At 42.4% G+C, this 144179-nt stretch overlaps 3 protein-coding genes and 2 long non-coding RNA genes across 6 annotated transcripts; 3 read left to right on the top strand and 2 right to left on the bottom strand.

Annotated features, from left to right (window-relative positions):
* Positions 1 to 40858: 40858 nt before the first annotated feature.
* Positions 40859 to 61250, bottom strand: LOC135572107 (uncharacterized). The gene is made up of 3 exons (XR_010464020.1): positions 61156 to 61250; positions 41487 to 41602; positions 40859 to 40997 (listed from the first exon to the last, which is right to left on the bottom strand). It is a non-coding gene; the product is annotated as an uncharacterized LOC135572107 (long non-coding RNA).
* LOC115131129 (homeobox protein ARX-like) lies at positions 57428 to 59660 on the top strand. The gene is made up of 4 exons (XM_029662730.2): positions 57428 to 58500; positions 58664 to 58709; positions 58973 to 59238; positions 59349 to 59660. The coding sequence occupies exons 1-4, from the start codon at positions 58187 to 58189 to the stop codon at positions 59500 to 59502; spliced, it is 780 nt and encodes a 259-aa protein (XP_029518590.1). The 5' UTR covers positions 57428 to 58186; the 3' UTR covers positions 59503 to 59660.
* Positions 61251 to 62427: 1177 nt separating the features above from the next.
* Positions 62428 to 71585, bottom strand: LOC115130480 (protein FAM199X). 2 transcript variants are annotated; one of them, XM_029661667.2, is made up of 7 exons: positions 71478 to 71585; positions 70846 to 71026; positions 70525 to 70744; positions 70279 to 70449; positions 70031 to 70192; positions 68168 to 68437; positions 62428 to 63847 (listed from the first exon to the last, which is right to left on the bottom strand). In XM_029661667.2, the coding sequence occupies exons 2-7, from the start codon at positions 71010 to 71012 to the stop codon at positions 63671 to 63673; spliced, it is 1167 nt and encodes a 388-aa protein (XP_029517527.1). In that variant the 5' UTR covers positions 71013 to 71026; positions 71478 to 71585; the 3' UTR covers positions 62428 to 63670. The 2 variants fall into 2 exon arrangements, with proteins under 2 accessions (XP_029517527.1, XP_029517528.1); XM_029661668.2 differs by having other exon boundaries at positions 70279 to 70431.
* A 13165-nt stretch (positions 71586 to 84750) lies between these two features.
* Positions 84751 to 97339, top strand: LOC115130479 (LON peptidase N-terminal domain and RING finger protein 3-like). The gene is made up of 10 exons (XM_029661666.2): positions 84751 to 85538; positions 89446 to 89564; positions 89680 to 89958; positions 90075 to 90315; positions 90441 to 90531; positions 90899 to 91135; positions 91269 to 91427; positions 92854 to 93016; positions 93127 to 93276; positions 94935 to 97339. Exons 1-10 carry the CDS (start codon positions 84887 to 84889, stop codon positions 95094 to 95096), a joined length of 2253 nt encoding a protein of 750 aa, XP_029517526.1. The 5' UTR covers positions 84751 to 84886; the 3' UTR covers positions 95097 to 97339.
* Positions 97340 to 114385: 17046 nt separating this feature from the next.
* LOC115131128 (uncharacterized) lies at positions 114386 to 115500 on the top strand. The gene is made up of 3 exons (XR_003863895.1): positions 114386 to 114532; positions 114641 to 114765; positions 114875 to 115500. It is a non-coding gene; the product is annotated as an uncharacterized LOC115131128 (long non-coding RNA).
* Positions 115501 to 144179: the final 28679 nt, after the last annotated feature.

Raw genomic sequence — 144179 nt, 5'->3', positions numbered from 1 at the left:
ATACTCCTAAGCCGGCCCACAAGAATGGAATGGTCTACTGTATCAAAAGATTTGACGAAGTCAATAAAATAGCAGTACAATATTGCTTATAATCAAGGGCAATGGTGACCCCATTTAGGACCACATCCATAACCTGAGTGGAAACCAGATTGCATATCAGAGAGAATACTATAAAAAGCAAGTCAGCTGATTATTGACAAGTTTTTCCAACACTTTTGATAAACAAGGCAAAATAGAAATGGGCCTATAACAGTTAGGATCAGCGTAATCTCCCCCTTTAAATAAAGGACGCACAGTGGCTGCCTTCCAAGCAATGGGAACCTCCCCAGAGAGTAGACAGATTAAAAAGGTCATAGATAGGCTTTGCGATGATAGGGGCAGCAACCTTAAAGAAGAAAGGGTCTAAACCATCTGACCCAGATAGTTTTTTGGGATCAAGTTTGAGGAGCTCCTTTAGCACCTCGAACTCAGTGACCACCTGCAGGGAGAAACTTTGTAGCGGGGCAAGGGAAAAAGAGGGAGGAGCATTGGGTCTAGTCACATTAGAAGGGGTGGGAAATGTTGGTCGGGCAAGGAGGCATGGCTGAGTCAAATAGGAATCTTGACTTAATAATGAAGTGGTGATTAGTCCCTATTGAGCTGTAAATGTCCTATCAACGAGCTTACGCTTTCTACGTATTCCCCAAGGTGTCTACAGCATTGTGACGTAGTTTTACGCATTTATGTTGAAGAATAGCCGTAGGCGGCTACATTGCATAAGTGGTCACATGATGGCTCCCAAGGTGACTATCGAGTAAAATACAGAGGTAGCCATTACTCCAATCGGTCCTACTGAAAAACTAATTGTCCCGACGGATATATTATCGAATAGATATTAGAAAAACACCTTGAGGATTGATTTTAAACAACGTTTGCCATGTTTCTGTCGATATTATGGAGCTAATTTGGAATATTTTTTGCCGTTTTCGTGACTGCAATTTCTGGGCGATTTCTCAGCCAAACGTGAAGAACAAACAGAGCTATTTCGCTACAAAAATAATATTTTGGGAAAAAATGAACTTTGGCTATCTCCCTGGGAGTCTCGTGAGTGAAATCATCCGAAGCTCATCAAAGGTAAACGATTTAATTTGATTGCTTTTCTGATTTCCGTGACCAAGTTACCTGCTGCTAGCTGGACAAAATGCTATGCTAGGCTATCGATAAACTTACACAAATGCTTGTCTAGCTTTGGCTGTAAAGCATATTTTGAAAATCTGAGATGACAGGGTGATTAACAAAAGGCTAAGCTGTGTCTCAATATATTTCATTCGTGATTTTCATGAATAGGAATATTTTCTAGGGATATTTATGTCCGTTGTGTTATGCTAATTAGTTTCAGGCGATGATTACGCTCCCGCATGCGGGTTTGGGAGTCACAAGAAGTTGTGTACATCTCGCTGGTTTTTCCATGCATTGTCAAGACCAGTCTGCAGCCTTGGGTTAGACAAAGGGGCGAGGTGTTTGTCTCTTTGTTAACAACAGCTGTTGCGCGATCTCTAATGTTAAGGAAGTCTCAAGTTTTTGCTTGCCTGAGTTAGAATACCTTGTGATTAGTGGCAGACCGTACTATTTACCAAGAGAGTTGTCATCTCTATTTTTCGTAGCTGTCTATATTTACCACCACAAACCGATGCTGGCACTAAGAATGAATTCAACGATCTGTATAGGGCCATAAGCAAACCAGAAAATGCACATCCAGATGCGACGCTTCTCGTGGCCTGTGATTTTATTGCAGGGAAACTGAAATCCGTTTTAGAAAATATTTACCTACGTGTCACCCGTGCAACTAGAGGTGATAAAACTCTAGATCACCTTTATTCCACGCACAGAAACGCATACAACACTCTCCCTTGGCCTATCTTTGACAAATCTAATAACTCTATCCTTCTGATTCCTGCTTACAAGTAAAAACTCAAACAGGATTTAATAGTGGTCCGATGAAGCGAATGCAAAGCTACAGGATTGTTTCGCTGGGACAGACTGGATTATGTTCTGGGATTCACATGATAACATTGAGGAGTTTACCACATCAGTCACCTGCTTCATTGATAAGTGCACCAACGACATCGTCCCAGAAGTGACTGTGCTTACATACCCCAATCAGAAGCCATGGATTACCGGCAACATCCTCACTGAGCTAAAGGTTAGAGCTGCTACCCGGATTATCTGCGTTGACCCTTTTGCACTAACTCTTATCAAATATGCACTAACTCTCATCAAATATGCTGCTGCTAATATTTAATATCTATCCTGTTGCCTAGTCACTCTACCCCTACCTGTATGTACATATCTACCTCAAATACATCGTACCCCTACACATCGACAGTGTATATACAGTTTAAGTCGGATGATTACATACACTTAGATTGGAATCATTAAAACTCATTTTTCAACCACTCCACAAATGTATTGTTAACAAACTATAGTTTTGGCAAGTCGGTTAGGACATCTACTTTGTGCATGACACAAGTCATTTGTCCAATAATTGTTAACAGACAGATTATTTCACTTATAATTCCCTGTATCACAATTCCAGTGGGTCAGAAGTTTACATACACTAAGTTGACTGTGCCTTTAAACAGCTTGGAAAATTCCAGAAATTTGAGTCAATTGGAGGTGTACCTGTGGATGTGTTTCAAGGCCTACCTTCAAACTCAGTGCCTCTTTGCTTGACATCATGGGGAAATCAGAAGAAATTAGCCAAGACCTCAGAAAAAAAATTGTAGACCTCCACAAGGCTGGTTCATCCTTGGGAGCAATTTCCAAATGCCTGAAGCATATTGGAAGGGGGAGGCTTGCAAGCCGAAGAACACAATCCCAACTGTGAAGCACAGGTGTGGTAGCATCATGTTGTGGGGGTGGTTTGCTGCAGGAGGGACTGGTGCACTTCACAAAATAGATGGCATCATGAGGATGGAAAATCATGTGGATGGAAAATCATGTGGATATATTAAAGCAACATCTCAAAACATTGATCAGGAAGTTAAAGTTTGGTCACAAATGGGTCTTCCAAATGGACAATGACCCCAAGCATACTTCCAAAGTTGTGGAAAAATGGCTTAAGGACAACAAAGTCAAGGTATTGGAGTGGCCATCACAAAGCCCTGTTCTCAATCCTATAGAAGATCTCTGGGCAGAACTGAAAAAACGTGTGCCAGCAAGGAGGCCTTATATACATGACTCAGTTACATCAGCTCTGTTAGGAGGAATGGGCCAAAATTCACCTAACTTATTGTGGGAAGCTTATGGAAGGCTACGCAAAACTTTTGACCCAAATTAAACAATTTGAAGGCAATGCTACCAAATACTAATTGAGTGTATGTAAACTTCTGACCCACTGGGAATGTGATGAAAGAATTTAAAAGCTGAAATAAATCATTCTCTCTACTATTATTCTGACATTTCACATTCTTAAAATGAATTGGTGATTTTAACTGACCTAAATCAGGGATTTTTTTTACTAGGATTAAATGTCAGGAATTGTGAAAATCTGAGTTGAAATGTATTTGGCTAAGGTGTATGTAAACTTCCGACTTTAACTGTAGCTAAGTTATTACTCATTGTATTTATTCCTTATTATTTTTCTTTCATTTTTTTTCTTTTTTCTCTGCATTGTTGGGAAGGGCCCGTAAGTAATCATTTCACTGTTCGTCTAAAGAATATGACAAATAACATTTGATTTGATAAAAGATTCTAAGCTTTTGAAGAGTAAAAGGGTCTGTCTGTAGTTATGCACGATAACCTCAGCTTTGATCAGGAGTTGTTAATCATCCAGGCCACAGCAGCAATGGTCTACAGGGTTTACATCGCCATTCATAAGTAAAGCCCTTTCATGTTCACAAACTTACACCCCGGAGGGCTGCCAGGCACAAGAATTTGCACCAGGCCTTTAACACAGTTCCCTCTGAACAGAAAGTTGGTCTAGAGGAGATGGTATTGTCCAGTTTCCCTCTGTCGGCCCAGGCCAGCGCCTCTAAGTGCTCGTTAAGAGGAGGAAAAGACAGGACTGCTGGGAGAGAGCAATTAATCTACCGATTACATCCACTGCATTGACCGGTTGTTCCTGGACATGCTTTTCCTCTGCTTTTCTCTCTGTCTCGCTCAAGTTCGCGTTTCTCAGTTCTTCTGACTAATTGGAGAGACATCGCTGGAAAGCAAATAATGTTGTTTGAAATTCAACAAGAGATACATAGTCGTTTGTCTGGGAGGAAGTCCACACTGATGTCTGTATACTTTCACTAAAAGATCCATCTGAGTACAGGAATAGCACCTGGATCAACTCAGCCTGGGTTGACTGGGGCTAACTAATGGATATGTGTGCAGTGATTGGATAGGCAATCAGTCTGTTAGTGGAGGCAGTAAATATTTCTACTACTATGTCTAAGTATTTCCATTGGTCAGACATCCCATTTCATATGCCTGTTGAACACCCATCTATCTCACTCTTCAGCTGTCCTTCTGCATTAGATGATCATTGATATGTAAAGAAATGGACGTCCTCCCACCATCTCACATGTGGGATCTGCATTGCATCGAAGTGTATATATTCCTTTGAAATTAATGGCAGTTCAGTGTAGGGTCACTCTTCTCATTGCTTGTATTACATCCTATCTAGCTGCCAGTCAGTGTCAGTAGCCTGTGGTTCTAGAAAAGACGATGATCATCTCTCTGCAGGGGCAGGGGTCACAGAGCTCTCTGGTGGATGGATGAGCTATAGGCTAAACCTGCACATTACATTTACATTTACATTTAAGTCATTTAGCAGACGCTCTTATCCAGAGCGACTTACAAATTGGTGCGTTCACCTTAAGACATCCAGTGGAACAGCCACTTTACAATAGTGCATCTAAATCTTTTAAGGGGGGGGGGGTGAGAAGGATTACTTTATCCTATCCTAGGTATTCCTGAAAGAGGTGGGGTTTCAGGTGTCTCCGGAAGGTGGTGATTGACTCCGCTGTCCTGGCGTCGTGAGGGAGTTTGTTCCACCATTGGGGGGCCAGAGCAGCGAACAGTTTTGACTGGGCTGCGCGGGAACTGTACTTCCTCAGTGGTAGGGAGGCGAGCAGGCCAGAGGTGGATGAACGCAGTGCCCTTGTTTGGGTGTAGGGCCTGATCAGAGCCTGGAGGTACTGAGGTGCCGTTCCCCTCACAGCTCCGTAGGCAAGCACCATGGTCTTGTAGCGGATGCGAGCTTCAACTGGAAGCCAGTGGAGAGAGCGGAGGAGCGGGGTGACGTGAGAGAACTTGGGAAGGTTGAACACCAGACGGGCTGCGGCGTTCTGGATGAGTTGTAGGGGTTTAATGGCACAGGCAGGGAGCCCAGCCAACAGCGAGTTGCAGTAATCCAGACGGGAGATGACAAGTGCCTGGATTAGGACCTGCGCTGCTTCCTGTGTGAGGCAGGGTCGTACTCTGCGGATGTTGTAGAGCATGAACCTACAAGAACGGGCCACCGCCTTGATGTTAGTTGAGAACGACAGGGTGTTGTCCAGGATCACGCCAAGGTTCTTAGCGCTCTGGGAGGAGGACACATCTCCTCTAACCCTCCACACATCACCTCGGCCAATCACAAGTCATCAAGAGTCAGCTGGGTTACGATTCACTGTGATACCTGATCATTTATATTTATTCCCCCCACTTACTCAAACACACATAGGAGGCGGTAGTGAGAAATCCTCACTTTGACTAATTAAACCACACCACGGTTGGCCAGGAAATGAGTATGAAAGCATTCGCCCCCACATTTGCACATAAGATTTGCCTGCCCGACACTAGCCGTGTGATTTTATTCATGTCTATTGGTCTTTGCTGGCCCCCCTTCGCGCCGTGCTGAATCCAGGCCACGTGTGTGACTCATGGCCAGCCAAGCCCCATTGCTGTTGCTCTGGCTCTGGAGCTCTGGCTGTAGACCTAAAGGCCAGTGACTCAGTGGTGTTGAATCACAAAGGCCAGGCTGTGGGAACCCACAGGCCGCACAAAGACTTGCATTCTCTCCTCAGCCCTTTGTGAGCCAGGCCCAGCTCACACATCTGTCAGAAAGATATGTCCTGTCCGTGAACAACGCCCCTCTTCACGATGCGGCGGCCACGACACAGGGCTCGCAGGGAAGTTTCCCGACAGGAGACTGAAAAGCAAAGTCAGGGCCATTAACATGCAAACATTCTACCTACTGTACATATGCCCTAATTGCTTGTGTTCTTATCTTCTATGTAGAGTTGTTGAGAAAGGAGCACAACAAATAGAGTAATACAAGACATAACATGAAATGGCTTTGGAACCATTCTGAAGAAAAACTCTCAACATTAACTTAATGTGGGGATAATTTAATAGCAAAGTGGTTAAAAGTGGGTGGTATGGTCTACATAATGCATAACATAATGGTCTCATTGGTTTACTATAGTAACTCCAGAGTCATTACACATAGAAAAATTATAAGATTAGATATATATATATATTTTTTTGTTGTAAATTCCTAACCCAACATTCCGGTGTTGGAAGGGATTGGATGGAATCGCATGGGAGAAATAGTGTTTGAATAATGCACGTATTATATGAATATTGATGCACTCAAAAATGTTAAACGCCATGAACATTAAATCACATAAGAGATCTACACGTCTATATAAATAAGAAAGAGTCATTTGTAGCACTTCTTTTTGATGGGCTTTACATAGCCTACTCAAAACATGCTATAAGGCAAAGGCTTGGTCAATGTAAGACCAAGCAAGACCAAGGAGCTGATTGGGGACTATAGGAGAAAGAGGAGAGAGCACGCTCCTATCCACATCAACGGGGCTGTTGTGAGCGGGTCGAGAGCTTCAAGTTCCTTGCAGTCCACATCACTAAGGAACTAACATGTTCCACACACACCCGCAGGGTCGTGAAGAGAGGACAGCAACACCTCTTCCCCCTCATGAGGCTGAAAAGATTTAGCATGGGCCCTCGGTACCCAAACTACCTGCACGATCTTGCACTGAACCTACACACACTCACTAGACTATATATACAAACCATATACACACTCACACACACTACATTGACACTCCCACACAAAACCCACACCTTTTCACATGCACTACATACGCACACACATAACACACAATCGCAGACCAACACAGCACAAACACACACATACACATTACACACACTCACACTTTTACACTCATCATTTGCTGCTACAACTCTGTTATTTTACTCTTATTATGAACTATCCTGATGCCTAGTCACTTTACCCTGCCCTCATGTACATATCTACCTCAAATGCCTCATACCTCTGCTCAATTATCTAGTGCTGGTACTCCCTGTACTGTACAGTGCTTTCAGAAAGTATTCACACCCTTGATGTTTTCCAAATTAAATGTTGCATTACAAAGTTGGATTAAAATGGAATTAATTGTAATTTTGTTACATAATGTCAAAGTGGAAGAAATATTCTAACATTTGTAAAAAAAAATAATAATAATTGGAAATACAACACAAATATACAATGCATTCAGAAAGTATTAAGACTCATTCACTTTTTCAACATTTTGTTACTTTACAGCCTTATTCTAAAATGAATTTTTAAAAAAAGATCCCGGTCAATCTACACACAATACCTTGTAATGACAAAGAGAAAACTGTTTTTTAAAACATTTTTGCAAATGTATATATTTTTTTTAAAACAAAAATTAAATACCTTATTTACATACATATTCAGACACTTTCCTATGAGACTCAAAATTGAGCTCAGGTGCATCCTGTTTCCATTGATCATCCTTGGGATGTTTCTACAACTTGATTGGAGTCCACCTGTGGTAAATTCAATTGATTGGACATGATTTGGAAAAGGCACACACCTGTCTATATAAGGTCCCACAGTTGACAGTGCATGTCAGAGGCAGAAACCAAGTCATGAGGTCGAAGGAATTATCCGTAGAGCGCAAAGACAGGATTGTGTCGAGGCACAGATCTGGGGAAAGCTACCAAAACATTTCTGCAGCAGTAAAGGTCCCCAAGAACACAATGACCTCCATCATTCTTAAACGGAAGAAGTTTGGAACCACCAAGACTTTTCCTAAAGTGTGTTGCCCAGCCAAACTGTGCAATTGGGGGAGAAGGGCCTTGGTCTGGGAGGTGACAAAGAACCAGATGGTCATCCTGAAAGAGCTTCAGAGTCACTCCTAAGTAAAAAGCACAAGACAGCCAGCTTAGGGTTTACCAAAAGGCACCTAAAGGACTCTCAGACCATGTGAAACAAGATTCTCTGGTCTGATGAAATCAAGATTGTTTGGTCTGATTGCCAAACGTCACGTCTGGAGGATACCAGGCACCGCTCATTACCTGGACAATACCAACCCTTACAGTGAAGCATAGTGCTGGCAGCATCATGCTGTAGGGATGTTTTTCAGCAGCAGGGACTGGCAGACTAGTCAGGATCGAGGGAAAGATGAATGAAGCAAAGTACAGGGAGATCCTTGATGAAAACCTGCTCCATAGCGCTCTGACTGGGGCAAAGGTTCACCTTCCAACAGGAAAACGACCCTAAGCACACAGCCAAGACAACGCGGGAGTGCCTTCAGGACAAGTCTCTGAATGTCCTTGAGTGGCCCAGCCATAGCCCGGACTTGAACATGATTAAACATCTCTGGAGACACCTGCAAATACTTGTGCAGCAACGTTCCCCATCCAACATGACGGAGCTTGAGAGGATCTGCAGAAAATAATTGGAGAAACTCCCCACATACAGGTGTGCCAAGCTTGTAGCATCATACCCAAGAAGACTCGAGGCTGTAATGGTTGCCAAAGGTGAATCAACAAAGCACTGAGTAAAGGGTCTGAATACTTATGTTGTGATATTTCAACAAAAAACATTATATATATTTGCAAAACAATTCTAAACTTGTTTTTGCTTTGTAATTATGGGTTATTGTGTGTAAATCGCTGCATTTTTTTTCTCCAAATGTAATCCATTTTAGAATATGGCTGTTATGTAACAAAATGTGGAAAAAGTGAAGGGGTCTTAATGCTTCCCGAATGCACTGATTAGATAAGTATTCAACCCCCTGAGCCAATACATGTTAGAATCACCTTTGGCAGCGATTACAGCTGTGAGTCTTTCTGTGTAAGTCTCTAAGAGCTTTCCACACCTGGTTTGTGCAACATTTGCCCATTATTCTTTTCAACATTCATCAAGCTCTATCAAATGAGTTGTTGCTCATTGCTAGCCAACCATTTTCAGGTCTTGTAATATATTTTCAAGCAGATTTAAATCAAAACTGTAACTCGGGCACTCCGGAACATTCACTGTCTTCTTGGTAAGCAAATCAATTGTATATTTGGCCTTGTGTTTTAGGTTAATGTCCTGCTGAAAGGTGAATTCATCTCCCAGTGTTTTGTGGAGAGCAGACTGAACCAGGTTTTCCTCTAGGATTTTGCCTGTGTTTACCTCCATTCCATAATGTTTTTATCCTGAAAAACTCCTCAGTCCTTAACGATTACAAGCATACCTATAACATGACGCAGATGCTTTTTTTAACCCATCTACCAATATGTGCCCTTCTTTGCGAGGCATTGGAAAATCTCCCTGGTCTTTGTGGTTGAATCTGTGTTTGAAATTCACATCTCAACTGAGGGATCTTACAGATAATTGAATGTGTGGGGTACAAAGATGAAGTAGTCATTCAAATATCATGTTAAACACTATTATTACACAGAGTGATTCCTTGCAAATTATTATTTGTATCTTTATTCCTGAACATACACTAAATGACTAAAAATATGTGGTCGCCTGCTCGTCGAACATCTCATTCTGAAATCATGGGCATTAATATGGAGTTGGTCCCACTTTTGCTGTTATAACAGCCTCTAGTCTTCTGGGAACGGTTTCCACTAGATGTTGAAAAATTGCTGCGGGGACTTGTTTTCATTCAGCCATTCAGCATTAGTGAGGTCGGGCACTGATGTTGGGTGATTAGGCCTGGCTCACAGTTGGCGTTCTAATTCATCCCAAAGGTGTTCAATAGGCTTGAGGTCAGGGCTCTGTGCAGACCAGTCAAGTTCTTCCACACCGATCTCGACAAACCATTTCTGTACGAACCTCGCTTTGTGAACGGGGGTATTGTCATGCTGAAACAGGAAAGAGCTTTGCCCAGACTGTTGTCACAAAGTTGGAAGCAGAGAATCGTCTAGAATGTCATTATATGCTGTAGCATTAAGATTTCCCTTCACTGGAACTAAGGGGCCTAGTCCGAAGTCATGAAAAACAGTCCCAGACATTTATTCCTCCACCAAACTTTACAGTTGGCACTATGCATTGGGGCAGGTAGCATTCTCCTGGCATCCGCCAAACCCAGATTTGTCTGTCGGACTGCCAGATGGTGAAGAGAATGCGTTTCCATGGCTCCAGGGTCTAATGGCGGCAAGCTTTATTTTATATCACTCCAGCCGACGCTTGGCATTGGTGATCGTAGGCTTGTGTGCGGCTGCTCGACCATGGAAACCCATTTCATGAAGCTCCTGACGAACAGTTCTTGTGCTGGTGTTGCTTCCAGAGGCAGTTTAGAACTCAGTAGTGAGTGTTGCAACTGAAGACAGACACGCTTCAGCCCTCAGTGGTCCCGTTCTGTGAGCTTGTGTGGCCTACCGCATCACGGCTGAGCCATTGTTGCTCCTAGATGTTTCCACTTCACAATAACATCATTTTCAGTTGACCGGGGCAGCTGTAGCAGGGTGAAATTTGATGAACTGACTTGTTGGAAAGGTGGCATCCTGTGACGGTGCCACGTTTAAAATCACTGAGCTCTTTAGTAAGGCCATCCTACTGCCAATGTGTGTCTATGGAGATGTCGTGCCGTCCTTGGCCAGCTCTCCCGCTATCTCTCTCAGAATGACCTTCTTGATCCAAATCAGTCAGGTTTCAAGACTAGTCATTCAACTGAGACTGCTCTTCTCTGTATCACGGAGGCGCTCCGCATTGCTAAAGCTAACTCTCTCTCCTCTGCTCTCATCCTTCTAGACCTATCGGCTGCCTTCGATACTGTGAACCATCAGATCCTCCTCTCCACCCTCTCCGAGTTGGGCATCTCCGGCGCGGCCCACGCTTGGATTGCGTCCTACCTGACAGGTCGCTCCTACCAGGTGGCGTGGCGAGAATCTGTCTCCTCACCACGCGCTCTCACCACTGGCGTCCCCCAGGGCTCTGTTCTAGGCCCTCTCCTATTCTCGCTATACACCAAGTCACTTGGCTCTGTCATAACCTCACATGGTCTCTCCTATCATTGCTATGCAGACGACACACAATTAATCTTCTCCTTTCCCCTTCTGATGACCAGGTGGCGAATCGCATCTCTGCATGTCTGGCAGACATATCAGTGTGGATGACGGATCACCACCTCAAGCTGAACCTCGGCAAGACGGAGCTGCTCTTCCTCCCGGGGAAGGACTGCCCGTTCCATGATCTCGCCATCACGGTTGACAACTCCATTGTGTCCTCCTCCCAGAGCGCTAAGAACCTTGGCGTGATCCTGGACAACACCCTGTCGTTCTCAACTAACATCAAGGCGGTGGCCCGTTCCTGTAGGTTCATGCTCTACAACATCCGCAGAGTACGACCCTGCCTCACACAGGAAGCGGCGCAGGTCCTAACCCAGGCACTTGTCATCTCCCGTCTGGATTACTGCAACTCGCTGTTGGCTGGGCTCCCTGCCTGTGCCATTAAACCCTACAACTCATCCAGAAACGCCGCAGCCCGTCTGGTGTTCAACCTTCCCAAGTTCTCTCACGTCACCCCGCTCCTCCGCTCTCTCCACTGGCTTCCAGTTGAAGCTCGCATCCGCTACAAGACCATGGTGCTTGCCTACGGAGCTGTGAGGGGAACGGCACCTCAGTACCTCCAGGCTCTGATCAGGCCCTACACCCAAACAAGGGCACTGCGTTCATCCACCTCTGGCCTGCTCGCCTCCCTACCACTGAGGAAGTACAGTTCCCGCTCAGCCCAGTCAAAACTGTTCGCTGCTCTGGCCCCCCAATGGTGGAACAAACTCCCTCACGACGCCAGGACAGCGGAGTCAATCACCACCTTCCGGAGACACTTGAAACCCCACCTCTTTAAGGAATACATAGGATAGGATAAAGTAATCCTTCTCACCCCCCTTAAAAGATTTAGATGCACTATTGTAAAGTGGCTGTTCCACTGGATGTCATAAGGTGAACGCACCAATTTGTAAGTCGCTATGGATAAGAGCGTCTGCTAAATGACTTAAATGAAATTAAATGAAATGAGATTGTATGGATATGTGCTCAATTTTATACACCTGTCAGCAATGGGTGTGGCTAAAATAGCAGACTCTACTATTTTGAAAGGGGTGTCGACATACTTTTTTATATATAGTGTATTTAGGCTTGCCTAAACAATACTTATTGACTCTCTACATTTCAGCTTTTATTTTTTTATTAATATTTACACATTTTGAAAAACATAATTCCACTTTGAAATTATGGAATATTATGTGTAGGCCAGTGACAAAAAAATATATAATTTTAATAGATTTCTAATTCAGGCTATAACACAACAAAATGTGGAAAAAGTGAAAGGGTGTGAATACTTTCTGAAGGCACTGCTTCTGAAGGCGGGGCGATATTTAATTTTATTCCTCTTGTGTTACTATTTTCTTTTTAAAAAATCTTTAAACTCTGCATTGTTGGGAAGGGCTAGTAAGCAAGCATTTATCTGTAAAGTCTACACCAGTTGTACAGTACAAATTTGGCTATATCATTAGAGCACAAGAAAGCGTATTTGAAAACGATGTGTTCTTCTCTATTGACTTGATTACCAAATGGGAACAATTCACATGGTTATATCATGAAAAATGTAGGCCTACTAAATATCCCCAGAAATATTATTCAACAAATCAGCATTCCAAAGGACTACATAATTGAGTAAAACAATTTTTACAATTATAAACTGGGCTTTTATTTCTCATTAACACACTATTAATGAATTGAATTTCAAATAACGTTTTCACAAAGCTCTTTCCATCAATTTCACCCAAACTGTACAGGATATATCTTGGGTCTTTTCTGTCGTTTGGTAATTGTCCAGTGTCAATTTACTTTCTCAAAGACTATCACAATATATTCTCTTCTATCTCCTGCTGCAGTGCAGAATAACACTTGTCCAAGCATTTATGAAAGTAATATGCCCACTCAACTTTACTGCAACATACACAAAGTATAGAATTGGATATCATACGAACACACTGACATTGCATGCCTCTCTATCTGTAGGCAGTGTAACACTTGACTTTGCATGAAGTCTAATGAAAGTTCAAGTGCAAGGTCTCTGTACTGTAATGCTATTAGGGGTAAAAACCTCATTGATCCTATGTGTTGTGGGGCACAAAATGTAGGTAGTGGATCTGACTGAAATTAGATTGAAATCTCTGCTGTATGAGACCGCTGAGGGGGATGATCTGAAATGTGAGTAAACAGTGTTGGACAGACATGGTTCACCACACTGTAATACCAAACTGGCTCTAACCCTCGTGTCAAGCTTTAGTAATATTGTCTGTTGACTGTTTCTTTGAAAAAGAGCGAAGTCTGTTTGTACTGTCAAATCCATTAGGCTTTTGCTCATGAGGTTTCTTGTTTGAGAATTGACCCCATTTCTTACTGGTCAAAGGGTACTCGTGTCAAGAGATCGGCTGGCTAAAGGGTCATGTTCTGTGTGGATTATCTAATTTCAAGACAAGTAAATCCACACAGATAGAGGAAATGACAAACCCTGCAAACGTTCAACAAGTCACACTAATAACACTGCAATTATCATATTGGACTGGGTATTGTTGAAAGACAGCTGAGTTGACTGAAATATAGTAACATAGCATTGCAATTCTTGTCTGAATGCTCTCGTTCGTTCTTATTTTCATCCTAACCTTACCATAACCTTGGAGGTGGCACTATCCTGTCTAGATTCCAACACCGTCATAGCTGTTTGATTTACATCAATGTTATGTGGACAAAACAATACCTGACTCACATGCCTGGCTGGCTGGCGAGGGCTGTGATGTTGTTAAACAGGGTGTGAATGCCTATTGTGGATGGAGGGGTATAAAGACTAGAGACTAGCTGACAGAGGCAATGATTCACTCCCACATGTCTGATCAATTAACCTATGCGAGAGAATGTGCTGTGTTCACACAGTAATCCTTATTCAAACACTATGTGCAATTAACTGAATGTCAAAATCAACATTTATTTGGCTATAGGCTGCTCCCAAACGAGTAAATAAATGGTTGTTTCTTACACCCGTGCCCTTTGCCATAATCTATTTCCCAAGCATTTTAATTAGGCTGGGTTTGTAATGGATGCGTTCAGGGTATTTTGATCATTCTGTCAACATAATCCTAACTGGAGACAACAAGCTGTAACATCCAACATCACAGCTCCCCAATGTCTCTTCATTATGTAGAACAATGATCTTGGTGGAGCTCCTGTTTTCAGCACATTATCACATTTGCCTGATGTGATATTATAACCTGTGAAAAATAGGCTACATCTTAAACCGTAATTATGTAACACCTTTGAGGAATTCACAGTGGGATTCATGGGTGTATGAAGTCACCCAGATAAAAATAATCCCAGCAGTGGATGGCTAAATGCTATCTGTGTCACACCCTGATCTGTTTCACCAGTCTTGTGTTTGTCCCACCAGGTGTGTCGTATTTTTCGCCATTATCCCCTGTTTATTATTACCTGTGTTTTCTGTTTGTCTGTTGCCAGTTTGTCTTGTTATGTCAGGTGTTACCAGCGTTTTTTCTGTTTCTCCTAACATCTGGTTGAGATACGGGAAGCAGACGAATGGAAGACAGCCTTTAACATGGCATGTGGGCACAATGAGTACCTGGATATGCCATTCGGACTGACCAGCTCTCCCGAAGTGTTCCAGGCCCTGGTCAATTCGTGCTCAGTGACATGTTGAAACAGTTCGTGTTTGTCTACCTTGATGACATCCTTGTCTTTTCCCGTTCGGCTCAAGAGCATGTTCTCCACGTCCGACAAGTCCTCCAGCGCCTCCTGAAGAACCAGTTATTTGTTAAAGCTGAGAAATGTGAATCTCTTTTCTGGGATACATCATCACTGCAGGGAACATTCAGATGGATCCTAACAAGGTGAGAGCGGTGGGGGAATAGCCCCAACCCACATCCAGAGTGCAGGTTCAACGTTTCCTGGGTTTTGCTCATTTCTAACGCCGCTTCATCCGGCGCTATAGCACCCCTCTCTGCACCCACCTCACCCAAGGTAACATTCACGTGGTCCCAGACAGTTTTCGGATCTCAAGCTTCGATTCACCACAGCCCCCATCTTGGAGATCGACGCCTCAGGTGTTGAAATGGGGGCTCTTCTGTCCCAGCGTTCTGCCAGGACCAAAAGCTGCATCCATGCGCTTTCCTGTCCCATCGTCTTAATCCCACTGAGAGGAACTATGACGTGGGAAATCAGGAACTTCTTGCGGTCAAGATGGCGCTGTAGAAGTGGATACACTGGCTAGAAGGGGTGGAACTTCCATTCTTAGTGTGGACCGATTCTAAAAATCGGGAATATCTCCGTACCACCAAGCACCTCAACTCAAGGCAGGCTCGTTGGGCTCTGTTATTCACTTGTTTAAATCCCCTACCACCCTGGGTCCAACAATGTGAAGCCTAATGCCCTCTCTCTCTAGCGTTGCTCCGCAGCTACACCGTCTGGCCCAGAGACCATCCTTCCTACCTTCTGTCTAGCAGCTACACTTGTCTGGGGTATCGAGAGCCTGGTCCGCAAGGCGCAGCATTCCCAGCCGGACCCCAAAGGCCCGTTTGTTGTCACCTGCACGTTCCTCGCTGCCTGCACTGCGTGTGCACAGAATAAGACTGATTAGTATGTGTGGATAGAAAACACTCAGACGTTTCTAAAACTGGTTAAATCACGGCTGTGACTATAACAGAACGTGCGTTTCATCGAAAAGCGCAGGAAAATCTGATCACTGAAAATGGGAAAATATATCAATGCGCCACTTGAATGTATTGTTGAATAGAAACCACATTACATGGGGCCGAGGTTGCAATACCTACAGCTTCCACACGATGTCAACAGTCTTGTCATTAGCCTAGGATTTGTTTCTTGGTCAAACGGACAAGAGACAGCCCATTCTATCCGTCTCCGACCGGATATTTTGGTTGAGATTTACCCGGACATTATTTCAACGTACAGCTATAGAATATACATCGCCTCGTGATCAATTTGATCGATTATTAACGTTTACTAATACCTAAAGTTGCATTACAAAAGTATTTCGAAGTGTTTTGTGAAAGTTTATCGTCAACTTTTTTAATTTAAAAAAATGACGTTGCGTTATAAAACTCTGTTTTTTTCCTTGAGCACACAGTCTTCATAGATCTAGGCTATATATGGACCGATTTAATCGAAAAAAAGACCCAATAGTGATGTTTATGGGACATCTAGGAGTGCCAACAAAGAAGATTGTCAAAGGTAATGAATGTTTTATATTTTATTTGTGCGTTTTGTGTAGCGCCGACTATGCAAATTATTTTGTTTACGTCCCCTGCGGGTCTTTTGGTGTGTTGCATGCTATCAGATAATAGCTTCTCATGCTTTCGCCGAAAAGCATTTTAAAAATCTGACTTGTTGGCTGGATTCACAACGAGTGTAGCTTTAATTCAGTACCCTGCATGTGTGTTTTAATGAACGTTTGCGTTTTAACGAGTGCTATTAGCATTTAGCGTAGTGCATTTTGCATTTCCAGAAGTCTAGATGGGACGCCTGTGTGTTGGGGACGCAAGAGGTTAACCAGGTTTTCAGTGGTTTCGCTACAAGCTTTTCCAGAGATTAATAATTGCTGCCCCCTAGTTGTCCGTAGCCCCTTTACCCTCTTGAAACTAGGGGGCACTATTTTTACTTTTGGAAAATTAACATTTACAAAGTAAACCTACTATTTCTCAGGACCAGATCCTAGAATATGCATATAATTGTCAGCTTAGGATAGAAAACAAAACATTGTCTAAGTATAACAGAACTGATATTGCAGGCGAAAGCCTAAGAAAAATCCAATCAGGAAGTGGTTGGAAGCAAGTTCAGGAAGTGAGTGTCCTCAAATAATCGCAACATAATACAAAATGAGAAACACGAACAAAGCACAGACATGACACTGGAACAGAAACAATAACGCCTGGGGAAGGGACCAAAGGGAGTGACATCAAGTAGGTTAATTAGTGCAGGTGAGTCTGATGAGGCGCAGGTGCGCGTAACGATGGTGGCAGGTGTGCACCATAACGTGCAGCCTGGTAACCTAGAGGCTGGAGAGGGAGCACACATGATGACGTGCAGGTGCGCGTAACGATGGTGACAGGTGTTCACCATAACGAGCAGCCTGGTGACCTAGAGGTCGGAGAGGGAGCACACGTGACAGAGTCCATTTGGTTTGAAATGTACTTAAGTATCAAAAGTAAAAGTAGACACATTTCATATATATATATATATATATAAATTTACAGATAGCCAGAGGCACAGTTCAACACAGACATAATTTACAAACGAAGCATTTGTGTTTAGTGAGTCTTCCAGATCAGAGGCAGTAGGGATGACCAGGTGTTACGAATCCCTTTTGGCCCGACAGTCTAGGGAGATGGTAACGAGACCCGTAACATAACTCATGCAAATTATAATAGTGAAAAGTAAAAGTGTGAACAAAATAACCACGACAACTGAAATCTACCGTCAAACTCAGGGTTATTGGAAACACACCATAATGGGGGGAGCAGGAAAAGGGTCTGAGCTGGACCCAAGGAAAGAAACAATAAGTATTCAAAAACACCCCTAAGCTTGACTAGCCTACTTTAACAACAGCTAACTAACCAAAAATACAGTGGGTGGTCCGCCCAGTTCTAACTAGTGTATTTAACAAAGTTTACCTACGGGTAGTGTATGCCCATGGGTGACTTGTCTTGGTTCCCCCTTTTCCCACCAGCAAACAAACACCATAACCAAAAACAATACTCACAGGTGGGGACAAAGTGATATGGAGGTGCTCAAACAAAAGAGAGGTCAATACATAAAGACCTACAGACATGGCATTTACAGAGAGATTGAGCTCCACAGCAAACAACTGACAGGGTTTTTAAACAAAGGGAAAGGAACGGTGATTGGGTAGGAAACAGGAGGAGGTGTGTCTTCTGATTGATGATTTTCAGCTGGGAGGGGAGAAGGAGAGAAAAGAAACACACACACAGGATACACATAGGACACTTGTATCCGTAACACTCCCACCCTTAAAAGAGCAGCCCTAGGGATTGCGACCACAGTATTACAATGAATACTCACAAGATCAACAACAAAGTCAACCTTACAAAACATACAAAAATCATCATTACACACGAAACAAAGCATCTGCCAATACATTATCAGAACCCTTTTTGTGGCGAATCTCCAAATTATAATTTTGTACAATCAGCGCCCAACGCATAAGGCGCTGGTTCTGGTTGTACATCCGGTGGAGAAACACTAAGGGGTTATGGTCAGTATATACAATCACTGGTAGGGCACTGGAACCAATATATACTTCAAAGTACTGCAGAGCAAACAACAAAGCAAGAGCTTCTTGTTCTATTGTCGCATAGTTTGTTTGACATTTATTAAATTTACGGGAAAAATAACAAACAGGATGATCCACTCCACTCTTGTCCTGCTGCAGTAGAACAGCACCAGCACCTCTAGCACTAGCATCTACCTCAAGTTTGAATGGTTGTTCAAAGTCCGGAGCAGCAAGTACTGGGGTACTACATAAGAGTCCTTTCACAGGTTCAAAAGCTCTCTTACAATCAGGGGACCACACAAATAATCTAGCCGGACTGAGCAAATCGGTCAATGGAGCAACTACCGTGGCGTAGCTCTCGTCTGGTGGTAGGTGCAGGGAATGCAGTTATAGCCACGACCTTGGCATCAACAGGGTGCACCTGTCCATCGCCAACCTCTTTACCGAGATAGGTAACAGTAGCCTTTGCCAAGTTCAGGGTTAGAGAAGCAGCTGCCAACCGTTCACATACTACCCTTAGAGAGTCAACATGATCTGCCCAACACGTTCACCGTCTACCGTAGCACTGTAGTAACTATCACACTCAACTGAACGACTTGATTAGTGTAGTGTTAGCTAGCTACATAATTGTCTTTGCTGTCTTCGTATCCAAGATAATTGTGTAGTTTAGAGTGTGGAGTCTTAGAGTGATAATTAAATTATCGTATTTCGTCGTCCCTCCTATCTGCCTAGCAGCTAGCCAGCTAGCATACGCTACCGTAGCACTGTAGTAACTATCACACTCACCTGAACGACTTGATTAGTGTAGTATTAGCTAGCTACATAGTTGTCTTTGCTGTCTTCGTATCCAAGATAATTGTGTAGTTTAGAGTGTGTAGTCTTAGAGTGATTTTCTTAATTCACCGAGGTTAGCTAGCCAGCTATTTTGTCGTCCTTAACGTAGGAGACACTCCTAGCTAGCCAACAGCCAGCCAACGTCTACTGAATAGAAATTCCGGTCGCATTCCGCTTCGCTCCATAGGTAGTAGCACATTTTCATTTCATTTCATTACAGTCCCAACGGTGTGATTTGTTTGATCGTAGCTAAACATAGCTAGCTACATAGCCGTCTTTGTTTCAAAGATAATTGTGTGGTCTAGAGCGATTTTCTAGGTTAGCTAGCCAGCTATTGTCGTTCTCCTAACGCAACGTAACGTAACCAACACTGCTAGCTAGCCAGCTAGCTCCCGAAAGCAGCATTGTAGAAACTTCACACTCAACGGTACGACTTGATTAGGGTAGTGTCAACAACGCAGCTAGCCTACCCCAGCAGTACTGTATCATTTTAATCATTTTAGTCAATTAGAAGAGCTTAACTTTCTGAACATTCGAGACGTGTAGTCCACTTGTCATTCCAATCTCCTCTGCATTAGCGTAGCCTCTTCTCTAGCCTGTCAACTATGTGTCTGTCTATCCCTGTTCTCTCCTCTCTGCACAGACCATACAAACGCTCCACACCGCATGGCCGCGGCCACCCTAATCTGGTGGTCCCAGCGCGCACGACCCACGTGGAGTTCCAAGCCTCTGGAACTGCCGATCTGCGGCCAACAAGGCAGAGTTCATCTCAGCCTATGCCTCCCTCCAGTCCTCGACTTCTTGGCTCTGACGGAAACATGGATCACCACAGACAACACCGCACTCCTACTGCTCTCTCTTCGTCCGCCCACGTGCTCTCGCACACCCCGAGAGCTTCTGGTCAACCGGGATCCTCATCTCTCCCAAGTGGTCATTCTCTCTTTCTCCCCTTACCCATCTGTCAGCTCCTTTGAATTCCATGCTGTCACAGTTACCAGCCCTTTCAAGCTTAACATCCTTATCATTTATCGCCCTCCAGGTTCCTCGGAGAGTTCATCAATGAGCTTGATGCCTTGATAAGCTCCTTTCCTGAGGACGGCTCACCTCTCACAGTTCTGGGCGACTTTAACCTCCCACGTCTACCTTTGACTCATTCCTCTCTGCCTCCTTCTTTCCACTCCTCTCCTCTTTTGACCTCACCCTCTCACCTTCCCCCTACTCACAAGGCAGGCAATACGCTCGACCTCATCTTTACTAGATGCTGTTCCTCCACTAACCTCATTGCAACTCCCCTCCATGTCTCCGACCACTACCTTGTATCCTTTTCCCTCTCGCTCTCATCCAACACTTCCCACACTGCCCTACTCGGATGGCATCGCGCCGTCCCAACCTTCGCTCTCTCTCCCCGCTACTCTCTCCTCTTCCATCCTATCATCTCTTCCCTCTGCTCAAACCTTCTCCAACCTATCTCCTGATTCTGCCTCCTCAACCTCCTCTCCTCCCTTTCTGCATCCTTTGACTCTCTATGTCCCCTATCCTCCAGGCCGGCTCGGTCCTCCCCTCCCCGCTCCGTGGCTCGACGACTCATTGCGAGCTCACAGAACAGGGCTCCGGGCAGCCGAGCGGAAATGGAGGAAAACCGCCTCCTGCGGACCTGGCATCCTTTCACTCTCCTCTCTACATTTTCCTCCTCTGTCTCTGCTGCTAAAGCCACTTTCTACCACTCTAAATTCCAAGCATCTGCCTCTAACCCTAGGAAGCTCTTTGCCACCTTCTCCTCCCTCTTGAATCCTCCTCCCTCCCCCCTCCTCCCTCTCTGCAGATGACTTGTCAACCATTTTGAAAAGAAGGTCGACGACATCCGATCCTCGTTTGCTAAGTCAAACGACACCGCTGGTTCTGCTCACACTGCCCTACCCTGTGCTCTGACCTCTTTCTCCCCTCTCTCTCCAGATGGCGTCTTGTGACGGCCGGCCGCCCAACAACCTGCCCGCTTGACCCTATCCCCTCCTCTCTTCTCCAGACCATCTCCGGTGACCTTCTCCCTTAACTCACCTCGCTCATCAACTCATCCCTGACCGCTGGCTACGTCCCTCCTGTCTTCAAGAGAGCGAGAGTTGCACCCCTTCTGAAAAAACCTACACTCGATCCCTCCGATGTCAACAACTACAGACCAGTATCCCTTCTTTCTTTCTCTCCAAAACTCTTGAACGCGCCGTCCTTGGCCAGCTCTCCCGCTATCTCTCTCAGAATGACCTTCTTGATCCAAATCAGTCAGGTTTCAAGACTAGTCATTCAACTGAGACTGCTCTTCTCTGTATCACGGAGGCGCTCCGCACTGCTAAAGCTAACTCTCTCTCCTCTGCTCTCATCCTTCTAGACCTATCGGCTGCCTTCGATACTGTGAACCATCAGATCCTCCTCTCCACCCTCTCCGAGTTGGGCATCTCCGGCGCGGCCCACGCTTGGATTGCGTCCTACCTGACAGGTCGCTCCTACCAGGTGGCGTGGTGAGAATCCGTCTCCTCACCACGTGCTCTCACCACTGGTGTCCCCCAGGGCTCTGTTCTAGGCCCTCTCCTATTCTCGCTATACACCAAGTCACTTGGCTCTGTCATAACCTCACATGGTCTCTCCTATCATTGCTATGCAGACGACACACAATTAATCTTCTCCTTTCCCCCTTCTGACGACCAGGTGGCGAATCGCATCTCTGCATGTCTGGCAGACATATCAGTGTGGATGACGGATCATCACCTCAAGCTGAACCTCGGCAAGACGGAGCTGCTCTTCCTCCCGGGAAGGACTGCCCGTTCCATGATCTCGCCATCACGGTTGACAACTCCATTGTGTCCTCGTCCCAGAGCGCTAAGAACCTGGCGTGATCCTGGACAACACCCTGTCGTTCTCAAATAACATCAAGGCGGTGGCCCGTTCCTGTAGGTTCATGCTCTACAACATCCGCAGAGTACGACCCTGCCTCACACAGGAAGCGGCACAGGTCCTAATCCAGGCACTTGTCATCTCCCGTCTGGATTACTGCAACTCGCTGTTGGCTGGGCTCCCTGCCTGTGCCATTAAACCCCTACAACTCATCCAGGAACGCCGCAGCCCGTCTGGTGTTCAACCTTCCCAAGTTCTCTCACGTCACCCCGCTCCTCCGCTCTCTCCACTGGCTTCCAGTTGAAGCTCGCATCCGCTACAAGACCATGGTGCTTGCCACGGAGCTGTGAGGGGAACGGCACCTCAGTACCTCCAGGCTCTGATCAGGCCCTACACCCAAACAAGGGCACTGCGTTCATCCACCTCTGGCCTGCTCGCCTCCCTACCACTGAGGAAGTACAGTTCCCGCTCAGCCCAGTCAAAACTGTTCGCTGCTCTGGCCCCCAATGGTGGAACAAACTCCCTCACGACGCCAGGACAGCGGAGTCAATCACCACCTTCCGGAGACACCTGAAACCCCACCTCTTTAAGGAATACCTAGGATAGGATAAAGTAATCCTTCTCACCCCCCTTTAAAAGATTTAGATGCACTATTGTAAAGTGGCTGTTCCACTGGATGTCATAAGGTGAAAGCACCAATTTGTAAGTCGCTCTGGATAAGAGCGTCTGCTAAATGACTTAAATGTAAATGTAAATGTAATGTAAATCTGACCACTCAGACGAATAAATCACTAGGTCATCCAGGTATGCACTACAATTAGGAACGCCAGCTAATACGGAGTTAACCAGTCGTTGGAAAGTGGCTGGTGCATTTCACATCCCAAAAGCCATGACTGAGTACTGTAGGAAGTTGTCTGGGGTCACAAAGGCAGAAATCTCAGAAGCACGTGAAGTTAACGGAACCTGCCAGTAACCTTGTAAGAGGTCAAACTTAGTTACATACTTAGCAGCACCAATAGTGTCGATATAGTCGTCTAGTCTGGGTAACGGGTACGAATCTGGCATTGTGACAGAATTTACCTTTCGATAATCCGTACATAATCTGGAAGTACCATCAGGTTTAGGAACCAGAATGCAAGGAGAACTCCAAGGGCTGGAACTTGGCGTAGCCAGGTCATTCTCCAATAAATATTTCACCTCATCCCTCATTATCTTCCTCTTGGAAGCGTTGATACGATATGGGTGTTGCTTGATAGGTTTAGCATTTCCAACATTAATGTCATGTTCCAACACGTTTGTGCGAGTAGGAACGTCATTAAAGAGACATGGAAAACTGTGTAGTAGCCTCACAATATCATCGGCCTGTCCGTCAGTTAAATGAACCAGACCGGATTGGATAGACAGCAGCATTTCTGAGTTGGGCAATCTAACACACTGCTGCTGAGTATTGCGCAACTCCAATCCATCAACATCATCAACATGACAGTCCACTATGATATCAGTAGTAGCCGAGGAGACAGCAGTACCTTCCTCTGTTTTTGAACTCTCTAACTGTGTGTGGTAAGCTTTCAACATGTTAATGTGACACACACGAGATTGGCGTTGTCTATCAGGAGTTTGAAGCACATAGTCAGTTTCACTTATTTCCTTTTCAATTAAATAAGGACCAGAGAAACGAGCTGACAGACACCTGAAACCCCACCTCTTTAAGGAATACCTAGGATAGGATAAAGTAATCCTTCTCACTCCCCCCCCTTAAAAGATTTAGATGCACTATTGTAAAGTGGCTGTTCCACTGGATGTCATAAGGTGAAAGCACCAATTTGTAAGTCGCTCTGGATAAGAGCGTCTGCTAAATGACTTAAATGTAAATGTAAGATCCTGGAACAGGTAATAACACCAGTACTTGGTCACCTGGCTGTAGTGGACGAGAAACAGCCTCTTTATTATAGTGTATTTTCATGCTCCTCTGTGAGGAAGACAGAGCTTCCTTTGCGAGAGCACAAGCTTGATGTAGGCGCTCACGAAAGCAACTAACGTAGTCCAACACATTCTCGTCTCCTGTACACAACTCTTGGGACAAGAACTGTTCTTTAAGGACTTTCATTGGTCCTCTCACTGTGTGACCAAACACTAGTTCAGCCGGGCTGAAACCTAGGGACTCCTGCACAGTTTCACGAGCAGCAAACAAAACTAGAGGAACTCCCTCATCCCAATCTTTCTCAGATTCCAAACAATATCTACGTAGCATAGACTTCAGTGTCTGATGCCATCTTTCAAGCGCACCTTGAGACTCTGGGTGATAGGCGCTGGACACACAGTGCGTAATTGACAAGGATTTTAACACCTGCTTGAAGAGCTTGGATAGGAAATTGGTACCTTGATTGCTTTGTACCACCTTAGGTAACCCGAATGTCGTGAAGAATTTTATTAAGGCTTTACTCACTACCGGGGCTGTAATCCTTCGCAGAGGAATGACCTCGGGGTATCTTGTAGCCATACACATAATCGTGGCATGTCCGACAGAACTGAGCCACATCTTGTTTTAAACCCGGCCAAAAGAAATGTCGAAGGATCCGATCATAAGTCTTTGTGATTCCTAAATGACCAGACCACTGGTGATCATGAGCAAGGGATAACACATTTTGTCGAAAGGCTGTAGGAATCACTATTTGATAAACAGCATTCCAATCTCCACACGCGTCAACATGGGATTTCCATTTACGCATGAGGAGATTACCATCAATGAAGTAAGCCACGTTCTTCTTCTTCACATCTTCCAATGAGACAACACTAGAAAAACATTTAGCAAGCTTGTTGTTAACCTTTTGGTTAGCAATCAGCTGCTCACGAGTGACTGGTAACTGTATTGCATCAGCAATAAGTTCAACGTTCTTTGATGCTTTCCTGGGCTGTTTGTCAGAGGTGATACGCTTCTCAGAGGTATCACACAATCCATCCTCTTGATCATCCTCTTTGAACAGAACAGTGTTCGACAAATCTATCACGTCACCCTCTTGTCGTGCCTGAGAACGAGTGACAGCACAAGTGGGGAACACATGTGGATAACTCTGTGCCAGCTCATTCGAGAGAGAGTGGTCACTTTTATCCAATACTTCCAATACGGGTACTACCTTTCCTCCGGCAATATCGTTACCCATTATAAAGGTCACACCTTACACTGGCAACATAGGATGTACCCCCACTCTGAATATTCCACTGATTAACACAGAGTGTACTTTCACAAAGTGCAATGGCACTGGGACAAAACCCATTTCAATACCCTGCACTAACACACTAGAACCACAGTATGTATCGTCGGATAAGGACAATATAAGACAATATAAACGACTGCGCCGCACCAGTATCTCTAAGGATTTTAACCGGACGCTGAGATGCTTCGTCATTCGTTAGGGACACAAACCCCTCGAAAATGAATGGTTCATAACTGCGGTCGGGGACTGAGACTTTCAAACTACAGTTACCCTGAGGCACCTGTTTTGTTGCAGACCTCACAACAATACGAATTAGACCAACACCTGTTGGCGGCTTGGCACGAAGAGGCATCCCTTGTTTGCGTTTAAGCATGAAGCAATCATTAATCATATGTCCCACTTTATGACAATAGAAACAGGGACGCTCATTCTTCTGGCGTGCTTGATATACTATTGCTGGCTGACTAGGGCTAAAAGTAAGCAACTCTGTGGCTCTACTCTCAGTTTGAGCCGAAAACACTCGTGCGTCAACACAAATTCGTCTGCCAACACAGATGCTTCTGCCAGGGAGGATACTTTCTGTTCGTTTAGGTAAACTACAATGTGTTCGGGTAAGCAACTCTTCCAACAAGATTAACTCCCGGAGAGAGTTGAAATCAGTTACCCTACTAGCAGCATGCCATTTATCAAACAGATTTCCCTTGTCTCTAGCAAATCCCACATAAGTCTTACTAGAAGACTTTCTATGAGACCTAAATCTCTGTCGGTATGCCTCAGGCACAAGCTCATAGGCACGAAGAACAGTAGCTTTGACCACTTCATAATTCAAACTGTCCTCCAGAGGTAGCGCCGACCAAAACCTCTTGGGCTTTACCAGTTAATTTACACTGAAGCAATAGGCACCATATGTCTTCAGGCCATTTCAATGCAACAGCTATTCGTTCAAATACACAAAAATAGGAGTCAACCTCAGACTCTCTGAACAAAGGTACTAAGGCAATCTGCCTACTAATGTCAAACGTGTTTGAGGACACAGCAGGTGAGGACGACTCACTAACAGTGACAGCAGGACCGGAGGCTAACCTCGCTATCTCTGCCTCCAGTTCCAACTGGCGCATTTTAAACGTCATCTGCCGCCGTTCTTTATCTGCCTCAATTTTACACATCTCCAAATGCCGCTGTTCTCTTTCTGCCTCAATTTTACACATCTCCAACTGGAGAGTCTCGCCTAATTTGGGCTCTCTCTTCCGCCTCCAGTTGGAACTGTGTTGAACGGACATCCCTCCTGGCATCACCGGTTGACAGTGGGGAGAGTGGATCGAAACGGGGCAATGTGGCTGGAGCTTTAGCCTCGCCCTCACTCTCAGACACCAATGGGCTTACAGGAGCAGCAACATCCCCTACAGGGGTAGTAGGCTCAGGCAGCGGTAACACAAGCACCTGCTCTTCCAACAATACATTTAACACTAGATGTTTAACCTCCACCTTAACTAAACTCTGCGGAATCGATATTGAATAATGGTCAGCCAAGGTCATTAAATCAACTCTACGACATTTATCAAAAACCTCCCACAAAGGGTTATCCAAAAAGGACTTCAACTCAAAAGTAGCCATCTTAAACTACTTCACAAGAGCCAACGAAAATAGCAAACATTAATGCTACCTCAGCTATAAAGCTCAAAACTGCTACCATACAACAATCGCTCAGTAAAAAACTGAACTATGTTACCACTACAACAATCTGCAAATTATAATAGTGAAAAAGTAAAATGAGCAGCATGGTCAAACTCAGGGTTATTGGAAAACACACGGTAATGGGGGAAGACAGATCCAAGGAAAGAAACAATGTATTCAAAAACACCCCTAAGCTTATGTTAACAACAGCTAACTAATAACCCAGTGGGTTCCGGGCCAAGTTCTAACTAGTGTATTTAACAGTCTACGGGGGAGATGGTGACTTGTCTTGGTTCCCCCTTTTCCCACCAGACAAACACCATAACCAAAAACAAACTCAGGTGGGGACAAATTATAATGGAGTGAAAAAGTCAATACATAAAAAGTGTGAAACAGAGAGTACAGACATGGCATTTACAGAAATAACCACAGCAAACAAAAGGGTTTTTAAACAAAAAGGAACGGTGATTGGGTAGGAAACAGGAGGAGGTGTGTCTTCTGATTGATGATTGGTGACTGATTGGGGAGTGATGATTTTCACCTGTGAGGGGAGAAGGAGAGAAAAGAAACACACACACAGGATACTTGTATCTGTAACACCAGGGATGTGCTTGAATTAGACAATTTGCCTGTCCTGCTAAGCATTGTGTGTCAGGGAAAATTTAATGATTAAAAAGTACATTATTTTGTAGTAAAGTAAAAGTTGTCAAAAATATAAATATTAAAGTAAAGTACAGACACCCCAAAAAACTACTTAAGTACCACTCCCTAGCATACTACTCGCCAATGTCCAGTCTCTTGACAACAAGGTTGATGAAATCCGAGCAAGGGTAGCATTCCAGAGAATGTTCTTTGCTTCACGGAAACATGGCTCACTCGAGAGACGCTAACGGAGTCGGTGTAGCCAGCTGGTTTCTTCACGCATCGCGCCGACAGAAACAAGCATCTTTCTGGTAAGAAGAGGGGCGGGGGGGGGGGTATGCCTTAGGATTAACGAGACGTGGTGTGATCATAACAACATACAGGAACTCAAGTCCTTCTGTTCACCTGACTTAGAATTCCTCACAATCAAATGTCGACCGCATTATCTACCAAGGGAATTCTCTTCAATTATAATCACAGCCGTATATATCCCCCCCCCAAGCAGACACATCGATGGCCCTGAACGAACTTTATTTGACTCTATGTAAACTGGAAACCACATATCCTGAGGCTGCATTCATTGTAGCTGGGGATTTTAACAAGGCTAATCTGAAAACAAGACTCCCTAAATTCTATCAGCATATCGATTGTGCTACCAGGGCTGGTAAAACCCTGAATCATTGTTATTCTAACTTCCGCGACGCATGTAAGGCCCTCCCCCGCCCTCCTTTCAGAAAAGCTGACCATGACTCCAGCCTGCAGACAGAAACTAAAACAAGAAGCTCCCGCGCTCAGGGCTGTCCAACGCTGGTCCGACCAATCTGATTCCACACTTCAAGACTGCTTCGATCACATGGATTGGAACATGTTCCGCATTGCGTCCAACAACAACATTGATGAATACGCTGATTCGGTGAGCGAGTTCATTAGAAAGTGCATTGCTGATGTTATACCCACAGCAATGATTAAAACATTCCCAAACCAGAAATCGTGGATTGATGGGAGCATTCACGCAAAACTAAAAGCGAACCACTGCTTTTAAGCAGGGCAAGGTGACAGGAAACATGACCGAATACAAACAGGGTAGCTATTCCCTCCGAAAGGCAATCAAACAAGCTAAGCGTCAGTATAGAGACAAAGTAGAGTTGCAATTCAACGGCTCAGACACAAGAGGTATGTGGCAGGGTCTACAGTCAATCACGGATTACAAAAAGAAAACAGCCCCGTCGCGGACCAGGATGTCTTGCTCCCAGACAGACAAAATAATTTTTGACTCGCTTTGAGGACAATACAGTGCCACTGACAAGAATTCTCCGGTTGGAGCATTATTGAACTTTTATGATAAAAACATCCTAAAGATTGATTCTATACTTAGTTTGACAAGTTTCTTCGACCTGTAATATAACTTTTTTAAAATTTTTGTCCGAATGGACCAGATCGCGCATTTTGATTTGTTTACCAAACACCCTAACAAAATAAGCTATTGGACATAAATGGATATAAATGATGGACATTATCATTGGCTGTTGACAAGGGGTTCAGCTAGACAGGCTAAGACTACAAAAAATAAAAGTGTGTACTGTATGACATAGTGATAGACCATTTTGTCAATGCGAAAGAGAGAATGGCATTGGCCTTTCACTAAAAGTAGGGTGTCAACATGTTTTCTCTACTTGCACGAACATGCACAAACAAATAAGAAACATGGACAGCCACATTGTATTTAGCTTATGTTGATTGGACTAAATTGTTTTTGGTACCCTTTTGTTGTTACTGTATTAGACTAAGCATAGACTAAGAATTTGTACCCCGTTTTTCTCCCCAATTTCGTGGTATCCAATTGTTGGTAGCTACTATCTTGTCTCATCGCTACAACTCCCATACGGGCTCGGGAAAGACGTAGGTCGAAAGTCACGCGTCCTCCGATACACAACCCAACCAAGCCGCACTGCTTCTTAACACAGCGCGCATCCAACCCGGAAGCCAGCCGCACCAATGTGTCGGAGGAAACACTGTGCACCTGGCGACCTTGGTTAGCGTGCACTGTGCCCGGCCCGCCACAGGAGTTGCTGGCCTGCGATGAGACAAGGATATCCCTACCGGCCAAACCCTCCCTAACCCGGACAACGCTGGTCCAATTGTGCGTCGCCCCACGGACCTCCCAGAGTCTCTGGTGGCACAGCTCGCCCTTAACCACTGCGCCACCCGGGAGGCCCAAGCATAGGTGATTTGATTATGTTGCAGTTGAAGTTGAAGTTGAAATGGTGCTGGAATAGTGGAGGCAGCTCCTGTTTTCTTCGAGACTTGCAGTAACTCTCCATGTTTCTAAATCAATATTTGTTTAGAGGGCCGAAAATGTTGGAAACATTAACTTGCTTCACCATGCTGTAGGTCATGTAACTGTTTTTTTTACATGCAAAATGCTTCATGGACTTCAATGGACAGAGGTTGCACTTTTGTGATCAAACAAATGTCTGGTTGAAATTATTCTGCCACTTTGTCTTCTTATTGTCTCGGCCTTTAGGCTTATATATCACGGTCACAAGGCATATGAACTAACAGGTTATAGAGCAAACAATGCAATTATCACAACACGTAGGTTGTAAAATTGCTTTTTTTCTGGCTTCCCAAGAGATTTTACCGATGCACAGCTACGGGTTCCAAAAGTCTTTAATATGCAATCATAGACCTGTCTTGCACCCTATTCCCTATATAGTGTACTACTTTTGACAATAGTAGTGCACTAAATAAGGAATAGAGTGCCATTTGGGACACAGACAAGGAGCCTTTTAAAAATTCCGCCAGAGCTCGCTTTGCTGCTGAACACTGGATTCCATGTTAATATAACTCTTTCGGTGGTGGTGTCCTCTCTGACCTTTAGATGTGAACCTATTCGATGTACACAGCATAATGAGATGTACCTGGGAACATCTGCAGGGCATCCATCACTGACAGCCCAGCGAACTAGTGCTAACTGCTTTTACAGCCATTATGCTACAGGTTGAATTGTAGAAACCTCTGTACTGTACTGTAATTTAAATAACACCGCTCTCTCATGTTATTTACAGGTAATTATTATTTTTTTCACTTCCTGTACATTTGCCGCCGGCGGTGCTCTGGAATAGGAATGATTAATGCCAAGCATGTCCTATGACATTGTGCTGGTAGTTACAGTAAAATCACGGATGAACACATTTGGCATAATGATATGAAATACCTAGGCTACATTGTTTCACTTACACAAATCAGACAAAGGCACAGACGCGCACCCATGCAAGCACTTGCACCCTTGCACACACTACTACTATGGAGGAGATATGTAAAAACAATGGATCATTTCTGACAATGGGGCCATCCAATGGATGTCTGTCCTCCAGGAAGAAAGTTTGAGTTCATTGTGAGCGAGTTGTGATGCTGGAGTGACGGCCGTCCTAACTTGTCCAGACATGCTGTTTCAAGTAATGAAGGGGCAGTTGGAGAGGTAGAGCAGGATGAACTGACAGGTGCCACAACCAGCCATCCAAGACTGATCCGCCGGCTAGATTCTGTGCACATATCACGCCACCACATATCCCACTCCACTCAACTGTCAATGGCAGGGATTTCTCCACAGTGTCGACCTGCGACAGACCCCTTGATCTCGGGTCCGGTTCTAGAGTGATGCTGTCACAGTAGCCTGCCCCAGTTCCACACCTCCCCAATCCTCTGTGTGGTCTAGTCTACAGGATACACCAGATACAAGGGTCACTGTCTCTCTAGATTTCTGCTGTATGGTTGCCACATAGACAATGGACCATGTCCCATCACCTCACTTTCACAAGCCACAGTGAACTGACAAGCAAAGAGACAACAATGTTGTCATGAGACCACATTTCATTTAGTTGGAGTCTGAATATTTTAGCTGAACACCAAGTTAACAATATCTCATTCCAAATCATGTTTATATAAGTTTGAGCTTTTCTTTGTAGCAGCTTCCAGAAAGCTAGCAAGACAGTGAAAAAACATGTCCTCGAAAAATGTATCATTGGTAGAGCAGTGAGTATATAATTGTGTTCTGCCATTCCTGCCCTGTTGAAGAAGCTGGTTCTCCTTTTCCCAATGATTCACTCAGTTTCAGTGTTAGGACTAGTTAGTATGTGTTGTATTACACTATGAGTACATTCATAGGGACTTGGATATTTTATTCACAGCACAGTTAGAGGCAAAGAACAGTTCAAACTCATCATTAGGAATAACTGAGGGTGATGCTCAAACTAATTGCCCCAATTTCACAGCTTCACCTTTTGGATAAGATTGCCAACATATGATTACAAATTTGCTCGTTATTCAACTGGAAGGAAATATGTTTAGCAGAGATCCTCTGATAATTTACAGAGAAGCATATTTTTTTTAAATGATTGGCATGATATCCATAGACATGACAGGAGTTGCTCATAAATCTATTGGAGATGGAGCTGTTACCCTCTAGCTTGGTACAAAACAAATTTGGGGGAAAATCTTAGCCTATAATGTACCATACAAAGTAGCGGTAAACTAAAAAGGAAAATGTGCTTTATGGTTTCATTTGAACTTTGAAACAACTTGGGCTTTGCGGTAGAGGAGAGGACAGCTCCACTGAGGGCGATGAGGTAAGCAGCTCATTTGTTCTACTGTTCTTACATTCCCCTCTCCCATCCATACATAGACCAGAGGGACTGCCACCACCTGTTCCCCACCAACACTGCAGCATCAGCCATGCATCTTTAATGGTGGCACAGTCACACACCCCACATTTAGGCTACTGTAACTTTAGAAGTACGTTATTCTGAAGATTACGTCAGACATTACACAAACTCCAATTGTGAAACAATAAAAAATAAAAATAAAACACTGGCTAAATAATTAGAGGTGATTATACAGTATTTGACGTCTGGAATTAAAATAATATTTAAATGAAGCAGCAGTCAATCCTTGAATATTCTACAGCAAGGTTACTAAACTAATCTCCAAGTGATTTTTATTCCCACTCATAATAGAGTGACACATCTGATCGTATACATGATCATGTTTTAGTCAAATATTATATCGGTTTGGGCTTCTTGTGGTCAATTTGTTATTATGTGTTTCCCTTGTCCAGATGATGTCCGTGTTCTGTTTCATGTCTGTTATTTATTAAATATTCACTCCCTGTACTTTCTCGTCTTTTTATCCAGAATACAAAGTGTTAAGTTTGGGCGCAAGTCCAATACAACAAATTACTGAGTACCATTCTCCATATTTTGAAGCATAGTGGTGGCTGCATCATATTATGTTGTGCTTATAATCGTTAACGATTGGGCAGTATTTCAGGATAAAAAATACATGGAATGAGGCAAAACACAGGCAAAATCCAGGAGGAAAACCTGGTTCAGTCTGCTTTCTATCAGAAACTGGGAGATAACCCAACACAAAAGGCCAAATATACATTTTACATTTACATTTAAGTCATTTAGCAGACGCTCTTATCCAGAGCGACTTACAAATTGGTGCGTTCACCTTAAGACATCCAGTGGAACAGCCACTTTACAATAGTGCATCTAAATATTTTAAGGGGGGTGAGAAGGATTACTTTATCCTATCCTAGGTATTCCTGAAAGAGGTGGGGTTTCAGGTGTCTCCGGAAGGTGGTGATTGACTCCGCTGTCCTGGCGTCGTGAGGGAGTTTGTTCCACCATTGGGGGGCCAGAGCAGCGAACAGTTTTGACTGGGCTGCGCAGGAACTGTACTTCCTCAGTGGTAGGGAGGCGAGCAGGCCAGAGGTGGATGAACGCAGTGCCCTTGTTTGGGTGTAGGGCCTGATCAGAGCCTGGAGGTACTGAGGTGCCGTTCCCCTCACAGCTCCGTAGGCAAGCACCATGGTCTTGTAGCGGATGCGAGCTTCAACTGGAAGCCAGTGGAGAGAGCGGAGGAGCGGGGTGACGTGAGAGAACTTGGGAAGGTTGAACACCAGACGGGCTGCGGCGTTCTGGATGAGTTGTAGGGGTTTAATGGCACAGGCAGGGAGCCCAGCCAACAGCGAGTTGCAGTAATCCAGACGGGAGATGACAATACAATATACACTGGAGTTGCTTACCAAGAAGACAGTGAATTTTCCTCAGTGCCAGAGTTATATATTTAATTGAAATCTACTGGAAAATCTATGGCAAAACCTTAAATTGGTTGTCTAGCAATGAGCTACAACCAATTTGACACAGCTTGAATAATTTAGAAAAGAATAATGGGCATATGTTGCACAATTCAGGTGTGGAAAGCTCTTAGAAATGTACTCAAAAAGACTGTAATCCCTGCCCAATGTGCTTCTACAAAGTATTGACTCAGGGGTGTGCAAACATTTGAAAACATGTTTTCACTTTGTCATTATGGGTATTGTGTGCACAGTACCAGTCAAAAGTTTGGACAGACCTACTCAGGTTTTTCTTTATTTTACTATTTTCCACATTGAAGAATAATAGTGAATACATCAAAAATATGAAATAACACATAGGGAATCATGTCAGAACCAAAAAAGTGTTAAACAAATCAAAATACAGTATATTTTAGACTTGATCATCTTCAAAGTAGCCACCCTTTGCCTTGATGACATCTTTTAGCATTCTCTCAACCAGCTTCATGAGGTAGTCACCTGGAATGCATTTCAATTAACAAGTGTGCCTTGTTAAAAGTTCATTTGTGGAATTTATTTCCTTCTTAATGCATTTGAGCCAATCAGTTGTGTTGTGACAAGGTAGGGGTGGTACACAGAAGATAGCCCTATCTGTTAAAACACCATAAAGTCCATATTATGGTACAAACAGCTCAAATAAGCAAAGACTTTAAGACTTCATTACTTTACGACATGAAGGTCAGTCAATCCCTAAGATTTCAAGAACTATGAAAGTTTCTTCAAGCAATGGATATTAGACCGATGGAAATCTGTCCTTTGGTCTGATGAGTCCAAATTTGAGACACAGAGTAGGTGAACGGATGATCTCCGCATGTGTAGTTCCCATCGTGAAGCATGGAGGAGATGTGATGGTTTGGGGTGTTTTGCTGGTGACACTGTCAGTGATTTACTTAGAATTCAAGGCACAATTAACCAGCATAGCTACCACAGCATTCTGCAGCGATACACCATCACATCTGGTTTGCGCATAGTGGGTCTATTGTTTGTTTTTCAACAGGACAATGACCCAACACACCTCCAGGCTGTGTAAGGGACATTTGACCAAGAAGGAGAGTGATGGAGTACTGTATCAGATGACCTGGCCTCCACAGTCACCCAACCTCAACCCAATATAGATGGTTTGGGATGAGTTGGACAGCAGAGTGAATGAAAAGCAGTCAACAAGTGCTAAGCATATGTGGGAACTCCTTCAAGACTGTTGGAAAAGCGTTCCGGGTGAAGCTGGTTGAGAGAATGCCAAGAGTGTGCAAAGCTGTCATCAAGGCAAAGGGTGGCTACTTTGAAGAATCTCCTATATAAAATATATTTAGATTTGTTTAATACTTTTTTGGTTACTTCATGATTCCATATGTGTTGTTTCATAGTTTTGATGTCTTCACTATTATTCTAGAATGTAGAAAATAGTAAAAATCAGTTTTGAATTCAGGCTGTAACACAACAAAATGTGGAATAATTCAAAGGGTATGAATACTTTCTGAAGGCACTGTAGTTGATCATCCCTGTTCTAGTTGTGAAGAGAAAGGTCCAACTACCCTCCTCCATCTGTTGCATAGACCCTGTCCACAATGTCGCAATTTTACATGGACATCACATCAAGTCAAGACAACCTTTACCCTGCACGGGAAAAAACACTGGCACAAACAAAAAGTTAAGGGTGACAAGTTCTGACTCTTCTTTAGTTTACTTTGTTGGACTTGTTTTACTTTTTAGCAGAAGTGACATAGAGGGCTTATTCACACGTTGGGCTGTCCTTATCCTTCAATCAGTGCCCTTGCTCACCACGGTGTATCATTCCCAATTTGTGGAGCATGACTAACGGCTCCCTGTACCACTGTGCAGTAAAACACTGGTACATTCACATTTTAGGATTTGGGACAAAGAGAAGGAATGAAATTAGCATTTTATGGAAATCACTTTTCACCTTATTCAGTGTTATAAAAACATGTTGGAATTTAATTTTAATTCTGATGCTTAATCCTACGCAAACAAAGATGTGTCCCCTATTCCCATTCCCAGCAGGGGAGCATCTTCTCTCTTTGTTCTAGAAGAAGAGGGACAGGCTAATTAACGTGCTATAGAGGGAGGGTGTTTGTAGAGACTACTGAGAGAGTCACCCCACACTCTCAACTGTTGATTTGGAAAAAAATTGCCATATGGACAGAATGAAGAAAATAACTACAGTACAGTGGACCTACAGCAGACCTTCCCATTAATTAGATTACATATTTTATCATTTCCCTGGCATGGAGCATTTTTCATTAACAAAGCCAATGGTGGGTAAACCAACAACTCTCATCAGAGCCTCGCTCCTTCCTCTCACACATGAGCCACAACAATAGAGAGCAGGAGGGAGAGAGAAAGACAGAGATAGACTGACCCGATTGTTTCTCAACCTGAACTAGACATGATCTAAAGGAACAAGCTTACTGTCATGTCTCCAGAATGATTTCACTTTGGGAGAGATTCACTTTCGGAATTCCTTGTCCAGAGCAAGTGAAATAATAATGTTTAAAAAAATCTAGCTTCATGCTTCACTGCATGTGAATTCGGAACCATAACTGAGAACCCTATGATAACAAGAGGCAAAAACATATCTTATGTTCATAGGTGGCAGGCAGCTTTTGAACCATTGTTCTGATAATCTAAATGATTGCCCTGTATGTTTGAATTACTAAATGCACACCCAAACCTGAAATGTAAGTTGATGCCAATTTGTTCCTGTGGATCCCTTGAGTTGTATCCCCCAAGCAGCCTGTCCCCATCCAAAATAGCTTGAATAATTGTATGGATTGTATACAGACAATCTTTTGCGGACTACATATGGATTACTGAAGGAATAAGGTTTAATCATTAATCTGTGGTGGTTATTGTCTGTCTTCAAAAACAATCTGCTTAGAAAATAGCCTTTAATCTTAATATTGTTGTCTTTACCTAGATACATGCTTTATTGTGAGCCATGCAAAGGTGATTTTTGTTAAATAGTAACTCATGACCAATGATCTTCTTGCAACTCTCATTGATGAAATATTAAGGTGGGCTTCAGCCAGGATAACACAGAGTAACTGTGCCTGATGTATTAAATTCAGATCAACCAGCCCATCTGTTGGGCTTTGGAGAATAAAGATACATGAATGTTTCATAATTAACTAGTGTAAATAATGAAAAGGCCAAATAGTTATATTGCCTTTTAATGCTGAAGAAAATCATAGTGTGTGTGAAAAAATATTTGTTGGTTTTACGTGGTGTACTTTAACTGCAAAGACCAGAATTACATTTCAGCCTGATCTGAGAATAAAGAAAAAAAAAATTCTGAGGATTGTCACGACTTCTCTGTAGGCCGTTATGACTACTGATAACATCTGAAGCTGGAACGAACTGTAGATCCTGGATAACACTTAAGCAAGGGTAATGCTATGCAAGTCAGTGAGCTGCTTTGATTCACATTCTGAGGTGCATAGCCTCTACAGCTTCCTGTGTCATACAAAAAAACTTCCACCAAAAATATAAAGTATAGTGGATGGATACATAAAACACCAAAGTGATACCAATGTCAAATGAATTACAGCACTATAATATATGTTATGCTTATCGAAGAAGCCTTTCTGCTCTGCCATGTGTCAATCAACCAGAATGTTCTTAGTATGCATCCACTGTCTCATCGCTTCTGTCACGATTACTTTTGCCTGATGAGATTTGTGTTGACTGGTGTTGACTGGCATGGCCTACTATCACAGCGGCTGGCTTTGATCATCCCTGAGTAAAGGTGCTTAAACCAGCCATTGGCAGTTAGAGTCTGGAAAATAATCACACTCAATCAAAGCCGTAATTCCCTCCCCCTGCAATTATAATCACTGGGGGAATATTGATTAATTCCACTAATAAGTGTAATCTCTCACTGTCCTAAAGGTTCAGTCAATATCAGAGGACAACATTTGAAATTGCTTTGTTTAGAAAAGTAATGTGGAAGAGCGGGAGAATACTAGACACAAGCAAACAATCATTTATTTAGATTTGATAGTACTCCTCCCCAGTCTAGCTCCTGAAAAACTCTAGCCTAAGAATACCCGATACCTGTTTTTTTGTGAACCTGTAACTGTAACAGAGGAACCAATCCAGTGATGTGTGACGCCATACATCAGCCAGTGTTGGGGATCACAGAGAGGTCATTAGATCGCCTGCATCACACTCCAATCAAATGTATTCATAAAGCCCTTTTTACATCAGCAGATGGCACAAAGTGCTATGCAGAAAACCAGCCTAAAACCCCAAACAGCAAGCAATGCAGGTGTAGAAGCACGGTGGCTTGGATACACTCCCTAGAAAGGCAGGAACCTAGGAAGAAACAGAGAGGAACGGCTCTGAGGGGTGGTCAATCCTCTTCTGGCTGTGCCGGGTTGAGATTATAACAGTACATGGCCAAGATGCTCAAACGTTCATAGATGACCAGCAGGGTCAAATAGTAATAATAATAATAATAAGCACAGTGGTTGTAGAGGGTGCAACAGGTCAGCAATTCATGAGGAAATGTCAGTTGGCTTTTCAAGCTGAGCATTCAGAATTAGAGACAGCAGGTGTGATAGAGTAGCACGTCCGGTGAAGAGGTCAGGGTTCCATAGCCGCAGGCAGAACAGTTGAAACTGGAGCAGCCGCACAACCAGCTGGATTGGGGACAGCAAGGAGTCATCAGGCCAGGTAGTCCTGAGGCATGGTCCCAGGGCTCAGGTCTTCCCGGGAGGGGAGGGAATGAGAGAGAATTAGAGGAAGCATACTTAAATTCACACAGGACACCGGATAACACAGGTGAAATACTCCAGATATAACAGACTGACCCTAGCCCACCGACACATAAACTATTGCAGCTTAAATCCTGGAGGCTGAGACAGGTGGGGTCGGGAGACCACTGTGACACGTATTTGAAGGAGCCCTCCTTTATTGCCCTCTCTGTTGCGTCAAAGTAATCAGACTCACAAACTAATTAAGAGAAGCCTTCATACCACAACATTAAGTGACATTAGACCCATCCGAAATGTCCCCTCATCTGGTGACACCCTCCTGAGCAGGGAGCCGAGATGGTGAGGCCCTCTCCACAGTAAGTGTGGGCGTGGGTGTACACGACAGAGAGAGAGAGAAGGCTGTCATTAAGTTGTCTCTAATGTGTCAGTTGAGGTACTGATGGTGGTGACATGACACCACATCGACCACCACAGGCACGACAGCTTTGAACCACTGGCTCTTTATATCATTAAAACTACTTCACTCAGGCATGGAGCTCAAGAGGCTGGTTGATAGTCATTCTCACCTTTCATATGGCTTTATGTTCCCTGAGCTTGGCATTTATGTTCTGTAATGGCATCAAGTGTAATTATACTGTATGTATAGGCTCTGCAACAGCATAAAGCTAAAACAGTTTTATGATGTTTTATATATCTATTAATAATAATGTGAGAATGTTTGTGTGGGTTGCCTGGGAGGTAGCCTAACCCAGGAAACAAACAAACAGCAGCAGAGCTCCTGATAGAAACCGGATTTGTGTTCAAATTAAGAATTTCTAAATACACTCTCATGGTGTGTTGCACAAACATGGTTTAAATAAGTCTTGGATTAGACCAGATCTAAATTTAGACTTTGTGGCAGTGGAATCTGACTTTGTGGCTGTGTTATCTAGTGGAAGCCCAGTAGTTGGCCCTGCAAACGCCCCTGGTGTGACATGGTAGCTGCTGTGATTGGTCAAGATTTCACAACACAGTGGACCAATCACATCCCATGACCCCTCCCCCGCCCCTACTGCACAGGTTAGATGTCAATGTCATCATTCAGCAAAATACCAGTCACTCTGTCAGAGTCTGAAGTATAGCAAAGTGCAAATATTGTGTGTCAGTCAGAGTTATTTAACAGTACATATATTTTGTGAATGGGCAAGCTAAGAATGTTGATATAAGTCGCGATATTAGGAAAAGTTTTTATTTACAGGTTTCGTTTCTATACCTAGCTTGTCTGTACAATGCACTTCGGTAGCTACTGGCTTGCTAGCTAGCTGAGACTGAATAGTAGAGAAAAAGTTCTAACTGAAGTGCATACGGTTTCTTCTGACAGTGACACATTGCCCCCTGTGGACTGAAGCTGAACTTTACTACAACATGATATTAACCCTGATTAAAATGGGCAATGTTGTGGTACAACTGACAAAATGAAATGAATCATAGAGGTCTTATGTCCTATTCTACAGGTAAGCATGCTTGATACCATGTCTGTTATTTCCATATAGTCCATGTAACTATTTGTACAAATATGTCCATTGTATACATTTCTGAAATTATTTAATTGAGCTTTTATTTGTATTACTCTTTTTATTCACTTAGCTATTTACTTTTTCTGTTGTTGTTGCATTGTCAAATGGTTAACCAGCAAGTAGTCATTTTATTTCACTCTGTACTCCAAGTATATATGACAAATAAACAAACATGAATGTAGAAGGGAAGGGGGAGGGCAGCCAGAAAGAGTGGGGAAAAGATGGCCAGCTTTGTTGAAAACCGACAGGCCCTTAAATGATGTGTCATCAAAGGTTGTCATCTAAAAATCTCAAATTAGCTGGTAGAACTTATTTAAATTAAATTAATCATTGAGTTCTTATATCAATTCTACGGGCAAACTTTTTGGGGGGGATGTGTTGCTCTATTATGCGAACCCTTACGTTTTTCTTTACATTTCATCGACCTTATTATCTAGGAACTGGACATTAGCGAGTAATACACTTGGAAGCGATGGGTGGTGTGCACACCTCTGAAGTCTGACCAGAAGACCACTGCGTCTTCCTCTTCTCCGGCGTCGTTGTTTTGGGTCGGCCTCTGGGATCAGTTCAAATGCCCTGGGTGGTGAGGACGAAGGATCCGCTTTGGGAAAGTAGTTTTCCTGGTCGTAGTGCTGGTAAGTTGACGTCGCTCTGATATCCAATAGTTCTTCGGGACTGTATGCAACAACAATAAAGATTTGGGGTAACAATGTAAGAGAAAATACATAAAAAAACTAAATACTGCAAAGTTTCCTAACATACTGTGAGCTCTCGTTCTCCATGTGGAGGACAGAGGTAGGGGGCGCTCTTTTAATTTTTGGATAAAAAACGTTCCCGTTTTAAACAAGATATTTTGTCACGAACAGATGCTCGACTATGCATGGAATTGACAGCCTTGGAAAGACAAAACTCTGACGTTTCCAAAACTGCAAAGATATTATCTGTGAGTGCCCCAGAACGAATGCTACAGGCGAAACCAAGTAGAAGTTTCATACAGGAAATGCCCCAGATTCTGAAGGCGCTGTGTTCCAATGTCTCCTTATATGGCTGTGAATGCGCCAGGAATGAGCCTGCGCTCTCTGTCGTTTCCCCCCATTGTCTGCAGCATTGTGACGTGTTTGTAGGCATATCATTGGAAGATTGACCATAAGAGACTACATTTACCTGGTGTCCCGCCCGGTGTCCTGTGTCTTCAAGTGCAGTTGCAAAAACCATCAAGCGCTATGATGAAACTGTCTCTCATGAGGACCGCCACAGGAAAGGAAGACCCAGAGTTACATCTGCTGCAGATGATAAGTTCATTAGAGTTAACTGCACCTCAGATTGCAGCCTAAATAAATGCTTCACAAGTAACAGACACATCTAAACATCAACTGTTCAGAGGAAACTGTGTGAATCAGACCTTCATGGTCGAATTGCTGCAAAGAAACCACTACTAAAGGACACCAAGAAGAGACTTGCTTGGGCCAAGAAACACGAGTAATGGACATTAGACCGGTGGAAATATGTCAAACTTAGAGATTTTTGGTTCCAAACATCATCTTTTTGTGAGACGCAGAGTAGGTGAACGGATGAATTCTGCATGTGTGCTTCCCACCGTGAAGGATGGAGGGGGAGGTGTGATGGTGTGTGGGTGCTTTGCTGGTGACACTGTCAGTGATTTATTTCGAATTCAAGGCACACTTCACCAGCATGGCTACCACAGCATTCTGCAGCGATACGCCATCCCGTCTGGTTTGCGCTTAGTTGGTCTATCATCATGACCCTCCCGGGTGGCGCAGTGGTCTAAGGCCTGTGCCGCCAGAGATTCTGGGTTCGAGCCCAGGCTCTGTTGCAGCCGGCCGCGACCGGGAGGCCCATGGAGCGACGCACAATTGGCCCAGCATCGTCCGGGTTAGGGAGGGTTTGACCGGCAGGGATATCCTGACCTGGTTGCCAAGTGTATGGTGTTTCCTCCGACACATTGGTGCGGCTGGCTTCTGGGTTGGATGTGCATTGTGTCAAGAAGCAGTGCGGCTTGGTTGGGTTGTGTTTCGGAGGATGCATGGCTCTCGACCTTCGCCTCTCCCGAGTCCGTACCGGAATTGCAGCGATGAGACAAGACTGTAAGTACTACCAATTGGATACGACGAAATTGGAGAGAAAATAAATAAACATTTAAAAATAGTTAGTCTATCATTTGACCCAACACACCTCCAGGCTATGAAGGGCTATTTGACCAAGAGGAGAGTGATGGATTGCTGCATCAGATGACCTGGTTTCCACAATCACCCGAACTCAACCCAATTGAGATGATTTGGGATGAGTAGGACCGCAGAGTGAATGAAAAGCATCCAACCATATGTGGGACACCTTCAAGACTGTTGTAAAAGTGAAGCTGGTTGAGAGAATGCTAAGAGTGTGTGCAAAGCTGTCATCAAGGCAAAGGGTGGCTACTTTGAAGAATCTCAAATCTAAAATATATATTTTTAAATGTAACACTTTTTTGGTTACTACATGATTCCATGTGTTATTTCAATGTAGAAAATCGTATAAATTAAGACAAACACTTGAATGAGTACTTTTAGATTTGTGTGTATTGTTAGAAAGTACTGTACTGTTGGAGCTATGAACACAAGCATTTTGCTATACCTGCAATAACATCTGCATGTGATCAATACAATTTAATTTAATTTGATGAGAAACTGCCGCTAAAAAACTTTTTCTAATTTAGAAAACAGCAGAATGGAGTTAGAAACATTTATACAAAACTACAAAGTGTAAATAGGATACTTTTGGTCATAAAGTCATCTTGTCCAAAACTGAGTTCTGCTAGACTTGTGCAAGTGACTGCATCACAACGTAAATTAATTTATTTTTTATTCTGCCGACATAAACACAACTGGCAGCATACAAGTAAATATCACTTCGGAGTGCAGCAGAATGTGAAACGACCGTAATGCATGTGGTAAATTTGGGTTGACTTTGGATATCCCTATGGAGCTAGTTAGGCACCATCGGTAAATTACACAATGTACATGGGAAAATGTTCCAATAGCTCCAAATTTCAATGACTTAAAAACCTCAAACCAACTATTCAAATATTGAAAGCATTTAATAAGACAACTAAAAGATGTGCAACACGAAAATATTGTCCCATGTAATTTATTGAGTCCCTAACTAGCCCAGAAGATAGGCTATCAGAGTCAGGTCGCACACCAGCCGAAAATAATTGGCGAAATCATTTGGCTAACTCTTCCCACCTGCAAACACACAAGACACTCCCATCAAACCACACCCCGAAACCAAATCACGTTTGAATTCAGTCATGGCAGCTAGCGTCTCTTAATATACTAAATCTAAAACAAAGACAAAACAGGAAGAGCAGTTGCCCTTTAAAACTAACAAATGACATGGTGTCCTTCTACCTTGCTACCATGCAGATGAGCCAAGGACAGGGATAGATGAGAACAGCCAGTGGAGCACTTAGAACAGCAGCAGCCAGGGGCAACTGGTAGGCAAGAGGATGATTTAAGTGACCCAGACACTGGCTCAAAACAAGTTAACCTACCCCAGTATCCCATTGACTGTTTTGGATTGCAAAACTAAAGACACACTAGACAAGACACAGAGACAGCAACAGAAGAGTAGGATATGATGGAGAGAGACACACCAGACAAGACACGGAGACCGCAACAGAGGAATAGGATATGATGAAGAGAGACAAGAAAAATTGAACATTCTATAACAGAAGATTATAAACAAAGGAGACCGTAACAAACAAGAACATAAGACAGCAACAGACAAGACACAGACAGTAACAGGCAAGACACATAGAAAGTGACGGAAGGGAGGGAGAGAGAACACGGTAGACTGTATCATTTCAAGCTGCTTTATAGATTCTAATTTGTTTGACTTATTTGCACAAATTATAACAAGCGAAATACAGACAGTGAAAAAGTCAAACATGGTTTACAAAGAACTTGCAGATTATGTGAAAAATCATGTGAAATTTCTAATAAAACAATTGTTTACTTTTACACTATATACTGTACACAACCAGGACAGGATGAGAGAGGATGGTAAACAAAAGAGACAGTAACATAGAAGACTAAGAGACAGCAACGGACAACATAGAGTGTGTGTGTGCATGTGCGAGAGAGAGGGTGTTTTGGGTACTGTGGAATTCTTTAATTAGTTTGGCTCATTGGACAGGTCAGAGTTTATGTTTGAAGTTGTTGAGTGGTATGGAGGTTTTTGGCAATACACCGTAGATGTATGTGTTCCAGAGTAGAGAGACCCACAGTAGCTACTGTAACTTAGTACTGGCAGTTTCTGCTGTGGCAGGTGGGAAGGTACAAGTTACCTGAAAAGTATCTAATCTGTCATTGTTCATCTCAAAGTATACCAAATTCATGCATTTAGCTGTTGAAATTACTTCATTCTTTGGATGGGGGAGGATGCCCCTGCCTTTGGGCTAAACCCCTAATGTCTTCAAATCCTAAAATCACCCCTGGGTGAAATGAATTGCACTTTTTTGCCAAATGAGTTAGCTAGCTAGTTGAGTTTAACAAACATGATAAGCCACAGGAGCTAAACTGTTTGATCACCATCTAAAATAAAGTGCATACACTGATATTTAATTAACTTAATCCTCCTCCAGCAGCAGTTTATATTTAATCCCAAAACTACATTTAAATTTGTTTTTCAAACAATGGAGCAACATTACATTCGATCTTGGTCAAAAGTAAAAATTAAACTTAGTTTAGAAGAAGGATTCGATTTTACTAGGATTGATTTAAAACTAGGTCTAACATTTGGTACAACAAGATTAATAGATAAACCTTGATTTAACCCAGGTTAAGAATCCACATTGGTGCAACCCACCCTAAATGTACTATTGTTTTTATCTACTTATCATAAACTACAAATGTATATTTTTTTTGTAAAATGAAGATACCTTTTTCCAACAACAGGAACAATTACAGGATTTACCAACTTCAGGAAAAGATAGCAAATCACTGAAATCTTCTGAGAACAACTATATGGACTGAAGGACTATAGGAAAGGACTAAAGTATTGACAATCAAGTGCTCAAAGAATTTACAAGAGTAATTCATCTCTGGAGGATAATATAATTACAATCAGTAACCATATGTGTAAGGAAAACTTGTGAGGAAACTTGAGACACTTGAAGGGGAGGTAGGCCTAACCGAGCATAATTGTGTCTTACTATAAGTCAGTATTATTATTATATTTCATAATATTTTATTATTTCAATAATTGTATAAGGTACAATTGAAATATTTCAAAAACAAACAAAAGGCCTTATTTAAAAAAAACATCATCCCAGCACTGTTCAAGAGAAGCATTGTCCAATGAGTTGCCATGGAGATTGTTTACCCTGAAGACTTACAAAGTACAGATGCCAAGAATTACAAACAACTTTGAGTCCCTTTATGCTGATTTTACCAAGACAAAGAACAAAAGGACTAACACAAATATGAAATTGCACACTGCTAGATCAGCCATATGGATGACAGTACAGTGGAGATTCTATCCTAATTTGTGAGAAAAGGATATCAATAATGAATCTCAAATTATTATAAATAAGGACACAGAACATGATATTCCCAAATTAACCATGAACATTTATGACAGTGGAACTACGGTAGTTCATGAGGAGCCACGTCCAACCTTCCACCTCATCCAGACGGGCCACATCGACCCTTCCGCCCTCATGCAGAAGAGCCACGTCGACCCTTCCGCCATCATTCCAGAGGAACCACGTCGACCCCCCCCTCATCCAGAGAAGCCACATCGACCCTTCCCCCCTCATCCAGAGAAACCAGGTTGACCCTTTTCCACCTCATCCAGAGAAACCACGTCGACCCTTCCACCTCATCCAGAGAAACCACGTCGACCCTTCCACCATCATTCCAGAGAAACCACGTCGATCCTTCCCCCTCATCCAGAGAAACCCCTTCGACCCTTCCCCCCTCATCCAGAAGAGCCATGTCAACTCTTCCCCCTCATCCAGAGAAGCAACGTTGATTCTTCCCCCTCATCCAGAGAAACCACTTCGACCCTTCCCCCTCATCCAGAGGAACCACTTCGACCCTTCCCTCTCATCCAGAGAAACCACTTCGATCCTTCCCCCTCATCCAGAGAAACCACTTCGACCCTTCCCCCTCATCCAGAGGAACCACTTCGACCCTTCGACCCCCTCATCCAGAGGAACCACTTCGACCCTTCCCTCTCATCCAGAGAAACCACTTCGATCCTTCCCCCTCATCCAGAGAAACCACTTCGACCCTTCACCCTCATCCAGAGAAACCACTTTGACCCTTCCCCTCATCCAGAGGAACCACTTCGACCCTTCCCCCTCATCCTTGACCCCCTCATCCAGAGAAACCACTTCGATCCTTCCCCTCATCCAGAGAAACCACTTCGACCCTTCCCCCTCATCCAGAGAAGCAACGTCGACCCTTCCCTCTTCATCCAAAGGAGCCACCTCGACCCTTCCCCCTCATCCAGAGAAGCAACGTCGACCCTTCCCCCTTCATCCAAAGGAGCCACCTCGACCCTTCCACCATCATTCCAGAGGAACCACGTCGACCCTTCCCCCTTCATCCAAAGGAGCCACCTCGACCCTTTCCTACTCATCGACAGAATATGCAATACCATCCCATACAGAAGAGTTATGCAAAGGTGAAATCTAACACTTCACCTGCATTACCTGCTAACTCTGAACTAGAGGAAAGAAAGAATCTTCTGGGGATCCTCTGCAACAGACTACTGAAATAAGAGAAGAGAGAGAAGTCTGCTACTAGATAGAAAATGTAGGAGACTTGAACATTATACATATAGTCATTAGAATTCACAGCACATTTGGAAAGTATTCAAACCCCTTGACTTTTTCCTCATTTTGTTGTTACAGCCTTATTCTAAAATATTTTTTTTAAAGCTCATCAATCTACACAGATTACCCCATAAGAACAAAGCAAAAACAGGTTTACAGAAATTTTCACATTTACATAAGTATTTAGACCCTTTACTCAATACTTTGTTGAAGCACCTTTGGCAGCAACTACAGCCTTGAGTGTTTTTGGGTATGATGCTACACATTGCACACCTGTATTTGTGGGAGTTTCTCCCATTCTTCTCTGCATATCATGTCAAGCTCATTCAAGTTGGATGGGAAGCGTCGCTGGGTTCAAGTCCGGGCTCTGGCTGGTCCACTCAAGGACATTCAGAGACTTGTCTCAAAACCACTCATGCGTTGTCTTCACTGTGTGCTTAGGGGCATTGTCCTGTTGGAAGGTGAACCTTCATCCCAGTCTGAGGTCCTGAGCACTCTGGAGCAGATTTTCATTAAGGATCTCTCTGTGCTCCATTCATCTTTCCCTCAATCCTGACTAGTCTCCCAGTCCCTGCCACTGAAAAACATTCCCACAGCATGATACTGCCACTGCCATGCTTCACTGTAGGGAATCTTGTTTCTCATGGTCTGAGACTCCTTTAGTTGCCTTTTGGCTTCCATCTGGCCACTCTAACATCTGGCCGTTCCAAGACAGGATTGTGTCCAGGCACAGATCTGGGGAAGGACACAAAAACATTTCTGCAGCATTGAAGGTCCCCAAGAACACAGTGGCCACCGTCTGTCTTCAATGTCTTCCTCTGTGAACTCTGCAGATGACAACCATCTCTGCAAGCACTCCCCCAATCAAGCCTTTATGGTAGAGTGGCCAGACGGAAGCCACTCAGTAAAAATCACATGACATCCCGCTTGGAGTTTGCCAAAAGACACAAAGACTCTCAAACCATGAGAAACAAGATTCTCTGGTCTGATGAAACCAAGATTGAACTTTGGCCTGAATGCCATGCATCACATCTGGAGGAAACTTGGCACCATCCCTACGGTGAAGCATGGTGCGGCAGGTAGCCTAGTGGTTAGAGCATTGGACTGGTAACCGAAAGGTTGCAAAGATTGAATCCCTTAGCTGACAAGGTGAAAATCTGTCGTTCTGCCCCTGAACAATGCAGTTGTTCACTGTTCCTAGGCCGTCGTTGAAAATAAGAATTTGTTCTTAACTGACTTGCCTAGTTAAAAAAAGGTCATACATTTTTTTTTAAATGGTGTTGGCAGCATCATGCTGTGGGAATGTTTCAGCGGCAGGGACTGGGAGACTACTCAGGATCGAGGGAAAGATGAACGGAGCAAAGTACAAAGAGATCCTTGATGAAAACCTGTTCCAGAGCGCTCAGGACCTCATACTGGGGTGAAGATTCACGTTCTAACAGAACAACGACCCTAAGCACACAGACAAGACTAGGTTGTTTCAATTGATCTCAGATTCTCAGTTTGTTGTGATTTCCTTTCCAGGATATTCAGTGCTTGGTTGTATAGAGATAGAAAGGGTTAAAAGGTTTGTTTCATTGGCTTGAGACCAGCTGTTGATACAATAGGACACGTGTGAAAAAATCATTGCATATATTCCTGATGTATCGAATATTTGAAAGACTATATCTAAATTTGCTGGACAATTTTGTGTTTTTCAAATTTCAAAGAAGGGTCTATCCTTAATTATTATCCTTAATGCCCAGATATTTAAACTCTGTGATCCTATATGAGGAAATCAGTCAATTGAAATAAATGATTCGGCCCCTAATCTAATGTATTTTACATGACTGGGAATACAGATATGCATCTGTTACCTTAAAAAAAAGGGCCTCACAATGGGCCTCATGATCTCATCACTGTATTTTTGTTGAATTGAGTTCGTTGTCCGTAGTTTATGTCGGAATTTCTTTAGTAGAATAGGGTCCTGGAAAAATGAAGACTTTTCTAAACACATCTCATGCAATTCTGACTGGAGACCTTGTCAGAATCTTTTTTAATACCACACAAATTATTGAAATGGCACTGACAAACTACCACCACTGTAATGTTCTCCCAAGTAAAAATGTGTTACATTTGGACTATGTTTTTCTTAGATGTATGTCTCGGTTATAAGGTTATCAACAATGTTGCATCCTACCGTTGAAAGATTGTCATAATAAGCTCTTAAAAAAACAGCAGTTACCCTGACCTCCACAAGAGGATGTCATTCCTAAAAGGGAAAGCACCTTCAGGAAATCAGGAAATAGAATTCTCTGCCTTCTACCTTAAGAAGCACGGGCGATTTTAAATCCTTCTCCATGGAGGTCAAAACATAGATCAAGGTGCATCAACCCTGCACACAATGACCTATTCTTAATGCACTCAAGTCTCAATGTGTTTTATGATGTGTCCTATACTTATTGTATAATTTGTTGTATTTTATGTTTCCTGTATTTGTTTTAATCTGTTATATCCTACAAAATACTGTATGAGTGATGTGTACTTAGCTATGTTTATGTATTTAGTCACTGTATGTTTAGTTAGGGACTGCGAATGAACATTTGCTGTGTTTAGCTAAATGTATGAAATGCATGTTTTTATTAGCACCATAAAATAAATAAACTACTACTACCACTCTCCAATGACACAGACAACAACAGGAAACTAATACCAGCTGCAATAACAGAAGTAAAACGCCTAGTTATGTTGTACACTGTGAGACCTGAAGGGGCACAGATCTGTTGCAGCGAGAGCAAAAGGTGTTTGATGGTTGTAATTAGTGTTCAATTATTTGAAACACAGACAGAACCTGAGAACAAAGGTGGCTCATAAGGTCTGAGACTCTTCTAAAACACTGGTCCCTAAATCGTATTTAGCTAGATGTACAGCCAGTGCAACACATTTATTAAAAGAAACAATTGTATTTTCCCTCAGCAGACAGTGTATTATACCCACCTTATTGCTAAAGCTAGGAACATCGCTCTAATCAAAACGTAGCCCAGCTTGTCATGAAATGTATTAAGTCCAAAGAGTGGGAGAAAAGCCCAGACTACAGTATGTGTCTCTAGCCTAAATTGCATTTCTCTTAGATAAACAAAGAGAGCAGAAATACAGTTGTTTAAACTGCTGCCTCGCTATGGCTGGCTTCAGAGACCACAGATTACTGTCAAGATTAAGAAATATATACAGAAAATGAAATTGAATGTGTAGTTCTTCGTATCTGCACTGAGGCTGAATCCTGCTTCTGAATTCATTTTCACAGACGGAAATATGACTATTTTGCTTGTGTTAATTACTTTTCAATTACGTAAACTACAGCAAAATGTGGGGTTTGCCTGAAGAGGAAAAACTCTTGTTTTCCCAGAGAAAGCAAGAGGAAAAGGGAATTTTCTGTTTAGATATCGATGAAAGACCGATTCTGATATGTGATGTAGATTGATAATGTAGCCTAATTTCTCCATTCCATAATTCACAATCCAATAAATATACTGTACCTTGAGGGTATAGTGGGAAAGAAGAGTTACAGCCTTCATGGATAGAACTACAAAAGGAGTAGTCAGGGTTTATGAGTCAATACATCTCATGATAATTAAACATGTAGAGATGCTACAGAGAGTGTCATTCACATGAAAATGAAATGAAAAGAACAGGGCTCCGGGCAGCCGAGCGGAAATGGAGGAAAACTCGCCTCCCTGCGGACCTGGCATCCATTCACTCCCTCCTCTCTACATTTTCCTCTTCTGTCTCTGCTGCTAAAGCCACTTTCTACCACTCTAAATTCCAAGCATCTGCCTCTAACCCTAGGAAGCTCTTTGCCACCTTCTCCTCCCTCCTGAATCCTCCTCCCCCTCCTCCCTCTCTGCAGAGGACTTCGTCAACCATTTTGAAAAGAAGGTCGACGACATCCGATCCTCGTTTGCTAAGTCAAACGACACCGCTGGTTCTGCTCACACTGCCCTACCCTGTGCTCTGACCTCTTTCTCCCCTCTCTCTCCAGATGAAATCTCGCGTCTTGTGACGGCCGGCCGCCCAACAACCTGCCCGCTTGACCCTATTCCCTCCTCTCTTCTCCAGACCATTTCCGGAGACCTTCTCCCTTACCTCACCTCGCTCATCAACTCATCCCTGACCGCTGGCTACGTCCCTTCTGTCTTCAAGAGAGCGAGAGTTGCACCCCTTCTGAAAAAACCTACACTCGATCCCTCCGATGTCAACAACTACAGACCAGTATCCCTTCTTTCTTTTCTCTCCAAAACTCTCGAACGTGCCGTCCTTGGCCAGCTCTCCCGCTATCTCTCTCAGAATGACCTTCTTGATCCAAATCAGTCAGGTTTCAAGACTAGTCATTCAACTGAGACTGCTCTTCTTTGTATCACGGAGGCCCTCCGCACTGCTAAAGCTAACTCTCTCTCCTCTGCTCTCATCCTTCTAGACCTATCGGCTGCCTTCGATACTGTGAACCATCAGATCCTCCTCTCCACCCTCTCCGAGTTGGGCATCTCCCGGCGCGGCCCACGCTTGGATTGCGTCCTACCTGACAGGTCGCTCCTACCAGGTGGCGTGGCGAGAATCTGTCTCCTCACCACGCGCTCTCACCACTGGCGTCCCCAGGGCTCTGTTCTAGGCCCTCTCCTATTCTCGCTATACACCAAGTCACTTGGCTCTGTCATAACCTCACATGGTCTCTCCTATCATTGCTATGCAGACGACACACAATTAATCTTCTCCTTTCCCCCTTCTGATGACCAGGTGGCGAATCGCATCTCTGCATGTCTGGCAGACATATCAGTGTGGATGACGGATCACCACCTCAAGCTGAACCTCGGCAAGACGGAGCTGCTCTTCCTCCCGGGAAGGACTGCCCGTTCCATGATCTCGCCATCACGGTTGACAACTCCATTGTGTCCTCCTCCCAGAGCGCTAAGAACCTTGGCGTGATCCTGGACAACACCCTGTCGTTCTCAACTAACATCAAGGCGGTGGCCCGTTCTGTAGGTTCATGCTCTACAACATCCGCAGAGTACGACCCTGCCTCACACAGGAAGCAGCGCAGGTCCTAATCCAGGCACTTGTCATCTCCCGTCTGGATTACTGCAACTCGCTGTTGGCTGGGCTCCCTGCCTGTGCCATTAAACCCCTACAACTCATCCAGAACGCCGCAGCCCATCTGGTGTTCAACCTTCCCAAGTTCTCTCACGTCACCCCGCTCCTCCGCTCTCTCCACTGGCTTCCAGTTGAAGCTCGCATCCGCTACAAGACCATGGTGCTTGCCTACGGAGCTGTGAGGGGAACGGCACCTCAGTACCTCCAGGCTCTGATCAGGCCCTACACCCAAACAAGGGCACTGCGTTCATCCACCTCTGGCCTGCTCGCCTCCCTACCACTGAGGAAGTACAGTTCCCGCGCAGCCCAGTCAAAACTGTTCGCTGCTCTGGCCCCCCAATGGTGGAACAAACTCCCTCACGACGCCAGGACAGCGGAGTCAATCACCACCTTCCGGAGACACCTGAAACCCCACCTCTTTCAGGAATACCTAGGATAGGATAAAGTAATCCTTCTCACCCCCCTTAAAAGATTTAGATGCACTATTGTAAAGTGGCTGTTCCACTGGATGTCTTAAGGTGAACGCACCAATTTGTAAGTCGCTCTGGATAAGAGCGTCTGCTAAATGACTTAAATGTAAATGTAAATGTAAAATGCAGATTGTATTGTGTAAACTATGACCAATAGAACCCTGACTTAAAGATCCAATGTAGCCATCTTTTATCTCAACATCAAATCATTTCTGGGTAACAATTAAGTACCTTACTGTAATTGTTTTAAATTAAAATGGTCAAAAATAAACAGAAATAGCTTCTTAGCAAAGAGCAATTTCTTAAGCAAGAATTTAGCTGGCTGGGAGTGGTCTGAATGGGGAGGGGGTGGGATGGGCATTTGACAGTTCGGGTACTTACATTCTTTTGAACTAAAAAAGTATATACATTTTTAGAACACAAGGCCTGCAATAGAAAACAAATGTGCGCACATTTATCTATATACTAACAGTGCGCAACAATGCCTAATTTATCAAAACCATTACAGATAACAAATCCTAATTGCTAAATTGCCCCATACATATTCAGTCAATAAATAAGCAAGTGCCATTTAAGATTAATTGTTAAAATAATCATTTGGCAAGGAATGCAGCTTGTGTATCCCATCAGTTAGATACGCTTTTATAGGCATTTCATTGTGTAGGCCTAACGGGAGCTTGTGTGCACGACTGCGCACTCAGCGTGCCTGTGTGGAGGTAGTGGTCAGAACTCAATTGAATGAGACACAGAGGGGAACGTGAATTTAGCGGGAACTGTGTGATGCTTGGCTTAGTTTCTTTTTTGTTGTGCCCCACAAATGTACATGTACAAATGGAACACTTGAGTCAGAGCAAATTAACGTTGTCTTCAAGACAAAATTCAAGACATTCCACCAAATAGTTTTAGAGTATTGGAAAAAAATGTCATCTCAGTAATACAATTTCACAGTAATACTACGAACTCAGTGTGAAAATATATATAAAACACAGGGAAATCACATTTTTGACTGCACTAGCCTTTAAAACAACATACTGTGTATACACTTGATGCTCGTTACTGTAGCTACAATCATTACACAACATACATTTACATTTACATTTAAGTCATTTAGCAGACGCTCGCGATGTTGTTCTTTTTGAGGAGTTTTAAAGCAAACACACGGAAAACAACCCACAGAGTAGATAGATAAAGTACAGTTAACAAGACTCTCAATGAGTTATTGCTCTTACACTGAGAGTATCTTTGTCCTCACTCAACCGTTATTGCATATTAAAGATGTTGTAATGCACCATCAGGTTTATGGCACACTAAGTGTGACTCCCTGCTGACTAGCAAATCAGCATTTTACAGCCCATAAAGGGCCAATAATCGGCCCTAAATGAGTGTTAGAAAAACTGTGTCAAACACATGGTTGCCTTCTTCTATCAGACTTTCAATGGAGAGAGCCAGAATTTCCAATGACTTTGTTCTGTATCTCATTCAGTATTAACCATCAGAGAGCTGCAAAATTACACGATATTTAAACCTTTCAAAAGAGTTCAGACCAATGAAAACCAATGTATATATAGCAAAATGTAGGATGTAATTGAACCAACATTGCCTTGGGGCTAATTGTACAGAAGGCCAATTGACAGTGGTGTTTTGAGGTAATTATTAAAGCAAACACTTGTAGTGAAATATGAGAGAGTGGGTTATAATAAGGAGATGTGCCTGGAAAAGGAACCAGCGTGGGATTAACACCTGGGCCTCATTCATATGCATGACAACCTGCTCCCATGATAAACAATGTGATTCTTGTAAACCATTTAATATAAAAAGCTGTCATGCAGAGACATAAAACTACCTAATTCACACCAAGTTTTTAATTTGAATTCCGACAGCAAATTGGCGAGTGATCAAGATGACCCAGCAGTATTTTGAGGAGGAAGTCTCCTATGTCCCTCTCTCTGTCTCTCATCAACCAGACCACCTGGGCTGGAGAGATAGAGGGATGGAGGGGGAGGACACCCAGTGTAGCGCAGGATGACAGGAAAGGACGAGGACACACTCTGCAGGTCAGTCCTCACAGGACTCTAATGGGGGAATCGTGAATGCTGCCATGGGACAATATGCTGATCTGAACACACAGAAACATAAGCTGTGAAAGTAGAAAAGTAGCTGAAGCAAAAAGAAACTGCAGCGCCAGCTGTGCCACCAGAGACTCTGGGTTCGCGCCCAGGCTCTGTCGTAACCGGCCGGGACCGGGAGGTCCGTGGGGCGACGCACAATCGGCATAGCGTCGTCCGGGTTAGGGAGGGTTTGGCCGGTAGGGAAATCCTTGTCTCATCACGCACCAGCGACTCCTGTGGCGGGCCGGGCGCAGTGCACGCTAACCAAGGTTGCCAGGTGCACGGTGTTTCCTCCGACACATTGGTGCAGCTGGCTTCCGGGTTGGATGCGCGCTGTGTTAAGAAGCAGTGCGGCTTGGTTGGGTTGTGTATCGGAGGACGCATGATTTTCAACCTTCGTCTCTCCCGAGCCCGTACGGGAGTTTTAGCGATGAGACAAGATAGTAGTTACTAACAATTGGATATCACGGAATTGGGGAGAAAAAGGGGGTAAAATTCAATTTAAAAAAATTAAAAGACGTCAGACATTACAGGGAAGAGAAGAGTGCACAGTGGTGGATTGGGGGTCAGTAGATTGAATGGGACTGCAGTTGAAACCTCAACAGAAAATAACTTGTTTTTCCACAGTCTTGGAACAAGGTGTAAGAATCCTTTCTGTCAGAGTCTATAAATCTGACTTTCAACACTTGTTTTTTCCTACCAAGAACCCAGGGAGTCACCCCTTCTCTTCCCGTTCTCTCGATACACATTTACATTTTTCCGCTTAACGTCTTCGTAAGGGCTCAGCACACTGCTGTCTTCAAAAACCCAGATCCCAGAGGTGTTTGACTGACTGCCACTTGGGCAGAGCACGGATATGGTTCTGAGCAATGGTCCAACTTTACTTTGAAGCATTCGTATTTTGGCTTGGTGACAAAAGTAGTACGTGTCAATGTGAAGCAAAGAGGTTTCCTATCTCACAAGAGAAGAGAAATCTAAGGTAAGCCCTTATGAGCACTACCATTTTGTGAATATTTATGTATTCACTGTGTGCTCAAGTTGCATTTTAAACACAAGGGTCATTCCTGTGGATTAAATGTAAATTCTAAATGTATATTTGAATGATTTTAACTATGACATTATTCCACATGGTATACTACTGCCATCCAGTGGCAATGAACCACAGTAACTGTTGGGACATTATTATTTTACCCTAACAGCAACATCATAGGATACATTATAATAATGTGACAGTCTGGTAGAAAATGGTTCAGATGGGTTGTTTTTGAATTTGTTGACTTGAAAATCAAACACGGTGATGCACTACACATGTCCACAAACACCACGCTCGCACCCCTGCCCGAGTGCACACACACACACACACACACACACACACAGATTTCACATTATCCTCAATGATTCAAATCAATTTATGTAAAATATCAATTCCAGTGGCATGTTAATTCAAAAATATGATTTGCATAAGTGAAGCCATGCTGGTGCACATTACCACTTTTCACATTTCAAGCATTTACACATTGGCCAAATGAACAGCATCCTTCTAACATCAAAAAAAGAGTGCTTGGTCAATTAGTCAGTCGGTATGCTGGTATTTTCAAAGTGGCAGCAAAAAAAGCTGTGCAGCATGGAGCAGGCTATAGCTGGCTAATTGAAGGACAGGCTGGCTGGGATTCCAAATGGATGTGAATGGCAATATTGACACCCTGTGTCTGCATGACAAATTGAGGTCGGGGATTTCAAATTGGAGCCCTTCCTGCTGCTTCCCTACAAATAGTCCTTGTCATAAATCATGAAGAGGCAGAGTTCTCCCGTACATTCATCAGAGCCCCCTCCATGCTTCCATTAAACAGCATTAACACCTCATTTTAGGCTGGCCTCCATATGTCTGCCTCCTCACTAATCAAATTAAATAAGCTGATTTTCATATTCCTTTTTTCAAATAGCCCCAGGACTGTTTGGAATGTATCTATTAATGTGGGTGTCCAATGTATGTTTGAATAATTCATGACATTATTCTGGGAAAGCCCTCCTATGCTTGGACTGATTTGTGCTGTATGGACAACAACCAGTCAAAACATTCTGAATTCTGCACCAATGAGCAAGCTTTAAGACTGAGCTTACTTGAAGAGCCTATGTGAGATCCTTGACTCACCAAAAGCTCTCTGCAGCACAGCAGTACTGTACCTGTCGGTGGAGAATGCTGCAATGATGGAAACCTCTGTCCTGCCACTGCCAGCATGACATACCATGCTCAAGGTAATAAAACATCTTTATAGATAGAATCCATACAGTCTCACTTATAAAAAAATGTACAAGAGGAAATAGTTCCATCTGTAACCAATGGTCTGATTTATTGACTTTATAGGACTATTTGTCTCATTAGATCTGGTGTTGAATGTATACAAGACAAATATGTGACAGATTTCAACAAAGATATGCTTAATTTGGACATGTATGTCACTGCTAAAAATGATGTACAATAATCATGCTGTTCAGATCTCATCCTTTTTCGTTCCACACTCAGTTCCACGGGTGGCCACTAGGCAGCACCCATCTCCCATCATCAATAAACGTTCTTATTTAGTGTTATAAAAGTACTAATTGGATGAAATCATATTGCAAGTAAAGGAAGTCCTCCATAATAATATATTTAGGATCTATGATTAAATAACCTATTACAACTTTATCTCAAAGAGAAAGCTTTATTTCTACTGTTTGCTGCTTCCACTTTTACTAGAGCTGCTACTAAAATGTATTTTAGTATTGATAGTAGTATTACTTAGTTTTGCACAATAAAGATAAAGTAGGGCTATCAATAGACATTCACAAACAAGTGGACACAAACATCTTCCTCTTACCTCTACTGTTCCCTTTCCTGCCAAATGGAAAAGTAAAAATGCTAATGACATTGATAACACTACAGTGATGGGCCAATAAAGAGCAGCACAGTTTCCACTATTTGAGAGGCAATGCTTTGTAGACAGCTGACTCTGTCAGAGTAACTGTGAGATCTGTAAAGGACAAATGATTGAGACAACTATGAGGGGGTCTTCTAAACCCCAGTCATCACATGGGCTAGAGAAATTTCCATTTGCATCATCTTATTTGATTGATTCCATTCTGAGCAAAGGTGTGAGGAAAGACACTGGGATCAGCAGAGAAGGTACGTGCCATTTGTTTCAAAAACTAAAATTTGGAAGATTGTCAATTCCCTTTTGTAAGTGGCGCAGGGGAAATTGTGTTGGTGAGATTTCCAAATAGGTGAAGAGAATTCTGTTCACATGATAGATAACTGTGTACATATTTTAAACAGTGGATTCCATGGGTCCAACATCTCTCAAAAAGACTGAGAATCAATCCAACAAGTCCGAGCAGATATCAATAGCAGATCATACTGCTCCTGAGGAGAACAAACACACTTTACAGCCACAAGATACTAGGAAAGAGATGACAGTAAATACTAACAGAGGGACAGAGCTTGGCTCCAACAGAAACCAAACAGAGCAGCTGAAAACACCAAGTTCGGGTGGACACTCAAGGAAGCAACGACGTTATCGCACCACTTTTACTAACTTCCAGCTGGAACAACTGGAGAGGGCTTTCTGCAAATCCCATTATCCAGACATTTTTGCCAGGTAAACACATTATATTCTATCATTACTACTAGTTATTGACATTAGTAGTGAGAGGCTTTGTTACTCTTAGTTTTATACTACAACATATATTTACTGTTCAATCATGTCAACTATAAAGGACTGTTTAAACTGTTCATAGATCAATGTCTCTTTATTACCCTAGAGAAGAACTGGCAACGCATCTAACTTTAACAGAGGCAAGAGTTCAGGTACAGCTACTTGCTCAATCATTTGTTTTTGCCATTCATACACTTCACAAATATATGTTGCTTGGCCTTGGAGCTGGTTCTTATTTAGTACTGAGTTAATATGATGCTGCAACATATATTATTCAGTCGTGGATCCATCAATACACTCTTAATCTCAGCAACCCAGAACCAAATCTCTAAATGCACGCTTGCTTCCGGCCAGCTAGTTTTTGTTGTCACGAGACCATTATAGACTGTTGGCTTTTCTCCACTCTTGTGTCTAGGTTTGGTTTCAGAACCGCAGAGCCAAGTGGCGCAAGAACGAGAAGGCTGGAGTGTTGAGCTCCCTCCCTGGGCTACCTTTAACCAACTCCCTGGGTGTTTACCTGGATGTCCCCTTGCACCAGGCCTCTTTGGTGGAGCCATCCTGGGGGGGAGCCCGATACACAGCCTCAGTGTATGCGCCTGACTCTGTTGGAAACCTGGGTATTAACACTCTGGCCTGGGCCTCACTGTGTGGACATCCTTTTATCCATCCTAACTTCAGCAGGTATATCAGACTTCTGGTTCATATGTTATACTGTATACCGACTAGGTTACAAGACTTGGGTTAACTCAGCAGTGGATTTAAAAACCACTTAGTTGTTTTTCTCTCCTTAGGTTTTTAACCCTGTTAAATCCATTGGGTAACACTTCAACCTTGATGACCAAACCTACCAGAATATCCCAGGCCAGCCCAGGCGCCATGCTGGACAATGACAGGAGGCTACTTAGCACTGGCCACAACAAGGAGCACTCTGTCCACATGCAGTAGTCCAACACATTGCGGGACATTGTCCTGTCCACCTTGTCCATGCCTGGTTACAATTTGTGAAATGTTTTGTTCACGTATGCTAGCGTAACAAGATTATGTTTCAATGTTTGTGTTGTATAATTTACTGGACAGCAAAACTTCTTTCCTAAATATTTTCGATAAACGATGTAACTATATAAACAATAAAAAAAAATGTGTGTACCACTTGAACATTATCTTTTCAATATGCACCTGACATTTCCAATGGCATCGTGTCAGAGGGTTAAATATACCTTTATTCACACAGCTAACACAGGTTATGTTCAGTTGTAAATGATAGTGACCAAGCTTTCACACAAAGTGTGTATGACTTTGTTAAAAGGGAAAGAGGCAATTGGTCCATCAAAACCTCCTTAAAATGCCTTACACAAACACACATCTGAAAAGCAATAGACCAGCTAACAAGGGGACAGGACACCATGATACAACAAAGATATAACTAGACAAACACTTTCTCCAGATGAGTCCATTAAGGTCCTCTATCTAAACAATAGTTAGGTTGGATTTCAGGAGCAGCCTGCCTGTCAACGGAAAACACGTAAGGCAATAACTGATTGAGCAAAGCTTTAGATGCCTGATGAAATCAGATGGGTATGACTTTGGTCCTACCTTATCTGTTGCCCAGAGCCACTTACCAGACAAATCACACACCTATTGTGACGATTACTGCTCAACTAGCCAAGAAGACAGGGGCCATTAAATTGTTTCATGGGTGAAGAGACTCACACTCACCACCACAACTGGACTCAGAGCATTATCAAAATTAACTTGACTCATCCGCTTCTCTGCCGGTTCACCTTATCAGTTCTAACTGATACAATCAGCACTACAGTTCCTACACATGTGCACGTTTGATTACGTTCTCCTAAAAAGTGTATTGCCTCTGATATAGGTTGTGCGCTTAATATTCAGTAAGAAGCACAGGAAGCAATGTGTGGCTCTGTCTCACCTATTCTCTTGGATGGGGACAAATAGAACCATCAGAAAGGCAATGGTGCATGATGAAATACTTATTTCTGCTGTACAGTCTGTGTACACCACAGAAAACAAAGATAGCTGCTACATTGACAATAGGTTCTTTTCATGCAGATTGTTTTCTCAGATTATGCTGACTTGGCGACATAGGGCTCAATCATAGACCCATTTAGCTCAATTCAGAGAAATTGTGGGTGCAGCAGTACTGTATCTGATGACTTCGTGGAAAAAGGGATGTGCTCATTTGAAAGTGGACCATCCCTTCTCAGTAAGATTTTTAAGGTGTCTTAGTAAGCAATAATCACAATAAATTAATAAACTGGCATAATCTGTTCGGTAACACTTGAGTTAACCTATTACATTAGTTCATCAAGCACTTTAAAAAACATATTTTTTATACCTTTATTTAACTAGCTAAGTCAGTTAAGAACAAATTCTTATTTTCAATGACGGCCTAGGAACAGTGGGTTAACTGCCTGTTCAGGGGCAGAACAGATTTGTATCTTGTCAGCTCGGGGTTTGAACTTGCAACCTTCCGGTTACTAGTCCAACTCTCTAACCCCTAGGCTACCCTGCCAACTTGTTGTTGGATGCTCCTTAAATTGTATACTATTCATTTGCTTGGGCCCCATACATTACCTTGTGCATTAAATAAGGCTGAAGGCATTGGTGTAGCAGTGTCGATGGCTTAACTGTGTAACAGTCCCATTCCCTGGCAGCAATTCTCAGCCCAGCCTGCCTCATATGATGGGGGAATGGTCACCTTGTTCTTGTTTATTGGCTAATCACCAGTATGCCTGGAAGTTAATTACTATAAAAAGCCCCTCTACTGAAATTTGCACCTGCTGCCAATTACCTTCAAGGTTTACTTAAAACCATCCAATCAAAAACTATGGCAGTGGGATAGTGGAAAATACTTGCCAGAATGTATTCCCAGTCCAGACAAAAGAACCAGATTTGGTCCAAGAGCTGGACTGAGTTTCAGGCATGATTGTATTTGAGGGAAATGGACCTCTAATTGAGTAGGTGTCAGAAACATTGATAGGCTACATTAACTATAACTTTTTTGATTAACATACATCTTAAACAAATATAAAATTACAAGGGCCAAGTTTATTCAGATCATTTTGCATCCAGTTTAATTTAGTGGTTGTAATAGCTACTACATAGGATCCAATCAAAATGATATGAAGCATCTATCACCATTACTGTCCAGCTGAGGATGTGCTTGTATCTATTCCAGATAACACTAATGTAGCTAAGCAAACACATTTCTAATGTACCCTGGACTGTGGAGTCACTAAGACACTATGATTAATCACAGATCTATTTCAATGCCTTCATTTACACGCTATCTTTCCCTTGCATAACTGTTCTCTTGGTTTATACCTATAATGTATTTGTTCTAGCTAATGCACTACCTATTGACCTTCAGTCTCCGATAGATGAAATTGATTTGCAATGAAGCTCAAATGATGAACTCCTATGCCACTGCATGCTGTTCCACATACTGAACTGATGTGTAAACACAACAATAAAATACATTAGTCTTAACAAATGTTAGTCCCAGACATGTTACCACCACATTAAGTACTACTTCTAATAGGCTTGTAAAATGTACTATTAACAAGATAAAACGACTACATTTTAGGATTAGTTTGATTGTAACGTAATAGACATATTTAGCATGCATTTTGTGAATTAATATCTTTACAATGTGTAATTGTAATTTCTGTCAGAGATTTTGTATTTTGCCCTTGTAAGTGGCTTTTGAGTGAACAAATATTGGAGGACATTGCTCCATTGCGGCCATTGTGTTGCAATAGCCAATCAAGAAGTATGGCTTATCAACGTATAAAGTCAATCAAGGTGATATCGCTCTCTCGTGAAAATCAAGACACAAATCTGAAGGAAAATTTGATGCGATGACAATTTATTTCTCATTTTGCATTACATTATTGAGTAGATCACACAGAAACAACTGCATTCTGGTATGCTTCTGTTCTGCAACTACATTTCCCAATATCTCGCTCACGTCAAAAATACATTGCAGTGGCATATACAGCAACTTGAAATTGGACACCCAAGAAAGCAAGCAATGAATACTCCCTAACTTGGTGCAGCAACCTTTTTCTCCCACCGAATGAATGGTATTTCATGGCTATTCATTTATTTATTCAAAATAAAGATCTACTCACAACATCTAGTTGATCTAATATATTGTTTTTATAATTACTCAAAAGGGGAAACTTTATACAGGAAAAAGACAAAGCGACATATACAGGTGATAAAGCTTCTTTAGGTAAATACATTTTCTGATGTACAGTAGTTAGTGTTGTGTTCATGTTGAAAGAGTAAATACTGTCGCTCCACAGGGTGGGGTCCACCACAATATCCAAAGAGAGTAAGCAAAGATGTCAAGAAATACCTTCCTATCTAAAGAACATGCAGTCATACTACAGTTCAATAGCATTCAATATGGGAATCTCTCATTTGCACTGGATAGCTGCATTATTTTACATTTAATTTAAGTCTACCCCCCCATGCACAAAATACACAAGGAAAACAAAACAGATTCATGTGACTTATTAAATCACCTTTGACAATGTAGGATTAAATGCTTAATTTCTATGTATTTGTTAGAGCCCATGTCTGTATCACCACTTAACCCTATTGTGTTTATGAACATGTAGGCCTTAACTTAAGGGGAAACTATGTAAAAACAGTTCTTTATGATTTAACTGCATTTATATTTATATACAAAAACCACAATAAGCCATTGAAAATATGTTAAGCATTTACAACTCATAATGCCAACTGTTTATTCACCACAATGCCAACGGTGATGACTTCCCATGCATTGATTCAGTGTTCCCTCTATGCCTTCAAGATTAAGTTAATCACCAGAATGAAGTTAGTCTTGGTAGTTTTTACTTGAACTCATTTTCAGAAAAATACTCCAATGTTTATACATCTTCAGTTATTAGAATTCTGTGCAGTTCTAAGGACATAAAATAACTCCAGACTGATTCCAATAGTGCAGCTTCGCTTCGACGTAAACTAGGCTCTAGGATGTGGGACCACCTGTGACGTTTGTGGAAGATGTTATTGTGAGGCTTAAGATTAAGAAGGAACACTGACTCATTCACTCTTGTCACATCAAGACGTCGACCACATCTTCTCCACGGTCCTCCTCCTCTGTGACTTTGAGTGACAGCACCTCTTCGTTGAGGAAGAGGCCACTCAGCCTCTCCTTGCGGGCCTGTCTCTGCTCCTTCAGCTGTCTCTTACGCAGGGCTTTCTGCTGCAGCTTTCTCTGCTTAGAACGTTTCTACAATAAAAATAGGAAAATAAATAAATGTGTGGCAGTGACACACCAAGCACACAAGATGCAGGGTTCTCCCCAAAGAATGTAAGAGGCACTGCATCACCTTCTGGACTGAAGTGGATTTAACAAGTGAAGGATAAAAAAGGGATAATAGCTTTCACCTGGATTGACATGGTCAGTCTATATCATGGAAAGAACAGGTGTTCTTGATGTTTTGTATACTCAGTATGCATGCATGCATGCATGCATGCATGCACAGAGTATTCGGGAAGTATTCAGACCCATTGACTTTTTCCACATTGTTACGTTACAGCCTTATTCTAAAATTGATTTTTTTCAAAACACAACACCCCATAACGACAACAGCAAAAATGAGTTTTAGACATCTGAAATGTAACATTTACCTAAGTATTCAGACCCTTTAATAAGTACTTTGTTGAAGAACCTTTGACAGCGATTACAGCCTAGAGTCTTCTTGGGTATGACGCTACAAGCGGTATTTGGGGAGTTTCTCCCATTCTTCTCTGCAGATCCTCTCAAGCTCTGTTAGGTTGGATGGGAAGCGGCGCTGCACAGCTTTTCCAGGTCTCTCCAGAGATGTTCAATCAGGTTCAAGTCCAGGGTCTGGCTGGGACACAAGAATATTCAGAGACTTGTCCCGATGCCACTCCGGCGTTGTCTTGGCTACGTGCTTAAGGACGTTATCCTGTTGGAAGGCGAACCATCGCCCCAGTCGGAGGTCCTGAGCGCTGTGGAGGAGGTTTTCATCTTGGATCTCTCAGTACTTTGTTCCGTTCATCCATCCATCCCGAATGGTCTCCCAGTCCCTGCCTCTTAAAAACATCCCCACAGCATAATGCTGCCACCACCATGCCTTAGGGATGGAGCCAGGTTTCCTCCAGATGTAACGCTTGGCATTCAGGCCAAAGAGTTCAATCTTAGTTTCATCAGACCAGAGAATCTCAGGCTGTCAGGTGCCTTTTACTGAGGAGTGGCTTCCATCTGGCCACTCTATCATTAGGGCCTGATTGGTAGATTGCTGCAGAGATGGGAGAACCTTCCAGAAGAACAACCATCTCCACAGAGGAACGATGTAGTTCGGTCAGAGTGACCATAGGGTTCTTGGTCACCTCCTTGACCAAGGCCCTTCTCCCCCAATTGCTCAGTTTGGCCAGGCTGCCAGCTCTAGAAAAATAGTCTTGGTGGTCCCAAACATCTTCCATTTAAGTATGATGGAGGCCACTGTGTTCTTGGGGATCTTCAATAATGCAGAAATGTTTTTGTACCCTTCCCCAGATCTGTGCCTCGACACAATCCTGTCTCAGAGCTATACGGACAACTCCTTAGACATATCATGGCTTGGTTTTTGCTCTGACATGTACTGTCAAACTTAGACAGGTGTGCCCCTTTCAAAATAATGTCCAATCAATTGAATTTACCACAGATAGATGTTTACACAACTTGATTGGAACATCTCAAGGATGATCAATGAAAACAGGATACAGCTTTTTACTTTGCTCATCGCGCAATAGCGACTCCTTGTGGCGGGCGCCTGCAGGCTGACATCAGTCATCAGTTCAATAGTGTTTCCTCCGACACAGTGGTGTGGCTGGCTTCCAGGTTAAGCAGGCAGGTGTGAAGGAGTGCGGTTTGACGGGTCATGTTTCGGAGGACGCATGACTCGACCTTCACCTCTCACGAGCACGGTGGGGAGTTGCAGCGATGAGACAAGATCGTAATTGGATTGCAAATTGGGAAGGAAAAGGGGGGTAACATAAAAAGATACAAATAAAGTACTTTCCAAATGCATTGTACACACATACAGTACCAGTCAAAAGTTTGGACACCTACTAATTCAAGGGTTTTTACATTGTACATTCTAACATAAGTGAAGACATCAAAACTATGAAATAACACACATGATGGAATCGTAGTAAGCAAAAAAAAGCATTAAAAACATTTGATTTGTCAAAGTAGCCACTCTTTACCTTCACAACTTTGCACTCTTAGCATTCTCTTAACCTCTTCAACCTATGAGGGCGCTATTTCATTATTGGATAAAAAAAAAAGTGCCCGTTTTAAGCGCAATATTTTGTCACAAAAAGATGCTCGACTATGCATATAAAATTGACAGCTTTGGAAAGAAAACACTGACGTTTCCAAAACGGCAAAGATATTATCTGTGCGTGCCCCAGAACTGATGCTACAGGCGAAACTTCAAACAGGAAATGAGCAGGATTTTTGACGCTCTGTTTTTCATTGTCTCCTTATATGGCTGTGAAAGCACCACGAATTAGCCTGCCCTTTCTATCGTTTCTCCAAGTTGTCTGCAGCATTGTGACGTATTTGTAGGCATATCATTGGAAGATTGGCCATAAGAGACTATATTTACCACGTGTCCGCCCGGTGTCCTTTGTTAAAATTGTTGTGTAATCTCCAAGCTGCTCGCATTCATCCATGTGATTGAGACAGAGAGGAGACTTCCAGGAATGATATATCATGAAGAGATATGTGAAAAACACCTTGAGGATTGATTCTAAACAACCTTGACCATGTTTCAGTCGATATTATGGAGTTAATGTGGAAGAAAGACGCACAAAAAATCTTTCAGGAAAAACGGAACATTTGCTATCTAACTGAGAGTCTCCTCATTGAAAACATCAGAAGTTCTTCAAAGGTAAATGATTTTATTTGAATGGTTTTCTGGTTTTTGTGAAAATGTTGCCTGCTGAATGCTAACGCTAAATGCTATGCTAACTATCAATGCTTTTCCTTGACGCTTTGGTCCAACTCATCCCAACCCATCTCAATTGGGTTGAGGTCAGGTGATTGTGGGAGCCAGGTCATCTGATGCACCACTCCATCACTCTCCTTGGTCAAATAGCCCTTACACAGCCTGGAAGGGTGTTGGGTCATTGTGCTGTTGAAAAACAAATGGTACTCCCACTAAGCGCAAACCAGAAGGGATGGCGTATCGCTGCAGAATGCTGTGATAACCAGCATGGCTAAGTGTCTTGAATTCTAAATAAAATCACTGACCGTGTCACTAGCAAAGCACCGCAACACACCACCTCCATGCTTCACGGTGGGAACCACACATGGAGATCATCCATTCACCTACTATGCATCTAAGTGTTAAAAAAAGACACCGCGGCTGGAACCAAAATTCTCAAATTTGGACGCATCAGACCAAAGGACAGACTTCCACCGGTCTAATGTCCATTGCTCGTGTTTACAAGCAATGGACCATGGCCCAGGCAAGTCTCTTCTTATTGGTGTCCTTTAGCAGTGGTTTCTTTGCAGCATTTCGACCATGAAGGCCTGATTCACATTCTCCTCTGAACTGTTGATGTTGAGATACGTCTCTTACTGCATTTATTTGGGCTGCAATTTCAGAGGCTGGTAACTCTAAAGAAAGTATCGTCCTCTGCAGCAGAGGTAACTCTGGCTCTCCCTTTCCTGTAGTGGTCTTCATGAGAGCCAGTTTCATTATAGTGCTTGATGGTTTTTGTGACTACACTTGAGGAAACTTGAAAAGTTCTTGAAATTTTGCACATTTGACTGCCCTGGTCTTAAAAATAATGATGGATTGTCTGTATACCACCCCTACCTTATCACAACTTATTGGCTCAAAAAGCATTGAGGAAAGAAATTCCACAAATTAACCTTTAACATAGCACACCTGTTAATTGAAATGCATTCCAGGTGACTACCTCATGAAGCTGGTTGAGAAAATGCCTAGTGTGCAAAGCTGTCATCAAGGAAAAAGGTTGACTACTTTGAAGAATCTAAAATATATTTTGATTTGTCTAACACTTTTTTGGTTACAACATGATTCCATATGTGTTATTTCATAGTTTTGATGTCTTCACTATTATCCTACAATGTAGAAAATAGTACAAATAAAAACCCTTGAATGAGTAGGTGTCCAAACTTTTGACTGGTACTGCACATACAGCTGTGTCGGTTACCGACACAATGGTGCGGGAAACTTTGCAGCCAGTACAAGTTGATACAAATTTGCAAGTTCACTAGCGAGAGTGCAAGCTCAAGACAGACAGGAAGAGTAAAAATAAACTAAACCAACCTCCATGCATAGTCAATGTGTTTATAGAGGAGATTCAATTCCATCAGGATATTTTCTGCTGGGCAATGTGTCCAGCAATGTTTTTGTTCGTTGTTCTTTTATGTAATTTTTATCTGCCAAAAGCCAGCAATTACTGGCAAATGAAGACACTGGTACAGTCCAAAGTATTTGATGAGGAGGATCACAATACCAGCCATAGTGTACTCTTAACAGGCAAAGTGAAGCCCCTTCCTTACCTTGGAGTCCCGGATCCGCTCAGCAGCACTGGACAGGTTCCCGTCACTGTGGGCGCGGCTGATGTTAGCCGCACTGCAGTTGGAGGCAGAGTTGCCTGTGGAGCCTGTGGATCCGGTGGAGCTGCTGGCACTGCTGACCATGCTAGCGTTGCTGCTGCTGGCCCCACTCACCCCGCTGTTGCTAGCACTGCTATGGCCACTCCTCTTCCAGCTGTCCCGGGTGCTGCAGGGGCGCAGTCGTGGACTGTGCTCCCGGATGTAGTTTCTCACCTGTTCGATAGGAACGTTTAGGCCTCAGGTTCAACACACTTCCAACAACATTTAGATTAGAGTATACTGCCCATCATACAGGGCCACAATCCAAGGACAAGAATGTTGTCATTTTGCACCTAGGGATGAAACGGTTATCGGTTTCACGATAAACTACAAGTTAGTATGACCGTTTCCAATTTGAATTATCATTAAAACACGGTTTGAAAAACACACAGTAAATACTGTCCAGCATCAACAGTCTGACACAAGCGCAGCATGCAACGTAGGTTTTGTTTTGGTGTGAAAACATGGCGGAAAGCAGTGACAACGCTCGGGAGATATTTCAGCCTTCTAAGGGGACCAAATCTGAAGTGTCGTATTTTAGGTATTACAAGAGTGCAGAGGAAAACTTAAATCGCAGATGGTCACCCTGTCTGCAGCACATGGAGAGGGGAAAAAAATGAAAAATTTGCTGCGAAAGGGGGCATAACTTCAAATCTTGAGTCATCTTCATGACCACCACCCACTACTTTATAGCAAATGCAAGGTAAGTTAACTTCTAGCTCAATTCATGATGTGGGACTTCAGAACGGGGGAAAATATCATGGTATGTGTAACTTGCTAATAGCTTGTCAATAATGTGAACTGAAGCTTTCAGTGTTACCTACTCATGAACCTGCAGACTATTTGCCCATTGCATACGATACCACGTTATGTGGTTTAGTCACCCAACCAACATATTTTGTTCATTTAAAATCCGGCAGACGCCGACTTGGTTGTAAAAGTGTTCCAACACTTACAGACTCCCATACAAGACTGTATTTATGTCAATTGTTGTGTTCATTGCAATTACTATCACTTTCTTAAGACTCATTTGTAGTTGTGTAAATTGTGCATGGGGTCATTGCATAGCCTCAAATGCAACACAGAAGACAGTGTGCACACACAGTGTGCATAAGTGAATAATACTTATAATGTAACACCAATATTAATACATTTGCTATTCCCTTGTTTACAGAGTGGGCGTGCAGAAGGCAAACCTGGTGATACTACTGGTACCTCACCCAGTTGTGACAGACACTCAAGCAAGCATTTAAGAGGCAGGCTGCTTATGCACCCACATAAAAAAAAATGCTTGAGACCTCACTGCAGCCCTTTCATATTGCATTGCAAAGGACACGATGCCATTTCAAATTGTTGAGAGGCCTGGCTTTCTGAGGCCGATGAAGGTTGTTGTGCCTCACTACAAAGTGAGTGCTGCTAATTTTATTTGTTGTTTATTTCCTTACTTAAGGGTGTGTTCATTTAAACCTGAACTAAGGAAACTTTCACCTCTCATGGTCACATGGTGCCATCTTTAAATGTTATTATTTTAATGTTTATGCACACAAAAAGTGCATGGCGCTGCTAATTTTATTTGTTTTTTTGTGTTGATTTTCAGAATAAAACTTGGTGAAAGGATTTCAGTGTGTGTATCAGTACTTCTGGAACATGTCCAGCACATTTTAACCATACAGCGATAAGACTGATAAAAACGTGACAATTTTGGTCACTATAATCGTGATATGAAATGTTCATACCATTTCATCTCTAATTGTGCCATTCACTCACCTGTTTCAGTTTCTCATCAGTCAGGCAGTTGAGCTCGATGATAAACTCGCTGTCTGTGGGGGATATCTGTGCACACGGGTCAATGATCTTGATGATATCCAACTGCTCTCGTAGCCCCATCTCCGTGCTGACCTTTCTGCTCAAATATTCAATATATTCCACCTGAGAGGCAGACAAAGCATGAAACACATCTGCAACTGCTGCTTTACAATTCCTGGCATTGTGAAATTGAGAGCAGGTCTCCATACCTGTTCATCATTGGTCATAGCACTCCAGGGGAGCTCATCCATATTTCTATGTGGTTTGGTCTTTCTCTTGGAGGAAAGGCATGGGGAGCTGGGAACACTGGGTATGATGTCAGAGAGCACATCACTTCCACTGGCTATGTCGCTTCCAGGCAGCTGTGGATAAGCAAAAAACTTTTACTCCAAATGTAACAACTACCAACATACGTAAACAATAATATTTCTGTCATCACATTAAGTGTAGCCTACCTGCCACTCAAATTCACTGTCTGACCAGTCCCAGTAAGTGCTGATAGAGGAGGACACGTCGCTGCAGACGCTTCCTTCTGGGAACAGATCGAAGGAGGTGAACTCCTGGTCGTCCAGGAGGGAGTAGCAGTCCTCCTGGTCTCCCACGGAGACCGAGGAGAACAGCTCCTCGCTGCATTCTGAGCTGGCCACACTCGTTCCACAGGAAGTCAGGTTCCATCTGAAAACAGTGGTTAGTTTAGCCTATATGAACAACTAAGTTACACTACCGTTTGGTTTTGAAAGCTGTTAGGCGTGCCACAAACAGGTATCAGGTCCTACCTGTTACTATGGAAGCGGCGCAGAGGGTCTGTCCGGTGACAAGAGGACAACTGAAAGCCAAAGTCACTGACATCCAAAGTGCCTGCCTCACTGAAGTTCCCTCGCTGCGACAGCAGTGGAAAGGGCTCCTCGGGGGCTAGGAACTTTCCATAAAGAGCCTCAGACATAACGATTTCTCCCCCTGAGGAAATTGTTAATAAGGCCAAATGTTAAACAAGGCTCTTTTCACTTACATAAACAGATTACCACTAGCGTGTTAGTTACTTGAGCTTGGTTGGCAAGAAAGCTAGCGTAGCGACTAGCGGTCTGTTACACTAACAAAATATTGCTATCGCTACCAAGCTACGTTAACTTCTCCAACAATCTTCCGAGCTGGCTGGTTACCTTGTCAATTTCAAGTGTTAACGAAATGGTTGACCCTAATAAGTTATTTGGGACAGAAAACACGGAATAATCTTGAAGGCAAACAACGAGGCCTCGTTAGCTAACTTAGCTAAATCGCGTCGCGAAAATTAGTCGTAAAAGACAGCAAGCCAGCGGGATTGTTCGAGATAATCCATTATACCACGACATTATTGTTCGCATAACATCTTGCCTGATTTACAGAAGAATAAGTTGATCAAGCAACAAACCTGCCGTTGTTCAGAGAAAAACCTCCTCCATTTGCAAATTCGCCTCGCCGAGCAAATTATTTCGACAAAACGACGCAACTCCACAACCACACACGTCAATGCCACGCTCTAAAAACTACAGCGCCCTCTTGCGAGAGAATAAAAAAAGATGACGTAGATGGAGTAGCTTCTTCTTCTGTGGGTTTTATGGCGGACAACAACCCTAAAAGGTATATTGCCGCCACCAACTGGGTGGGTTGAAAAACCAAAACATGGCCAAAAGAAAATCCATGCGTAATAGGGAAATAATCCACCCAAATAAAATAGTACATTTACCAAAACAAAACTCCAATTTCTTCCTTCTTTCGAATCTCAATATCTCCCTTCTCAAGCTCTAGGGCCTGAGAGGATGCGTGTGACAATATCCCATGTAACTCCTCCGCCTAGAAATGTTTCTAGAAATCTGCCGTATCAACAATGATATCCTCATCCTGGAACTTCTCTCCACCTTGGCAGTGCCATTAATCACCATAGCTATAAAGGCCACAAAGTCCACCTTCTTAACTGTTAAAATGTCAGGATCCTGCTTGTCAAAAGCAACCCCTGCAGTGAAGGCCTATCCACCACCATGGATTCTTCAGGTGCACCATTCAAAACCTCAACCCTTTTAACAGCTGCTGCATATGAAATGCTCTGGACAGCCCTGACTTTGGCCACCTCATTTTCTTTCACACTTGTCGGGCATTCGAAAGACGTGGCTTCATGGTTGCCACCACAATTGCAACATGTCACATTTTCATCACTTTTAAAACACATGACATTATCTTTTCCACAACTTGGACATCTCGGTTTCTCCCTTCTGCAAACACTTGAAACATGACCAAAAGCTTTACAATGATCTAACTGCATTGGTCTTGGGATACATGCTCTGTAGTTTATATACCCCAAACGCCACTTGAGTAGGGAGAGAGTCCATATAAAAAAACAAAAGAACAGATAGACGTTTTCACTTTTTCTTCATTCACCACACAATTCATCTGACGTGCATCACTCACTCCAGGAATATTTTTTATCTCTTCAACATCGACTTCCCACGAGATGCCAGATATAACCCCCTTGAGAGGTGCCCTGTTCTGAAGAGACAAACATGACACATCAAGCTTATCAAATCGAGTGAGACTAAACAAACGTTCCTTCTGATCCGCAGAAACACAAACAATCCAAACAAGACCTCCTAACATGATCCTCACAGTCTTCACTTTACCCAATAGCATCGCATAGTAGTGGGGACGAAATTGACGAGAGCGTTGGAGAAGCCGCAGCTGTGCAGGAATGCGAACAATATGGGTGTCAGTTCTGATGGTATGGAACGGGAGATTGCGGGTCAAGGACCAGAATGGTTGGTAGTGGAAAGACATAGGAAGAAGAGAGATCATGATACAGAAGGCAGTGGAGTAAAGAAAGCATAAAGAGGGCCAAAGGTAGGAAGCAAGAATAATAATATTTTGGAGTGGAAAGCGGTGATGGTGTTACACCCTATCCAACTTACTGATGCCGTACAGAAACAGGTAAGTTAAGTCAAATTAGCTCGGTTCATTGGAAATGGTAGACTGTTAATATTTTGTGGTAGCCAGGCTCAGTAAAGAGAAGATTTTGAAAATGGAAAAGCTTAATGGGAAGATTAAAAGCCATGTCCCTGATGCTTATGCTAGATTGAAGGGAGTCATTGCTGGGGTCCCAATATATATGTCCATAGATGATTTTAAAGAACATGTGAAAGGAGGCAGAGTGATTGAGGGTAAAAGGTGGATCAGTAGGAAATAGGGTAGTGAAAGCTTATCAATGCTGATGAGGTTTGGAAAAGTACAGATTGGAGCAATGTCAGAGAATTTGTCCCATCCCCATTGCAGTGTTTTAAATGCAAAAGAATGGGACATGTAGCTGTTCTTGAAAATGTATTTTACCTTTATCTAACTAGGCAAGTCAGTTAAGAACAAATTTGTATTTACAATGACGGCCTAGGAACCGTGGGTTAACTGTCTTGTTCAGGGGCAGAACGACTGATTTTTACCTTGGGGATTCAATCTAGCAACCTTTCAGTTACTAGTCCAACACTCTAACCACTAGGCTACCTGCCACCCCATTTACAATGTAAACTAAGGAAATGTGCTAGGTGTGGAAGGGAACAGGATTACAGTGAATGTGGGAGCAATGTGAAGCTTAAGTGTTGTAATTGTGGGGTGGAACATAGTGCAGCATTTGGTGGATGCTAGGTTCAGAGAGAGGCTAGAGAGGCTCAGAGATACAGCATTAGCCATTATGTATTATATGCAGAGGCTATAAGACAGATTGGTGGAGGTACAACAGTGTGGAATCATGGAGCTTCCATGGCTGCTCCTGTATTAAGTGGACCGAATGTCAAGGGTGGTGTTTCTGCTGGTCTTGGCATGGTTTCGAGGCCTGTTCAGAAATCTTGTGCTCATGAATATACAGTATATACACTGAATAATGAATAATGAATAATGTTGACTTCATAGCTTTTATTGGTATGTTTATCAATACCTGAGTTATGGAAAGCAGAAATGCCAGGTTGAAGGTTATTGTGGAGATGGCAAAAGAGATATTGGGGGTAACAGATGTTACTGTTGAATTGGTTTGTTGACATGCTGAACAATCCTAAGGGTGGAGAGTTTCAGCATGATATAGATCAATTTTAATGGGGTAGGGGAAGGTTTTTTGGGGGAGTGTGTGGTAGAAGTTAGTAGGGATTTATTTGGTTGTTATTTTAATTTCATGGTAGTACATAATTGGGCAGATCATGATTCATCGTATGCTCCTGCAAAGTAGGTGGCGGCATGGACTTAAATCAAAGATTGTTATTGTTCTGTACTTAAATGTTTGTTTGCGGACCGCAATGATATCATAGAAGAAGAGAAAGATGATGATGATGGCATGTCATGTCATGTGATCTCATCTACCAATCCGGAAATGGTCTGAAATAAACTAACAATCTAGTCAGCTAAAATACATAATTAGAAAATAATTTACACAAATATAGGTTTGTTCAAGAAGTGTAGATATATATGAAGTATCATGTCGTCAAGCCATGCCAGTCGCGGTTGGTGCATCCACAGACTCAAGTTGTTTGGGAGGAAGGATTCCATCAGAAATCAAAATCATGGCTAAACAGCTGAAGGTTGTAGACCAATAATTGTTTAGAAAAATACTCAAAGGTTGGTAATTTAGTTGCATCCCATTCACTTTGGAACACTGAAATTAACTAGTTTCCATTTCTCTCTAATTTCTCTCTAATTTCTCTCTTTGTCTCTAGCCACACACTAGCTCTCTGAAAACCCAAGTTGTCTTATATTGAGGCAGAGTTGTGTTTTGATAACATCGCAGGGTTTTCTAAAAACATTGAGGCACCATAAGTCAATTCTTGTAAATTCTGTAAACCCTTTGCCCTCTAAAACAGCGGTCCTTCCGAGCTGTGCTGAAATTCATACTTTCAATAAAACCTTTTTGCGAATACAACCACCGACTTTTACCTCGTTGCTCATACTACGTAAGATGAGATTCAATTGGGACTCGGCTGTTTGTTCACCCGTACCCGCCCTCAATTGCTAATAACGCATTTGCAACCCGTGACTATATGTAATAAAGTGAAAATCTGAGGCCCGCACTCAACCCTAACCCACACACATAGAAAATGCTCTAGGCTACAGTCAAAGTCTTCAGAACAATTTGTTTACATTTTGGTAGGCTATTTGTTGGTCAACTTGTCTATAATTAGATACATGCAGATTCTCTTTTGTCATTATATGTTGCCCTAGGCCTAGAAGATGAAATAAAACCTTGTTCAACAGAATAATGTAATATATTGATAGAATGAATGCTTCAATCTAGTTGACATTAGAGGTCGACCGATTAATCGGCATGGCCAATTAATTAAGGCCGATTTCAAGTTTTCATAGCAATCGTAATCGTCATTTTTGGATGCCAATTATGGCCGATTACATTGCAATACACGAGGAGACTGTGTGGCAGGCTGACCACCACCAACATCAAAAGGACCTTGTGGCTGCAAGGAGCCAAGGTCAGTTGCTAGCTAGCATTAAACTCTTTTTAAAAACAATCAGTCTTAACATAATCACTAGTTAACTACACATGGTTGATGATATTACTAGTTTAACTAGCTTGTCCTGTGTTGCATATAATCTATGCGGTGCCAGTTAATTTATCATCGAATCATAGCCTACTTCAACTTTGCCAAGCGGGTGATGATTTAACAAAAGTGCATTAGCGAAAAAAACACAATCGTTGCACAAATGTACCTAATCATAAACATCAATGCCTTTCTTAAAATCAATATACAAGTATATTTTTTAAACATGCATATTTAGTTTTAAAAAATTCATGTCAGCAGGATTTATTAACTAGGGAAATTGTGTCACTTCTCTTGCGTTCAGTGCAAGCAGAGTCAGGGTATATGCAGCAGTTTGGGACGCCTGGCTCGTTGCGAACTGTGTGAAGACCATTTCTTCCTAACAAAGACCGTAATTAATTTAACAGAATTTTACATATTATGACGTAACATTGAAGGTTGTGCAATGTAACAGCAATATTTAGACTTAAGGTTGCCACCCGTTCGATAAAATCTGGAACCGTTCCGTATTTCACTGAAATAATAAACGTTTTGTTTTCGAAATGATTTTTATTATATTATAATTAAGTCTATGATTTGATATTTTATAGTGCAGTCTGACTGAGCAGTGATAGGCAGCAGCATTGGTAAGCATTCATTCAAACAGCACTTTCCTGCGTTTGCCAGCAGCTCTTAGCAATGCATGAAGCACAGCGCTGTTAATGACTTCAAGCCTATCAACTCTCGAGATTAGGCTGGCAATACTATAGTGCCTATAAGAACATCCAATAGTCAAAAGGTATATGAAATACAAATGGTATAGAGAGAAATTGTCCTACAATATTCCTATAATAACTACAACCTAAAACTTCTTAACTGGGAATATTGAAGACTCATGTTAAAAGGAACCACCAGCTTTCATATGTTTTCATGTTCTGAGCAAGGAACTTAAATGTTAGCTTTCTTACATGGCACATATTGCACTTTTACTTTCTTATCCATCACTGTGTTATTGCATTATTTAAACCAAATTGAACGTGTTTCATTATTTATTTGAGACTAAATAGATTTGATTTATGTATTATATTAATAAGTTAAAACAAAAGTGTTCATTGTTCATTCAGTATTGTTGTAATTGTCATTATTACAAATATATATATAAAAAATTGTCCGATTAATCGGTATCGGCTTTTTTTTGGGGTCATCCAATAATCGGTATTGGCTTTCAAAAATCATAATCGGTCAACCTCTAGTTTGAACTCTGTATCTCAACATGAGGTTGAGACCATAAACTCACCTCCCGGCCATACTGGTATGGCTGATTAGCTGTCCTAAGTAAAAACTCTTCAAACCATCCTACTCTTATAAAATCACTTTTTTAAAATCTTTATTTAACTAGGCAAGTCAGTTAAGAACAAATTCTTATTTTCAATGACGGCCTAGGAACAGTGGGTTAACTGCCTGTTCAGGGGCAGAACGACAGATTTGTACCTTGTCAGCTTGGGGATATGAACTTGCAACCTTTCAGTTACTAGTCCAACGCTATAACCACTAAGCTACCCTGCTGCCCCATATTCTTCTACTCTCATCACCAATGGGTACCGTCGACACGGCTGGCCAGCCTATCTTCCAAGGAGCATCTTCCAGAGTGAACAACAGTAGAAGACGGGGGGGGAAACCCTTTTGGACAACCAGAGCCTTACAAGCATGCCGTTGAAAGGCCCAACACCCTTCCTAAGGAGGTCTGGTTCTAACAGAGATCCACGGCGAACAAAGGCATTTAAACGTAAATACATTCATGCTTTCTTACTCCAAACATGTGGCGGTTCGTGTGAAAGTATGTGATTACTGTGAGAATAGTTTCTAAAATGTATCAACGATAAGTGTCTCTTTCTCTCTCTCTCTCTTCCTCCCTGTCCATCTCCTTTGTAACAAGCCACCATAGGTTGTGTCAGTCCGCTAGGGACCTTTTCTCATGAACTAAGTCTGTATGTTTATCCTGTGTTATTATTTAGTTAGCTAGTAAATAAATAATTAAACCAATTTGTCTAGTACTGAATCATAAGTAAGGCTGGGGGTTTTGCAGATGCAGGAGGTTATGAGAATGATGATATGATACAAAGTTATGATTAATACGTTGATTGTTTTATGGATGTGATAGGTAATGACCTTTAGAGTGTAATTTGGGAGATGGTAACTCCTTAAACAACCGCGCTTGTGGTGCCCCAAATTCCAAATGAGTTAATTGTTACATTATTTATTTAATCGGGTATCAATTAAACAAAATCGGGTAACATAACAAAATGTAGAAAAAGTCAATAAGTATGTATATAATATCCACACCAATTTGTAAAGGACAGATGTAGGTGGTTTGTAATCAAGTTTTGAATACACTACCGTAAACAATTTCTGAAAACTGACGAAAAGGTGAAAGGTATTACGACCATCCGCGTTTTACCCTACGAGCAAGAAGGGAAAAGTCAGTGATTGTATTCGCTTAATATTAATATTTTATTAAAAGTATGAATTTCAGCACCCAGAGGAAGGACCGCAATTTAATAGGACAAACGGGGTACAAGTAAGCGTTTTCAGAATTGACATTTTTACAAGACTCAACTGATGGTGACTCAATTTGTTGCTAGTAAATCTCGCTATCAGTCATCAAAACTCAACTCGGGCTCGATATAAGAGAACGGAATTGAGTGTTATATATATATATATAGCTAGGCTATACCCAGTTTATAGCCGGTGTAATATAACTCGAGGCGTTGGAATACGACGATACCAGCCAGCGCTTATTTCAAAGAACGTGTAGTAAACCACGCCTCCAGTGGACAGAGAGCCTGGCATGTTGCACTGAACACGTTTGAATATGGAGAAAAGCCTCTAATTTTACAGTAATAGGCCTAAACAGGGAAACAACGACAGGTCCCAAACAGTTCGCAATAGAACATACCAGTGGGGCATTGTTTACTACCTAAATTATTTAGATAATCTGGTTACCACCATTGTTTGGAATACATTAGAAATATAATTGAATGGTGTTTCCTTTGAAGAGATGGGCCTGGCTGAGAATAAAACATTCCAGTTGTCTGCTGTTTACCACAATTTTCTGGAAAAGTCTTTAATTAACCTATACAGCTCTTGATCCATTGTCCCACCTTACACTGCAACAACCTGTCAATGATTTGAGCTTTTATAGAATACCCCCCTTTTACAAATGACTTAAAGGTGTGTGACCATTAACATTGGCTGCATATCCACTGTCTCCCAAAGTTTGGACTTGCACATTTATTTTCATCTCAGGAATTTAACAATGGTGTGAAGTAGCTCAAGCCAATGTTTACACCGATCCAATGCTTGGATATCCATGAGGAGAGGAATGGACAATTGCTATGCAGCCTTTGGTTTCAGGTGGCTTCATCAACAGATGGAGTGTGTCCCAAATGGCACCCTATCCCTATACTGTGTCTAGTGTGCAAATTTTGACCAATCCCCAGTTAACCTCAAGTTTCGATTGACGCACCGGTGTCGATGTACCAACTTATGTTTGGTAGCGTCCAAACTGCTTGGGTTACAAACGGTTGGTGTTCTCAGGTTTGCTCTATGACCCTCAAACGTTCTTCTGAAGATAACCTGTACCGGTAAAAATAAAATAAAATGGAAGTGTGAAAGTTTTGTGCCTACCCAAAAAAATAGTTTAAATATGTGTAAAAATATATATATATATATATACACAGTACCAGTCAAAAGTTTGGACACCTACTCATTCAAGGGTTTTTCTTTATTTTAACTATTTTCTACATTGTAGAATAATAGTGAACATATCAAAACTATGAAATAACACATATGGAATCATGCAGTAACCCAAAAAGTGTTAAACAAATCAAAATACATTTTAGCCACCCTTTGCCTTGATGACAGCTTTGCACACTCTTGACATTCTCACAACCAGCTTCATGAGGTAGTCACCTGGTCCACAATATGACCATTTTAAAACAATTCCATATGTCAGCTCATTGATCTCACTGTCATACTGTAGGCCTACTTACATTACCTTTCTGAGTCAATTCAGGTAGTGTTTAATGTTCTGTGTTTGTGTTATCCATGGCAGACGGCATTGAAAATAAAGACAATCAGCCTCTGTGTCTGTGGATCCTTTTCCTTTGATGTCTTTTTCATGTCTGCCAGGCCCATCTTTTCAAAGAAACACAATTTATTTTAATCTCTAGTCGAGTAAAATAAGTTGTTTTGTTCTGGTCACAAGATAATTTCCGGGAAACAGCATCACGCTTTGGCAGAAAACGGAGCGTTCTATTCCGATGCTCTGTCTAATCACAACATTTCCTCAGGCTGCAGACTGCTTCATGAATAGAGGTACAGTGTATTCGAAAAGTAATTCAGACCGCTTGTCACGATCGTCGTAAGAAGCGGACCAAAGCGCAGCGTGGTGGGAATGCATCATTTAATAGATGACAAAAAAACACGAAGTAAACTGTACAAAAACAATAAACAAATAATGACCGTGAAGCTATCATAAGAACTGTGCTGACACAAGGAACTAACATAGACAATCACCCACAAAACAAACAGTGAAAACCAGCCTACCTAATTATGATTCTCAATCAGAGACAACTAATGACACCTGCCTCTGATTGAGAACCATACTAGGCCGAAACATAGAAATCCCAAAATCATAGGAAAACAAACATAGACTGCCCACCCCAACTCACGCCCTGACCATACTAAATAACGACAAAACAAAGGAAATAAAGGTCAGAACGTGACACCTCTTGACTTTTTCCACATTTTGTTACGTTACAGCCTTTTTCTAAAATGGATAAAATAGTTTTTTCCCCCTCAGCAATCTACACCCAATTCCCCATAATGACAAAGTAAAAAATGCATTTTAAAATAAATAAATTAAATAGTACATTAACATAAGTATTCAGACCCTTTACTCAGTACTTAGTTGAAGCACCTTTGGCAGCGATTACAGCCTAGAGTCTTCGTGGGTATGATGCTACAAGCTTGGAACACCTGTATTTGGTGAGTTTCTCTTGCTGCACAGCTATTTCCAGAGATGCTCAATCAGGTTCAAGTACGGGCCCTGGCTGGGCCACTCAAGAACATTCAGAGACTAGTCCCAAAGCCACTCCTGCATTGTCTTGGCTGTGTGCTTAGGGTTGTTGTCCTTTTGGAATGTGAACCTTTGCCCCAGTCCTGAGGTCCTGAGGGCACTGGAGCAGGTTTGCATCAAGGATCTCTCTGTACTTTGCTTCGTTCATCTTTCCCTCGATCCTGAATAGTCTCCCAGTCCCTGCCACTGAAAAACAGCCCCACAGCATGAAGCTGCAACCACCATGTTTCACCGTAGGAATGGTGCCAGGTTTCCTCAAGATGTGACGCTTGGCATTCAGGCCAAAGAGTTCAATCTTGGTTTCATCAGACCAGAGAATCTTGTTTCCCATCGTCTGAGAGTCCTTTAGATGCATTTTGGAAAACTCCAAGCGGGCTGTCATGTGCCTTCTACTGAGGAGTGGCTTCCATCTGGCCACTACCATAAAGGCCTGATTGGTAGAGTGCTGCAGAGATGGTTGTCCTTCTGGAAGGTTCTCCCATCTCCACAGAGTAACTCTGGAGCTCTACCAGAGTGACCATCGGGTTCTTGGTCACCTCCCTGACCAAGGCCCTTCTCCCCCAATTGCTCAGTTTGGTTGGATGGCCAGGTCTAGGAAGAGTCTTGGTGGTTCCAAACGTATTTTATATTAGAATGATGGAGGCCACTGTGTTCATGGGGAACTTCAATGCTGCATAAATTTGTTGGTCCCCTTCCCCAGATCTGTGCATCGACACAACCCTGTCTTGGAGCTCTACGGACAATTCCTTCAACCTCATGGCTTGTTTTTTGCTCTGACATGCACTGTCAACTGTGGGACCTTATATAGACAGCCTTTACAAATCATGTCCAATCAATTGAATTTGGATGGACTCCAATCAAGTTATAGAAACATCTCAAGGATGATCAATGGAAACATTCTGCACCTGAGATCAATTTTGAGTCTCATAGCAAAGGGTCTGAATACTTATGTAAATAAGGTATTTCTGTTCTTTAACATTTCTAAAAACCTGTTTTCACTTTGTCATTATGGGGTATTGTGTGTCGATTGATGAGGGGAAAAAATGTATTAACTCTATTTTAGAATAAGGCTGTAACGTAACAGAATTTGGAAAAAGGGAAGGGGTCTGAATCCTTTCCAAATGCACTGTAGAACCTTTTTTTGAAGGTTCTATAAAGAACCATGTTCAAAAGGTTCTACATGGAACATTTATGTTGCTATAAAGAAGCCTTTCCTCAGGTTCTATAAAGAACCATTATAAAAGGTTTTATATAGCACCAAAAAGGGTTCTGCTTTTGTTACAAGCCTTTTTGGTGCTGTTGACAACCCATCTTGGTGCTATAATGAACTCTTTTGAATGGTTTCTTAATCTCAAACGTTCTACAAAGAACCTTTTTTATGTGTTTTTAACAAGGCAAGTCAGTTAATATTAAGAACAAATTCTTATTTTCAATGACGGCCTAGGAACAATGGGTTAACTGCCTGTTCAGGGGCAGAAAGACAGATTTGTACCTTGTCAGCTCGGGGGTTTGAACTTGCAACCTTCCGGTTACTAGTCCAACACTCTAACCACTAGGCAACCCCTGATGAACCATACAGTTTTTAAAATTCTGGTTAGCCATATTATATTCTTAAAATTCCATAGCTGTTATTATTGTGTCAGTTCACAAGTTGAATCAGGTGTACTTGTTCTGGAATGTCTGTGGGTCCCTGCGGAGAGAATTGAGAACAACCGATTTAGACAACTGTTCTCCATTGACACACGGCTATATATAATTATTTCACAAGACACTGACCATAGTCATATTTATTTAACATGTAATGGCATTACACCACAAATTAGATAAACTGGAATGACACTCAAAAAGAGCTGGGAGGAAACCACACTGCAAAATATTAGAATATGCCGCCACCCCTACATTTTAATTAAACACTTAAAGTGCTCATAGGGTTCTTAGAGTCATTAAGCTTCCACATAGAACCATCACCCTTACCAATAACCCTTGATGAACTCAATTTTCTAAATGTGTATAGAGTAGGATGAGGGAGGGGAGGGTTGATTTAAGTTTGTCTAATGCATATTAAGATTGATATGTGTAATTACACAGCCTGCAATTATGTATCGGAGTTCTAAATAGATTATTTGTTTGCAGCAGCGTGTACCTACACTGTCCCTGCTTATGCATATGTAGCTACAATATGGTTTAGACTAGAGCATTTGGGTTACATTTTATGGTGAAGGATTGTGAGATAACACAGTCTGGTATACCCAACACTTTCCTCAAACAAAAATAGTTTACTGTGTTCACATGCCACATTTCAATGCAGATTTGGACATGCTAATATTTTGTCATCATCGGGGCTCTCTCAGGTCAATCTCCAGTTGCACAATCAGATCACAGGAAAGTTAGCCTCAATACTACACTAAATAATCAGACATTGCATATGTTTATTTTAATCTCTAGGTGCCTGTTCCCAAATTTAAAAACTCTGGTACAACGTTGCACTTATTTTTAAAGAGATTAATGATCTGGAAAAGATAAGCGTTTTGAAGATTAAAGATTAACTGCACATGTCAGTAAGGTTATTGAAGAACTGATACAATTCTTCATACTGTAGATATGAAATATGATCAATTGTATTAAAATGGGAGTTTTATTAGCACTTGACTAAAATACAGTATTTAATGTTTTGTTTACAGTAAATGTAGTGTTTGTTTCATTATGGTACTTATAACAATGTGATTACCTATAGGACCATAACATAAAGTTGCCCAAGAATTGCAAATGACATTGGAAAAAGTTATGGTTCAGCCACAGGATTTGGGCAAAACCTCCTCATCCAGGTCTAGACGAGCTGACTGGGTCACTGTCACGGGTGTCGTTGGAAGAAGAGGACCAAGGTGCAGCGTTGTGAGCATACATTTTCTCTTTATTTGGAAAATGAAGCCAAACAAAACAATCAACACTACACAAACAAAACAATAAACACTACACAAACAAAACAAACAATAAACACTAAACAAACAAACCATGACGCTATGTGCCCTAAACAAAGTCAACTTCCCACAAAGACAGGTGGGAGAAGGGCTACCTAAGTATGGTTCTCAATCAGAGACAACGATATAAAGCTGTCCCTGATTGAGAACCCTACCCGCCCAAAACATAGAAATACAAATAATAGAACATAGAATACCCACCCCAAATCACACCCTGACCAAACCAAATAGACATAAAAAGGATCTCTAAGGTCAGGGCGTAACAGACACACTGATGGCCCACTTTCAGGGCCACTGTAAGAAAGTTGCCTTGGCCCTGATATAGAAACCTAGCTGTCTGAACGTGGGATTGAGTTCATATGCAAGTTTAGAAGACCTATTTGTGGAGCAATTTGTGTAACCCCCTAGATGTATGCATTCAATGGACACTTACATTTTATGTCTCAGTAGGATGTAAAGTGACATATAGGCTACAGTAGCCATAATTACATATTATAGATTTTTTTTAAACCAATTGTGACGCATAATTAAGCAATGTGCTAGCTAGAGGCAGTGAATAAGAAGTAGAAGAATAAGACATTTGTTTTCAATCAATCAAGGACTAATGTAGGGTTTCCCAAACTCGGTCCTCGGGACAGTGTAGGTTTAGATTTTTTTGCCATAACACTACACAGCAGATTCAAATATTCAACTAATCATCAAACTTTGATCATTTGAATCAACTGTGTAGCGTTAGGGCAAAAACCAAAACGTGCACCCCTTGAGTTCCTGAGGACCGAGTTTGGAAAACGCTGGACTATATACAGTTATGCTCTGTTACCCGAGCGTTCCGTCATGGAATGCCTTCAGCCGAAAGAAATCTATTAAGCATTATTCCCATTTCAGGACATTTACCAATTTCTATCCACAGACGAGACGCTTTCTGTTTTACAACTGAATTATTAGGTAACAGGGTCCAATTGGAACATCTGACCGTGGTCACATGACACAGTTTACATAAGATTTTTTATTTTTTTACAACGATAGAACACCATTAGTGATACTATGATATCGTCTCAGAATAGTGAGTTGAACAGGGGGAGAAGACCTCAGAAAATAAGATAAATAGAAATAGACCTACTAAAAGGGAAGATTAATTTAGCGACTATACTACACAACCGCAATCATTATGGGAACGGATAGTACCGATTGTATGCTGCTTCTTGCGGCAGAAGCGTTTCAATCTAAAAACTTCGGGCTCGCGGCAGACATATACGAATGCCAACTGCTGCACCTCTGCGACCCTAGTACGCAGCAACATCTCTTGGTGAAACGGGCGGATGCCCTGGCATTCGCTGGTAAATTGACCGATGCTTTCGAGATCTATCGAAAAGCCGCAGAAATCGACAGACTACGACCAGTCCATCTGGATAATCTTATTGAATATCTCTCTAACAGTATTAAAACACAAGATGGGACAGACAGTCAAAACAACAGACAGGAGACACACTCTGATTGCGTTGGATATGATGCATTTACCTGCAAAATATGTTATGGATTTCTATACGAGCCTGTTACCTTGCCTTGTGGACACTGCTTTTGCAAAAAGTGCCTGGACAGAGAAAAAATGCCTGTCTGCTGCAAAGAATGTAATGACAGTCGGCACACCAAACTCAATGATGTGGACAATTATAGAGTTAATGTTGTTCTTAGTAACTTGTTGTTAAAGTGGTTTCCAAGTCAATTACTTGCTGTTAATCTGAGACGTGAGGGGAATGGACTATATTCAGATAAAATAATGGATGCTGCTTTGGAAAAATACAACGAAGCAATACAAATAGGTATGGTATTTTAACTTTTCATTTAAACTAATTCGAAATGCAATTTAACACTTGAAATGGATGGCCTATATCTTATGCAATGTTGCAACAGCATTTAGGCTACTGTTTCCAGTGCGTACATGAGCTGGCCTAATTGACAGCTGAATCAGCAGGTGTGTGATGTAACTTCCGCGTGGCGTAAGCTGCTCTACATTGTAACAATTCAGTGGGGAAATTATTATGACAGTGTATCATGTTTATTACTAGGCTATAATTATCCCCTTAATTCAGAGAGATTCATGCATATGACATACATGGGCAGATGTATGGAGGGTGATTAGGGCCAGTTCGAAACTGCTAAATAGGAATGTGAAATGATACAGCCATTTTTCATCAGTGCGCAAGATTCATGCCACAATTAAATTGCAGTTTTAAATGAAAATAGAAAATGGTTAAAGGAGAATTGTAAATGGTAAACAGATTCTAAATAAACATGGTAAATGGAAAAAGCCAAATGGTAAACAGAAATTCGTAAATGCAATCTACATAAATAGATATTTTCATTTGTCAACTACCCAATTAAGAATTCTATTTTCAATTAACAATGTCAAAGTGTATGCAAATGACTTCTTGGAGGCATGAACCAGGAGAGCAACACCACACCCTCATGTAGTAGTTCACCCTAGCCATGCCATGCTGTACATTAATTTGAGACTAGTGTAACCAACAAACAGGGTGCGAACCCAGGTCTTCTGCGCACCAAAAAAGCATAGGCCCACTAAGCTGAAGCCTAGGCATTGATACTGGGAGCCAATGCAACTCTTCATGTCTCAGGTAAGGTTAGGCCTACTCATCATGCATGTGTGGTAACTGAACCAACTCAGTTACCGATCACCATTTCTTTGACCTCCTCCTCCTCCTCCTGCTCACAGAGACCCATCTGAGCCACAGCACATATATGATTAACAGGGTTTGAACAAGTGTCTTCTGCACATCAGAAGAGCACATTAGTATGCTAAACCAACGATTATAGCTAACTCTTAAGGTTTCAGGTAAGGTTACTCATCATGCGAACAACTAGGAAAATACTGGTTCGGTGACCACGCACATGTGATGAGTAACTTTGCACAGTGTTGAATAACTTTGCCTGAGACCAGAAAGTTTGCTTTGGCTCCCCAAGCTAAAGCTTTGGCTTAGCAGCATGTTCTTCTGGTGTACAGGACACCAGGTTTGAACCCTGTTGGTTTCACTAGTCTAAAATCAATGCACAGAGAGCATGACATGGTTAGGATGTATCACTGTATGGTGGTGTTGTGTTTCTCCTGGTTCACGCCTCCAGGAAGTAATTTGCATACACTTAAAACATTTAAAGAGAATGCTAAATAGGGCAGTTAGAAAATGATAAAAGCCACTACATTTCACTTTGAACATTACATTTACCATCTTCTGTTAGCCATTTTCATTAAAAATTCTGTTTACCGTTTCCAATTTTCAATTAAACATTTGAGTTTTTTATTTTAACAGTTTAATTGTGGCATGAATCATGTGCATTGATATGAACATATAAATGCATTTATAATTTCTACATTTCAATTGCGTTGCATTTTCATACTGGCACCGACCACCCTACACACAGATGGGCGTGTGAAGGTTGAATAAGATGTTATGTAGGCTAGGGGACCAAACATTGCTTGAGGTAAAAAACAATCAAACAAATGTAGGTCAAGGGTACTAAAAGTTCGACAGCAGACACAGTAGTATTGGTTCCACTCTTGTGTGCCGCATTGATATTATTATTGATGATCAAATCAAAATGTTATTAGTCACATGCGCCGAATACAACAGGTAGACCTTGCAGTAAAATTCTTACTATCGAGCCCTTAACCAACAATGCAGTTTAAAAAAAAATATGAGTAAGAATAAGAAATAAAAGTAAAAAGTAATTAAAGGGCAGCAGTAAAATAACAATAGCGAGACTATACACAGGGGGGTACCTGTACAGAGTAAATGTGCGGGGGCACCGGTTAGTTAAGGTAATATGTACATGTAGGTAGAGTTGTAAAAGTGGTAAAGTGACTATGCATAGATGATAACAACAGAGAGTAGTAGCAGTGTAAGGAGACAGGGGGGCAATGCAAATAGTCTGGGTAGCCATTTGATTAGGTGTGCAGGAGTCTTATGACTTGGGGGTCGAAGCTGTTTAGAAGCGTCATGGACCTAGACTTGGCGCTCCGGTACCGCTTGCCGTGCGGTAGCAGAGAGAACAGTCTATGACTAGGGTGGCTGGAGTCTGACAATTTGTAGGGCCTTCCTCTGACACTACCTGGTGTAGAAGTCCTGGGTGTAGAGGTCCTGGATGGCAGGAATCTTGACCCCAGTGATGTACTGGGCCGTACGCACTACTCTCTGTAGTTCCTTGCAGTCGGAGGCCGAGCAGTTGCCATACCAGGCAGTGATGCAACCAGTCAAGATGCTCTCGATGTTACAACTGTATAACATTTTGAGGATCTGAGGACCCATGCCAAATCTTTTCAGTTTCCTGAGGGGGAAAAGGTTTTGTCGTGCCCTCTTCATGACTGTATTGGTGTGCTTGGACCATGTTAGTGTGTTGGTGATGTGGACACCAAGGAACTTGAAGCTCTCAACCTGCTCCTCTACAGCCCCATCGATGAGAATGGGGGCGTGCTCGGTCCTCTTTTTCCTGTAGTCCACAATCATCTCTTTTGTCTTGATCACATTGAGGGAGAGGTTGTTGTCCTGGCACCACACGGGCAGGTCTCTGACTTCCTCCCTATAGGCTGTCTCGTCGTTGTCAGTGATCAGGCCTACGACTGTTGTGTCATCGGCAAACTTAATGATGGTGTTCGAGTCGTGCCTGGCCATGCAGTCAAGAGTGAACAGGGACTGAGCACGCACCCCTGAGGGGCCCCTGTGTTGAGTATCAGCATGGCGGATGTGTTGTTACCTTCCCTTACCACCTGGGAGCAGCCTGTCAGGAAGTCCAGGTTCCAGTTGCAGAGGGAGGTTTTTAGTCCCAGGGTCCTTAGCTTATTGATGAGCTTTGAGGGCACTATGGTGTTGAACGCTGAGCTGTAGTCAATGAATAGCATTCTCACATAGGTGTTCATTTTGCTCAGGTGGGAAAGGGCAGTGTGGAGTGCAATAGAGATTGCATCATCTGTTGGTCAGTGCATGCTCGCAGTACACGTCCTGTTAATCAGTACACGTCCTTGACCTGTTTATAGATCTTACTCACATTGGCTGCGGAGAGTGTGATCACACAGTCTTCCAGAACAGCTGGTGCTCTCATGCATGTTTCGGTGTTATTTGCCTCGAAGCGAGCATAGAAGTAGTTTAGCTCGTCTGGTAGGCTCGTGTCACTGGGCAGCTCTCGGCTGTGCTTCCCTTTGTAGTCTGTAATGGTTTGCAAGCCCTGCAATGGTTTGCAAGCCCTGCCACATCCGACGAGCACCAGAGCCGGTGGTGTATGATTCGATCTTAGTCCTGTATTGACGCATTGCCTGTTTGATGGTTCGTCGGAGGACATAGCAGGATTTCTTATAAGCTTCTGGGTTAGAGTCCCGCTCCTTGAAAGCGGCAGCTCTAGCCTTTAGCTCAGTGCTCTCAGTGCTCTACAGCTTATCATGAGAGATGTAAATGTTTATCAACAATCACTTTCAACAATAATCCAAAATCTGCACATTTTCACTATGAACTAAAGAAAACTGGTATTGTGTGACAGAATGATGGTTTAATGAATACATGATCAGTTTCAGCCTCTATTTCAATTTCTATTGAATTTGACCTTGATGTTTTCGATGTATAGTTCAAAATGATTTTGTATCAAGATGTCATGTACATTTATACTTTTGGAACAAAGTAAATCTCTGTCTATCCAAGTAAATATATGTTTTTTTGTATTTTCCAGCTCCAAGGGACCATGTGCTGTACAGCAACCGATCACAGATCAATTCCAGTCTGAGGAATTACGAGGATGCACTTCATGATGCAGAGATGGCATGCAAACTCATGCCTCTTTGGTCAAAGGTGAGAGTTGGATTTTTTTCCCCATGTTTAATTTAGATCTACCATCAGAGCTTCACAATGCAACATAATGATATTGTTCTACTGATGAATAAACATTTGTTTATTTTTCTTCCAGGGACATATTAGAAAAGCACAAGCTTTAGTCTGTCTTGGGAAATGTGAAGAAGCGTTAAGAGAGTACCTGGTCGTCATTACATTAGATCCTGAAAGTAAACTGGCAAAAAGAAAGGCGCAAACGATTCTGAGTGATCTTCTGGCCCCTGTCACTGATCAAGTGCACAACAGAATCCTGGATTGCACAAGTCTACTGTCTTCCAGAAATAAAATCAAAGGTGGCATCCTGAACACCTCAACCTCAAGCTGCAACACCACCACTTCCTTCAAGTCTTACAATGTAAGAGAAATCGTCCATCTTTGAGGTTTTTAAATTACAATAAAGTATTACCATCTAGTGCATTGAGTTGAGCCCATGAACTAATTCAAATGTTCTATCATCACCCTTTCTCACAGGAGTCTCACAAGAATATTGCCTCTCATGAGAAGTTGACATCGTCACCTACGCTGAGTGAACCTAAGACAGGCGGCTTATTTGAGACGATGGCATGCGGCGAAAAGAAAGGAGAAGATCAGGTGGACCTGAATGTCTGCCATCCCACAGTCATTGACAGGAGCGTCTTCCTCAAACGCAAACGTAGCTCATCCGAGGACAGCCAAGTGGACAGTAGCGACACCTGCAAGCGCTCCAAATCTGGTACGTTTTAAAGACTTTTTCCCCCGCCTCTTAAATCATTGGAGCTATATTGGCATGATATTTACTATTAGTGAAGCAGTTGTTGAGATTCACTGTCTAACTCAAATGTTTCTCCTCCTTTACAGAAGTGACCCAGAATGAAGAGGCGACTTCCTGGAGTGCAGTGCTTTCTGACCTCATAGACCCGGCTGACCTGGAGTGTTCTCTTTGTATGAGGTGAGAACATCTCCGTGTAGCCGTCCATCCGTGACAAAACTTGTATCTGAATTGTAAGCATTTGCCACTTTGCCAATGATAGTAATATAGTGTTCTGCTTTTGAATCAGATTATCTATGATTAGTGAAACTCACAGCCGAAGATATTCATCTTCCTTTCTGATAGTATGAAACAATAAAGATTCGGTATGACGCAATAAAGATTAATAGGTAAACATTTAGTCTTCTTTTCACAGTTATAGCCTACATTTAAATTATCAAACAATGTAAACAAGAAAACCTGAAAGTAAACAATAATAGAGTAGCGAGAGACATTGTACCACTCTATTGTACAATATTGTGTTCTTTATCTCCATGGTAAACCCTAGGCTCTTTTATGAACCAGTCACCACTCCTTGCGGCCACACCTTTTGTCTGAAATGCCTCGAGCGATGCCTGGACCACAACCCCAAGTGTCCCCTCTGCAAGATGGAGCTGGAAGAGTATCTGGCAGAACGTAAATACAACAAGACTGTCTTGATGGAGAACCTCATCTGCAAGTATCTGCCAAATGAGCTCATGGACAGACAGAAAGTCAACGCAGAGGAGATTGCAGATTTATCCAAGTACGATTAAAAGCAGCATACAGACATTATCCGATTGCTTCTGAACTGTGTAACAATGACATCAGACACTTTATAAAATGTTACTTCATCTATAACTTTAGATATATTATATCCTCAAACCTTTCTTTTGCAGTCTAAACAAGAACGTGCCTATATTTGTTTGCACCATGGCCTTCCCCACCGTTCCATGTCCTCTTCACATCTTTGAGCCCTGCTACCGGCTGATGATCCGCAGGTGTATGGAGATGGGTACCAAGCAGTTTGGAATGTGCCTCAGCGATAACCTCAAAGGGTGAGTAAAGCCTGGACAAAGCAGAGAAACATTGTGTTTAGTGTTCCTTAGTCAGGCAGGGGATATCGGTGCCATCTGGCAGTAAATTTGAATAGCTGTTGTGTCAACTCTTGTTTGGCGCCATTGAGGAGGGCCTTAGGCTATAATCAGAGCTGAGCAGGTATTGCATGTTGTATTGCAGCGTATCCCAAACTCGGTCCTGGGGAGAGGTCTCCTCGTGTCCAAAAAGTTGGGCCTGTTCTGAAATTGACCCAGGGCTTTCTTCCCAGGACCCTACCCGAATACATTTATGTTTTAAATATAGATACCCGGTCCGAATGGATCCGAGGACAACCAGACCCGGCCCCGTATAGACCCAGTCAGGTCCAGAGCCAGTCCCGATCCGAGTCAGGGAAGCAGCAGAAAATGTATATTTTTAGCTAAGTTATTAACTGAAGCTGTTAATTCACATACCAAGGAATAGAAGAACGGAGCTAGTATCAGGCGGGGGGCAGGGCCATGCTGTGTCCGGCTGAGTGGTGCGAGGAGGAGGAAGAGGGAGACAGCGGCAACCAATGCCAACTCGCACTAGTTACTAACATCAAGCTGCCAAAGCTAGGTTATTTATCATCCAATCTGATTACATAGTACCTGTTTCGACTGCGTCAAACCGAGAAGAGAAGCTAGTTAAGCTAGCTATCTAGCTAGCAGGGTTGCCTAATCATAGCTTCATAGACTGCGCTTTCCCCCGTCCTAAACGATAATAACAACAACTCCATTCAAAGTATTAAGTAGCAGCATCCCTGTTGGCTCTTGGTCGTTGAAACATATCCTTCTCATTTAACCTTTAATTCCGTCATTTTAATTCCATCTTCCATTGATCTGCTAACTTGCTTACCACGATACACACAGAGCCAGAGGCCAATGCCCGCTTTGATGACTTGTGATTGACTGCCAAAAACAACAATGTGCCGCTCTCGTGAAAATCCGCAGCAGAATAAACAAGACAATTTTCAATCTCTACTGCAGCAGTCGCGTTCTGGTATTTACAGGTCCTTAACAGCAAATTTAGTACTAATATATCAGAGAACCGTGACAATCAAATCTGACCCGGATCCGAGGGTCAACTACAGAATTTTGGACCGGTCTCGGGTCATTCCCGGGTAATGTCCTGGTGGACCTGTGAAGACATCTACCAAACGGATGCTCATTGTGGTTTTTGCCCCAGCACTACACAGCTGATACAAATAATCAAAGCTAGATGATTAGTTGATTATTTGAATCAGTTGTGTTGTGCTAGGGCAAAAAACTAAACGTGCACCCAGAGGGGCCCCAAGACCTAGTTGTTTAAGCAGATAGTTTATATAGCCTCTTTTATTGTTTGTGTCACCTGTGAATGCCTAAGACACATTTTGGATCCATATCTACTTATTTGCCTTCCCCATAGATTTGCCGATTATGGTAGCCTCCTGGAGATCCGAAACGTGGAATTCTTTGCAGATGGCCGCTCCGTTGTGGACACCATTGGGATAAGAAGGTTCAAGGTCATTAAGCACCACCAGAGAGATGGATATAACACAGCAGACATTGAATACCTGGAAGACGTTAAGGTATTTATTTATCATAAACTAAAGCATTTGCATGAATGTTGTCTGAACTATTTTTGACCTGTATTAGTGTATCTTGTTGTGCTAATAAATGCATTTCTTGTTCTGTAAAGGTGGAGGTTGTGGCAGAGAAGGAGCTGCAGAGTCTCCATGATGCAGTATACGACCAGGCCTTAATCTGGGTCAACTCCCTGAAAGAAGAACAAAAGGAGAGGATCGTGGAGCACTTTGGGCGCATGCCAGAGAAAGACTCTGAGCCACAGGTAAATACATGAATCCTGGAAATACAGTGTATTCGGGAAGTATTCAGACCCCTTGACTTTTTCCACATTTTACAGCCTTATTCAAATATGTATTAAATACATTCAATACAATACCCCATAATGACAAAACAAAAACAGGTTTTTAGAAATGTTTACAAATTCATAGAAAATAAAAACAGAAATACCTTATTTACATAAGTATTCAGACCCTCTGCTATGAGACTCGAAATGGAGCTCAGCTGCATCCTGTTCAGTTCATCATGCTTGAGATGTTTCTACAACTTGGAGTATACCTGTGGTAAATTCAATTGATTGGACATGATTTGGAAAGGCACACCTGTCTATATAAAGGTCCCACAGTTGACAGTGCATGTCAGAGCAAAAATCAAGCCATGAGGTCAAAGGAAGCTCCGAGACAAGATTGTGTCGATGCACAGATCTGGGGAAAGGTACCAACAAATTTCTGCAACATTGAAGGTCCCCAAAAACGCAGTGGCCTCATTCTTAAATAAAATAAGTTCGTAACCACCAAGACTCTTCCTAGATCTGGCCGCCCGGCCAAACTGAGCAATTTGGGGAGAAGGGCCTTGGTCAGGGAGGTGACCAAGAATCCGACGGTCACTCTGGTAGAGCTCCAGAGTTCCTCCATGGAGATGGGAGAACCTTCCAGAAGGGCAACCATCTCTGCATCACTCCACCAATCAGGCCTTAATGGTAGAGTGGCCAGACGGAAGCCACTCCTCAGTAAAAGGCACATGACAGCCCGCTTGGAGTTTGCCAAAAGGCACGTACAGGACTCTCAGACCATGAGAAACAAGATTATCTGGTTTGATGAAACCAAGATTACACTCTTTGGTCTTAATGCCAAGCGTCACATCTGGAGGAAACCTGGCACCATCCCTACGGTGAAGCATGGTGATGGCAGCATCATGCTGTGGGGATGATTTTCAGGGACTGGGAAACTATTCAGGATCGAGGGAAAGATGTACGGAGCAAAGTACAGAGAGATCCTTGATTAAAACCTGCTCTAGAGTACTCAGGACCTCAGACTGGGGCAAAGGTTCACCTTTCAACAGGACAACGACCCTAAGCACACAGCCAAGACAACGCAGGAGTGGCTTCGGGACAAGTCTCTGAATGTCCTTGAGTGGCCCAGCCAGAACCCGGACTTTAACCAGAGACCTGAAAATAGCTGTACAGAGACGCTCACCATCCAGCCTGACAACGCTTGAGAGGATCTGCAGAGTTGAATGGGAGACAATCCCCAATTACAGGTGTGCCAAGCTTCTATACCCAAGAAAACTCTAGGCCTGTAATCACTGCCAAAGGTGCTTCAACAAAGTGCTGTGTAAAGGGTATGAATACTTATGTAAATGTGATGTCATTTTTTTTTAAATCTATGAATTTGTAAAAATGTCTGAAAACCTGTTTTTGCTTTGTCATTGTGGGGTATTGAGTGCAGATGAATGAGAAAACAACAATATAAACCATTTTAGAATAAGGCTGTAACGTAACAAAATGTGGAAGATGGGGCTGAATACTTTCCGAATGCACTGTAGATCACACATACGTTAAATCTATTTTGATTTGACACAGTTTATGTTGAACAGGTTGTGGCTGGATTCTTATGGTTATTCTCCTGCTCTCTCCCTCTGTAGGCCAGTGCCAATGGGCCGTCCTGGTGCTGGTGGCTGCTGGCAGTCCTTCCCCTGGAGGGTCGAGCCCAGCTGCCCTTCCTGGCCCTGACGTCCCTGAAGGACCGACTCAGTGGTATCCGCAGAGTACTCCTCTTCATGTCCCGCAACCGCTCCTCTCGATGACTCCAACCCTCACACAGCCATCTATCCCCTCCATGTGGGTGTCTGTTTTGTCTGTTTTTTGTTTTTATCTGAAAGACCGCATTTTAACGAAAGCCTTTGTGTGAATGGGTTACTATTGGCAAGTGGACTTTAATTAGATTACTGAAATGTGATCCAAGGCTTAGAAGAGGCTACTTATGGACTGAATATTTTAAAGTGTGCTGTAAAGGTGATTGTGGTTTGACTTGGTTTGTGTTATTATTTATGAACATGGAACATGTTTACACCACTGGGAGAAAATTACTATTACAATGATGACTTATTATTTCCAAAGGGTTTATTAACCACAAATGACATATTATAAAATCCAAAAACCCTTAGAATGTGTAGAAAATTAGAGGGGAAAATTGCAATACAGCAGAGTACCTTGTTCTGATGACGCTTTGACTGTATCATTCAGAGGATAATGCAATTCTCTTCCTGTTTTGGTATAGATGAGTGCAATTCACCTGCAGTTAAAATGAGCCATCTCCTACTTACGATGGAATGTTTCTTGGTATTTATAGGATCTACTTAGCACTGTAGTTGCAGCAACAGCGTAACTGATAGTCACTGTTTTCCATGCATGGTGAGCAAAGATGGGTTGTGAGCTTTGCCTTCAACAAAGGAAGACATTTTTCGTTTTGTTGGATGTTACATATTTCTTTGTTTTTCTTCTTTGAGTTTTCTACAGTTATTTTTATGTTAACGCTAATCACCTTTTTATACAGACGATATTGAACCAGGATGGTTATGCTGTGAAATCTTGGGGAAATGTGTTAATTTACAAACTTTTTTAAGTTATTGCATTTATATAGGGCTTTCTTGGCTCAGCTATTATTTGCACCAGGTATGCTCATAAAGTAGGGGTGACACAAGTGACAGACAAACAAAGTGATTGCAATAACTGTCACCACTTGTGCTGCGTGATTCCTGGCTATTATACAAAAAAAAGACAACGACGTGAATGTGAAAATGCAAATAATTGTAGACAAGGGAAATATAAACTTTTAGAGTGTAGAGAGTGCCGGATTTATCAGCCCTGCTGTTTTTACCACTTTCCAAAATTCTCAGTTTGATTTGAGAAGTTTTACGTTTGGTTGTCATGTCCCAAGCCGAAGACACTCTGAAATGATTTTCCTAACCATTCGAAAAACTCCCGAAGGAGTTGGAAGACTGCTTCCTGTCATTTGAACCTCATCGTCTTGTCTTTCAAGCTATTGTCCGGTGGAACCATAAACTGTAGCATCAAACACTGTGATTTCTAATCTTTTTCAACATTTAGTGCCTTAAGTTGGATTTCTTCCATGATGCCAGTACCAAGAAGAATAATTTAGACAAAGATAGCATTCCAGTGAGGAAGACTTGGCTGAAAAGTCCAAACTATTGAGCTGAATATGTGGTCTTCTCTTTCGAGGACACAAACAGTAAATTTTTAAAAATCCATTGTGTGACGAGTCTTAAGGTTGTGGTTACAAATATTGGTAAAACTCAAATCCTGGTTCATTGTATGACGAGTCCTGCAATTGTGGTTACAAATATTGGTACTATAGTTCTTATATCTTATCACAACTAAATGAAAGTCTTCTCAATGCAAGGACACAATGTGAATATTTTCTATTGACTTTTGTATAAAACATTGAGACTTGGTTAAGGTTGAATAAATGTTTTTTGAATAAAAGTTGATTGATTGGCATGTCAATTCAAGTAGCTTATATTTCCTCACCAAAATCTCATACTTTTACATGTATATTAATTTGATCTGGCGGTTGCATGTTAGCCAAATTGTCATTCATCTATGTATTTTACCCATTTACATCAGAAAATGCCAAAACAATAGAAATTCAAAGGTAGTACCTTTCTGACCTTTTTGAATTCCACATTGAACGTTGCACTAGTGATCTAAGTCAATCTACCTCTGACACTCCTGTAGCTCTTTCACCACAGAACATGCTTATTGATTCATATTGACATGTCATTTGTTTCTATGGAGATGACGTGACCATGGAGTCTTACTTTGGTGGTTGTGTAACACTTGTATAATGGCCTCTAACTGTATGTGTTTACAAAAATGAATGTATGTGGTTGGCATCTTATCCAATGTTATATTTTTTTGTTTTTATAGAAATGTAGTCATTTCAATGTTATACAATGTACAAAAAACACAATTCTGAATAAAAAAGGTTGTGCTCTTAATTTGTGGAATAAGGGCTAAACCGATGGTCTTTAATCTGAAGCATCCCTAATCCTGTGTTCTATATTTCTCTACTTTGGTTACGTGCTTGTCCGTTGAAAGAAGTATCAATGTAGCTCTTTAGAAATGTCTAGAAAGCTTTGACATAACAAATATCTTATGTAAACTCAATGCACCACTTCATAACACGGTGAATGTAGGTTACGGTTAGAAGGATAGATACGCTATTCCGCTCCCCCTGTCCCACTACCCCACATTCTGCAGCCCTGCCTTTTTTTTTGGAGGAGATGACCTGACCCATACCACACCGAATCGCACCACAGCACCTCCATGACTGGGAGGGATGATGGACTCCGAGGAAGGAGGGGACAAGTAGTACCAATGTAATTTGCAGGCTGTCTGTCTGGTGGGAGTGAGGGAGAAGCCAATGAGGATATTTTTAATAGGGCTTACATAACGGGGGCAGAGTCAGACGTTATGTAAACTTTGAAATCGGGTTAGCATCTGCAGAGTATCCGTGCATCTTGTTCTCCTGCCTTTGAGAGAGGGCATGTTTCAGCAGTAGGTCCCGGAATATCGCCAAATATCGCTTACTTTTTAAATTTTTTACATAAGGTGTCCTGCTCTGTTTATTCAGGACCGAAAAATAAAGAAACAAAGTGGGCTCTCAAAGGCGTGAAGAAAGGTATTATTAATTAAACTACAGAGAGTCCCACTGGAAATAGATTTTTCAGCATCGGCCTTAAATCAGATCCTTCATCAGTGTGCCCTGGCCAGAGACTGGCCACATAATACTAGTCTTGTGTTACACGCCAAGGTTATAACTGAAAGGTTAAGGTCACGAGATGCAGGGGTTGCTATGGGAACATGGCATATACACCTAACCCCCGATTTTACAAAACATGTAACACACTGACAGAAGTAGGGCAAAGCAGTGCATTGTGGGAAAACTGGTTACCTAACTCACCCAGAAAAGACATCTAGGAGGTTAAGTTCCCTGTCTGTGTGCTGATGTGATGACAGAACACCTGCTCAGGGCTAGTTATCCCATTGTAAACAATGTGGGAAACTGCGTGAGAGGGCTGTGTGTCAGAGGGCTTGAGTGTGCCCATGTGAGAAGTACATGACTGTGTGTGCCTCAAGCTCGTATGATACAGTGTGAGCTGTAAGGAGGACTCTGTGCATTGATGTTCCTACTCGCATGATCAATGGAAAGCCTCACATGATGGGTTTGGGAGTGGAACTGCGCAGTACAGTGGCTGATGCCCTGTTGCTGCCTGTGGATGGATGGAACAGGGGCTGGGCTCTGGCTACAGTACTGCCTCCTATCGCCTCACTTCTTCAAACACTTCCATACTGTGCTGTGCTTGTGTAATGTGCAGACAGCCTGCCCTCATGTTTCATCCTCAAGCTGCTGGCGAGGCTGAGGCGTCATTGCGAATGAATGCATAATAATTTTAATGTGTTTGAAGTGTTGTATAATGGTTAGACATCACATTGCAGCAGATATTGTAGGGTTTGTCTTTGTATTCTTCAATGGAAAAGAAAAGCACAGATCCTTTAGACCTGCAGCTTGCTCCTCTAAAAATCGTTACACAATCATTAGGTAGTGTCTCCACGGCTGTGTAAACTTGTTCAATGTACACTGAGTGTGTACAGGCCGGGCCCCTGTGGTGGTCATTATACGGGGCGGCAGGGCGGCCTAGTGGTTAGAGCCTTGGACTAGCAACAGGAAGGTTGCAAGTTCAAACCCCCGAGCTGACATGGTACAAATCTGTCGTTCTGCCCCTGAACAGGCAGTTAACCCACTGTTCCGAGGCCGTCATTGAAAATAAGAATTTGTTCTTAACTGACTTGCCTGGTTAAATAAAGGTAAAAAATACATTTATTATACACCTACTGTCTAAGGACCACCACAGGGGCATGGCCTGTACACACTCCGTTTGTACAATTGATGCACAACACTTGTGATACAACAGAGAGTTAGTCTGCAAAAAAAGGAGACACAGACCAATGCTTTGTGGAAACTCTGTTTCACAAATATTTTGTATCACAGGATTGTGTCAAATACATTTTACATCAGTTGTACAAGTTGGGCAGTGTGTGTATGGGGCAATAGTCTATCTTGTATTCCACTTGTCTACCCTAATTCAATAAAAATAAAGATGTACTCTTTTTAATACAGGGGAGGGGGCCATTAAACTGCAAAGACGATTAAACAGTAAGATTTGAAAAGGCTATCAACATGAGCTAAAGCACAGGAAATATCTCTGACACTGAAACATTCCTGAAACATGCAACTGAATGTGTGATCTGTGCTTCCAACAAAACAGCTCACACGAGAGCTTAACCCATGGCCTGAAATGGAAGGTTGTCGAACTAAAAAGAGATTTCATGAGTTGGTGCCTCGGCTAACTCCCCTCTCCGATCCACTATTGTCATCTGAAAGTACATGGTATTATGTGCATGATGTAACAAATACCTCCTCTCCGGTCAGGTCACTCACAGTCAGTGGGATACAGTAGTGGACTCAATGGACATTGGGCATACTGTAGAACAACACTTTTTTAGTGACGTGTTGCTCAATTAAATATGTCAAAATGAAATAATACATATAATTTATGATGATTTTGGTGTGTAACCCTTTAACACTGTGACCATGGCATAGGGCTGGGCAATATATAAAATTAATTTCACTAATTCAAATTTATGCTTTTGCGGGATATTCCAAATTCATGTATCGCAATAATCTAGGTTTTGTTATTTTACGTTTTTATGAGCGTTTATGTCCACTTGTTCTCGTTTCAAATATTTTTTATTGAACACACACAAGAATCTTGTATAGGTATACAAGACAGGTATACAATTCTTATCTAAACAAAAAAGAGCATACAGGAACAGCAAGACCCAGAGTTCTGGGTGCAAAACAAATAATACAAAACACGACATGTAGAAAGAAAGAGGGTAGATGCCCCCCCCCCCCCGCTCGGGTGGCAGGGCCAGCACATGCTGCCCAAAGGTAGATTAAAATATTACAATTGAGAGTGCGTTAATAAGTACAAATTCACAGCGTCGACTCGTCCAAGTAGGAGAGGAAAGGCTGCCAGATTTGATCAAATGTTGATAATTTATTGTTCAGAATATATCTAATTCTTTCTAAGTGTACAGTGTTTGCCAAATCACTGAGCCATAATTTGGTAGAGGGCACTTCCCTCCTTTTCCAAAACAACAACATTAGTTTTTTTGCCCGAAATGAGACCGTAAGAGATTAGTTGTTTTTGGGGGTTGGTAGGGACTCAGATACTCCCAGGATTATCAGAAGCGGGTCTGGATCTATTGAAGTCTCCAAAACTTCAGAGAGGATCCAAAAAATTCCACTCCAATAACCATGCAAGCTAGAGCATAGGGCAAAGCAGTGGACTAGTGTACCCTGCGCAACCTGACATTTATCACACGTAGGGGATGTGTCAGGAAATATCCTATGCAGTTTAGTTTTAGAATAGCCTGTGTAATACCTTGAATTGTATGAGACGATGTCTGGAATTAATGGAGCATGTGTGGATATACTCCAAGCTCTCTTCCCAGTCTGCCACCGAGATGTCAGTCCCTAGTTCTTCCTCCCATTTTCCCTTAATGGCATCTGTAGAAGGTGTGCTAACAGATTGAAAAGCATCATATAGACGCGATATCAGTTTGTCTGAGGTGGGGCATATTTTTATGCATCCGTCAAACATGGAAGGTTTAACATTCCCAAATGTTGGGAGGTGTTTTCTAACGTAGTCTCTAATTTGTAGGTATCTGAAAAAATTACTTCTGGGAAGATAAGTTTCCCTCAGCAACTCAAAGGAAGCGAAGGTCCCTTCTATGTATAAATCCCCTATGGTACTTATCCCCAACTCTCCCCATCGCTCAAAGGTGTTATCAAGGTTAGAGGGGGCAAAGGAGGGATTCCTGGCGACAGAGAGTATGAATGACATTGGTCTAAGCTCAAAGTGGACTTTAATTTGCTTCCAGATTGTGCTATGTATAATAGGATTGTTACAATAAAGTGACATCTCCAGATTGACAGGTGACAAAATCACAGCGCCAATAGAGAAGGGGTGACACTCCTCACACTCCATACTAAGCCAGCTGGATGACGGAAGTGCGTCATCCAGCAGAAACGTAACAACGCGGAGGTTAGCGGCCCAGTAATAAAATATCAAATTTGGGAGAGACAATCCTCCTTCCATCTTGGATTTACAGAGGTGTTTTTTTACCAATCCTGTGTGTTTTATAATCCCAGATGAAAGGATTGATAATTGAGTCCAGTTGTTTATGAAAGGATTTAGGTATGAATACTGGGATGTTCTGATATAGGTAGAGCAGTTGTGGGAGGAAGACCATTTTAATGGCATTAATTCTTCCGAGCAGAGAAATTGGGAGAGTTTGCCTTGAGTTTTTGCATCAGAGAGGGGAAATTATCTTTAAACAGTAAGGAGTATTGTTTGGTAACTACAATTCCTAGGTAGGTAAATTTTTCTGAAGATAACTTAACTGGGAGATGTTCTAGCCAGGAGGTGTTTTGCGACCGTATGGGCATTAATTCACTCTTGTTCCAATTTATTCTGTATCCCGAGAAGGTACCAAACAAATTGATCACATCAAGAATAGCTGGGATACTAGCCTGGGGTTCTGTTACATAGAGGAGAATGTCATTGGCTTATAGGGAAATCTTATTTAGAGTATCTTTAGTATTATAGCCGTGTATTGCTGCACGAGATCTAATTGTCTGAGCGAGCTGTTCAATAATTAGGGCAAAGAGCATAGGCGACAGCACACAACCCTGCCTTGTCCCTCTGTAAAGGTTAAATCGGGGCGACAATGATTGGTTAGTGAGTATTCTAGGCACAGGGGTTCCTATATAAAAGCTGGATCCAATTTATGAACCCATCTCCAATATTACATTTCTGTAGGACCTTGAATAGATAGGGCCACTCAACTTGGTCAAAGGCCTTTTCGGCGTCAAGAGATATGACGGCAAGGTCCACGTTGGGTAACCTCTGAGAATACATAATGTTGAAGAGGCGCCTGAGATTGAAGAATGAGTTTCTGTTAGGGATAAAGCCGGTCTGATCCGAATGGACCAATTTGCTAATTAAAGTGCTAAGCCTGTTAGCCAGAGTTTTTGCTAAAATCTTTTGGTCTGTATTAAGGAGAGATATTAGTCTGTATGACCCTACCTCTTCTGGATCTTTACCCTTCTTATGTATAACTGTAATGAACGCTTCATCCAAAGTAGAAGGGAGAGCTCCATCCTCATTGGCCTGAACAAACATTTTGTGCAGGTAGGGAGAGAGCATGTTGCTGAATGTTTTATAGAATTCACCAGGGTATCCATCTGGGCCCGGGGTCTTGCCTCTCTTTAGAGATTGAATTGTTTCTCGAATTTCATTAAGAGATATTTCCTTATTCAGGAAGTTAGAATATTCCTGGTTCAGGGCAGGAAGATTACAGTCCTCCAAAAATGTTTGCATAATTAAGGGGTTAGGATCCGCTTTAGATGTATATAGAGTCTCATAAAACTGACGGAATCTGTCATTGATGTCTTTGGGGGAAGAGAGTAATTCCCCAGATGCAGATTTAACTTTGTGAATCATTCTGTCACTCACATTTTTTCAAAGTTGTCTGGCGAGTAATTTGTGTGGTTTGTCACCAAACTCAAAATATTTTTGCTTGGCATAGAGAAAAGATTTAGCAATTTTAGCTGAGTGAATCTGATTATATTCAAATTTTAAAGAGGTAATTTTTTTATGTTGCTCCATAGATGAATGGCTAGCATTCTCCCTATCCAGTAAGTGAATTTGTCCCTCCAGTTCTTCCAGTTTCTCTGTTTTGCCTACTCCTGGCAGCCTGAAAGGATATGATACAGCCTCTCAGATAAGCCTTCAGTGTTTCCCACAAAAATGTAATTTGGTCTTTAAGATATTCACAGAATGTTGGTTCTGTGAGGAGCTGAGGATTCAACCTCCAGACCCTCTCGTTTGGTACAATTTCACCCAATCTCAGGGAGAAGGTGAGTGGACTGTGGTCCGAGATTATAATATCATGATACCTCACATTACAGGTATAGGGGAGTAGTCTAGCATCCACCAAAAAGTAGTCAATTCGAGTGTAAACATTGTGAACATGAGAGTAAAAGGAGTATTCCCTACCCGTAGGGTTAGCGATCCTCCATATATCAAATAAGTTAGATTTTTTTATGTAGGTATTCAAGAATTCGCTTGAATAGGAGGTAGGGGTTCGCCGGGTAGAGGATCTATCCAAATATTGGTCTAGCACACAGTTAAGGTCCCCTCCAATGACCAGGTTAGTATGGGAGATATCTGGAATCAGGGAAAGGACTCTTTTGAAAAAAGAGGGGTTGTCAATGTTTGGCCCATAGATATTTAGTAGAGTTACTGAGGTAGAGTGGATTTCTCCTATTACGATCATATAACGACCATCTTTATCCGCAATAGTGGTTTTATGTAGAAAGGGAATTCCTTTCCATAACAGAATCGCTGTGCCTCTTGTTTTGGCAGAGAAGTTAGAGTGATACACTTGCCCCACCCACCTACACTTAAGTCTGCTATGAGAGTTATTTTTCAGGTGGGTTTCTTGCAAAAATATAATATCAGACGAGAGTGCTTTCAAGTGGGCTAGGACCTTGCCTCTCTTAATTGGTTCGTTTAAACCCTTGACATTCCAGGAAGTGAATGTAAGCCCCGCCCTCCTCTCGTTTGTAGTTCCTATGGTGGCCTGCATAACATGTAACTTGATAAAAAGGTAAGAAAGCGCACCAAGCAATCACGATCAGCATATGTAGCACCTACACCCGACCTCTCACTATCCTAGAACTTCTACTAACACATGAACTGAGGAGGCTCCCGCGAATAAAGTGTTCAGTTAGCATCTAATAAACCTAAACAGAATAAGTTGCAATTTAAACATATTGCAACACTTAAGCGTCATCCTGGGTCAATCCCAGGGATAAGCAAGATATAGCCTCACAAGATTATATTGCTAAGCAATGCCGGTCAAAACATAAACCATCCGCAACCGACATAAACAGCCGTACCTTTATATACTGTGGGTCAGGAGATCGGAACAAGGATTTTGCTAAATTAAACGTACCCCCCAATAAATAAATATATATATACACACACACACTTTTCCTTTTTAAGATTAAATAAAATATTTATATTATATATCACATACATACACACCCACACAAAAAAATGCATATATAAAAATATATATTTAAAAAATATGTATATACACATCCATATGCACATATACACATACAAACATTCATACCCCAGAATAACAATCTACAGTGATTTAAAATATACACATACATAATACTAAAATGCTAAGAGAAAATAGTAATAAAGTACAAATATTAATTATATGTACGCACACCTACACAGACACAAGCACTACAGAGGGCTGGTGGGAATCTAGTCGGGAGAGCGGTCCACGGCTAGACAAAGGCAGAACGGCGCAAAACATCAACTTGCAAACCAGGTGTCTGCATCTGCCCCTTCCCAACCATCACCCCCAGTTCCCTGCAAGCAATAAATAAATGGTATGGTAATAAGAATAATTTAAGGCTTGAAAAATAAATAACGAAACAAAACAAAAATGGGTTAATATAAGTATATCCATCCGAAGGTGTCAGTGATCAACCCTGGAAGTAAAAATATGCGTCGCTCTGAGCACAGCCAGGATGAAAGTGAATTTAACGTTAAATGAGAGCTCTGACCGCCATCCATTGGTTGGGTCAGCGTCTTACGTGTTCGGTAGCCCTTGGGTGAAACCGTATTAAAACGGGCTCAACATTATGGATTTGAGTCCATGAGCAGACCCTAACACACAATGACAAGGCACTCTAACCTGTACGGGGGATTGGCGTATATTCCCAGATAAACTTCTCTGCGTCCAAAACCAAGGAGAGCCAAATCTTCTCACCGGAAGGCGGGGTAATCCTTAGTCTTGCAGGGAAGAGCAAGGCTGGGCGAAGATGGAGTTTGTAGAGTTTGGTGTAGATGTTTTCTCTGTAGTTGGAGCAATGCTTTGCCACATCGGGCGCATAATCCTCATAGACACGGAATGGGTGCCCTTTATGTGACAGGTTGCCCCTCATTCGAGCTTCACGCAGGATAAGATCCTTGGTCTTGAAACTGTGACAACAGATGATTACTGGGCGAGGGCGTTGGCCCGGTCTAAGCACTGGGACAGGGGAGCGATGTGCACGGTCCAGCTGGGGATCTGAAGCCAAAACATCTGATCCCATTGCATCCCTCAATAGCTTGGCGAAGAAGTCGGTGGGGCGAGAGCCCGCCTCCACCCCCTCTGCCAGACCAACAACGCAAAGGTTATTACGTCTGGATCGGCCCTCCAGGTCCACCACATTCACAGAAAGCCTCTGCACACTATCCTGCAATGACGTGCATAGCTTCTCTAACTCGTCAATCCTACCAGCGTTGAATTCAGAAGCTTTCTCAAGGTCCACAATACTCTGGCCATGCGAAGCGACCGTTCAAATGATGCTCTCGATTTTGGTGTCCAGTTCAGCAATAGTGGCCTTAAGATCCTCAGCTATAGCAACACGTAGATCCCCCAAAGCCCGGGTAAGTTCTGTAAGTGTCACGTTGTTGCATGTGCCTTCCGCCATGTCTGTCTCGTTGTTTAGTGGGGAGTAGGCCTCCGCTGTGGATTTATTGTCCTTTGGTCGCTTATTACTCTGCATTTTCATATAAAAAGTTACAATTTTGTATTAGAAAGAAACGTTTGTTGTAAAAAGTGCCATAAAGTTGCAGGAGCCTCTCACACACAGCCGTTCACTCCAACATGCTAGCTCCGCTCCTGTCCGCTTGTTCTCATGTTGTATTTTTGGTTACGTCTCTTTCGCTCCTCTGTGCTGTGTCAACCCAGTCTCTCATTAACTATGTACTGTCCTGACTTGCCCTCCTGGATGGAGATCAAAGGTGCCGGCTAATCAAAAGTTTCATGACCCCCTCTCCTGGTGGAGTTGGCCAGTTGTAATGATGGTCGTAAATACCTTGCAGGAACTTTCTCTCCATGCCAGGCAGTATTGAGGGGACAGAACCCTTTGTTACAAAGAGATTCTTCCCTCAAACTCCAATAGCCAAAAGTGGATAATGCAACAATATTTCTAACACAAATAATGTGGGAAATGGTCGTGAGGGACTTAAAGAACAATCATGTCAGATAATTTGTTGTTTTGTGATATCATTAAAGACATTGTAATGGAAACATTGTAACTTTAACCTCTTGCTTCTACTCGGGACGCTTGCGTCCCAACTAGAGCTCTGGAAATGCGCTACGCTAAATGCTAATAGTATTAGTTAAAACTCAAACGTTCATTAAAATACACATGCAGGGTATCGAATTAAAGCTACACTCGTTGTGAATCCAGGCAACAAGTCAGATTTTTAAAATGCTTTTTGGCGAAAGCATGAGAAGCTATTATCTGATAGCATGTAACACCCCAAAAGACCCGCAGGGGACGTAAACAAAATAATTAGCATTTCGGCGTTACACAAACCGCACAATAAAATATAAAACATTCATTACCTTTCACCATCTTCTTTGTTGGCACTCCTAGATGTCCCATAAACACTATTGGGTCTTTATTTCGATTAAATCGGTCCATATAAAGCCTAAATATCGTTATATGTAGACTGTGTGATAAACGAAAAAAACATTGTTTCAAAACGTAACGTCATTTTTTAAAATTCAAAAAGTCGACGATAAACTTTCACAAAACACTTCGAAATACGTTTGTAATGCAACTTTAGGTATTAGTAAACGTTAATAAGCGATAAAATTCATCAGGAGGCGATGTAAAGATCATTAGCTGTCCGTCTGGAAAAATGTCCGGCTAGAAACTCAACGAAAATATCTGGTCCTAGACCTGAAGAAATACGGTGCCTTGCATGTGTTTGACCAAGAAAAAACTCGAAGGGAAATGACAAGACTCTAGACACCGTGTGGAAGCTGTAGGTACTGCAACCTCAGTCAATTAATTGTGGTTCACCTTTATCAATGGGTTCAAGTAGCGCATAGATATATTTTCCCATTTTCAGTGATCAGTTTTTCCTGTGCTTTTCGATGTAAATGCCGTTCTGGTAAAGCCACAGCAGTGATTTAACCAGTTTTATAAACGTCTGAGTGTTTTCTATCCACACAGACTAAGCAAATGCATATACTATATTCCTGGCATGAGTAGCAGGGCGCTGAAATGTTGCGATTTTTAACAGAATGTTCAAAAAGTAGAGGGTAGAAGGAAGAGGTTAAGAGCTGTAACGGTTCTCTTGTGGTGAAGGAGCAGCGTGTAGATTGCGATCCATGTTTATTCAACAAACGTAACACATAACTCAGGCAAATTATAATAGTGACAGTGTGAACGAAATAACCAGGACAACTGAAATCTACCGTCAAACTCAGGGTTATTGGAAAACACACGGTAATGGGGGGGGGGGGGGGGAAGCAGGAAAAGGGGCTGAGCTGGACCCAAGGAAAGAAACAATAAGCATCCAAAACACCCCTGAGCTAGACTAGCCTACTTTAACAACAGCTAACTAACGAACCAAAATACAGTGGGTGGCCCGCCCAGTTCTAACTAGTGTATTTAACAAAGTTTACCTACAGGTAGTGTATGCCCATGGGCGACTTGTCTTGGTTTCCCCTTTTCCCACCAGCAAACAAACAAACACCATAACCAAAAACAATACTCACAGGTGATGACAAAGTGCTATGGAGGTGCTCAAACAAAAGAGAGGTCAATACACAAAGAGAGAGTGAACCAGAGAGACCTACAGACATGGCATTTACAGAGAGATTGCGCTATAGACCAAACAACTGACACGGTTTTTAAACCAAGGGAAAGGAACTGTGATAGGGTAGGAAACAGGAGGAGGTGTGTCTTCTGATTGATGATTGGATTGGTGACTGATTGGGTAGTGATGATTTTCACCTGTGAGGGGAGAAGGAGAGAAAAGAAACACACACAGGATACACACACAGGATACTTGTATCCGTAACAATGATCTTCATCAGAAGGCCCTCCCAGGAATCTCAGTTCGACAATAAATGACTGATTTGTTCCATAAAGTTCCATCATTTATGTCCAAATTGCCACATGTTGTTTAGCATGTTCAGCCCAGTAATCCAACTTCATGAGGCGCGAGCATTTCATCCAGACAAAACCTCGAAAAATTCCGTTACAGTCCTTTAGAAACATTGTCAAACAATGTCTGGAATCAATTGTTAGGATGTTTTTAACATAAAACATCAATAATGTTCCAACCGGATAATTCCTTTGTCTTCAGAAAAGGCACTGGAACGAGAGGTAACTCTGTCGGGAGCGCGCGTCATGAGACTGAGGCACTATGCCAGACCACTGACTCAAACAGGTCTCATGAGCCCTTCCTTTATAGTAGAATCCTCATTCAACTTTCAAAGGACGGTTGACATCTATTGGAAGCCCTAGGAAGTGCAACCTCATCCATATCTCAATGTGTACTTGGTCGGCAAAGCTTTGAAAAACTATAAACCTCAGATGTCCCACTTCCTGGTTGGATTTTTCTCAGGTTTTCGCCTGCCATATGAGTTATGTTATACTCACAGACATCATTCAAACAGTTTTAGAAATTTCAGAGTGTTTGCTATCCAATACTAACAATAATATGCATATATTAGCATGTGGGACAGAGTAGGAGGCAGTTCACTCTGGGCATGCTATTCATCCAAAAGTGAAAATGCTGCCCCCTATCCCAAAAAGGTTAAGAAACTCATCACCAGCCCCTGGGAGGCGAGGGATCAGCAGGGCGAGGTAGGGTTGCAGCCTCGTAGCCATGTTTACGAGGTGCACCATGAGGGAGAGGGTCCCGAAAGTGCTTTGTAGCCATTCATCGCTTACTCTTTCAGGTCCTGGTTTGAGGTGAGGCACCTTGCCAACAGCCTCCTTGTCAGGGAGGATCATGGTAGCCACCATGTCATCCATCACCAGATAGTGGTTTAGCCCTGAGGACTCTGCATCCATTAGGAGAGTCCATGGCCTGGTCTGGTTGTCGATTTGGAAGCGCCCTCCCAATCTGATATTACTACAGTGCCTTCAGACAGTATTCAGACCCCTTGACTTTTTCCACATTTTGTTATGTTACAGCCTTATTCTAAAATGGATTACATTTTTTTTAAATCCTCACAATACCCCAGAATGACAAAGCAAAAACAGGTTTTTAGAACATTTTGCAAATGTATATAAAAAAAACAAATACCTTATTTACATAAGTATTCAGACCCTTTGCTATGAGATTCAAAATTGAGATCAGGTGCATCCTGTTTTCATTGATCATCCTTGAGATGCTTCTACAACTTGATTTGAGGCCACATGTGGTAAATTCAATTGATTGGACAGGATTTGGATGGGCACACACCCTGTCTATATAAGATCTCACAGTTGACAATGCATGTCAGAACAAAAACCAAGGCCTAAGGTCAAAGGAATTGTTCGTAGAACTTTGAGACAGGATTGTGTTGAGGCACAGATCTGGGGAAGGGCACCAAAACAATTCTGCAGCGTTGAAGGTCCCCAAGAACAGTGGCCTCCATAGTTCTTAAACGGCCAAACTCAGCAATCAGGGTAGATGGGCCCGATGGTCACTCCAGAGTTCCTCTGTGGAGATGGGAGAACCTTCAAGAAGGACAAACATCTTTGCAGCACCACCAATCAAGCCTTTACGGTAGAGTGGCCAGACGGAAGCCACTCCTCAGTAAAGGGCACATGACAGCCCACTTGGAGTTTGCCAAAAGGCACCTAAAGGACTCTCAGACCATGAGAAACAAGATTCTCTGGTCTGATGAAACCAAGATTGAACTCTTTGGCCTGAATGCCAAGCGTCACATCTGGAAGAAACCTGGCACCATCCCTATGGTGAAGCATGGTTGTGGCAGCATCATGTTGTGGGGATGTTTTTCAGGGGCAGGGACTGGGAGACTAGTCAGGATCAAGGGAAAGATGAATGGAGGAATGTACAGAGAGATCCTTGATGAAAGACCTCAGACTGAGGTGCAGGTTCACCTTCCAGCAGGACAATGACCCTGAGCACACAGCCAAGACAATGCATGAGTGGCTTTGGGACAAGTCTCTGAATGTCCTAGAGTGGCTCAGCCAGAGCCTGGACTTGAACCCGATCTAACATCTCTGGAGAGACCTGAAAATGGCTGTGCAGTGATGCTCCCCATCCAACCTGACAAAGCTAGAGAGGATCTGCAGAGAAGAATTGGAGAAACTCCCTAAATACAGGTGTGCCAAGCTTGTAGAGTCATACCCAAGAAGACCCGGACTGTAATTACTACCAACGGTGCTTCAAAAAAGTGCTGTGATATTTCAGTTTTTCTTATTTTTAAATAAGCAAACATTTCTAAAAACCAATTTTTGCTTTGTCATTATTGATGTATTGTGTGTAGATTGATGAGAAAAAAAACACAATTTAATCCATTGTAAAATAAGGCTGTAAAGTAACAAAATATGGAAAAAGTCAAGGGGTCTAAATACTTTACAAATGCACTCTACGCCAATGCAACGTACTTGCAGAAGGAGCTGTCTTCTGCTGGCATGGTGTTTTTTTTCTGGTGCAATGTCGGCTGCAAATACTGGCCATATTTACAGACTTGTGTCCGTTATGCATGCAAAGGCGCATTAATTGTCTTGTGAGGAAATTGTTTTCCTTCTTGACTTTTTTTTTGTTATGCAGAAAGGATATTGTAATGTTTTTTTTAAATAATAGAATGAATACATTATTTTAAAAAAAAATTGTTCATTATGGCATTATAGCTCAAATGGGGAGGGCCGCAAGTCGAGCAGGTGAATAGTTTTATATCCAGAGCTGCTATCATGACAAAGTACACATGATAACATCAGCCATGTTGAAGAAGGTTTGTGATTGCAACATAATTCCCTTACTAATGTGTAACTATTAATTGTTGCTTATATTTCAGTTCCAGCATACTTCAATTGGTAAGATAAACCTAACTGCCCCTCTCCTGGACTGTCACTTTGCCGCGGTGGTGAGGCTTGAGTACTCAAATGACCGTGAGAGCTAAGGCTGAGGGTGTATATACTCTGTGCAGGTGCAACCATGCCAGGCCAGGTCAAAGGGTAGGAGGCAGACAAAGCAGTCCATAGTCCTCCATATTGGGGGTTGTGCGGGGGTCTAATTATCCCACCCTAGAAAATAATGAACATTGACGAATGGAAACCAAAGAAATTGCCCCAAAGCAGGACATTTTCTTGGACACATGTTATTTCTGAAGGGAGAAGCTGACAGTGAAGGACATTTACTTTTTGGGGTTAACTGATAATGCTATGATGTTATGTTATGCTATATTCAAAATGGTATTGTTGTTGTTTTTTCCATTTTACACATGACTGTATTTGCAGTCTTTATGTTGATTGGTTAGGCATACAGTAATACTTTCTTTAAAAAGCTGACTGAAGATGTATGGACAGACTTTCTCACACTACTAGCATTAATAATATGGATTGTATGTTGGCAAAGAGATATGTGAAGGTATTTTTTGAGGGGGGGTTCTCGTTCTCGTTTATCTATTTTTACATGTCTGATCTTCTGTCTGCAATCCTGTCTCAGCTTTTTATTATTTTTAGTTGATGTAGTAAAACATCAAGATGACTGTATACATTAAAGACACTTTTTTTTGTGTGATTCACTTGACAAATTAGAACCTTCACATATGTTATTCCTTAAAAAAAAAAGAATCAGAATGTCAAAAGACTGAAAGAGGAGACTAGCCTCCTTGAAGAAAAGCAGGCAGGGCTGGACATCAACGGCACTGTGCTTCAGGGGTGAGTTGCTGAGCTGAAGCAGTGGCCTGAAGGTGTGTTAGGTTATGAAAAAATAGAGCAAAAACTAAAACGGACAACCAGAAAAAACTCAAACCAAGTTTATTCAACCCACAGACATTCCATTGCAACTGGCATGCCTTATCAGGAACTGAAACTAGCATATATTTATACCTTCTGACTAGGTGGAGTATGTCTTGTATGTCTAAGATAAACAATCCGTCTCTGTTGTTAGGCAGAAATGCAGTATGTTCCTCTCACTGGTATTGTCATGACCTGCCTAAGTCTAGGACCCTCATGGGCGTCGTATGGGATAGAACTGTACAGCCAACAGTTTTGAGAATGACACATATTAATTTTCACAGTCTGCTGCCTCAGTTTGTATGATGGCAATTTGCATATACTCCAGAATGTTATGATGAGTGATCAGATGAATTACAATTAATTACAAAGTCCCTCTTTGCCATGCAAATGAACTGAATCCCCAAAAACATTTCCACTGCATTTCAACCCTGCCACAAAAGGACCAGCTGGCATCATGTCAGTGCTTCTCTCGTTAACACAGGTGTGAGTGTTGACGAGGACAAGGTTGGAGATCACTGTCATGCTGATTGAGTTCGAAAAACAGACTGGAAGCTTCAAAAGGAGGGTGGTGCTTGGAATCATTGTTGTTCCTCTGTCAACCATGGTTACCTGCAAGGAAACACATGCTGTCATCATTGCTTTGCAGAAAAAGGGCTTCACAGGCAAGGATATTGCTGCCAGTAAGATTGCACCTAAATCAACCATTTATCGGGTCATCAAGAACTTCAAGGAGAGTGGTTCAATTGTTGTGAAGAAGGCTTCAGGGCACCCAAGTAAGTCCAGCAAGCGCCAGGACCGTCTCCTAAATTTGATTCAGCTCGGGGCACCACCAGTACAGAGCTTGCTCAAGCATCCTGAGACCATTCATGTGTGGGGTTACTTCTCAGCCAAGGGAGTGGGCTCACTCACAATTTTGCCTAAGAACACAGTCATGAATAAAGAATGGTACCAACACATCCTTCGAGAGCAACTTCTCCCAACCATCCAGGAACAGTTTGGCGACGAACAATGTCTTTTCCAGCATGATGGAGCACCTTGCCATGAGGCAAAAGTGATAACTGTCACGTTCTGACCTTTATTTCCTTTGTTTTGTCATTATTTAGTATGGTCAGGGCGTGAGTTGGGGTGGGCAGTCTATGTTTGTTTTTCTATGATTTGGGGTATTTCTATGTTTCGGCCTAGTATGGTTCTCAATCAGAGGCAGGTGTCATTAGTTGTCTCTGATTGAGAATCATACTTAGGTAGCCTGGGTTTCACTGTGTTTGTGGGTGATTGTTCCTGTCTCTGTGTTTGCACCAGATAGGACTGTTTTAGGTTTTCACGTTTCTTGTTTTTGTTACTCTGTTCATGTATAGTTTTCTTCATTAAAGAACCATGAATAGAAACCACGCTGCATTTTGGTCCGCCTCTCCTTCAAGTCAAGAGAACCGTTACAATAACTAAGTGTCTCGGGGAACAAAACATCGATATTTTGGGTCCATGGCCAGGAAACTCCCCAGAAACTCCCCTTTTTCCGTTAAACCACCCAGATCTTAATCCCATTGAGAACTTGTGGTCAATCCTCAAGAGGCAGGTGGACAAACAAAACCCCACAAATTCTGACTAACTCCAAGCATTGATTATGCAAGAATGGGTTGCCATCAGTCAGGATGTGGCCCAGAAGTTAATTGACAGCATGCCAGGGCGTATTGCAGAGGTCTTATATATTGACTCTTTGCAACAACTTCATGTATTTGTCAATAAAAGCCATTGGCACTTATGAAATGCTTGTATTATACTTCAGTATTCCATAGTAACCTTTGACAAAAATATCTAAAGACACTGAAGCAGCAAACTTTATGGAAATTAATATTTGTGCCATTCTCAAAACTTTTGGCCACTACTGTAGTTAGATGGTCTTTAGGGTGGGCCTCAATGGGACCCTTTCCAGCACTGTCTTCTCTCTTCACCTGTTGACCTTATGCCGAGTTGAGTTCCACATCCCTTTTTGTCCTAGTTCCATTGCAACTGGCATGCCTTATCAGGAACTGAAACTAGACTGCTACTCTTTGCCTCCTTCCTTAGAAATATAAATCTGAAGTAATAACATGTTTGAAAATAATATTAACTTTCTGCACCATTGTCTCACTCAGCAACTTCACGAGCATCAGGCAGAGTTTAGGCTCCCCACAGTGGATGAGCTGCTCAATACTGACAACTTTGTGTGACCATGGGAGGCCCTTGGCACCAGTAAGTATATGATTGCAGAAGGTATCTATTGTGATTGTTTACCTTCATTGTAGTCTGCGATCATTGCTGTTGTTCTGTTATATACCTCTGTGAGTTTACATCTCATAGGCAACAGCCTTCTTGCCATCAAAAAGGCAATCTTTGACAGACTGATGTTGGTGAACAGACTGCAGGAGGACGAGTGAATCCTGGTGCAGGAGATGAAGAGGCACCGGGGAGCCTACAAAGTTGAAGTTTGTACTGTTTTTTGGACTGAGCTTTTTGTCTTGCTTTACAAATATCCTCCACACTATTTTGTGTAGTGGAATTGTAATAATTTACTGCTTTACATATGACTTTTAGGCAATGCAGTGGAGTTGTCAGAGAGAGGGAGGAATGGTCATCTCTGCCTCCTGAAGAGAAGATTGAGTGAACAATTTTTTTTGATGACTCTCATGTAGATGGAAACTCAAATGAAGATAGAAGTTCTATTGCTGAGAGCTCAGATGATGACTACTATGCTTTTTGAAATCATACACCACCCCTGCCTCTTTCTCTCGGTCTCGCTCTCAGAGAGAAGGCTGCCATCACCTCCCTTGGGAGCAGCCTGGTCTTTCGATGTTGACCCCTCACCCTCTAAACACCTCAAGTAAATTTTTATTTGTATGATGATGTACTAGTGGAGAAGAAATGTCTAATTTCAGCTCATTTGTTGCCATTTCCTCTCCTCACCTCCTCTCCTCCGATTCTTCCGGTCCTAGAAAATGGCGACATCACCAGCAACTCAGAATGTTGGTTGAGGACCTCTTTACTGAGGAATGTGGTTGTTCTTCATAATTCATAATTTCTTGGAGTATTTTCTAGGCTGCCATGATTGTGATTTGTTGTGTAATTGTGAGTTGCAAAAGAGTCCTTGGTGTCAATGGGACTGCTAAAATAAATAAATAAAGTAAAGGTCTTAATAAATAAATAAATGCACCTCTACAGGATTGGTGGGTCTCCCGCGGGTCGGTTGAGCTAACGTAGGCTAATGTGATTAGCATGAGGTTGTAAGTAACAAGAACATTTCTCAGGACATAGACATATCTGATATTGTCAGAAAGCTTAAATTCTTGCTAATCTGTCCAATTTAAAGTACTTATTACAGTAAAAGAATACCATGCTATTGTTTGAGGAGAATGCACAGTTATATATTAATAAACCAATTAGGCACATTTGGGGCGTCTTGATACAACATTTTGAACAGAAATACAATGGTTCATTGGATCAGTCTAAAACTTTGCACTTACACTGCTGTCATCTAGTGGTCAGCATCTAAATTGTGCCTGGGCTGGCATAAAACATTATGGCCTTTCTCTTGCATTTCAAAGATGATGGTACAAAAGAAATACAAAATGATGGTACAACATTTTTATATTTTACCAGATAAATTGTGTTATGTTTTCCTACATTAATTTAACATTTCCACAAACTTCAAAGTGTTTCCTTTCAAATGGAATATGCATATCCTTGCTTCAGGTCCTGAGCTACAGGCAGTTACATTTGGACAAGTCATTTTAGGCTAAATTGAAAAAAAGGGGCGAATCCTTAAGTTATTTTAAACACTAACAGCTCTGTGTGTGTGTTTCAATCGATTACATACTGTAGTATGAATGGATTATTTTGATGTAATTAAAAAGTGCTGCTGCAGCATGAAGTAAGCAATTGCTGCCCCTTGCAACATTACAAGTACAACATCACCTTTCTAAAAAGTTACATGCCTATCATTCATTTTTATGTTTGACTTTAAATCAGTAAACGTGTATCAATGAACATTTGATACTGAGTGGAATCCCTTGTTGCCCAAACCCTATATTTCAGCAGTGCATTGTACCCTACACCATTATTTCAAATGGTAGAACATTGGATCTCTTTCCATGTGTCCTGTTGAAGCTTACTGGCTGATGAAGTACAATAACGTAGCATGCCTATTTACAGCAGCATATTTTTGTCATTCACCAAATGTTCGTGGGTCTGATGAACACACAACATTATTGGGTTTTTAGAACAATACAGCCATAACAAGTTACGTAAAAATACTTAATACTTAATATTTACAGGGTGACTTATATCAATTACAAGCAATATAGACCGCACACATGGTTAATATTCAAATCAAATCAAATGTTATTGGTCAAATACACATGGTTAGCAGATGTCAATGCGAGCGTAGCGAAATGCTTGTGCTTCTAGTTCCGACAGTGCAGTAATATCTAACAAGTATTCTAACAATTCCAAAACAACTACCTTATATGCACAAATGTAAAGGGATGAAATAAGAATCTGCACATATATATGGATGAGGGATGGCTGAGCGGCATAGGCAAGATGCAGTAGATGGTATAAAATACAGTAAATACATATGAGATAAGTAATGTTAGACATGTAAACATGATTAAAGTGGCATTATTTAAAGTGACTAGTGATCCATTTATTAAAGTGGCCAATGATTTGGGTCTGTATGTAGGCAGAAGCCTCTCTGTGTTAGTGATGGCTGTTTAACAGTCTGAATGATGGTAGAGGGGTGAACAGGCAGAGCTCGGGTGGTTGTTGTACTTGATGATATTTTTGGCCTTCCTGTGACACCTGGTGCTATAGGTGTCCTGGAGGGCAGGTAGTTTGCCCCCCGGTGATGCGTTGTGCAGACCGCACCACCCTCTGGAGAGCCTTGCAGTTGAGGGAGGTGCAGTTACCATACCAGCACGACAGGATAATCTCAATTGTGCATCTGTAAAAGTTTGTGAGTGTTTTAGGTGACAAGCCAAATTTCTTCAGCCTCTTGAGGTTAAAGAGGTGCTGTTGCGCCTTCTTTACCACACTGTCTTTGTTGGTGGACCATTTCAGTTTGGCTGTGATGTGTATGCCGAGGAACTTAAAACTTTCCACCTTCTCCACTACTCTCCCAGACATCTTTCCATGGTTGAATGTGGTGGTTCGTGCTTTCAGTTTTACGCAAATGCCCGCTATCTAGCCATGGTTTCTGGTTGGGGTAGGTTTTAATCGACACAGTGGGTACAACATCTCCAATGCACTTCCTTATAAACTCACTCACAGAGTTGGCGTATAAATCAATGTTATTCCCTGAAATGTTCCAGTGTCAGACCCTGATCTGTTTCACCTGTCTTTGTGATTGGCTCCACTCCCCTCCAGGTGTCGCCTATCTTCCCAATTATACCCTGCGTATTTAGACCTGTGTTCTCTGTCTGTTGCCAGTGCTTCCTGTTTGTTCAAGCCTACCAGCATTTTGTGTCTCAGCTCCTGCTTTTTCCAGTTTCTCTTTTCTCGCCCTCCTGGGTTTGACCCTTGCCTGTCCTGAGTCCGAGCCCGCCTGCCTGACCACTCTGCCTGACCCTGAGCCTGCCTGCCGACCTATACCTTTGCCCCCCTCTGGATTACCGACCTCTGCCTTACCCTGAGCCTGCCTGCCGCCCGGTACTGTTGCCCCACCTCTGGTTTACTGACCCCTGCCTTCCCTGACATGTCTATTGCCTGTCACTGTTGTGATATTAAACTATTGTTTATTCGACGTGGTCTGCAGCTGGGTCTTACCTTCATACCTGATACCCGTGATCAAAACAATCTTGCCATTTACCTCTGCTATAGATCACAAAAATCAAATTTTACATACAGTATTTTATGGAATTTATAAATGAGCCCCATTGACCACAATTTAAGGCCGGTCTACACACCACATGAGGGACAGAGTTTTACTGTGTGTGTGCAAAATGTATTTCTTGCACTTGATGCATGTGTACTGTGTCTTCCTGTCCTTCTTGGGTCCACACACATCGCAACGCCGCTTCTTGTTACTACTGGCTGCAATCTAGAATAATGAAACCACTTCAGGAATTTTACTAACATCTCACTCACTCACATATATAGTTACAGCAGGCCAAGGTAAGAGAGTCACACACACACACACATGCAACATCACTCACACTTACTTCCGGTATTGGAGTTATTGGTTCTGTGGTTCTGTGGTGAATCCTCCTCATGTATGCTGCAGAAACTGTGGTCCTTGGGATATGTTGCCTCCTCTGGATTTGAGGTCTTACCATTGCCTTGTCCAGCTCCTCGAGAAAGTGCCGTCTCCTCTGGAGCTTCCCCTGTTCCAATCTGGGTTCAATGCCATCTAGATGACAAACGGGTTGTATGCCAAGATGTTGAAGAATATCACAAGTTGCCAGCGTAGGGTTCTTCTTTTGCAGCTTTAGCCAGTCACCAGCTTGTCTAAATTGTCCACCCCTCCTTTTGTGGCATTGTAATCCATTATGATTTCAGTTTTTGCCATTTTTGCCTTTCTTTGTCACGTAGGACACTAGGGACATGTCGGCTGTGAACACAAACGTAGAGGAATTGATTGGCCTGTTCCGTGTATTCAACAGCTGAGGTGGGAGCTCTGTTTCTCTGTTCCTACCTTGAGGAGCTCCTGTCCCAGCTTTTGCGAAGACAAAAAGTTATCATGTGATGTTGTAGCCACAGATTCCGTGTCACGTCCAGGACAACCTGCATCCCTTGGTTCTTCTCAGGGGCTCCTCCAACTGGCTTCCACGTATACACTTACACGTTCCACGCATATGATGAAGCCGCATCACAGGCAGCCCATATCTTGATTCCATATTTTGTGGGTTTAGAGAAGGTAGGTACTGCCTTAAGGGGCAGTGGCCCCTAAATGGCATAAGCTGCTCATCAACAGTAACATTGAGCCCAAGGTTGTAAAATATGGGAAGGCGGTCCACCCACTTGCCTCCTTACCACATTGGCAGCCATGCGAGGTGGCTCATTCCTTGGGCAAGAAGTCCATTCCAGCAGCATACCACCCTGCATACCACTGCTGGCTTGCTTCTGAAGCTAAGCAGGGTTGGTCCTGGTCAGTCCTTAGATGGGAGACCAGATGCTGCTAGAAGTGGTGTTGGAGGGCCAGTAGGAGGCACTCTTTCCACTGGTCTAAAAAATATCCCAATGCCCCAGGGAAGGGATTGGGGACACTGCCCTGTGTAGGGTGCCGTCTTTTGGATAGGACGTTAAACGGGTGTCCTGACTCTCTGAGGTCATTAAAGATCCCATGGCACTTATTGTAGGGGTGTTAAGCCCAGTGTCCTGGCTAAATTCCCAATCTGACCCTCAAACCATCACGGTCACCTAATAATCCCCAGTTTACAATTGGCTCATTCATCCTGTAACTATTCCCCAGGTCGTTGCTGCAAATGAGAATGTGTTCTCAGTCAACTTACCTGGTAAAATAACGGATAAAAAAAATTCTACCATTTTTTGACATCCATATTTCTCCTTCTGCAGGCTGCTGACGGACTGGTCGCTGACGGGGTGGTCCTGGGGCTGGCTGCTGACGGGCTGGTCCTGGGCTGGTCCTGGGTCAATCTCATCCTCTTCTTCCAACTCTTCTTCCAACATCCTTCATCTTCCAAAGTGGAAGACGCTCCATCCACACTAGCTTCTCTCTCTGCAAAAATCATTTCTAAGGCTCTATGAGCAGAGATTATTTTTGCCATACTGATTGATTGTGGCAAGGAGCCACACAGCAAAGCTATTTATTTGTTGTGTACCTCCCCCAATTTGTAGCTGGCTGGGGTAGAGTGTAGGAAAACGCTGAAATTTTTACAATGCATCGAAATAATGTATTGAAATAATTATTATAATATTGCGCAGGTTACCCAAAGACATTGTGTAGTTCCACACAGTACAAACGGTAAAGAGTGCGAGAAAAGCGTGAGACAGGCAGACAGGCAGGGATACAGACAGGTACTTGGTGCTACAGTTGAAGTCGGAAGTTTACATCCATTTAGGTTGGAGTCATTAAAACTCATTTTCAACCACTCCACAAATTTCTTGTTAATTAACAATCTATAGTTTTGGCAAGTCGATTAGGACATCTACTTTGTGCATGACACTAATTGACATCACGTGAGTCAATTGGAGTGGATGTATTTCAAGTCCTACCTTCAAACTTAGTGCCTCTTTGCTTGACATCATGGGAAAATCTAAAGAAATCAGCCAAGACCACCCGAAAAAAAAATTGTAAACCTCCACAAGTCTGGTTCATCCTTGGGAGCAATTTCCAAATGCCTGAAGGTACCACGTTCATCTGTACAAACAATAGCACGCAAGTATAAAGACCATGGGACCACGCAGCCATCATACCACTCAGGAAGGAGACACGTTCTGTCTCCTACAGATTAACATATGTTGGTGCGAAAAGTGCAAATCAATCCCAGAACAACAGCAAAGGACCTTGTGAAGATGCTGGAGGAAACAGGTACAAAGTATCTATATCCACAGTAAAACGAGTCCTTTATTGACATAACCTGAAAGGCTCCTCAGCAAGGAAGAAGCCACTGCTCCAAAACCGCAATAAAAAAAGCCAGACTACGGTCTGCAAATTCACATGGGGACAAATATCGTACTTTTTGGAGAAATGTCCTCTGGTCTGACAACACAAAAATAGACCTACCATCGTTATGTTTGGAGGAAATAGGGGGAGGCTTGCAAGCCAAAGAACATCATCCCACCCATGAAGCACGGGGGTGGCAGCATCATGTTGTGGGGGTGCTTTGCTGCAAGAGGGACTGGTGCACTTCACAATATAGATGGCATCATGAGGTAGGAAGCTTATGTGGATATATTGAAGCAACATCTCAAGACATCAGTCAGGAATTTAAAGCTTGGTAGCAAATGAGTCTTCCAAATGGACAATGACTCCAAGCATACTTCAAAAGTTGTGGCAAAATTGCTTAAGGACAACAAGGTCAAGGTATTGGAGTGGCCATCACAAAGCCCTGGCCTCAATCCTATAGAAAATGTGTGAGCAGAACTGAAAAAGTGTGTGCGAGCAAGGAGGCCTACAAACCTGACTCAATTACACCTGCTCTGTCAGGAGGAATGGGCCAACACCCACCCAACTTATTGTGGAAAGCTTGTGGAAGGCTACCCAAAAAGTTTGACCCAAGTTAAACAATTTAAAGGCGATGCTACCAAATACTAATTGAGTGTATGTAAACTTCTGACCCACTGGGAATGTGATGAAAGATATAAAAGCTGAAATAAATCATTCTCTCTACTATTATTCTGACATTTCACATTCTTAAAATAAAGTGGTGATCCTAACTGACCTAAGACAGGGAATTTGTACTAGGATTAAATGTCAGGAATTGTGAAAAACGGAGTTTAAATGTATTTGGCTAAGGTGTATGTAAAACTTCCGACTTCAACGCCCCCCAAAAGACGCAATTTCTCCTAACTTTAATGATTTGTAAGTCAAGAACAGATTAAAATATCTGAACATTATTTCACATACAGGTTTACAAAGGCACCCTAATTAAATTATGAGGCTCACACATTTCAAGCTTAAATATGAAGGACTGAAAAACACATTTTAAAAAGTGCACCACTTTAAACATTGAGTTGGCATGTGCTGACGCAGAACAGCACTATGTGTGTTTTAATGCAGGTACATATCAATTTACAGGTGTATTGTAATGATATTGCTGAATATATTGCTAAGAATCCGATTAGGGTTAGGGTTAGAAAAGAGAAACTACTAAATGTCGGCATATTTGTAGTTCACAATTTATCCGGTTTTGGGACAGAAAATGTGTCATTATAGGAACAAATTATTTAATAATAAACGGATATTGCATAATCAAACGTCAACGTGAAACAAATTAAGACAGATGCAGCTACAATGATTCATGAATACTATCAAAAAGTAATAATACAAATCTGACAGGATCGCATGATACCCTTCTTACAAACTAAGTATCGACGTCAGGTGATGTCACTGTACCGTGAGATGTCACCATACTGGAAGAACACACACAAAAAAGAAACACAGCAATGACCCAAATCACAAAAAAAACAACACAGAGATGTCTGTTCTAAGGGCATGTTTACCATTCTCCTTCTTTATATGTCAGAGAGTTTGATGATGTTATGATCATAACCTGTAACTGTCACATCTGCTCCTGCTACGCCCTCTTGTGTTCATCCGGTGTCTTGATGTGCACTTACTTTCGTTACAGAATGCGAATGCTTTTCTTAAATATGGTTAATGATGTTTTATTTGTAATGTATATGTAGGGCTGTTGTGTTTTATGTACTGGGTTTTGTTTGTAAATGTATACAGGGCTCTCTCGTAATTTTTTTATCTCAATGTGATTCAATAAAGGTCAATACAAAAATGAATAAATTATACTAGGCCTAACCCTGATTGCAGACTAATTTTGAAATTAGCCGTACACATGTAATAATATTGATCAACCAATATTAATTGGGTAGGGACTGCACCAATTGTAGTGTCATTGAGGCACACCTTGTTGTCCTCCCTGGTCCCATTGCATATTGACAGGGTGTATGTATGACATCTACCTTTGTGTCCTCCTGGCTCTCCCGACTGCCATGTCTGCTGCTTTCCTAATTCATTGTACCACTTGTAGATCTGTCATACTGCATGTAGATGTTTATGCCATTAAACAATAATATAGGATTATATTGTATACTAATATTTCATAACAAGTGTCACGTTCGCCAAATGGAGGAGACCAAGGCGCAGCGTGATATGAATACATGTTCTATATTTAATGAAGAAAGAACACAAACAAACTTACAAAACAACAAACGTGACGCTATATTTAAACAGTGCAGACACAGGCAACTAGACATAGACAATAACCCACGAAATACCCCAAAAAGATGGCTGCCTAAATATGGTTCCCTATCAGTGACAACGATGAACAGATGCCTCTAATTGAGAACCAATCTAGGCAACCACATACATACATAAACACCTAGATGGTAAACAACCCCATAAATCTACAAAAACCCCTAGACAGTCCAAAAACACATACATCACCCATGTCACACCCTGACCTAACCAAAATATATAAAGAAAACAAAGAATACTCAGGTCAGGGTGTGACACACTGTCTTCATAAAGCACAGACCATACAAAATAAACTGAAGAGGATGTATTATATGGAAATAGTGTGAGGGGAAGGGTAGATAGAAAATGAGAGCGCTCCTTAACAGGTATAAGGACAGGATTGGGCATTAGGAGATGGTAGGTAGGTGGACCTAGGTGCTCCTCCATTTTCTGCCACTGCAATGAAACCTTTATTTAACCAGGTAGGCCAGTTCTCATATACAACTACAACCTGGCCAAGATGAAGCAAAGCAGTGCAACAAAAACAGCACAGAGTTACATATGGGATAGACAATTGTACAGCCAGTCAATAACACAATAGAAACATTTGTATAGTGTGGGCAAATTAAATAAGGAGGTAAGGCAATAAATAGGCCAATAGTGGCGAAGTAACTACAATTTAGCAATTTACACTAGAGTGATAGATCTGCAGATGAGGATGTGTAAGTAGAAATACTGGTGTGCAAAAGAGCAGAAAAACAAAAACAAATATGGGGATGAGGTAGGTAGTTGGTTGGTTGGATGGGCTATTTAAAGATGGGCTGTGTACAGCTGTAGCGATCTGTAAGCTGCTCTGACAGCTGACGATTAAAGTTAGTGAGGGAGATATAAGTCTACAACTTCAGTGATTTTTGCAATTTGTTCCAGTCATTGGCAGCAGAGAACTGTAAGGAAAGGCGGCCAAAGAGGTGTTGGATTTGGGGATGACCAGTGAAATATACTTGCTGGAAGGCATGCTACGGGTGGGTGTTGCTATGGTGACCAGTGAGCTGAGATAAGGTGCTTTACCTAGCAAAGACTTATAGATGACTTGGAGCCAGTGGGTTTGGCGACAAATATGTAGCGAGGCCCAGCCAACCAAAGCATACAGGTCGCAGTGGTGGGTAGTATATGGGGCTTTGGTGACAAAATGGATGGCACTGTGATAGACTGCATCCAATTTGCTGAGTAGATTGTCGGAGGCTATTTTGTAAATGACATCGCCGAAGTCAAGGATCGGTAGGATAGTCAGTTTTACGAGGGTATGTTTGGCAGCATGAGTGAAGGAGGCTTTGTTGCGAAATAGGAAACCTGTTCTATATTTAACTTTGGATTGGAGATGCTGAATGTAAGTCTGGAAGGAGAGTTTACAGTTTAGGTATTTGTAGTTGTCCACATATTCTAAGTCGGAACCGCCCAGAGTAGTTATGCTAGCCGGGTGGGCAGGTGCGGTTCAAGACCATGCATTTAGTTTTATTAGCATTTAAGAGCAGTTGGAGGCCACGGAAGGAAAGTTGTATGACGTTGAAGCAGGTTTGGAGGTTTGTTAACACAGTGTCCAAAGAAGGGCCAGATGTTTACAGAATGGTGTCTTCTGCGTAGAGGTGAATCAAAGAATCACCTGCAGCAAGAGCAACATCATTGATATATACAGAGAAAAGAGTCAGCCCGAGAATTGAACCCTGTGGCACCCTCATAGACACTGCCAGAGGTCCGGACAACAGGTCCTCCAATTTGACACACTGAACTCTATCTGAGAAAAGGTTAGTGAACCAGGAGAGGCAGTCATTAGAGAAACCAAGGCTGTTGAGTCTGCCGATAAGAATACGGTTATTGACAGAGTCGAAAGCCTTGGCCAGGTCGATGAAGACGGCTGCACAGTACTGTCTTTTATCGATGGTGGTTATGATATCGTTTAGGACCTTGAGAGTGGCTGTGGTGCACCCGTGACCAGCTCGGAAACCAGATTGCATAGCGGATAAGGTACAGTGGGATTTCGAAATGGTCTGTGATCTGTTTGTTGACTTGGCTTTTGAAGACTTTAGAAAGGCAGGGCAGGATGGATATAGGTCTGTAACTATTTGGGTCTAGAGTGTTACCCCCTTTGAAGAGGGGGATATGACCAGGTGGCGAATCGCATCTCTGCATGTCTGGCAGACATATCAGTGTGGATGACGGATCACCACCTCAAGCTGAACCTCGGCAAGACGGAGCTGCTCTTCCTCCCGGGGAAGGACTGCCCGTTCCATGATCTCGCCATCACGGTTGACAACTCCATTGTGTCCTCCTCCCAGAGCGCTAAGAACCTTGGCGTGATCCTGGACAACACCCTGTCGTTCTCAACTAACATCAAGGCGGTGGCCCGTTCTTGTAGGTTCATGCTCTACAACATCCGCAGAGTACGACCCTGCCTCACACAGGAAGCAGCGCAGGTCCTAATCCAGGCACTTGTCATCTCCCGTCTGGATTACTGCAACTCGCTGTTGGCTGGGCTCCCTGCCTGTGCCATTAAACCCCTACAACTCATCCAGAACGCCGCAGCCCGTCTGGTGTTCAACCTTCCCAAGTTCTCTCACGTCACCCCGCTCCTCCGCTCTCTCCACTGGCTTCCAGTTGAAGCTCGCATCCGCTACAAGACCATGGTGCTTGCCTACGGAGCTGTGAGGGGAACGGCACCTCAGTACCTCCAGGCTCTGATCAGGCCCTAGTCTCAGTGCAGTGGGCAGCTAGGAGGAGGTACTCTTATTCTCCATTGACTTTACTGTGTCCCAAAACGTTTTGGAATTAGTGCTGCAGGATGCAAATTTTCTTTTTGAAAAAGCTAGCCTTTGCTTTCCTAACTGACTGTGTGTATTGGTTCCTGACTTCCTGGAAAAGTTTCATATCGCGGGGCCTATTCGAAGCTAGTGCAGTTACGACACAGGGTGTTTTTGTGCTGGTCAAGGGCAGTCAAGTCTGGAGTGAACCAAGGGCTGTATCTGTTCTTAATTCTACATTTTTTGAAAGGGGCATGCTTATTTAAGATGGTAAGGGAAGCACTTTTAAAGAACAACCTGGCATCCTCTACTGACGGGATGAGGTCAATATCCTTCCAGGATACCCGGGCCAGGTCGATTAGAAAGGCCTGTTTGCAGAAGTTTTTTTAGGGAGCGTTTGACAGTGATGAGGGGTGGTCGTTTGACCGCGGTAGTGATCGCTGAGATCCTGGTTGAAAACAGCAGAGGTGCATGTAGAGGGCAAGTTGGTCAGGATGATATCCATGAGGGTGCCCATGTTTACGGATTTGGGGTTGTACCTGGTAGGTTCCTTGAATATCTGTGTGAGATTGAGGGCATCTAGTTTATGTTAAGCATGTTAAGCATATCCCAATTTAGGTCACCTAGCAGTACAAACTCTGACGATAGTTGGGGGGCAATCAATTCACATATGGTGTCAGGGCACAGCTATGAGCTGAGGGGGGTCTATAACAGGCAGCAACAGTGAAGGACTCATTTCTGTAGAGATGGATCTTTAAAAGTAGAAGCTTGAACTGTTTGGGAATAGACCTGGATAGTATGACAGAACTCTGCAGGCTATCTCTACAGTAGATTGCAATTCAGATACCCTTTATCAGTTCTTTCTTTATGGAAAATGTTGTAATTGGGGATAGAAATTTCAGAGTTTTTGGTGGCCTGGATTCAGACACGGCTAGCACATCAGGGTTGGCAGAGTGTGCTAAAGAAGTGCATAAAGCAAACTTAGGGAGGAGGCTTCTGATGTTAACATGCATGAACCCAAGGCTTTACGGTTGCAGAAGCCAACAAATTAAAGCGCCCGGGGGGTACACAGGGCCTGGGTTAACCTCTACATCACCAGAGGAACAGAGAAGGAGTAGGATGAGGGTACAACTAAAGGCTATAAGAACTGGTTGTCTAGTGCGCTGGGAACAGAGAATAAAAGGAGAGGATTTCTGGGCATGGTAGGATAGATTCAGGGCATAGTATACAGAAAAGGGTAAGATAGGGTGCGAGTACAGTGGGGGTAAACCTAGGCGTTGAGTGACGATGAGAGAGGTTGCATCTCTGGAGGAGCCAGTTAAGCTGGGTGCGGTCTCTGCATGTGTGGGGGGTGAGACCTTGATGAAAACCTTCTCCACAGCTCTCAGGACCTCAGACTGAGGCAAAGGTTCACCTTCCAACAGGACAATGGCCCTAAGCACACAGCCAAGACAACGCAGGAGTGGCTTTGGGACAAGTCTCTGAATATCCTTGAGTGGCCCAGCCAGAGTCCGGACTTGAACCAGATCGAACATATCTGGAGAGACCTGAAAATAGGTGTGCAGCGACGCTCACCATCCAACCTGACAGAGCTTGAGAGGATCTGCTTGTAGAGTCATACCCAAGAAAACTCGATGCCGTAGTAGCTGCCAAAGGTGCTTCAACAAAGCACCGAGTAAAGGGTCTGAATACTTATGTAAATGTGATATTTCAGGGTTTAAAATATAAATAATTTGCTAACATTTCTAAAAACATTTTGGCAGTTTTTGCTTTTGCCGTTGTTAAGATAAAAAAATGGAAACAGAATTACATATCAGTTTGCTAAAAATTGTGATGGATATTTTATACTTGTGCTTTTCTAATAACTAATTTCTGTTTTCTATTGATGTGCTGTTCTAATAAACCATTTCTGTGTTCATGCAAGTGAGTGAATTTGGCAGTACACCCAGACCTTGTTTGAAAACAAAATATGTCTCAGCTTAGAGAGAAGAAGCCTCATGAGGTATTGTTCGGTCACATGAATGAAGCAAACGTTAATTACTTAGGAATGATGAATAAGCTAAATCATGCAAATATGACTTGTCTACAGTATACAAGGGAAATAACGGGACTACCCCGTTAGAGCTCCTGATTGACATGTGTACTATGTTGCATTGAGTTGGTTGGAATCTCTCCAGCACACTGATAAACAATGATTAATTTAAGATTGATTTCGAGTGACCATGTGTAAGAATTTTCACAACAATTTGGCGTTAACAAACAGGATAATTGATTCTACCTGCAGAGCTTTCCAGTGGGGTTCTGCGAGGAAACCCGGTGGCGCATTTTATGAAGCATGAGGGAAATTCCCATCTGACCAAAAGATGACAAGACCTGCACAGAACATACCCTTACTGTGATCTGCCCAGGAGGAGACACATCATCCACAAACAATTGAGGGACAGCAACTGATTTCAGTAAGTCAATTTAAATTAACCTGTATAAATATATATATATATATATATTACATATTATATATTATTCATATAAAGGTACCCATAGAGATTGCTATTCACTAGTTTATGAGAAGACTAGAGTGAGTTCATAACGGTACCATGGAAAGCCCCGCTGACAGCTGTCTGTAGGCATTTATAAGAAATGTCTATGTGGTTTGCAGCCACTACAAATAACACAATATATTTTTGAATACGTGGTGTTATTAAACATGTACAGGAGATACATATGGTGCATAGCAAGTAACAACAAGAGAATCGTTGAAGATGCACATGGGTAATAAGGGAAATTACGGAGTGGGTTTTAGAATTGTACTAAATGAATGTGGATGTGAAAGTTGTGTGATATGACATATTAAACTAATTGACTTTTGGCTGATTGAAATTTGGATAAAAAAATTGATTGAAATTATTACTATTAAGATTGGAAATGTAATAATAATATTGAAATGTAGATAACATGACAGATTGAAGTTCAGCTATAACATACCTAGTGAATGAGAGCTGTCAGGGGACTAGCTCCAGTGTGAATATGGAGTGAATGTGAGCTGATTTTCCAGTTCTGTGTGAGCTGAGTTTTCCAGTTCCGTACGAGCGGATCTATTACGCTATCTACCTCTGGCCTGCTTGCCTCCCTACCACTGAGGAAGTACAGTTCCCGCGCAGCCCAGTCAAAACTGTTCGCTGCTCTGGCCCCCCAATGGTGGAACAAACTCCCTCACGACGCCAGGACAGCGGAGTCAATCACCACCTTCCGGAGACACCTGAAACCCCACCTCTTTCAGGAATACCTAGGATAGGATAAAGTAATCCTTCTCACCCCCCCCCCCCCCCCTTAAAATATTTAGATGCACTATTGTAAAGTGGCTGTTCCACTGGATGTCTTAAGGTGAACGCACCAATTTGTAAGTCGCTCTGGATAAGAGCGTCTGCTAAATGACTTAAATGTAAATGTAAATGTAATACATTTTGAAATAAGCCCATACCCTGTTAAATAGAACCAATGATTTTCTATATTCAACTACTCAACCGTTTAACGTTCTAGGTAGAGACTTATTATGGACAGAGCTTGCCATCTACAGGGGACTGAAAGACAGTGCAACCCAGTTACTACATATTAATCCCTCCAAAGCATTACATATGAATCTTAAAATATTAAACATGTAATAAATATTGAAGCAGAAAGTGAAAATCCAACAGAAATTGTAAATAAATATAGAGTAACTTTTGAATTTGTACTTATATATTAGCTTCCAAATTAAAGCAGTTTATACAATTTGATAAACATTTACAATACATTCAGACTGTGTGCCCTCAGACCCCTACTCCACCACTACCACATATATACAGTACACAATCCATGTGTACGTGTGTGTATAGTGCGTATGCGCCTATGTTTGTGTTGCTTCACAGTCCCCGCTTTTCCATAAGGTCTTTTTTAAATCTGTTTTTTTAAATCAAATTTTACTGCTTGCATGAGTTCCTCGATGTGGAATAGAGTTCCATGTAGTCATGGCTCTATTTAGTACTCTGCGCCTTCCATAGTCTGTTCTGGACTTGGGGACTGTGAAGAGACCTCTTGTGAAGGTATACTAAGATGAAAACAATGCCTTCCAGTACGGAGAAAGTTATCATGTTTGTTTTGTTTTAAACCTTGCAATAGGGGTCAAGGCAGAACATTGTTTGATAGTGATTGAGAATGTTGTTTTTCTGCTGGAAAGAGTAGAAGGGTTTTAAGTTGAAGGAAACATATTATGGAGATTATTGAAAGTAACAAACTGAATGGTAACTGGTTTTCAGATAGCAATCCTTTAATGCAATATTTTAGTCATTTGAATAAGTAAAACAGAGGGATGGAATATTGAGACTTAAGTTAAGAGGCTGCTCACTCTTCAAGGCCTGGTCCTCTGCTCACGTGTTTAAGTCATCTGTTAATTGTGATTTAAATAAGCTTCCTGTGGAAAAATAGATAGCCGCCGGTACACACTGAACTCAAACAGGCTGTAAGAGACACAGTGGAAAAATTTGGGACAGAGGTGAACAATTGAATATGACACGTTTTTGACAATTTATTTCTCAATTCTATAGTTTTGTTTAGACATGTTTATCAATGATTCTGTCAATGATTCTGTGTTTATCATGTTTATCAATAATCAATGATTCTGTCCTGAGGCAGGTGCCTTCAGCCCTTTGAAAGGCTTCCTGAGGCAGGTGCACTAGGAGAGCAGTTAAAAGTAGCCAGATCCAGCTGCTAAGGGACGTTCCAAATTAAGCAAGGCCTGGCCATTTTGTTTGTGTTTACTCTACATTTTTGTCACACACACGCCAGCACCCACACACAATCCACCTGTTATGAATATTTGTTAGTGGTGTTAATACTAATTTATTGTGTGGGGTCTTTTTATTTGGTTTTAGAAAGGATGCTGAAACATTTCTATTGTCAGAGTCTTGAATTTGTTGTCCTTAAGCCATTTTGCCACAACTTTGGAAGTATGCTTGGGGTCATTGTCCATTTGGAAGACCCATTTGCGACCAAGCTGTAACTTCCTGACTGATGTCTTGAGATGTTTCTTCAATATATCCAGATAATTTTCCTCCTCATGATGCCATCTATTATGTGAAGTGCACCAGGCCCTCCTGCAGCAAAGCACCCCCACAACATGATGTTGCCACCACCGTGCGTCATGGTTGGGATGGTGTTCTTTGGCTTGCAAGGCTCTCCCTTTTTCCTCCAAACATAACAATGGTCATTATGGCCAAACAGTTCTATTTTTGTTTCTTCAGACCAGAGGACATTTCTCCAGAAAGTACGAACTTGTCCACATGTGCAGTTGCAAACCATAGTCTGGCTTTTCTTATGGCGGTTTTGAAGCAGTGGCTTCTTCCTTGCTGAGCGGGCTTTCAGGTTATGTCAACATAGGACTCATTTTACTGTGGATAATATAGAGCGCGTCTTCTCATCATGTGTTCCCTCTTCTATCAAGCTGTCCTTGAGTTCTTTTGGCTGCTATATTAACATTCAGTCAGTCTATTGGCATCATTAATTAGCAAAATATAAGGCTAATACTGAATTTAAATTATTAGCTGAAAGCGGTAGGCTAGGCCATAAACCAACCTTGAACAGGATGATCTATTTTGGATGCAATTTGAATGGAGTTGGAGACGATATTCAGGTGAAAGGTGTGGTTGCAGGTATGGCACATAGACAAATGCATAAGATATATGGAGTAGTTGAACACTAAAAACAGACTACATGAAGGAAAGGTGACATAGCTGCCAGGATAGCTGGACATACCAAGGCCAGAGGGATATAACAAAGGAGGGGGTCAGTCAAATGACTAACTGATGACCAATAGACATAGTTTGCATATTTTTAGGACGTAGAGATGCAGAAGGAATGACAGAGAAGACACATAGTCTGTTGCTCTGAGATAAAGACACACATGCAGAGGGACACATAGAGTTAATTACAGAGCCAAAGCATAGGGTTGTAAAATAAGAGGAATGTATAGTATTTTTAGTATAGCTGGACACGCTAGAAACTGAGGAGACACATAGTCTGCTGATCTTAGATAATTCACAAACAAAAGAATGCATTTAGTTAAGTGCAGGAACAAAGCAAAGGTCTTGTTATCATTATAATCTGACGGAAAGCAGGTATGAGCATTAGTGAGCTGAACAAGCACGATGCACGGATTGGAATGTAAACTTATTTGACATGTGGGATGGGCTCATAATGCAATATGTGGATAAATACTGGTGCCAGGGCTCTGGAAAAGTGTGTGTTCCGCGGATCACTCCGACTTATGATACGGGTGTATTAAAAGTCTAGATTGGCCACTACAAAGGCTGTTTTAAAACTCTGCAGTATATATTAAATATATATATATCTTTATAATAAAAAAATAAGGTGACAAAGAAAGCCAGATGGAGATGGATAAATTAGACGCGCATTCAGTCTTTATATGACTGTAGCACAGACTATGCTGCAGCGAATGCAGCCCTGCCTACAGTACCTGTCACAAGAAAAAAGTTACCATGATGATATAGGTCTAAATGCATTGTGAACTGCGCTCCATACTGAGACGGGCTGTCTGTCCCCACCCTGACCATTGATGATCCATCATCCAGAGGCCATAGAGAGGTCAGATATAGACATCTCGTATAATTTAACAGTTCCCTTTCCACCATGCTGTTCATATAAATAATAAGCTCAGTAACTGGGTTCCCGCCATTCAACCCTAGTACAAAACGTTATGTTTGGGGCAAATTCATCAAATCACTGAGTACCACTCTTCATATTTTCAAGTATGGTGGTGGCTGCATCATGTTATGGGTATGCTTGTCATCGGCAAGGACTAGGGAGTTGTTTAGGATTTTTTTTAAACAGAATAGAAATAAGCACAGGAAAAATCCTAGAGGAGCTATTGATATACGCAATAAATCGGAACTTCACCCCAAAACCAAAGAATAATGTTTGGAAAGCTGATTTTTGTGGACGGGTAATGGACAGCTCCCTCCTGTTCCAGTGGCAGTTCATAGGGAATCGCCACTACAAAAGTAAGAACTAACTCTTGTTGGAAATTGGAGTAATGGATCATTGCATGCAGATGTAGGATTATTGGAATCATTCCTACTAATGACAACGAACAAGGATTGTGGAAAACATTTCCCAGATAAATTTAGCCACTACATTTAGTCAAAATACTCTGTTGGAAAATACTTTGTTGGAATTAGAAAACTGGATTACCTGGAAAGACGCGTAACCAAGGAACAAAGGACTCGGCATAGAAAAGACGTGCTTGGGTATGTAAAGTAGCCTAACAAGCGCACAATCTTTTGGATTGATTAATGGGTGCATTTGAGTGTATTGCTATACTTATTTGCACAAAGGGATGAATGAATAGAATCCGATTTCCAATCTCCGCTGCCTAATTCATTGGAGTGTGACGATTAATGATATAGTGACACTGTTAATGGAGCACAGTTTATCGGAGCAATTATTGATCTATGTTCATGGTTGCATATCGAAATATATATTATTGTGATTGCCTATTGAAGGAATATGGCTGAAAATTATTTTACCACTGCAGATAGCTTTGTGAATGGGGGCGATATGGAGGATCTTTTATCAGAAAAGGCCTTAAAGAAGGCCTTCCCAAAAGCGCAAATCCAGAATGGGTAAACTGGGAAACCTGACTTGCAAAATGAACATTATTACTGGTCTAATATGACTAAAAATAAGAATATTGAAGTTGTAAAAAAAAACACATTAAAAAACATGCTCCAGTTCAATGAAATGTTGAATGGATTCAAATAATTTATTGATTCCTATCGTCACATGATACCTGAGGATGAAAGAAAAAATGATATGTTTAATTGGTATGAACCCAAATGGCAGCATATTAAGGCTTTTCTTCTTTTGTGTCCAATGCAGCCCCAGCACCAGAGAAAGATGATGTTAAACCTAATGACAGAGTGTCCCAAACCTCCAGCCACAGGTCTAAGGGGAGTTCACGCTCAGGTGTATCCTCCACATCCTCAGCCTGCATTCATTCGAGCAGAGGCTGAAAGAGCAGCATTAATTACAAAGGCTGCTGCTCTCAAGTTCAAACACCAGGATAAGGAGAAGGAATTAAACCAACAAAACATAGAACTGAGGAAAAGAATGGAGACGCTAGAGCTGCAAACTGAAATAGCAGCTGCCTCAGAAAAACTCACGGTTTTGGCATCTACAGGGGAAGAAATATTTATTTATTTTTTATTTTTATTTCACCTTTATTTAACCAGGTAGGCTAGTTGAGAACAGGTTCTCATTTGCAACTGCGACCTGGCCAAGATAAAGCATAGCAGTGTGAACAGACAACACAGAGTTACACATGGAGTAAACAATTAACAAGTCAATAACACAGTAGAAAAAAGGGGAGTCTATATACATTGTGTGCAAAAGGCATGAGGAGGTAGGCGAATAATTACAATTTTGCAGATTAACACTGGAGTGGTAAATGATCAGATGGTCATGTACAGGTAGAGATATTGGTGTGCAGAAGAGCAGAAAAGTAAATAAATAAAAACAGTATGGGGATGAGGTAGGTGAAAATGGGTGGGCTATTTACCAATAGATTATGTACAGCTGCAGCGATCAGTTAGCTGCTCAGATAGCTAATGCTTAAAGTTGGTGAGGGAGATAAAATTCTCCAACTTCAGCGATTTTGCAATTCGTTCCAGTCACAGGCAGCAGAGTACTGGAACGAAAGGCGGCCGAATGAGGTGTTGGCTTTAGGGATGATCAATGAGATACACCTGCTGGAGCGCGTGCTACGGATGGGTGTTGCCATCGTGACCAGTGAGCTGAGATAAGGCGGAGCTTTGCCTAGCATGGCCTTGTACCACTACCACTGAGGAAGTACAGTTCCCGCGCAGCCCAGTCAAAACTGTTCGCTGCTCTGGCCCCCCAATGGTGGAACAAACTCCCTCACGACGCCAGGACAGCGGAGTCAATCACCACCTTCCGGAGACACCTGAAACCCCACCTCTTTCAGGAATACCTAGGATAGGATAAAGTAATCCTTCTCAGCCCCCCCCCCCTTAAAAGATTTAGATGCACTATTGTAAAGTGGCTGTTCCACTGGATGTCTTAAGGTGAACGCACCAATTTGTAAGTCGCTCTGGATAAGAGCGTCTGCTAAATGACTTAAATGTAATGTAAATGTTGTAGATGACCTGGAGCCAGTGGGTCTGGCGACGAATATGTAGCGAGGGCCAGCCGACTAGAGCATACAAGTCGCAGTGGTGGGTAGTATAAGGTGCTTTAGTGACAAAACGGATGGCACTGTGATAAACTGCATCCAGTTTGCTGAGAAGAGTGTTGGAAGCAATTTTGTAGATGACATCGCCGAAGTCGAGGATCGGTAGGATAGTCAGTTTTACTAGGGTAAGCTTGGCAGCGTGAGTGAAGGAGGCTTTGTTGCGGAATAGAAAGCCGACTCTTGAAATAAAGGCGAACTCAACAACAATAGATGGCATGAATGACTATTTTGAGCAAATGGCAGAGAGATACAGGATCTCAGACCTTGAATTCCACACAGGGCAGGGGGCACTTCAGTCAGACATCCGCCAAGTGTGCGTCCTAAAGAAGGACCCCAATTCATTGAGCATATTGACATTCAATCAGCCCAGGCTCACAGTGTTTCAGCTCAATCACAACAGTCAGGACACAGTGTGATTCAGACAGCAGCTCACGGAGAACATACTGCCGCACAAGACTCTAACCCAAGTCTGCAGGCCAATACAGGACAAGGCCCATCTGTGTTGACCAACTCACGTAGAGGGCCACGGGGAGAACAGGCAAGACTTCCAAATTCACAGGACGGTGCTCAGGACATTTCACAGGAAAACCCTCTCATCACCATTCTTCAAAGACAGAATGAAGTTACTGCTATGTTAGTTTAACAGAAACATCATTCCTTTCTGCCACCCAGAGACATTACTGTTTTTGATGGTGACATTTTACAGTACAGGTCCTTCCTTCAGTCATTTGAACAAGGTATAGAGAATAGAGCCCAAACTAGCCAAGACAAACTGCACTTCCTCAAACAATACACCAGAGGGCAGGCTTGAGAGATAGTTAAGAGCTGCCAACATATGGCTCCAGATAGGGGCTATCAGAAAGCCAAGAGCTTATTAAAGGAGAACTACAGTAATGAATCCAAGATTGCCAATGCATACATGGAGAAGGCCTTTAGCAGTCCTAGCATCAAATCCGAAGACCCCAAGGCATTACAGGCTTATGCGTTATACCTTAGAGGTTGTTGTAATGCAATGGAAGACATGGATGAGATGGATCTGGCCTCCAGCTTAAAGAACATCATCCTGAAACTACCCTAAAAGCTCAGGTAGAGGCAGAGGTCGGTTGCGTTTGAGTTACAGGAGCAGTGCCATGGCAGATGTGCTAGACTCTTTGATCTCAAGTGAGAATAGCCACACATGCGGTGTTCGGTGACATTCAAGATCCTACAGAATACAGAAGCAAGACTCAAAGGCCACAGTCAAGGCTCCTTCACACGTCTATTTACAAATCCACAGTGGGTAGCTTTGCCATTAGCATGTCATCACCACAGCAAACACCCCAAACCCAATATATCAGATGTCTGTTCTGTAATGGCAGTCACAAATTGGAGCTGTGTCCACAACTTAGGAAAATGAGTCACAAGAAGAAGATTGGTTTCCTAAATGAAAAGTGAATTTGTTTTGGTTGCTTGTGTCGGCACATGTCAAGAGGTTGCAACAGACCTCTCAAACGCAGTGTATATAACCAAACTCACTCAAGTGTGCTTCATATTGATCAGAAGAACAGCAGAGCAGTCATCAGAAGCGCCAGTGAGCAGTGCATACTGGGTGACCAAGAATGTGTACTTGCTATTGTACCAGTAAAGGACAAGCACAGTAAAGGCAACAGGGTTATCCAGACATATGCCTTCCTAGACCAAGGAAGCACAGCCACATTCTGCACAGAGAGACTGATGACACAGCTTGGCATCACAGGAAGAGGAGCTAACAAGGTGTTGAAGACCATAAATCAAGTGAAAGGAAAGTCGATGCACACTCATGTTATCAGAGGATTGGACATTTCTGAATTGAAGAAAAACAACTTAATCAAATGACCTGAAGTCTAAACTCAGAACAAAACATCCCCACAGAGAAAGACCTGTCCAAGTGGCCTTATCTGAGTAATGTAAAGAGTTTTGAAAATAATGCAGAAGTAGTGACATTGATAGGAACCAATGCTCCCAAGCTCATGGAACCATGGGAGGTGGTTAACAGCTGGGAAAATTGACCTGTGAGGACCCTACTGGGGTGGGTTGTCGATGGTCCCCTTAGAAGCCATAATAATGAGGACAAGGGTCACTGTCCTACTGTTACAGCTAACAGAATCTCAGTTTCAAATCTGGAAGAGATGTTGATAAGTCAATACAACACAGATGTCAACGAGAAGTCCTACAAGGAGACACAGGAATTGTCAGTGGAAGACAAAAGGTTTATGAAGATAATGAATGATTCTGTCAAGTTACAGGAGGGCCATTACAGCCTGAGGTTACCTTTCAGGAAGGATGATGTCACCTTACCCGACAACCGCCATGTGGCTGAACAGTGCCTCGCAAACATGAAATGCAAGTTCAAGAGAAACAAACATTTTCATAAGGAATATAAAGGTTTCCTCTCTGATGTCATTGATAAGGGGTATGCTGAGAGAGCCAGAAGAGCAACTAGAGCGTACAGATGGTCAAGTGTGGTATATTCCACCCCATGGGGTAGATCACCCAAAGAAGGGCACAATCAGAGTCGTTTTTGACTGTGCTGCTACATACAAGAGCATATCACTGAACTCAGAGCTTCTTCAAGGCCCAGATCTGACTAACAGTCTTGTAGGTGGGCTCACATGATTCCGCCAGGAGCCTGTCTGACGTACAAGCAATGTTTCACCAGGTAAAGGTATCACACAGTGATGTTGACATCCTGAGGTTCCTGTGGTGGCCTGGAGGTGACACTAACCTCTCACCCGTTGAGTATCGCAGGACTGTACATCTGTTTGGAGCTGCCTCATCACCGAGCTGTGCGAGCTACACATGAAAGAAGACTGCAAAGGAATGTTGTCGTCCGGAGGTGGTTGACACAATGATAAAGCATTTTGATGTTGATGACTGCCTGAAATCACTGTCCACTGAAGAGGAGGCAGTGCAACTTGCCAAGGATATCAAGGCTACTTGTCATGAAGGAGGATCCCATCTCTCCAAGTGGTTGAGCAATAGTCAAACTGTACTAGCCTCCATCTCAGAAGTTGACAGAGCTAAAGAGGTGAAACAGTTGAATTTGGACAGAGACACACTTCCCGTTGAAAGAGCATTGGGAGTACAATGGTGTGTGGAGGGTGATACATTTACCTTTTAATGTTACCATAAAAGACCAACCCCACACACGTAGAGGAATTCTATCCATGGTGAGTTCTATCTATGATTCACTGGGCTTCCTTGCTCCCTTCACCCTGCCTGCCAAACTGCTGTTACAGGAGCTATATAGAAGAAGCTGTGGCTGGGATAAGAATATCCCCACGTGTTTCTCTGAAAAGTGGATGAAAGTGATTAGAGATCTTTAAAAAAAAGAAGCAATTTTAAGATTGAAAGATGTATTAAGCCAACTAAGTTGGATCCACTCTCAGATGCCAGTGAGCTGGGTTATGGAACAGTAAGCTATGTGAGACTGATGAATCAAAGGGGTGATGTTCATGTGTCTCTTGTCATGGGGAAGGCCAGAATTGCACCTTTGAAGCAGATAACCATCACTCGCGTGTAGCTGGCTGCTGCAGTACTGAGTGTAAAGGTGGACAAGATGCTGCATACAGAGCTACAGCTGAAGCTGGATGACTCTGTGTTCTGGACAGATAGTCCGTCAGTGCTCGAGTACATACCCAAATGAGAATACAAGGTTTCAAACATTTGTGGCCAATAGGATCTCTGTTATCAGAGAGAATACATCCGTATCACAGTGGAGCTATGTGGATACTAGGCAACATCCTGCTGATGATGGCTCAAGAGGACTGAGTGGAAACAAGTTTCTGGAGTGCAAAAGGTGGATCCATGGCCCAATGTTTTTATGGAAACCAGAAGTGCCGTGGCCGCTGGAACACATGAATTCAGTTTCCCTCACATTTGATGACCCTGAGATTAGAAATACTGTTGTTGTGTGCAGTGCTACTGTCATTCAGACTGAAAATCCCACCAACAAGCTGTTATCTTATTTCTCAACTTGGATGAAGTTGAAGACTGCAGTGGCTTGGTTCTTGAAAGTGAAAAAAGTGTTACAGTCACTTGTACAGGAAAGAAAATAAATCCAGTTAAATCTCAATCTCACCAGCAAACACACGCTCACAGAACCAGATGGTGAAAGACAAGTTTCAAGCCTACAAGACAACATGCGGTGGTCAAACTGTAAGTCTGGAAGAACTTTTGAATGAAGAGGAGGGCGATCATTCGCTTCACCCAAAGATAAAAGATTTCCAGAGGAGATCTTGACTTTGACGTCATCTACAGTCAAGAAAGGAAGTAGCATTTATAAGTTGGATCCAGTGCTGATGGATGGAGTTCTTAGAGTCGGAGGACGGCTATGTAAGGTAGCTACGCCTGAAGTCAAGCACCCTGTCATTCTCTCCAAAGACCTTCACATATCTACACTTATCCTTTGCCACCTACATCAACAAACAGGACACGGTGGAAGGAATCACATGCTCTCACTTCTTTGTCAAAGGTATTGGCTCACCAATGCAAACTCCGCAGCAAGGAAGATCACCTCAGAGTGTGTTGTGTGCAGAAGGCAAAGAGGCAAGACTGGTGAGTAGAAGATGGCAGATGACACTTGAAAGGATCATACCAGACATCCCATTATTTACCAATGTAGGTGTGACTTTGGTCCTACAGAAATAAAAACAAGGAAGAGGAAATGTTAAAAGATATGGAGTGATCTATACAATTATGTCCAGATTTGTGTATATTAACGCCATAAGAAGATGTATGTGTTGAAGAGGACAAGTACAACACGTAAGATCTGATAATGGGACTTACTTCGTTGGTTCTGAGAGAGAACCCAGAGAAGCTCTACTTGCTTTAAACCAAGGCAAGATCAAAGATGCTCTACTTCAGGAAGAAATACAGTGGAGTTTCAATCTCCCTGGGGAGTCCCACCATGGAGGAGTCTGGGAAAGGCTCGTTCGGATGATTCACCAGGTGCTCCATTCTGTCCTGTTTACAACAGACCCTAGATGAGGAGGGATTGCACACCGTGCTGTGTGAAGTGGAGGCTATTCTAAACAGCTGCCCAATCACCACGTTAACCTAGATCTAGAAGCTCTCACCCTAAATCACATTTTACTGTTAAAGTCAAAGCCTGTCCTAACCCCTGGAATCTTAAAAAAAAAAACATTTAAAAATCCTGTACATCAGACGGCGTTGGAAGCAAGTCCAGTACATGGCCGACTTATTTAGGAAGAGACGGACACAGGAGTACCCGTCACTCCTACAGAAAAGACAGAAGACATAGATAGGTTCAGCACTTTTGTGAAGCATCACAGCACAGTCGAAAGATACATGGCAAATAGAAATCCAAAATGAATGGTGTTAAGAGATAGATGGGAGAGGTTGAATGGAGCTGAAGGGTGGGACTAATAACAAGATAACCGATGTAAAACATACGGGGTCTGTAAAATGTATATGGGTTCAGAAATGTTGCGAAATAGCACAGTTACAAATAGAAATCCAACTGGATGGACATCGAAAATAGAGGAAGGACTAAAAACAAACAAAATATAACTATTTTAGTTTATTTTATTTTATTTTTACAGGGACAGTGCACATTAATCAACGTTTCAGTAAAAGTGCCGGTTTTAGCCAGCCGGCTAATTTTCAACCGCAGTCCCTGGGCAGGTTATTAAAAACAATTACAATATAGACAATAGCACCATAGAACAAGCAAGACATAGCAACATAGGACAAGCAAACATAGCATACAGACAGAGCAACATAGAACAAAAAGCAGCAAGACAAAATTCATAAAAGCAACAAAGTGTTTCCACACCTCACAAGCTACAGACAACAGACAACATGGAAAGCGGCAACACACAGCTAGGGACCATGTTCACAAATCTGATTGACCTTTAGCCTGGTCTTCAAGCATTTTGTGAAAGTGCGATATGTGGTGCAGTTATGTGTGTCTGATGGCAGTGTATTCCAGACATGGGAAGCTCTCACAGAGAATGCAGATTTACTAAAGGTGCTTTTCCTTCGGGGAACTATACAGTCACCTCTCATGGCAGACCTTGTGGATCTGCTGCCATATGTCTGGGTTTTCTGTTTAACAAAAATACTGAGTGGAGGGGGAGCCAGGCTATTAAGGATCTTGAATACAAGACATGCGTCGGTGTATTGCACAAGATTTTCCCAACTCAAGAGCTCATGCTTTCTAAGGATGTGACAATGATGATGGCTATTGGGCTTCCTATCAAGCACTTTGAGAGCCTGTTTGTAGACAGACTGAATAGATTTTAATGTTGTACAGCAAGCTTGGGCCCAACTAGTCAAGCAGTATGTTAAGTATACGAAACAATTTCGTATAAATCGGAAATTAGCTAGATTGAATTTAGTTATTTGAATTACCTTTTTCACATGCTTTTTAAAAGATAGGTTGGAATCAAGTATGATGCCAAGGTACTTAAAATCAGATACCACCTGGAGCTATTGAAAAATAGATTGTCTATAAGATGTATAAACTAAAGGTAGAAGCCTAAGTGTTATTGTTTATTAGTTTACTCCAATTGGGGGAAGAGTGGTAGGGTTTGTGGAAAATAATAAAGGTATACTCTAAAAAAAAAAGTATGTATATCTATATAGGTATATGTATGGATATGGATATATACATATTTACCAAAAAAAGACATGGGGGATTGGAAATGATGCAGACTATTACATTGATGGAAGCAACAATCTTTCTGCAATATTAAGCTGATCAACCCTTAAATAAAAAAATACATTTAAAAAAAGACATAAGTGGGGTAAAATTAAATGCAGCTTAGTGAAGGATACTTGGAAAGGTTCTTGAGACCAAGCCTGATTCCAATGAGTTAGTACGTGTAGTACGCCTGAAGACAAGAACCAACATGCTAGAAAGACCAATTTCCAAGAAATATACTCCAAGAAGGTGCAGTATAAGAAGGGTCGTTAAGCTTTCACACCAAGTCATATTGGGGCCGGCGTGGAGTTGCTAATTGGCAGCGATGCTCCACAGGCCATCAACCCTGTTGATGACTACAGTGTTGGAGATGGACCCCACATCGCTGTAACCCAATTGGTAAGGGTCTCTTGACAGTCCCATAGGAGAAGGTGGTGACAACCCAGGACAGATTGGCTGCCCTGCTGTTACTACCCACCCCATCTACACATGAGACACGCAGGAATGACAAACTGGGTGGTACAGGATGCTGCCTTAGACAACCCATCAATCTACAACTGAGCTTACCATATTATAGGCTGAGCGCTAGCAACCTCTGGCCCTGAAAATCATCCCTCCATGAAGACACATGCACACATACATTGTTGGCTCCTTTTTTTTTGCATTTGTATAATTGTTTCTTTCCTAAGTCAGAGAATAATTTGGGGTCGGTGTGTAGGAGCCATTTTGGCCTGTTTATGAGTTGTGTATATGTTGTCTGTCACTGGTTATTTTTACTTGTTTTGTACATTAGAGGGCACTATATGTTGGGGTCATGGGTCACTGGTCTCATGTGCAAAAAGGTAGCACAGGTGAGAGGAGAGGGCATACAGTTCTTACCGTATCACATATATAGCTTATGGAATGCATCTCTCTGCACCGTTTGCATAGGAATGTGTGTTTTGGAGCTATTTATATACGCAATAAAAGGGAACTTCACTCCAAAAGAGTAATGTCTGGAAAGCTGACTTTTGTGGACGGGTAATGGACCGCGCTCTCCTGTGGCAGTGGCAGTTCATAGGGAATCGCCACGACATACGGTGTGCAAAGCTCTTAGAGACTCACCCAGAAAGACTCACAGCTGTCATTGTTGTCAAAGGTGACTAACATGTATTCACTTAGGGGTGTGAATACTTTATAATTTTCAATACGTTTGTCAAAATAAAACAAAAATGTGTTTTCACTTTGTCGTTACGGGATATTGTGTGTACACGGGTGAGAAGCAAATCTATTGAATCTGTTTTGAATTCAGGCTGTAACGCAACATGTGGAAAAAGTCTAGGGGTATGAATACTTTCAAAAGGCACTGTATTTACTGTTAACCAGGCGGACAGGCATCGAGGCATTCAGTTACTGTTCTATTGAAAGTTATAATGGGGAAAACGAGTGACCTAAGAGACTTTGAGTGTGGTATGATCGTCGGGGCCAGGCGTGCTGGATCCAGTTTCTCAGAAACGGCAACCCTCCCTGGGTTTACTGAGAATGGTGTGACAAAGAAAAAACATCCAGTCAGCAGGAGTCCTGTGGCTGAAAACAGCTCATTGAGAGAGGTTGAAGGAAAATGCCAAAAATCATGCAAGCTAACAGGCAGGCCACAAACAGACAAATAACGGTGCAGTACGGCATCTCGGGTCACAACCCGTCGATTCTTCTCACGGATGGGCTATTGCAGGAGATGACAATATTGTGTTCCACTTCCGCTCCAGCAGGCACACAATCATCAACACTGGCCAATGAGAAGAGGAAAAACATTGCCTGGTCCTACAAATCCCAGTTCCTGTTGTGTCACGCTGATGTCCGAGTCAGGATTTGGCATAAGCAGTATGAGATCATGGACCCATCTTGTCTGGTATCGATGGTACGTACAAGCAGGTGGTAGTGGTGTGGGGAATCCTTTCCCAAAACATGTTAGGTCCCTTGATACCAATTGAGCCATGAACATTTCCGACACCTTGTATGATCCATTCCGGGAAGAATTCAGGCTGTTCTGGTGGCTAAAGGGTGTCCAGCCCGGTACTAGATGGGTGTGCCTAAAAAAACTAGCCACTGTGTATAATCTCTAGGAACTCTACTTTTCAGGCGTAAAGTGAAATGTGTCCCTCATTGTGGGGTCTTGTTTGTACTTAGGTCCCAACAGAACTTACTCCAGGCAG

Source organism: Oncorhynchus nerka, linkage group LG6, assembly GCF_034236695.1.
Source record: "Oncorhynchus nerka isolate Pitt River linkage group LG6, Oner_Uvic_2.0, whole genome shotgun sequence".
NCBI classification, from domain to species: Eukaryota; Metazoa; Chordata; class Actinopteri; order Salmoniformes; family Salmonidae; genus Oncorhynchus; species Oncorhynchus nerka.
Note: the sequence above shows the minus strand (reverse complement) of the source record. Positions and strands in the feature narration are given on the sequence as shown.

What these genes read in the sequence shown, in the direction of transcription:
- LOC115131129 (XM_029662730.2), top strand. Translation starts at nt 58,187, where the DNA reads ATGGGTCCAACATCTCTCAAAAAGACTGAGAATCAATCCAACAAGTCC. An exon ending in TATCCAGACATTTTTGCCAG is followed by an intron (nt 58,501 to 58,663) that starts GTAAACACATTA and finishes TTATTACCCTAG; the next exon opens with AGAAGAACTGGCAACGCATC. An exon ending in ATCCATCCTAACTTCAGCAG is followed by an intron (nt 59,239 to 59,348) that starts GTATATCAGACT and finishes TTCTCTCCTTAG; the next exon opens with GTTTTTAACCCTGTTAAATC.
- LOC115130479 (XM_029661666.2), top strand. Translation starts at nt 84,887, where the DNA reads ATGGGAACGGATAGTACCGATTGTATGCTGCTTCTTGCGGCAGAAGCG. An exon ending in CTTCCTTCAAGTCTTACAAT is followed by an intron (nt 89,959 to 90,074) that starts GTAAGAGAAATC and finishes CCTTTCTCACAG; the next exon opens with GAGTCTCACAAGAATATTGC. An exon ending in GAGTGTTCTCTTTGTATGAG is followed by an intron (nt 90,532 to 90,898) that starts GTGAGAACATCT and finishes GGTAAACCCTAG; the next exon opens with GCTCTTTTATGAACCAGTCA.
- LOC115130480 (XM_029661667.2), bottom strand. Translation starts at nt 71,012, where the DNA reads ATGTCTGAGGCTCTTTATGGAAAGTTCCTAGCCCCCGAGGAGCCCTTT. An exon ending in CTATGACCAATGATGAACAG is followed by an intron (nt 70,193 to 70,278) that starts GTATGGAGACCT and finishes TCTGCCTCTCAG; the next exon opens with GTGGAATATATTGAATATTT. An exon ending in AGCGGATCCGGGACTCCAAG is followed by an intron (nt 63,848 to 68,167) that starts GTAAGGAAGGGG and finishes TTTTTATTGTAG; the next exon opens with AAACGTTCTAAGCAGAGAAA.